The sequence below is a fragment of the Nuphar pumila genome, chromosome 13 (assembly GCF_984573655.1).
Source record: "Nuphar pumila chromosome 13, dmNupPumi1.hap1.1, whole genome shotgun sequence".
NCBI classification, from domain to species: Eukaryota; Viridiplantae; Streptophyta; class Magnoliopsida; order Nymphaeales; family Nymphaeaceae; genus Nuphar; species Nuphar pumila.
In genome coordinates, this window is record NC_143261.1 from 11460950 (window position 1) to 11605128 (window position 144179).

Genomic DNA, 144179 nt, shown 5'->3' on the forward strand with positions numbered 1-144179 from the left:
GACCTCTCTTTGCTGCATCAGACTGCACATTATTCAGTGTGTGCATCAGACTGTACATTATTCGTTTTTCTTGGCCGTTTATTTCTGTTGTGTGTTTCTGCACATTATTGAGTGCATCAGCCTGCATAGGTCAAGTTTTCTGTAGCAGCATACTGACTTTTATTTTGGCTCTCTACTCAACTACTAAGTATTGAGTATTAGACATTTGCCTATTGGACGTGTTTTTTTTCATCTACTCCATCAAAGATTGAGTGGGAGACAACATAGTTACTCAAGGGAGTTCAGATTCCGCAATAACCATTATAGAATCATCAAGCCCTTTTTATTTGCATCACTCCAACAACGTTCTTTTGATGCAACCATTGGATGGTGAAAATTATCACCTGGAGAAGGGCAATGGTTATGGCCCTTAGCACAAAAAATAAGTTAGTTTTATAGATGGTACAATTATTAAACCTAATTCTACTTCAAAAGATTATACATTATGAACTAGATGTAATCATATGGTGCTTTCATGACTCTTAAATTCTCTTACTCGTGATCTTGATAGTAGTGTCATATATGCTACTACAACAAAAGAGGTGTGGAACAATCTTAAGGATCAATTTTTTCAAAGCATAGAACCAAGAATCTATCAAATTCATTATGCCATCTCTAGGATCCAACAGAATGTTGAATCTATGACTATTTATTTTACCAAATCGAAAGCATTGTGGGATGAGCTAATGTCTTATTGTCCTATACCCTCGTGTACTTGTAGTGCAATGAAGGATCAAATTTCATAACAACAGAGACAAAGAGTTATTCAGTTCCCGATGAAACTGAATGGCTCTTATAATGCTGTTCGCGAACAAATCTTTCTTATGGAGCCACTTCCCACTGTTGCCAAGGTATATGCTCTTGTGTTACAAGAAGAGAAACAAAGGAAAGCACATTTGCAAATCTCATCCAATACTGAACGTGTAGCGTTGGTGGTGAACCAGCAACAAAGGAACTCTTCAATGTGTGGTAATAAGTTTCAAAACTCTAAAATCATGTGTTCTTATTGTCATAAGACATGCCACACAAAAGATAAGTGTTATCGGTTTTATGGCTTTCCTACTTTAAACAAAGGAGAATCAAGAAATTCCATTGCAAATGTTGCAACTTAGTCACCTTTTGTGAATCAATCGAGTAAGATGCCAAATGGGGATCAAGTGACGGCTTCATCAAGTGTTATTCCTTCTTTTACTATGAAAGAATATAATCAGATTTTGGCTCTTGTCAAGCAGTCTTCACCAGTTGTCAATTTCACAGGTTTGTCATCCAATCTTAACTCACCTTCTTTCACTCCTTGGATCATTGATTCAGGAGCCAACAATCATATGGTTAAATCATCTAGTTCTTTATCCAATATTAATTATGATTCTTGTTCTTTTCCTGTTAAACTACCTACAGGAAATCATGCTCATGTGTTGTACATAGGCTCAGTTGAGATTGGTCCTAATCTTACTCTTGATAAAGTATTATGTGTACCATCTTTTCAGTTTAATCTTATTTTAGTTAGTCAACTGACTAAAAGATTAAATTGTTCTGTAAATTTCTTTTCTCAATCTTGTGTCATACAAGATCTTGCCACGACGATGATGATTGGAGCGCGTGAAGAATGAAATAACCTATATCACTTGAAGATCTCAAATAGTATCGCTATAAGCCTTAATGTTTAAACTTTTACGTTTGACTTATGGCATTGTCGTCTTGAACATCCATCCCCAAGAAGGATGAAAATTTTGTGTGATTATGATATGGATATTTTCATGAACAAACATTGTTTTTATGACATTTGCCCATGTGTTAAACAAACACATGTTCTTGTTCCTTTAAGCGAGATATCAACTTCTATGCCTTTCGATTTGATTCATGGAGATATTTGGGGTCCTTATGCTCAAGCCTCTATTAAAGGGGTACACTATTTTTTAACTTTAGTGGATGACTTCAATCGATATACCTGGCTATTTTTTATGAGGCATAAATTTGAAACTCAAAATTTGGTTAGAAGTTTTTTTTAGTTTAGTTGACATTCAACATCAATAAAAAATAAAAGTTATTCAAACTGATAATGCTTCAGAATTTTTGTCAATTGAAATGATTTTTTTTGTCTAAATGTGGAGTCATACATCAACACAATTGTGTTGCAACTCCTCAACCAAATAGAGTTGTTGAACAAAAACATAGGCATCTTTTTGAAGTTGCTAGAGCCTTGTGTTTTCAGGCAAATCTTCTTCTCAAGTTTTGGGGTCAAAATGTTTTGACTGCGGCTTATCTTATAAATAGAACTCCTCTATCAGAGCTTGCAGGAAAAACACCTTTTGAACACATGTTTAACAATCGTCTCTTATATGCTCATTTGTGTATCTTTGGGTGTTTATGTTTTGCTACAAGTTACAATCAAAGCAAAACTAAATTTGATTCTCAAGCCAAAAAGTGTGTTTTCTTAGGTTACGCTGATGGTCACAAGGCATATAAGTTATATGATTTGAAAAGTCATGAATTTATTGTTAGTCATGATGTTTTTCATGAAAATATTTTTTCATTTCATAACACACGAGAAAAGCATCCTGAACATGTCCTACCAATTGTTGAACCTACTCCAGAACCTGTCCTACCAATTGTTGAACACGAACATGGACTTCATGAACCGTCAGATTCAATTAAGACAAATGAATATCAAATTTCTCAAACTGAACCTACTCCAGAACCAAATCTTGAACCAAACCAAAATATCACTGATTCTTCAGTTCAAACCGTAGAACCATTTCAGAGATCTACACGTCCAAGACAACCATTTGTTTTACTTAAAAACTTTTATTGTTTGGATATTAATTCTTCACTCGAATCAACATTGAAGTAAAGGCAAGGTACTAGATTTCCTTTATCAAAGTATGTATCCTTTGATCAATTCTCTTCTTCACATAAAGCTTTTCTTGTTTGTATTTCAAGTGAGTTTGGACCAACTTCTTTTTCTCAAGCTGTTCAAAATCCTCTTTGGCAAAAAATCATGCAATCTAAACTTCAAGCATTAGAAGAGAATAACACTTGGACTGTCATAAAAGTATCAAATGACGTCAAACCTATTGAAAACAAGTGGGTGTACAAAATTAAATATAGATCTGATGGATCAATAGAAAACTATAAAGACAGATTGGTGGAAAAAGACTATGCTCAACATGATGGAAAACCAAAAAAGCAATCCACAGTGTCACAGTCATCAGCTTAGACAGAATATAGAGCCATGACTAATGCAGTATGTGAACTTACATGGCTCAGATTTTTGTTGACAGATTTACAAGTTTCTCATCCTATGCCGACAGACTTGTTCTGTGACAACTAAGTTGCATTGCATATTGCAGCTAATCCAGTTTATCATGAGCGCACAAAACACATTGATCTAAATTGCCATGTTGTTAGAGAACATATAAAGCAAAGAAGGATTCAAATAGCTCATGCTGGAACAAATTCTCAATTGGCTAATTTGTTTACTAAGTCGCTTGGTAAGGATCGATTTCTGAGGGTATTATGCAACCTGGGTATTCGTGATCTATATACACCAGGTTGAGGGAGAGTATTGAGATTTCATATTTGTCCATTGAGGAGAACAAATCCTAAATTATCGTTCATTTAGGAAGGCCTTATCTCAAGGAGAGGTGTCAGTTACTGTTAATATTTTCTTTCCTTCCCGTGTAATTTGTTTTAAGCAATTGTTGTAATTTTTGTAACTATTTTGATATTTTTTTTCATCTCCATCAAATATAAAGGGATTCTTGTGTATATATACACAATATTGTTGAATTAATAGCAAGTCAACGTACCCTCAATCGGCCTTCTTCTTGGCTTCTATCTGCATACCCAATATTGTGCAGGGATTCAATTTCTCACAAGGTGTAGGGCTTTCGTTTTCTCAAGTTTTTCTAAAAAACACACTTTGATAAAAAACATTCCTCATGAGAAATATATCCCATCATTTTAAATAGGATGAATTTCATTATACATTCAATCCCAAAGCAGGTTATATGCTCTCCCCCGAAACACGCAAGTGCGTGTTCTCGGGTCTAAATAAGCGCCACATATGTAAGCACGTGGGGCTCATTTCCCCGTGTGTGTCAGCATCACTTAGCACCAGAGTCTGGTGCATTTGCAAAGACTTAAGTACTCTTTCCCGCCATTAGTGCCATAAAATGATGTTTTGAATAAAGGACAAAAATGTCCTCCCTCTAGAAAGGGTTAAAATCATCATCATTTTTGCCCTAACGAGTAAACTCCTCTGCTTTAACAAGATCTCCTCTCAATATGTCACCCTAAACGTTCTGGATCACCCCTTGGCAATGCACCATTTGCTGTAACAGGAGCTTCGATTGATGATGCACCCTTTGTCGTTGTCTGTTGTCGCCGGAGCACCATTTATTGTCGTCTACTGTAGTTGGATCACCCTTTGCCATCGTCTGCTGCCGCCAGAGAACCCTTTGCCATCGCTGTTGTCTATTATCGTTGGAGTACTCTTTATCGTCTGTTCATGAGAAATAGTTGAACTACTAGAAAAATCAGCATTTTGTCTATTGTTGATCATGATACGAAGGTGCAAACATCGAACTGAGTAGACAGAGAATAACAATTTATAGCAGAGATAATGATGACAACATCAAACTGAGTAGAGTGGCAATTTACAATAGAAATCAGATAAGAGAGTAGTGATTTACAGTAGAAATCAAATCAGAGAGTAGCGATTTACAGTAAAAATCAAATCAAAGAGTAGCGATTTACAGTGGAAATCAAATTAGAGAATAGCGATTTACAATAGAAATTAGATAAGAGAGTAACGATTTACAGTAGAAATCAAACTTGAGAGTAGCGTTTTACAGTAGAAATCAGATCAGAGAGTAGCAATTTATAATAGAAATCAAATATGAGAGTAGCGATTTACAGTAGAAAACAAATAAGAGAGTAGCGATTTACAGTAGAAATCAAATCAGAGAGTAACGATTTACAATAAAAATCAGATAAGAGAGTAGCGATTTACAATAGCAATCAGATCAGAAAGTAGTGATTTATAGTAAAAAATCAGATCAGAGAATAACGATTTGTAGTAGAAATTAAATCAGAGAGTAGCAATTTACAGTAGAAATCAAATCAAAGAGTAGTGATTTACAGTAAAAATCAGATCAGAGAGTAACAATTTATAGTAGAAATCAGATTAGAGAGTAGCGATTTACAATAGAAATCAGATAAGAGAGTAACGATTTACAGTAAAAATCAAATCAAAGAGTAGCGATTTACAATACAAATCAGATTTCTACTGTAAATCGTTACTCTCTAATATGATTTCTACTGTAAATCGTTACTCTCTGATTTGATTTCTATTGTCAATCGTTATTCTCTGATTTGATTTTTACTGTCAATCGCTACTCTCTTATCTGATTTCTACTGTAAATCGTTCTTTTCAACAAAGAGAGAATAAAAAAAACTATGGCCGCTCACAGAGAAATCTTATTGCTCTTTTCAACAGTTACAAGAGAGAAAGAAAAGAAAGATTTTTTACAAGGCAATGATGACAACTCTAAACCTAAACAAGTTGGGTCTGATCCATAAGAAACCGAGTCTCAAACATAAGCCCAAAAAAAATTCTTTCGGGGCACTGCTGCCCCCCCCCCCCGCCCGATGAACGTGCACCGGGGGGAGCCCCCGGACCCCCCTTAGAGCAAGGGCAAAAACTTTGAATCAGGCAGGAACGGGAAGGCGGCCATGTGTTGTAACATAAGCTAAAAACAAAGGTGAAACGTGCAAATCTATTTACGGGGAGTGAGAGGACATTTTCATCCAACGCATATCTATCTTACGGGAGTACATTTTTGTCAAAAGCATATCTACCTTTTTATATTTTATTTTATTATAAAGTCATTATGGGCAACATTGGCATATAAATTATTGCGAGTCCCAAGATATTCCTCCGTACATACAGGAACATGCGAATTTGTGTTTCGGAGAGAACACACAACACCCTCTCATTCAATCCCAACCATCGAGCAGAACCATTTAGCTATTGATTGGATGTCTAGAATTGAATGTACGATGAAAGGATTAGGGTTCTCCTCAATGAGAGATGCATAAATGTTTCCAAAAAAATTTTGTGGCTCCCTCTCCTTCTTACCACCACCACCTATAACCATCCATCTAAACACCACCACCATCCATCAAAACACCACCACCACCACACCCTGAAAAACTGCATTTCCCATGATTTTATCTCACCATCACCACAACCTTTGAAAAACTGCACCCGAGAAACTCTACCGCCACTACCCCACGATCATTTTTCACCACCAGCATCATCTCACCATCATAACCCAACTTCCAAAAAACCATCTATCACCATCCACCATCACTCACCTTCTAAAAACCGGCACCTAAGAAGCTTCACCACCAACCCCGTGATGGTTTTTCACCATCATCACCACCATCCATCCATCTTACCACCACCTCCACCTACCCTCCAAAATAACGCTCCGGAGAAGCTCCACCACCACTCCTCCTCTCTCATTTTTTAAAGATTTTTCATTTTATTTTTCTCATGCTACCCAAACAAGTGAAAATTTTATTTTAGAAAATATATCATATCAAAACTTTTCATAGGCAAAAGTATATTTTCCTGTTTTTTTCTTGCTTCCAAACGCCCTCTTAGTGTATTTTAGCTTTTCTCTGCTTTCTTTCTTGGTTCTTTTATTAAACGTTTAAGAGAGAAATACCCTGCACTGGATAACAACGGCAATGTTGTATTACTTGTATATTAGAAATAATGACATTAATTAGGAATTCTAAACTTACTGTAATTTTTGTCGTTTTAGTTTTCCCAACCAGGTTTAGATTCCTCTGCTAGCCTTTCAGTTCATATGAGAATATTGTGGGAATTGAAATTCTCATGCATCAGAATTTGGATTTCATTCACAGGAATTGAGACTCAAATTTCCAGGAACTCGACTCTTGGGAATTGGAATTCACAGGGATTTCATTCACATGATACTTTTTCAAGAATCGGAATTCAAACCTCATGGGAATTGCGATTCCTATGAGAAAATCTTAACAAGAAAAAAAAAACCGGATGGGAGATCATGAACCAATCTTCCCATGATGCCATCTGGTCTAATACTCAAACCAGTTCGTACAACAAACCTTAAACAAATACCAGCCACAAGAAAAAAGAAGAAATCAACTCACGCAATCAATACATGGAAGGAGAAACATGAACACAAAAACAGTTTGCTGGTTGATCATTGAATATAAGATTGGCCGGTTATGTCTACAGCTTTATCACCAGAGGAAGGTGGTGGGGGGCGCTTGGGCTCCCCGCTGTGCTGAGGGGGACCGTCTGCACTCTGAGACTCGCTTGCAGGAGGCTTGTTTGGTTGTGCCTGAGAACCTTGCTCGGTCCCATAGAGCCCTCCACCATAAGCCTCTTGAGTCACCGGTACCATCTTGGACATTGGCTTCTTCTGTTCTTCCACTACTTTTCCTTGATTCCTGATCCCCTCCATTGAAAACCTCTTCCTTTGTTTCTGCTTGAGGTTTGGACTTTTCTTTTGTGTTTTGATTCAGGTGTGTAAGTTTGGCAGGTAAAACCAGCGCGGCTAGGTCTATGATCCTGGGGGCGGTATTTTCGTGTAAATATAAAAAAAAGAGATATGCTGATCATTTTTGCATGTCAAGGGTTGCTTGACACAACGTGAACATAGGTGGCAGCCTCACCTGCGCCTACGTTTCATGCATTGAATGAGTTCTTTCTACCAGTTTTGGTATTTTTCTTGATGATAGGAGTTGTTAGTGACCCTGGCCAACTTCCTCACTAAACTTATAGGTGCCTCTAGAGAGTGGTGTGTGTTCTCCAACAAAGACTCACCGAATGCCAACTTTCTCATAGTGCGTGTTCGGGGTCTGAATGAGCGCCATGTATGTAAGCACATGGGGCTCGTATTCCCGTATGTACCGGCATCACTTAGCATCGGAGACCGATGCGGTTGTAAAGACTTAAGTACCCTTTCTTGCCATTCTTGCCATGAAACGATGGTTTGAGAAAATGACAAAAATATTTTTCATCCAGAAAGTCAAGGATGATGCTGACTCTTCAAAGTTTAAACAACGAAACAAACCTGAAGGCTCTCTCTTTCTTTTTCGTTTGAACTTTTTGTCGTCATCTTCTTCTTCTTCCTTCTTCGTGAAACACTGTAAAACCCTCTCTCTCGCTCTAGAGAAGAAATTAAGGGAGGCAAAGAGCCAGCGATCCGATGGTGATCGTCATCCACTTTCTGCTGAAAGTGGCCGAAATGCTACCATCATCCAGCAGGCAACCGACTGCGACGGTGCCTCCGTCGCCTTCGAGAAACATCTACAACAGAATCTTCCTCTAGTACACCTACAACAGAGTCTTTCAAAGTATAATTTATTTACCCCTACGTCGACAATACTTCCGATCAGGGCTATGCCTTCCAGACCACCTTGATGTTGCTCAACACGAGCATCGGGAATGGCACATTCCTCTCTAACTTTCCCATCACGGACCTCAAGACCACCATCGGGACGACTGATGACCACAACCTGATCACCACGAAGATCGTGCTCAAGGAGGCGGTGTTCACCATCGCGATTTACAATTTACACAAAGTAGCAGTTTGCGAAAATCGCGTAGCGCAAAAAAATGGCAAATCGCAAAGTCAAGTAGTAATTTATGAAAATCGCGTAGCAAAAAAAATAAATAAATGCCAAATCGCTATGCGATTTTCGTAAATCGCTATATCGAGTAGCGATTTATGAAAATTGTGGAGCAAAAAAAATGGCAAATCGCTAAATCGAGTAGTGATTTACGAAAATCACGTAGCGAAAAAAAATGAAAAATCGTTAAATCGAGTAGCGATTTATGAAAATCATATAGCAAAAAAAAATCACAAGAAAGAGTGTTACAAAAACCTCGAGCAAGAAACAACCGAATGTAACATATGAGCGCCATGATAAAAAAAACACTTTATTGCTCTTTTTCGACAGTTACAAGAGGAAAAAAAAAGAAAGAATTTATACAAGGCTCAAAAACTCTGAATCAGACTCCACAACTCATTAAATTGAACCACGCTACAGTCAGTGTACAGGTCAGTTGGTGCTTGATGAAGCAGTGTAAAATTGTCTGTTGGATGTGCGCAGAGGCAGGAAGAGAAGGGAGAGAGAAGGTTGATGTTCATGACCTTTTTCAGGGGAGATTTCTTTCTCGGATAATCCTGTAGTGCAGAGACTGGGTCTTAAATAACCATCTTCAGGGTACTTAAGTCTTTGCAAACGCTCCTTTTTTAGAATCATCGTTTTTATGGCACCAATGGAGGAAAGGGTACTTAAGTCTTTGCAACCGCACTGGACTTCGACGCTAACTGATGTTGATAAACATGGGGATACGAGCCGCACATGCTTACATATGTGGCTCTCATTGGGACCCCCGAACATGTGATGTAGCTAATAACTGGTGGGGGGGGGCATATAACCTGCTTCGTGCTTGGACCTGCATCATGTGGTAATGTGGTACACAAACAAGAATGTATATCAAAGGAGTATTGCGACCAGAAACACTTAGATCAACTCAAAAAAAGAAAAAAAGTTAAGGAAAAAGCATGACAAAATATCAGCTATATATAACCTATATAACACGATGTATCATCACTCAATCAAAATCTTAGAAATTTCCAAAAAACATAGGCTAAAAAATAGGTACCACGATATGTGTTATGTTAAAAAAATAAGTTTTGTACATGCAATTTTCTTTTCTTTTGAAAATTTAACTATTCAAGCAATATAAACAAGCAAAACTAGGATTTTTTGAGTGGTTCAATTTAGAAAAATAAAAAAAGTATGATTCCCCAAAGCACATGGTTGATCCTCGATTCCCCAATCCACATGGTTGATCCTCTTTATACCTTGTAGGTTTGAAGAATCCAAACATATGGTGTTTTTAACGTGTAATTGCATTGAATTTTGTATCATATGTTTGTTTATTTTTCATATGTTTGTTTATTTCCAACAACAACAAAAAATGAAGATTAAATGGATTGATTTAGTGCTTGAATTTGATTTTTTTCTTTGTATAGTTGATAGTAACTTCTTCGTCGATGAACAAAAAGTATATAAGCTATATATAGCCGATATGCGATATGAACATCAAAGGATAAGCTGACGATATATTAATTTGTGAACATGAAAAAAACCAAAGTTTGTGAGAGCAAATCTGGTCATGTTTGGATGATTGCTAGGATAAGAGAAACTACCCCACTAATCTCAATCACTAACTACATATTGGTTGGCCTCTAGTTGGTAAAAGTCTCTATGTAGTATACCCAACTTCGGCCTTGTGGTAGGTAGAGATATAAATGGTTTGGATCGGGATAAAAAATATACCCAATATCAAATCCAACTAATCAGATATTGGATAGTCAGACTCATTCGAATTCAGATTCGGATGGAAAATAAGCTAATACCAAATTTAAAACAAATGCATGTAGTTGGATTTGGATATCCATCAGATTCGATCATGATATCCTTCAACTGAATTTGAATCCAATTACTAATTGGTCTCAATTTTCTTAACTTAATCTGACTAATCGTCAGTTGAATGGGTTGGATATTGGATATATCTGTGTCATTGACATTCCTAGTGGCAATGGATTTCTAACTATGGTCATCTCATATGAGGTGAACTTTGAAAATTTACTACAGGCCATTTGAATTTGGATGAATCAATATCTTCTACCCTTTTGACTAGACAACTCCTAGTGCCAACCTAACTAACTAGGGATCCAGATTAAATCGAATCCATTCATCATCTTTAGATGTAAAGGATTGTAAATTTCTAACAATTTTTACTGGATTAAGTGTGTAACGTTGGTGAATTTTGTCACATAAATAAACTTGATTTTTCATGGCCGAAATATTATATGGGGGTATTTTTATTTTGAATTTGATTTTATTGAATCTCATATATTTTATTCAGATTTTCGTTATCAAATCCCTGATATCTTAATTGGATTTTTATCTTGGATCCCAGATATTTTATTTGGATTTTTTTTATCTCGGATCCCTGATATCTTATTTAGATATCTGATATTGGATCTCAGATATTTTATTTGGATATTTGATATCATATCCCTGATATCTTATTTGAATATCTAACATTAGATTCTGGATATTTTATTTGGATCTTTGATATCGAATCCCCAACATCTTAATTGAATTTTTATATTTGAAATCACAACAGTTCAATTGGATCTCTAATATTGAATCCATGACATTTTATTTGGGTCCATGATATTTTAATTGGATCTCAGATTTTTGGACCTTCTAATTTGAGTCTCAGAAAATCTAGATTTTTGGATGGACCCAAACAGTGCTAATATGAATTCAAAAATATAAATGGATCTTGGATCTTCGTGGAATATATCCAATCATTAAAAAAAAACATGACTTTTACTTGGTCAAGTTGTTAGTATACGCATCACGAGTTGGGGCGTTGCAAGTCTGAAACAAAAGGGGGTGTGTCACACTGTGGGTGGGGTCGGTGTTGAACCCCAACTAAAAAAACAAAGAAAAAGACATATACAACTTTAAAAAAAAGTGTGTGTGTGTGTGTGTGTGTTGGGGGGAGGGGGGGTGAAGTTCCCTATTCACGCATGATGGAGAGAAGAGAGGAAACCAAACCCCTCTAACTTCCCTCTTTCCCCTCCTCTTCTCACCCACAATCTCTCCCTCTCACGAACTATCATTTGTCTCTCTCTCCCCCATTCTTCTATAACTCCCATTATGGTAATGCATTAGTATTGACATATGGGTTGTTCGGAACAGGACATATAAACATAAAGGAATATAGGATATGACACATACACCTAAAGCTTTAAAAAATTTAATTTACATAACCATAATTATTTTCTGGTTGGTTTAAAGATACCAAGGCACTTGTTGCTCGACTAGTTTAAAGGTACCAGAGTACACTGTATGAGTTTACATAAATAAATAACAATTGTTGTTTTACCTACCTAGGGTGAAAATCTCTGGGTTTATGCCACTATAGTAGTGTGAATCATTGCCTCTAAGGGTACTTAAAACATTGAGTCACTGGGTTCAATATATGTCGGGCATCTATGAGATCAGAAAATAAAACTCCTGATAACAAAACTAATAAAATAAATACTCATTAGACTCGGGCTTACTTTGGAGATGATAAGTGATATAAAACTCTGAGGACATGTGTTATCTAGCTTGGAGTGACAATTACTCGCATGTCCCCAGTCCTCAGAGTTATGAGACAGACTACCAATTTGTCATAGGTGATAGGTCTAAGTTTTTCTGCAGAAGTTAGGGGTGCATCCTGTTTGTTTAGCCATTGAGAGTATTTCTCGGTTATTATAGCACTCTTGTTGAAATTCAATTTCAGTTAGTCACTCGGTTAACAAAACACATAGCATAACAAACCTCCGGTTGTTCTTTTCTGTTACAGTTGCCTCGTCCTGTGAGTACCCGTGAGATAATAAAAAGAGAAAACTAAATTAATTATTTTTGTGCTTTTTGTTCACGTGAAACTTGTGTTATAATGTGCCAGAAAATGCTTATAAAGTTTTATGCCTATTTATATGTCATGATATGTTATAGTTTTACAATTTACCGATAATCAATATAATTGTATATTCTTGTTACATTAAACACAAGCATAGATACAATAATCTTACAGTTCAGACTGGTTGTAGTCTGATCCAACTATTTCATCATTTCAGGTGAAGAATAGACAGTGCAAAGCGATTGCGGGATAATGTAGGGACTTTGATGCACAAATTTTTGTTGTTCGTGGGCATTTTGAGATAATTTAATTATTATTTTCTATTCTTGTAATGAACTTATAGCTTTATCTCAAGTTAAACTTTCTTATTACTGGTGGAATGATATCTTTGGTTTGAATGCCCTCCGACGTGCCTGAAATGTTTAACCCAAAATGAACTAAGTAGTTCTGTTGTGTTTTTATTTTAAAAAACTTCACAAAATTGGGTTAAAGTTTCAGGACGTTACATAGTGTCACCATATAACATTTAATTAGAATTGAACTTTTTTTGGGACCTACTATACAAATTCAGAGTAAGATTCGGATTAGCCATGCCCTGGCCCATGTCCTATTTGCTTCCACGCCTACAAGTGGGTGAGCTCACCGTCCTGCCATCATCATAAAAAATGGCCTAAGGTTGACTTGGACCGAACTGTTTTAAGCTAGCTAGATCTTGGTAACTCGCAATTTAAGTTGGTTTGGTAATGTTCAAACTGGATCACGGCTTATTTTGATGGGTCCCACGATCTTAGGCTCGCTCTAGGGCTGTATCATCTTTGTGCTCTTTGGCCTACAAGCAAACTCGAACCACTCCTAAAACTTGGGCCTTAATAGCTGCCAACACTGTGCCAGACATGAGCACCCACTGGGCTCAATTGAAACCCTAGGATCCAACTTGTGACTGAAAGTCTGGCCTTCACGGGTCTGTCTCAAGTCCACTTAGATCTGATACAGAATAGGTGAGCGGCGCCCATTTGGACTTGAGCATAGTTACTTGGCGCCAACCTAAATCTTACATATGCGCGTTTATGAAGTTTGTTACAATTACGTGTGCTTTAGGCTTAACCTTTTAGTGTCATCACCTTTTTTGATATTTTACACGGAGAAACCGCCCCAGCCGCGTTGGTTATGCCTGTCGTACTTACCTTCACAGTCCTGATAGTGTAAAACTCCGTAGGCTTGCTTCCTTCCCTCTAAGAAATCGCTACGCTTGATGCCGATGAGATTTGAACCTAGACCGCCTACCTAATGTCCGTTTCATGTATTGATTTTGGTATGATCAATAAGCAACAAAACACCAAATCATAATTCCCTAAACGAAAAAAATCAGACGAGATATACACACTCGTACTTTCAGTCCTAAGATCTCCAAAACAAACCCGAGTTTGAACTTGGAAGTTGGAACAATCAGCTGCGCCCTTGAAGAGTTTTAATCGGACCAGGCTGCAGAAACCTAGCCTGGCTCAGCTCATCATCTCCGGACCATATACCCGATTAGAAAGGGCACCCACCTGGGCCTGACCCGTCCTGTTGCGATCGACATTTCAACCCACCAGTATCGATCGCTCAGGAGGAGAGAAGAGAGAGAGAGAGAAGTAGAAGAAGAAGAAGAAGAAGCAGAAGGAGAAGGAAGGAGGAGGCGCGTTTGAGGGGAGATCCCTACAGCAATTATCTTCTCTAAGAATCGATCGATTCATCGATCGGTCGTCTTCCCCACGAATAGTCTTCCTGTAGGAAGAATGACATCCATGTATCACAGTGGAGGCCCCGGAAGGCCACCCGCACCCCCTCCTCCTTCTGCCTTCCCACCCCAACCACAGCAGCCACCACCACCACCACCAGCAGCAGCCTCTTCCTTTAGACCCAACCACAACCCTCCTCCTCCTTCCCTCCCACCAAACCAATACCCTCCTCCTCCTCACCACCACCAACCATACCACCCTTCTTCCTACCATCACCCTGCTCCTCCTCCACCAGCCCCTTCCCACAATTTCAACCAAATCCATCACAACTACGGATCTGCCCAGTTTCCTCAGCAGTACCCATATCCTCATCTCCCCCCACCTCCCCCACCACCCAATAACCCCCAACTCGTCGCTCCCCCTCCCCCTCCGCCTCCTTCATTGCCTCCACCTCCCCCTCCTCCTCCATCCAACAATTCTCAGCATCTTCCTCCTCCCCCTCCTCTTCTTCCGCCCGCGCCGCAGTACTACCCCTCTTCGCAGTATCCCCAATACCCTCCTCCTTCTTCCCCTCCTCCACCACCTCCATCATCTCCTCCGGCCCTGCCCCCACCTCCCCCGAACCCACTTCCCACTGCTGCTCCCAAGCCAGTCCAGCTCCCTCGTGCTCCTCCTCCTAAGCAGAAGGAGCGCCCTGTGATGGTGCAGAAGCCTGGACGAAGCGTGCAGCCAGCGGCCAGGGTGGAGACGGAGGAGGAGAGGAGGATTCGGAAGCGGAAGGAGTACGAGCGGCAGAGAATGGAGGAGAAGCAGCGGCGGTTGATGAAGGAGTCGCAGGCGACGGTGCTGCACAAGACTAACTTGTTGTCTTCAGGTGCCAAGATGCACGGCTCTGTAACCGGATCGCGGGGCGTGGAGAGGAAGGCTCCGTTTCTTGCTGCGGACAGGGTGGATAACAGATTGAAGAAGCCCACCACGTTCTTGTGCAAATTGAAGTGAGTATGTCTTGATACGATGTTTCTCTTCATTGAAGTCCCAAAGGAATAATGACATCTTCCCATTAAGTCTATTGTAGTATAGTTAGCACTTCTGTTGGTTTGAGATGCTACACAACCGTTTCTCTCTAGTTGTTGCTCAAGATTCGATACCCAACTCATCAAAACATGTAGCTGATGATTGAACTGGCACCAACTTATTAAAACATGGCTAAGGATGGTTGGACCACACCAATTTATCAAAATTTATGTGGTCTGAGTTAGGATGAGTTTTGCAAAGAATGTATTAGACATATTGCATGAGTTGTTGTCCACACTGATATGCTACGATGAGTAACTAGAAGATTATGAGCTACAGTTGCAACTGGCTTCCTTAATATGAAACCAAGTTGACCCTAGAATGCTTTTTATTTTGGGTCACTTTTTTCACTTTCTTACCTGTTCAATCAGGCATATGAATGCACCTTCAAGTAACTTGCGGGTTTGTTACTGTATTTTTTCTAGCTGTTGAATTGTTATACGCATTGGTTAGACATTGGACATTTACTTGATAAGTGGCTGAAAAGTAGTTTGGGGGACTAGATTCAGATGGGCTGTTAAACAGTCAAATTTGCTTGAACAGTTCATTTCTTTTTAACCCCTATACCCATGTTAGGCACATATTCAGTCAAACAAGATGCAAGACACTAAGTAGGTGTTTTCTTAACTTTCTCACACACATAGACACAAAGGAACATGTATAGGTTTCATTTAGGTTATCGATGCAATATAATAGAATTGAAAAGGATAATATCTTCCAATCAAATGATATCTCCAGTCACCAATATCTATATACAGGACGTGAAGTTTGTCTTCATTGATTTTGTTTTAGACTTTTAGTGTTACTGATGGAGGAGGAAGAGCACATTTGTTGATTAGCAAATTGAATAATGTACGGCTGCCACAATACAGTCAATAAGGCAAAGTAATGAGAATTTACAGGAATAACAGAAGTCCTAAAGCCTTCTGCAAATTGCTCAAGTGATCTAGTTGGCTATCTAGGGACGTGAGGAAGAGATAGCTCCAATAAGATGGTGATATTGAACACTTTTGTAGTTCATCCTGGTATGGTTTATGCAATGAAGAAGCTCTTTGTGTCAAAATGAATGATGCAACACAAGCATAGTAAGTGTAAGAATGTGTCAAACTCATGATTTGTTGAAATGAAGTAACCTTAATGATTGTAATATTGTATGAACTGTGCATGGTGTGTTTGATGTTGACTGGGAAGTATGTCTTACTCTTTACCATTTATGGCGAGCGAGTCACCTAAAGGAACAGGGATGCTGTAGATGAACAATCGCTTAACATATTTCCAATGCAGTTGACATTAATGTATCTTACTATTATCAGAAGAACTAGAAGGCAAAAACAGTGCTCCGGTAGTTGGCTCCTTCTATGTTAATTATACGGTAAATATTAGAAAAAGACTGAATTGGAAAGGGCAGGGGCTGACAAAAATCTGACTTATTCTGTATTTGAGTGGTCTAGAACTGATTGATAAATTAAGAAAAAAAGCCATCCAACTACTTTTTTAGAATTCTCACTAGTATGGCAGTGGAATTACTTACAAGTAGCCAAGTTCAATTGTTGTATTCAGTGATCTCACATTATTTGTCAAGAGTGACTTGGGAGTCATGTCTGGACTTGACACTTTGTTGACTAGCCAACACAGTCAGCAGCATGGACTTTGGGTGTCTAGTAGTCCTCGAAGACTTGGTCACTAACTTGAGTCCTCCAACGTGCAGTGGAGTGGCTGGAATCTATGTCACATAGATGCGGATGCAGATGTGGTGATGCAACACTTTAAAAAAATTTGGGTGCAGGGAGGGTATATATATATATATATAAATTTTTTAACAGTTTTAAGTTAACACTAATGAAATAAAAACAATTATCATATCATCAATTCATCATGCAATAAATCAAATTAACAATCTACAAACCCAGGAGGCTTGGGTTCAACCCTTGTGCCAACGAGGGGAGGAGGAGGAAGGAGGAGATGGAAGATGAAGAAAGAGAGGAGGAGAAGGAAGAAAAAAAAAAGAGCAGAGGAGGGAGGGAGAGAGGGAAGAAGAAAGACAGGAGAAGGAGGTGAAGGAAAGAGAGAGAGAGAGAGAGAGAGAGAGAGAGAGAGAGAGAGAGAGAGAGAGAGACATATTAAGTATAGTGAAACGGGCTGTACTAGTTTGGGTCTGATACAGACCCAAACTGTGATTTGCGTGATTGACGTGCTTACTGGGACACTCTTGTAATATTATGTCTACTGTAGGACATTTATGCCTATAATCAAATTGTTTTGTAACCTATGTATAAATATGAAGAATCAGGTCATGTATGATTAAGAAAAATACGTGAACCTTTGTAGCCCAAAACATCCTAGCGCCTCCTTCTACCTTTTTCTTCTCATCTTTTTCTCCTATTGCATATTGGGTTTGGTGAAAACTCAATATCTAACATGGTATCAGAGCAAGGTTGGATCTAGGGCTCAGTATTGTTTCCCAAAGGTATGACCATAGAGATTAATATCTGATTTCAGTCAGGAAATATCCTTCCCTCACTGTTTCTTGGTTCTTTTTCTTTCGAAATCTGTGTTATCGTATTATCTCCCAAAATACGATTTCTTCTTCAAGTCTCCATCTTTTCCTGAAAGTGCTGTCATGTTCTCATCTAAAAACATGTCTTTTTCTTAAAAGTCTGTTCACGAGTTTCTAAGATTTATCATATTCTCATCTTGAAACACGTGTTTTCTAGAACCCACTTTCTTGAATCACTACTATATTAAAAAAAAAACCTCATGATCTTTCATCTTAGAATCATGATTTTTTTGTTTTTTTATTCTCTCTAAAAACTGATTCTTGATCAATCTGACAACACGATCGTGATCCTGGTATAATGATCTTTTTCTTAAAAGTCTATTAATGCTAATCAAACACGACATATTCAAGTGACTTGATTCATGAATATCGAAGTGATAATTTGAATATTCAGATGATCTGATCTCTGTTAAAAAAAAGGACAGTAGATTAATTATAGTTGTAGATCCGAATTCAGTTGTAACAAGTTCACTTTTAGACTGAATCTAAACAGTCACATTAAGTCGACATTTGATTAGCCATTCAATTGCTCCTTTCTTAGAGTATTTTCCACTTCATATTCATGCATCTCGTAATCATGGATTCTTTTTCAACCCAGTCCGGTCTGTCATCAAACTTCCTTAGCCAGCTTGTCTCTGAGAAATTAAATAATTCAAATTTCCTGACTTGGAAGAGACAAATAGTTCCTTTTATCAGGAGCCCAGATCTCTTTGGTCATTGGGATGGATTAATTTAAGCCCCACCAGAGTTCATCGCAAAAGAGAAAACAGACGCACAGGGGGCTTCATCTACTAAGCTTGTTCGAAACTTGGATTATGTCTCTTGGATGATTAATTGCCTACATCACATCTACCTTGTCTTATGAAGTGCTGGTTGCTATTCCCGACGATTGCACAACGATGGAGTTGTGGAACAGGTTGACACAGACATACTCTCAGATATCTGAAGCCATAATTCTATTTCTCAAGCGTGAATTCCAGCTTCACAAAAAGGGCAACCTGTCCATCATGGAATATTTGAATAAGGTGAAGACTATTACTGATCAACTTGCCATTATTGGATGTGAAGTGCCAGACAAGGATAAAGCATAATAAACATTGAATGGTTTGGGTCCAGATTATCATGTATTGGTGACATCATTGCTGTGCTTGCCCATGCTTCCCACATTTGAGGACCTCCGAGCAAAACTTCTACAATATGAAATGTCGTTGAAAGGCATTGCTGAAGATTCTGGTGCTCAATCTGATTCTCAAGATGTTTTAGCTACTGGGTTCTCCTTTGGTCATGGAGGAAATAACTTCAGAGGAGGAAGAGGTTGTGGCAGATTTGCATGTCCAAGTTTGCTTTCCACACCCAATATACCATTCAATTCCAATGCGAGGAACCAAAATCAAAGAGTTGTCCCAACGTGTTACCTGTGCAATAAAAAAGGACATATTAAAACAAATTGCTGGTTTAATCCTCAAAATAAAGGAAAGTTGCAAAACACTGAGAGCAAGAAGGAAGATAATGTTACCAAAATTGATGGGGAGGTGAAACAACTTTTGCTAGCAGCATTGTCTGGATTTCACTTAAAGCAGAATGATCAAGGATTGTGGTATGTTGACTCAGTAGCAGCAACCCATGTTACGGGGGATGTTGGTAAGCTCTTAAGCTCAGTTTCTTACTTTGGTAATGTAGATGTTGAGGCTTAGATGATGCACAGAAAATGAGAAAGAAAAAAAAAGAACTCGGTAAATTCAATTAGGTCTAATCTCCTTAAGTTTAAATAGAGATTAGCCAAGATAACAAAATTACATTAGAGTCCCTTATTATGTATAAAATACCAAAAGCAACCTTAAGACTAAATAAACTTTGCTTTAAAGTGGTCAACTTATCTTTAACACTCCCCCTCAAGTTGGAGCATAGATATCAATCAGGCTCAGCTTACCACAACATTTTGAGAAACTGGGCCTGGCAAGAGGCTTTGTAAAAATATCTGCAACTTGATCTTCATATATCACATGCTTGGTGGAGATATGTCCAGCTTGAACCATATCTCTTATATAGTGACAATCAACTTCAATATGTTTTATCCTCTCATGAAATACAGGATTATTGGCTATATATATAGCTGCCTTGTTATCACACATCATCACCATAGGCGATGAAACCTTCACTTGAAGATCGGCCAATACAGTTCGAATCCACATTAATTCAGCTGCCGTTTGGGCCATAGCCTTATATTCTGATTCGGCACTCGATCTAGCAACCACGATTTGCTTCTTGCTTCTCTAAGAGATTATGTTACCTCCCACAAATACACAGAATCCTGTGGTAGATTTCCTATTCTCTACAGACCCAACATAATCAACATCAGAGTAAGCAACTACCTCCAGGGTGTGAGAATAGTCCAGAGTCGATGAACAAGAAGCCGCAAAGAAGAAAGTGAATGGGGCTGCAACTAATCACGTTTTTCCATTATGGAAAAATCGTGATCTCTTCAATACTTATAATGTAAAACTTGATGCATGACCTAATACATGGCTATATGACACAAATAGCCCTAATAAGTTACAACATTTACAAGTTTGTCCAATATCAATTAGACATGTTACATAAGGGGAGTTTGGATCTGGATCCGGATCCAAACCTTAAGTACAAACACAAGTGTACTCAGTCTAATAGCCTCCCTCAAGTTGTGCATGATTTTGAATCATGGGCAACTTGCCTTTTAGAAACCAAAACCGGCGTTTTGTGAGTCCTTTGGTGAACAAATTGACCACTTGGTCTTCTGTTCTAATATAATGAGGCTCCATCTCTTTCTCCTCAATTTTCTGTCTGATAAAATGTTGATCAATCTCAATGTGCTTGGTCTTGCTGTGATGAATAGGATTAAGAGATATTTGAATAGCACTTTGATTGTCACAAAAAAAAAGCAACCAGCAATCGACTCCTTTAACTCTGTTAACAAATGTCTAGTCCATGTCACTTCTGTCGTAGCAGCAACTATCGCTCTGTATTCTGCTTCCGTGCTGGATCTAGCCACTGCCTTCCATTTTCTGCTACTCCAAGAAACAAGATTGGCACCAATGAAAACACCATACCCTGAAACTGACTTTCGATCATCAGGATCCCCAGCCCAGTCCGCATCTGAATAAGCAATGATGTCATGAGCAATATTCATGGATTTGCTTTTGGTGTACAAGAGTCCATCTCCAACAGTACTCTTCAAGTACCTCAGTATCCTTTTTACTGCATCCATATGTCCTGTCCTTGGCTCATGCATGAATTGAGAAACTTGATTGACTGAATATGTGATATCGGGCCTGGTAAAGGTAAGATATTGAAGCATTCCCACTAGACTCCGATATTTGGTGGGATCATGATACAAGTCTCCGTATTGCACACTTAGTTTCTGGTTAAGCGCACTAGGAGTAGCAAGAGGCTTGCAATCTTGCATTCCACCCTTTTCTAACAGATCTAGGGTGTATTTATGTTGGGTCAAAGTAAGTTTATTTCCTTGATTATCCACCTCTACTCCAAGAAAGTACCGAAGGTTTCCAAGGTCCTTCATTTTGAACCTTTGACTCAGGAGATCTTTAGTTTCTTGAACATGATTCTCATTGCTTCTTGTAATAATTATATCATCAACATATATCAGCAAGAAGGTAGTAAACTCCTTGCCTCGAAGAATAAAAAGGGAGTGATCCAATTGTGATCGATAAAAACCATGTTTTTGAATTTCTAGGGAGAAACTCTCAAACCAAGATCGAGATGCTTGTTTCAATCCATAGAGTGCTCGATTTAGTCTACATACATACTCCTTTGAATCTCCTTCTGTGTAGCCTGGCGGTTGTTCCATGTATACTTCTTCCTTCAAATCTCCATGAAGAAAAACATTCTTCACATCTAGCTGACTTATTCTCCAACCATAATCTACAACCAATGAAAGAACAATGCGAATTGTGCCCATTTTCACAACTGGACTAAAAGTTTCATCATAGTCTTGTCCAAACTCTTGGGTGAATCCTTTTGCTATAAGACGAGCTTTTTATCGTTCAACACTCCCATCCGGTTTGTATTTGATTTTGTAGACCCATCGTGACCCAACAACATTCTTATCTGGAGGTCGGGGGACAACTGTCCATGTTTGACATTGGTACAAGGCTTCCATCTCTTCATTCATAGCTTGAATCCATTTTTTGGAGTTAATGGCTTGATGAAAATGTCTAGGCTCGGTTTCTTTCTCAATCTGTGACAAAAACAACTGAAAATCCATGGTGAAATTCTCGTAACTGACCCACCTTTCAATGGGATGCCGAGCTCTTTCAGATCGTCTGATCGGAATGGCTACTGGATTAGAAATTGGAGAAGTAATGTCATTGGATGAATGAAGCATAGGCTCTTCTTGTTCAATATCATCCGGAGTCAAGGGTGAGTCCCTTTCTCTTCTCCTATAAACTTGCCTAGCAAACTTGCTAATCTCCGGAGGATGTTCTATTTCAAGTTCTTGTATGCCACTATTTCCATCTTGACAGGATGTTCCTTTAACACAGGAAGAAGAACACTCATTGTTGTTTGCAGGAAATAGCTCTGCACTGAGCCATGGATCATAAAATAGCGCATTCATATTGGTTTGGGCAGAAACAGATTCTCCTTCTCCCAAATCATTTTCATCAAAAACTACATTCCTAGGTATCTTGATTCGTCTGCTGTCAGGATCATAACACCTGTACCCTTTGTGATGATCGGCATATCCGACAAACCTACACTTTGATGCCTTAACCTGAAACTTGTTTCGCAAAGAAGAATCAATATGAACATAACACATGCAGCCAAAATTTTTTAATTCTTCATAATCAGGATGTTTCCCAAATAGGATGAAATAAGGTGATGTATTTTCTAAAAGCTTCATGGGCAGACGATTAATAAGGTGAACAACAGAGTGAAAAGCCTCTGTCCAGAGTCCTATGGGAGTACGACTTCTGTGCATCATGCTCATAACGCTTTCCACAATGTGACAGTGTTTCCGTTCTGCAACTCCATTTTGTTGGGGCGTATGCGGGCAAGATACTCTACGAGTTATCCCATTATCTTGGAGGTAATTGGTAAAATCCCTGGAGGAGTATTCCCCCCCACCATCACTTTGGAAATGTAAAATATTGCAAGAAAAGTGAGTTTTGACAAATGCATGAAAATAACGAAAAATAGAGAAGACTTCTGATTTATTCTTCATGAAATATATCCAAGTGAAGTGGGAGAAATTATCAATAAAAATAACATAATATTTGCTACCAGAATTAGAGGGATTAGGAGCCGGTCCCCATACATCGGAACAGACGATTTCAAAAGGCCTTGAAGCTCTCTCATTTATTGAATGAAAATGAAGAACATGACTCTTACACATTTGACAACTTGAACACATTTTATTATCTGGTCTAGAAATCAAGCTAGACTCAGGAATAAGACCATCAGATACTAGTCGCTCTACAAAGACTCGACCACAATGACCAAGACGCAAATCCCAAAAATCAGGCTTATTACATTTATTTGAAGATTGCAAACTGAACACATGAATATTCTTTGACGACATAGATTGAGGAGATGACTTCAAGGTAGGTCGAGCACAAGTAGAAGGACCCTCCTGGAAGACATACATATTTTCCCGCCGTTCCCCTCTAGCGAACGTCTTCTTCGTTTGTAGATCCTTGACATAAACAAAAGATGGAGTAAATTCAACGGAAGAATTGGTATGATCAACAAGCTTAGAAACATAAACAATATTTTTTGTAATATCTGGGGCATGAAAAACATTGGACAGATGAAGTGAGGATTTAGGCAAGGGGATAGAAACATTTCCAATGTGGGTGATGGGATGGTGGGACCCGTCTCCAGTAACGATATTACTTTTTCCAAAATAGGGAGTTAAAGTAGAGAATTTACCCGCATTACCTGTGACATGAGTAGCTGCTCCAGAATCAATATACCACACTCCTTTATCATCACGCTTCAGATCAAGTTCAGACAACATTGCCAAGAGAAGCTCTTTCACATCGCCACCAAACTTTGAAGAGTTTTCCTTTCGTCCTGACGAGCTCTCACCCCTTTGGAACTTTCCTTTGTTCTGCGAATTATGCCAACAATTGGCTTTTATGTGGCCTCGCTTGTTGCAAAGATAACAGGTGGGTACGCTTTTTACATTATAGAGAGGTGAAGCATTCGGTGTAGGTAATAGTTCACGGACCCCTGGAGTACCTCGTCCTCGTCCTCTGCCACCACCAAAATTATTATCACCACGTCCCGGGCCAAAAGAAACCCCAGTAGCAAGAACCTGTCCACCAGTCTCATGAGACATCCCTTTTAGAGTCATCTCATATTGAAGTAATTTGGCTTGCAAGTCTTCAAATGATGGTAGATCAGGCAGACATAACAAGGAAGTCGAGAGAACATGAAATTCCGGTCCCAATCCATTCAAGGTTTGTCTGACCTTGTCTTTATCTGCCACTTGTACGAGATCAACCTTATTTACATTCTTAGTTTCTTGTATGATAAGTTCTGGAGGAGCTGGGATTGATCCAGTGAGATGTTCAGAGAGACCTTGACTTTTAATAAAAGGAAGAATTTGTCTTTTCCAAATCAGGAAATTGGAATTGGTAAGTTTTTCAGAAATGAGTTGACCGAGAAAATTAGATGAGAGAAATGACTGAGAAGAAGAATCCATGGCTAATTTTTTTTTTATTTTTTTTGAGATGTGCAATCAGTAGAACAGAATGAAGGTATCTGCAGATCACGATGCAACAAGTAAGTCTCAGTTTTCCCTCTGTTTTTTTTAAACTCGAGTACTTAACTTGAACGAGAAATAATAGATCTGGTGTACAGATCCAATCTGATTTCAAAGTTGTATACGTAAGATTGCACATAGCAGTAACAAATGTAAAGAGGCAGCAGGCTAAAATCGAGGATTAAGGAAGAAAGATAGATGAAGAAAGGTAAGTCTAAAAGGAAATTTTAGATTACAAATCTGATTCGAGCCAGTTATCGGATCTGATGCACAGATCTGGGAAAATAAAACCCGATCCAACAGACAAACCCGATATGCAAGAATAACGTGAAAGGAATCAAACGAAACAACCCAAAAAAAAAATGACGTGAAACTTATTTGGTGCAAGAACAAATCAGTTTCAGGAAATAGAGTTGTCGTGAAATGGATTTGACGCAAACCCAGAGAAGTTTCAGTAGGCAAAGGTATCGTGAAACTAGTTTAGCCCAAACCCAACTCAGTTACAGATCTGAAGAACAAAATCGTAATCCAGAGAAAACTGGAGAAGAATAGAATGGGGAGTAAATATTAAAGACACAGAACAACAAATGAATAGAAGAGAGATAAGGAGGGTTAGGTCTCTTAAGAACGTACTTGCTGGAAAAACCTTCAGCCCTTGGATCAGAGCCGCTCTGATACCATGTGAGAATAGTCCAGAGTCGATGAACAAGAAGCCGCAAAGAAGAAAGTGAATGGGGCTGCAACTAATCACGTTTTTCCATCATGGAAAAATCGTGATCTCTTCAATACTTATAATGTAAAACTTAATACATGACCTAATACATGGCTATATGACACAAATAGCCCTAATAAGTTACATCATTTACAAGTTTGTCCAATATCAATTAGACATGTTACATAAGGGGAGTTTGGATCCGGACCCGGATCCAAACCTTAAGTACAAACACAAGTGTACTCAGTCTAATACAGGGTACCCCCTTTCTTGAATAATAACCCTTTTCCAGGAGAAGATTTTAAGTACCTGAGTATCATCATTGTAACATTCCAGTGTATCTCTGTCGGTTTGTCCATGAATTGGCTAACCTTGCTTACAACCAGAGCAATATCAGGTCTAGTAACTGTCACATACAGTAACTTTCCTACCAACGAGCGATACTTCCTGCTATCGACAAGTTTTGACCTCTCATCCAATAAATGAACTTTGTGATCCATGAGAATATTTGCGGGTTTAGCTCCCAACATTCCTGTCTCTTTTAATAGATCAAGTACATACTTCCGTTGAGACAAAACCACTCCCTTACTGCTCCTGGCCACTTCTATGCTCAGAAAGTATCTAAGTGGACCAAGGTCTTTGGTAACAAAATGTTTTTGAAGATGAGCCTTTGTAGCTGCAATCTCTTTCATGTTATCTCCTGTAAGGATGATGTCATCCACATATACCACCATAACGACTAGGCCTGAGTTAGTTTTCTTAATAAATAATGAGTGGTCTGACGCTGACCTATCAAAACCGAACTTTGACATCACATCAAACAACTTTTGAAACCATGCACGAGGACTTTGCTTCAGCCCATATATCGCCTTTCTTAATCTGCACAACTTCTGACACTCCCCCTCAACCTCAAATGCAGGAGGTTGTTGCATGTATACTGTCTCAGACAGATCCCCATATAGGAAGACATTTTTTTACATCTAGTTGACACAAACTCCATCCATGGTGAACAACTATCGAGAGAACAAGACGGATGGTGACCATCCGCGCGACAGGAGAAAATGTCTCAAAGAAATCAACACCATATGTCTGAGTATAACCTTTTGCTACTAAACTGGCCTTATATCTTTCAATTGAACCATCTAAGTTATACTTAATTGTATATACCCATTTGCATCCAACGATGTCCGCATCCACTGGGGGATCAACAAGATCCCATGTCTGTTGAGATAGTAAAGCGTCCATTTAATCTTGCATAGCCTGCTTCCACCTACTATTGAGAACTGCCGTTTGATAACTCAGAGGAATAGTTTCTGCAAATAAGGCTGAGATAAATGCTTTCATCTGATTACCAATTCTAGCATCTGACACAAACTGAGATATAGGATATAAGGTACATTGTCGTGTCCCCTTTCGTAGAGCTATTGGCCTGTTATCATCAACATGAATGTCATTGCTATCAGGAACACTTACCTCAGGAGAAGAAGATGATGAAGGCTCTGGAGGAGGTGGAGGTCTACGCGCATACACCAATGGAGGATAATGAAACCGTGAGGTAGGTGGAGTTGGATTCGGTAATGGGAGCACCGATTCCAAAGGAAAAGGAGGAACAAGAAGAGAAAAGGAGTCATCTTGATTGGTTTGCAACTGAGCACCAGTACTTAAATAATATAGAATAGACTCCAAGAAAGATACATCCGCACTGACATACTCCCGACGGGAAATCGGATCATATCATCGATACCCCTTTTGATTCTTTGGATAGCCTATAAACATACACTTAGTGGCTAATTTATCACGATTAGTTTTGAGTCTCTGCACAAAACAAACACACCCAAATACCTTGGGCGAAAGAGAGAAGAGAGATACATTAGGATACAAAATTTGCAAAGGAATTTGGTCTTCCACGGATGATGAAGGCATGCGGCTGATCAAATAACAAGTTGTGATAACCACATCACCCCAATATGAAGCAGGGACATTGGATTGAATCATAAGAGTGCGGGCTGCATCAAGGAGGTGCCTGTGTTTTCGCTTAACCACCCCATTTTGTTGGGAAGTATAGGCACAAGTGGTTTGGGGTTGAATGCCATGGTCTCGATAAAATTGCAATAGAGCTTTGGTTTTAAACTCAAGATCATTATTAGTGCGAATAATCTTGACAACAGATTCAAACTGAGTTTTTATTTCAATAACTAATGATTTGAGGATACTAGGAACTTCAAATCTTTCTTTTATTAAGAACACCCAAGACAACTTAGAAAAATCATCAACAATAACAAGGTAATAACAACATTAGGTCATGGTAGGAATTTTATTGGGACCCCATACATCCGCATGAAGAAGTTTAAAAACCTTATGACTCGACTGACTCTTACTAGAAGGAAACAAACTCCGATGATGCTTGCCCAACTAACATACTTTACACTGGAATGATGTAGTAGATGGAATTTGAGGAATGACACGACGAAGCTTCGACAATGAAGGATGTCCGAGACGACGATGCCACTGAACAGGACTCGAGGAAGAATCGACTGCAGCATAAATGTTTCCCACAGGGTGATGTAGATAGTAGACTCCATTTTTTTCATAACCTCCACCAATCTTCTTCCTCGTCAGTAAATCCTGAAAATGACAGCACATATGATCAAATATCACTCTACAATTCAGCTCTTTTGTAAGGCAACTCACTGATAATAAACTTTGAGGAAATGAAGGAGCATGAAGGACATTTTTCAACTGCAAGGAAGAGGATATAGAGACATTTCCCTGACCAATAACCAGGGAGGAACTCCCATCAGCTAATGAGACTCCCCGATGTGCAGTAATAGCCTTTAGATCTGAAATTTTTTGAGAGTTTCCACATAGATGTCTAGATGCACCAGAGTCAATAATCCACTTACTATCATGGGGAGAAAGATGGTCTCCAATAGAGTAGGCCACACAAGCAACAGGAGAAGAGGAACTTGAAGGACGATGAGAAACCAACTCCTCATATTCTGCATGCCTAAGAGTGATAGATTCACTCGGAGAATTGGTTTCACACTCCACCTCTAGTTTTGTAACATTAGCTTTTGGAACATTTGGCTTCAATGGAGAAAAACCTGGTCGTCCATGTTTATCCCAGCAACGATCTTCTAAATGTCCTGATTTTTCACAATAGGTACATTGGAGTTTGCCTCTACCTCCCATACCTCTTCCACGACCTCTGCCTCTAACATGCATAATATTTCCTTGTTCATAACTAGATGATACAGCTAAAGCAGATGACTGAGATGCAGGTTGAGATTGTGGAAGAGAGATGGCAAGTCTGCTCAATCGATTGTATGCATCAACGAGAGTAGGAACATCTGACCCGGTCAACATTTGAACTTTTGCAACTGAGAACTCTGATGATAGACCTGTGAGGAACCAAGCAACCATAGTCTGTTCTTGATGATCCTTCTGTTTTGAGCAACACAGAGGCCTGTGAACATTAAGTCTTTCAAAGTCTGCCTTAACAGAGGCTTAGTACTGGGCCAACGATTGATCACCTTGCTGTAAATTATATATTTCCTGTTCAACTTGTAGAATATGACTCACATTGGTCTCTTGAGAGTACGTTTCTCGAAGAGTGTCCCACATCTGTTTAGCTGTATTGTAATAAATTAAGCCATCTGCAATATGAGATTCAATGCTATTCATGATCCATGACATAACAATGTCATTATCTTCAGCCCAAGTATTATATTTTTCTGTTTTATCATCAGGTTCTGATTCCAGCAATATATGTTTTCTACGAAGTCCAGACACCGACATCATAAAAGTTCTAGACCACCGTGCATAATTAGTTTCATTTAATTTCATAGAAGAACCATAGGAGAAAGGATTTGCTAAAGCTTTATATTCTCCAATAGCCTCATTCTTGAAATCAGATCTCGAGACGTCACCCATACTGAATACCACTTCCTCAGTAGTCACCACTAATAGTGCTGCTGCAATAAACTTCCACACTGTGCAAATCCACTACTATAATAAGTTTTCATCACGACAATAGATCTGCAATCAGATCTGAACCAACCAGACAATTAAAAAAAACTATTGAAGATGACATGTTCTTCACAACAACCATTAGTGAACCACAAATAGAAGTATATAGTGCCACAACTGAACCACAAATAGAAGTATGTAGTGCCACGACTGAACAAGATATCTAGTCTTCACCACACTCAGATGAGTCAGATCTATAAAAAGATCCAAAAAAAAACCACGACAATTTAATATAGAGTAACAGAAGTACGCAGGTCCATGACAAAAATTTTAAATCTTCACCACACTCAGATCTGTGATCAGATCTCTGAAAAAGTTGCAAATTCACGACTATTTAATGTGAATATTCTTCACACCAACCAGATTTGAACGAACCCAACCAAAATATACATGTCCACGACTGAAAAAATATATTTAATCCCCACTACATTCAGATTTTTTGATTAGATCTGAAATACCCAAAGTCTAAGGTCTTCAAAAACTCCACGATACCAAAAAAATTTACCGTCACCCCCTTACGGCTTCAGCACATAACCCATACTTGTATCCGTTCAGTTTGGTCGACAGAGACCCATAACACACGCAACTTTTAGATCTAATTACAAATCTGAGTCATGACTTTTGTCAGATCTCAGATCTGTTATCAAATTTGTACCACTTGAGAAAGGAAAAGAACGACACACCTTTTCTTGATCTTTTCACGTGAACCCTTTTTTTTCGATCTTCTTCACGTGAACTAAAACCCTTCACTCGAACTTTGACGCAGAACTTGAGATCACCCTCCCCAGATCGATGGCTCTGATACCATGTAGATGTTGAGGCTCAGAGGATGCACAAAAAATGAGAAAGAGAAAAAAAAGAACTCGGTTAATTCAATTAGGTCTAATCTCCTTAAGTTTGAATAGAGATTAGCCAAGATAACAAAATTACATTAGAGTTCCTTATTATGTATAAAATACCAAAAGCAACCTTAAGACTAAATAAACTTTGCTTTAAAGTAGTCGACTTATCTTTAACAGGTAAAAATAGTATTGTTACTGGAGATGGATCTCACCATCATATTTCTCACATTGGAGATGCAATCATTCCTTTGTCAAAATCATCTCTCAATTTGTCAAATGTCATGCTCTTAATATAAAAAAGAACATTATTTTTGTGTCTAAACTGGTTGATGATACACATTCTTATGTTGAATTCACTCCCTTTTTTGTGTGTGTCAAGGATCTTCAAACGAGGGAGACATTCGCTAAAGGGGAGCGAAAAAGAAATATGTACATCTTCAAGGAAGATCCATTTGCGCATACAAGTTTCGTCTTGAAGCCCTTATTGAAGTCTAAGTCCCTTCAGTCTGAGTTGTCTGTGTCAGGTCCTGAGTCTGTTTTTAGTCTTTTTAAATGTAATGACCGTCTTGGTCACTGCAGTTATTCCTTTCTTGAGACACTTGTATCAAGTAAATTAATTCCTAAATCAAGTTTAACTCTTGAGAAAAATAATAAAAAGTGCTCCAGTTGTCAAATGCGTAAGTCATGTACTTCCTTTTGATTCTATAAATAAAAGAGCTTCAAGACCTTTTGAAGTTGTTTATTCAGATGTTTGGGGTCCTGCACCCGTTTGTTCTTCTTCCGGCAGCAGATATCATCTTATCTTTATTGAAAGTTATTCTCGTTATACTTGGATATTCTTTATGAAGCATAAGTCTGAAACTTTTCACATATTTCACAACTTTCATGCCTTTGTTCAAAACCATTTCTCTACCAATATTCTGCATTTTCATTATGATGGAGGTGGTGAGTATACATCGAAGGATTTTATTGATTTTCTCTAAAGTAATGGAATAAAACGCAGAGTGTCTTGTCCACATACACCACAACAAAATGTGATTACTGAGAGAAAGCATAGGCACATTGTTGAAACAGACTTGAGCATGATGCATGATAGCAATCTTCTCATTACCATTCAGCTGTCTATATTATAAATCGTATGGCCATGACAGTTTTACAGAATGGTTCACCTTACTTTTCTCTTTTCGGCATTCAACTTGATTATGATGCTCTGCGTGTGTTTGGATGCACTTGCTATGTTCATATTGATGATTTTCTCCGGAATAAATTCCAACCAAAGGCTTTCAAGTATAGGTTTGTGGGATATGCCGAGGATTACAAAGGATATCAGTGCTATGATCCTATGACTAGGCGTGTTAAAATTTTCAGGAATGTTGTGTTTGATGAGAATAATTTTGGAGATGTATTGTTTAATACCTGTCAGAGAATTCTCCGAGAAGAAGTTTATCATCCATGGCTGAATGCTGAATTATTTGCAAGTGTTTATGGTGATAGCTCATCTCAGTGTAATCAGGAGACACAGTTGGTTGATCAAGATGACTTCTACTCAGGCCAAGCGTGCTTACCTCAATCCGGTGATCAGGCAGGTGGAGCTTCATATGTTGAAGGAGGTGCAAACCCACAATCTCATCCTATTGATAAATTTAAAGGGTATGTGTATGTGCGAAGAGAAAAAGGCGCTCCTCCAGTTCCTCACATAGAACTAGATACTTATGTGCCTGTTGGAAACGTGAGGAGTTCAAATAGAATCAGACATCCTATTGACAGGTGTGTCAACTACAATAATTTTTCTATGGGTCTTCAACTCTTTTTATCTCAGGTTGATAAGTATGATGAACTCGTGGGGTTTCATCAAGCCGTGAAATCAAACAAATGGATTGAGGCCATGGATGAAGAAGTGAAAGCGCTTCATGAATGTTAGACGTGGAAAATTGTTTCCAGACCTCCTAACAAAAATGTTGTTGATTCCAAGTGGGTTTATAAAATTAAGTACAAACCCGATGGCACCATAGAACGATATAAAGCCAGACTTGTTGCAAAGGGGCTTACATAAGAATATGATCAGGATTATGATGAAATTTTTAGTCTCGTCGTCCAAATGGGGACAATAAGGATTATATTGTCTTTAGCTATCAAACATAAATGAACACTGAGTCAGTTAGATGTCAAAAACACATTCCTTCATAGAGACTTGGAGGAAGAAGTTTACATGAAACAACCTCCTGGATATGCTGAGGAAGACCCAAGCACACATGTATGCAGGTTAAAGAGAGCCATCTATGGTTTGAAGCAGGCCTCACGCTCGTGGTTCAAAAGTTTCTCCTTGGAAATACAGAAACATGGGTTCTGTCAATCTCTCTTAGAACATTCATTGTTTATCTTCAAGGGCAAAGGTATCACCACCCTGTTGTTGATATATGTTGATGATATTATTGTTACATGGAACTCGATGAGCCACATTGAAGAAATAAAGAGACTCTTAAGTAAAAAATTTAAGATGAAAGACTTAGGAGATTTGCGATATTTCCTTGGAGTCGAGGTAGACAGGAAGGATGATTGCTTGACATTGACAAAACACAAATATACATTAGATTTGTTGAAGAAATTTGGTATGCAAGATTGCAAGCCTTTGTCTACACCGAGTGTCTTACATCAAAAGCTCACTTCACAGGATGGAGATTTGTACCCAGATCCTACAAGATATCAAAGTGTAGTCGGTATGCTTCAATATCTCACCTTTACTTGTCCTGACATTGTTTATTCTGTCAATCAAGTGTCGCAGTTCATGCATGAGCCGCGAACAGGACACATGGATGCAGTCAAGAGAGTGTTGAGGTATTTAAAAGGTACGATTGGAGATGGGTTGGTATATAAGAAAAGTTAGAAAAGAGAAGACATGCATGACGTCACGCCCTACAATGATGCGGATTGGGGATGAAAGGAGGTCGGTTTTCGGGTATTGCATCTTTCTTGGGGAAGACTTAGTATCCTGGAGTAGTAGAAAACAAAAGGCAATAGCTAGATCATGTACTGAAGCTGAATACCGATCAATGACTGCTGCAACGGCTGAAGCTACTTGGACAAGGCATTTGTTGAATGAATTGGAGGAACGGATCTCGGAATCTATCTTATTATGTGACAATCAAAGTACCATCAAAATATCCTTTAATCCTATTTTCCACAGTAAGACAAAACATATTGAGATAGATCAACACTTCATTCGACAAAAGGTTGAAGACAAAGAGATTGATCTTCACTTCATCTCTACGGAAGACTAGGTGACAAATTTATTTACAAAGGGTTTGACGAAAAACAGATTCTGATTCTTGAGGAACAAGTTGTCCATGATGCAAGACCATGCATAACTTGAGGGAGGCTATTAAGTGTCGTGAAACGGGCTGGACTAATTTGGGTCTGATCCAGACCCAAACTGTGATTTGCGTGATTGACGTGCTTATAGGGACACTCTTGTAATATTATGTCTACTGTAGGACAGTTATGTCTATAATCAAATTGTTTTGTAACCTATGTATAAATATGAAGAATCAGGTCACGTATGATTAAGAAAAATACGTGAACCTTTGCAGCCCAAAACATCCTAGCGTTTCCTTCTTCTTCTACATTTTTCTTCTCATCTTTTTCTCCTATTGCAGATTGGGTCCGGTGAAAACTCAAGATCTAACAAGACGTACCTATTTCACCTCACCGCTGCTGCCGTTGGAAGAGGAGGAATCAAGGAGGAGGGGGGGTGTATCATGCCCTAACCCACCCCAAATTTTAATTTTTTAAATTGGACCAAAATGGACTCGGTCAAAGTTGACAGAGTTCATTTTGGATAAATATAACCCTGAGTGCGGGTTGACTGCACCTACGTCGCGTCGATACGGGTGTTGTGGCCTTTTTAACAAGTCCGTGTGACATAGGCTGGAATCTATACAAATTTTGGCCTAGTCAGTCTTAACTGAGTCCATAGTCTTTGGTCATCAAGGTTGAATAATCAATACATGCCGACTTAGTTTATCTTGCATAAATTGGGCGTGAGTTAACTGATTTGGAGCAAGTCGGCTGAGTCAGTATGCAATATTCCTGAAAAATTCAGTTCAGCCTGTTCCATAGTAGTTTCATACTTTTGACTCGACTCTAGACATTTTGGAGTCCAAGTTGACAAAATGCTTCATACCTAGGCATTTAAAATTGGAATAGTTTTATTTGGTTAGGTGATATATTTTAAATTTGTTAACATGGATCACAGTAGTTGATGAATGTGACAGTGTATGCCTCTTCTCTTGTATCTCACCTCGTTAAATAAAAATTCTCTTTCTACTGCTTTAGGAGGCTAAAGAAATCCATTTATGATGCTCTCTCTCTCTCTCTCTCTCTATATATATATATATATATATATATATATATATATATGGGTGCTTCTATGGTGGTATCGTAGACCATAACTTATGGTGGTACACACTTGATTTACATAGATCTATGCTCCAAATGCTAAATCTAACATTTGGATCATGCTTAACATGTTTCATTTACTATTTCCATGTGTTAAGTTGACTGAACTATGATGTTTTATAGCATTTTTAGACCACCTTTATTTTCATGAATTGTGGGCAGTTGATTTTCACTGTCTCAAAAGTAAGATCTTATAATGTATTAGACATGATAAAACCTTCTAACATAGTAAATAAACAATGCTAAACATATATGTATGGTTATATCTACCATTTGATGGACAGATCTATGCAAACAAGAGTGTGTACCACCGTAAAGTATCATGGTACAAAACCACCATATATTTTTCATATATATATATATATATAGTAATCATAGGGTGTCCCCGGAGCACCTACTTCTTCATCTATACCGTTGTATTAGTTTTAATCCAATGGTTTAGAAGAGGTTAGAATTTGCATGGCTTGCCATCTTTAATTGCTCCCAAAAAGTAAATAAAGGGGATGCAGCATTAGTGTTGATGATTTTCAATTATTATCAACATTTAAGAACTAAATGAGGGAGGTGTGAGTGGTGGTGGGGGTAGATTCTAAAGCTAAAAATTAAATATGGCCGACTTATTAATTTTCTCTGTCGTAGTTATTATCAATTTATCATACATCAATGTCCATCATCCAGAGTGAGAGAGAGAAAACATGCATCCATTCCACTATCCATCCACACACTCATGCCATGTATCCATCTATGTCTATCATTGCTTCATGCATTCATGCCCATGTATCCATTTATATATATGAAAGAGGGAAAGTGCATGGATGCATGCCTGCATGCATCCATGTCCATCATCCATGCTTGTTATGCATTCACGCCATTCATCCATTTGCATGAAATATGGAAGAGAGAGAGAGAGCAACTCATTGATTTCATCTTTGGAAACCACCACTCCTCCCTCATTTATTTATTTGAAAATCATTAATAATGTAAAGCCCTCATTTAAGTTCTATAATAATTGAGATTTTCAAACCCCATCTAGACCGTTGGTTTCAAAATAATCCAACGGTTTAGACAAGGGAGTAGGTGCTCTAGGAGCACCGTATCATTACTAATATACATATATAGAGTAATGGGTCCGTGCTAAACCCATTTGGTGCCAAACCACATGCTAAATGGATTTTTCAGCTTCTCCGATGCTTTTTATGCGGTTTCGGCCTATAAATGTGTTGGGCATGGTCAATTTACTAAGAATCCACACCTGGATCATGTGTTTTCGATGAAAAATCATGTGTTTTTGATGAAAAAATGATGTTTGGAGTCTAAAAAATTTACAAAGATTTTGGACCATTGATTTTTGAACTTTATAAAAACCCACCCATGTGTTGGAATCAAACACTTCAAGAGCTGATCCCTATAAAATCAAGTACATAGATCACATCTGTACGGTTAGAATTTAAAAAGAAAATGAAAGAAGTCAAAAAACCTATTTAACACGTGATTTAGCACCAAATGGGTTTAGCACCGATCCATTACTATATATATATCTCTTAGTTGTCAAAGGTGGCGCCTAGGTGACCTAGGCGCAGCCCCACCTCCTGGGCGACCAGGTTTTGGCGGTGGAGCCCTATATTGTCACCTAGGCGCTGCCTAGTTTTTTTTTTGAAGACATCATTTGTTTTATTCTTCGAGGAGAAGGAGAAGAATAAAAAGGAGAAGACATGCTATTTGTCTAGTTTGCATTATATCTATTGTCGAGAAGAAGAAGAAGAAGAAGAAGAAGAAGAAGAAGAAGAAGAAGAAGAAGAAGAAGAAGAAGGTTACGTAATATAATTGCTTTACAGTGTTCAACGACATATTATTTGTCTATTGCTTATTGTTGATTGATTTTATGTTGTATACATGTTTTTTATTCTATATTTTTTAAATTTTTTTATTTGGGGTACTGCCTAGGCCTTTTTAGGGGCTTACCGCCTAGGCTCCGGCTAGTGCCTATGACAACTAATATAGATATATATAGGGTAAATATTGGCTATTAATAAAAGTACAAAACTAATGAGTAGAAATCAGTTTTTTCTTAAAAAAATTTCAATTTTTTGTAGATCAAATGTTACAGTTATGATCTGCATGGCTTGTTTAATAAGAAACTCATTTTGAATAATGTGATTATGACAATTAATTAGGTTTTTAGAGGGGTCGAAAAATCAATGGCCCACAATGTGCCAAAATTTTATAACTCAAAAGATCACATTTTTACAATAAAAAAGCAGGAGCCAAGGCTTGATCCTTAGCAAACAAACCATGTTGAACACATCTATGGGGTTAGATTGATTCAATACAACTTGCACCTATGATTTCTAGCTCATTAGTTTTGTACCTTCATTAGTAGCCAATATATATATATATATATATATATATATACTAGAACATGTTAACTAGAAATATGTGCAATGGAGTTCTCTGAGATTTTCGTGGGTTCTTTTGTTTTTTGTTTTCTTAAATTTCTCCAAACGGACATGATCTACATGCATGGTTTTATATGGACTGGCTCTTGGATTGTCTGATTGAGATATAAACAGGATCTTTTAAGGCTTGAACATCAACGGCTCAGAATTTTTATAACTATTCATGCATCCAAAAATAGTATTTTCTCATAAAAAATACATGATCCAACAGTTGGTTCCTAGAAAATTGACCGTGCCGAACACATATGCACGGTTGGATTTGCAAGTGTCATAAATGCCAAGTTCACACTCTGGTTTACATATTTCTTGTTATATATATAATATATTCTGTGTGAGTGTGTTTTATTTTAAATATTTTTAGGTTTATGTTGGTACGCCAGAAATTTACCTTTTTAACGGGTTGTTTTTGTTTTACTTTGGGAAAAGAATTATCAGCATCATCTAACACTTTCCCCACATGAGGCCAATTACTATGAGAAGGGAAGAAGTGAAAACAGTATATCTCTTTATTCGGCATTTGTTTACCAGGAATCTTTAGAGATATAATTCTAGAACAGTTGAGTCTTGATGGAAGGTTTGGACAAATTTTGTTATCTTAACGGAGGGATCTTGCGTAGAAATCTACAAGGGAGGAAAAATCCATAGCTTGCTTGTATCTTTTTATGTAGTTGATGTTAGTTTGCTAGTTTCATATTTCATGAAAAACTCTAATCTTGTTTTCATTCTTATCGCCATCATTGAAAAATTTCCTTTGTTATACTGATTCCCATTGGTTATTCTGGCCATCTAATTTTCTTTGGTATATTTTCTATCCTTTTTGTTGCATGAAGATTCAGGAATGAGCTTCCAGATGCAACTGCACAACCAAAGCTATTAACCATGAGCACAAACAAAGATCGGTATGTTTATTCGACTCAATATATTATTCAGTCACTTGCCACCTTCTGAGCATACTTCATATATTGATTCCCTATTGAATTTAAATATTTAAACTGTTAGCACTTAAATTTGTTTTCACTGTGCTATATCTTTAGAGGATATATTCTTTAATGACATCGATAAAAACACTTTAAAGGACTATTTGATTTGTTGACTGTATAGATGATCTATTTGTTAAATACATGCACAAGCTACTGGATGGGCATGGATTGATGCATGCTCCGTTATACTATTCATGGTTATATATGTATATGAGAGGATATTAACTTATTGTGATTTCTGCTCGTGTTCATCATGACTTGTGTGGAGGCTGCTATAAATTGGCAGATTCTTCTGTTTGGCGTTCTTGAACAATTAAAAGTTAGCCTTCGTGGCCTTTGAGTTGCTTGATGTTGTAGTGTATGCGAATCCCTACATTAGAGCCTTAACCCAGAATAAGTAACTTGGAAGATAGGTGGGACACCTTCAAACATGAACAAGGTGTCCATCAACAAGTACAAAATGCACAAGCACAAATGCCACTAAGGGCACAATCACAAGTGCTACAAAGGGCATACACAAAGAACAAAAATAATAATCTTTATTGAAGAAAAATATGCAAGAAGCATAGTCTTTACAAAGGAGGGATACCCCTATTTATATACACAAGAGGGAGAGGAAGAGGAAGAGGACTAAAAGAAAGGGAGAGAGAGAGAGATAGCAAAGAAGAAGAGAGAAAGGACCCTCTAGATTTCTAGCAATGGCTAGAAATCTAGCCGTTGGATCAAGTCAACTCAAAGTTGACTTTGGTCCAATATTATATAATATATATATATATATATATTTGTGTATATATATGTATATTATATTATATAAATATAAAAATATATATAAAGATTTGTATATATATGTGTGTGTACAATTTATAATTTAACACTCTCCCTCAAACTTATGGTACGATGACCGAAAGTTTGCCTAAGAGAGAATGAAATCTAGGAGTAGAGAGAGGTTTGGTAAAAAAAGTTTGCCAGTTGGTACTCAGATGTGACATAGGGCAAATCAATGATTTCTTGAAGATATTCTTCTCGAACATAGTGGCAGTCCATCTCTATGTGCTTTGTTCTTTCGTGAAAAGTGTTGTTGCTGGTAATGTAGATAACATACTGATTGTCGCAATACATCTTTGACACTCCTAAAATCTTGATTCTCGTATCAGCTAACAATCTTTTCAGCCACACCATCTCCATTGTGGTTGAAGGGATGGCTTGCTACTCGGCTTCAATTGAGGAGAGAGAAACCTTTTGTTGTTTTTTGCACCTGCACGAGATTAACGATTCACCTAAAAAAATATAAAAACCCGTGGTCAAGTGTCTGTTATTCGGATCATCTCCCCAATTTGTATTAGTATATTCAAGTAAATCTAGTGCAGACGATGAAGGCATAAAAAACCTCTAGAAATCAATTTTTTTAGATATCTAACAATAGTCAAAATAGCTCCCATGTGAATAAATGTGAGATAGTGTTGAAAGTGACTAGCTATGTGTACAACATGTGCTATATCAGGTCTAGTAATTGTTAAGAAAGAGCTCTTATAAGCTATCAATACGGAGTTGGATCATCCAGAGGCTCCCTATTATCAATTTTCATTTTGACATTTGTTACTTTAGAAGTGGCACCCTTTTTGTCATCCGATATACCAGAACTGAGAACAATATCAGAAGCAAACTTAGACTAAGATAATAAATATCATTTAGGTAAATAATCTATCTCTATTCCTAGAAAGTATCGTAGAAAGCCCAAATCAGTCATTTCAAAACTTGTTTTAAGAACATTTTTAATATTTTGAACCTTTTGTTTATCTCCTTCAGCGATTATCATATAATCAATATAGAGAAGCAAGATGACAATACCTGCATCAAAATTCTTAACAAACCAAGTTGTGTCAGTCAAACATGATCTAAAACTAATATCAAACATAATATTGCTAAATTTATCATACCAAGCTTTGGGAGCTTGTTTTGGATCATATAACCTTTTGTAGACGAAGCTCCTTCCCTTGAGGTATTCTCATACTTGGGGGTACTTCCATGTACACTTCTAAAATATTTTCATTTAATTGAAGCAATTGCAATAAGGGTTCTAAATGTGGTCATGCGGGCAGCAAATGCAAAAGTTTCTTCATAATCTATACTATATTCTTGTGCATATCCTTTGACAACTAGCTTAACTTTGTATCTCTCGAGGGTCCCATCACTCTTGGTTTTTATCTTATATACCCATCTACAACTTATGGGTTTATTTTCTTGTAGAAGATCTTGGATAGACCGAGTATGAGCCTTTTCTAATGAATTTAGTTCTATCCTCATGGCTTTAATCCATTGAGAGTGATCTTTGGCCTGAGTGTATGACGAGGGTTCTATATATGAATGTATTAGAGCCATAGTCACAAATATCGGTATCGGCTATATCTCGACAAGGTATAATATTAGTTTTCTAATAAATCTTGGGAAAATCTTAGAATTTAAAAATAATATAAAAATGTAAAAAAAAATCAAAAATAAAAATAAATGTAAAGTCTACTTCCCTCTTTCTTTTTTTCTTTTTTTTCTTTCTTCCTTTCCTTTTTCTTCATCCCCTTCCTTTCCTTTCCTTCTTTTCTTCCTTCCTTCCCTCCGCTTTCTTCTTTCTTCTTTCCTTCCTCCTTATTTTTCTTCCCTTCCTCTTTCTTTTCTTCCTTCCTTCCTTTCCTCTTTCTTTCCTTCTTTTTTCTTTTTTTTCTTCCCTCGTCTTTCCATTCTTTTCTTCCTTATTTCTTTCCCTGTTACGGTTCTGGATGGGTTGCAACATCGATGATATCACAATATATTTAAGTTGCCGATATTTTAAAAATATTGCGATATTTTGCCGTTAATATCGTTTGTTCAAATTCTAGCATTAATATCACAATATTTTTAAAATATCGGCGGTATTTGTGAGTATGATTAAATCTATGTATGCTTGATACTTGGACGAAAAAGAGTCATAGGATACAAATTTGGATGGAGGTTGTGAAACTCTAGATGATTTTCTAGTTTGCAGAATACAAAACATTTGCAACAAAACTCTCATAATGTGACATAGTTAGGAGAGAGTCTAACAAGTTTTTTAATAGGAGAAATATTTTGCAAAGAAAAAGATGGTATTCTGTTTATAAGATAAACAAAAGTTAAGACGACTTCTGTCGAAAAGATCTTTGGCACATGACTAGCAATAAGGTTCTTGAAGTTCAATGATGTGCCTATGTTTTCTTTCAGCTAAGCTATTTTGTTGTGGTGTGTGAAGACAAGATCTTTGATGTGCGATGCCATGCATATTAAGATAACTTTTAAATTCATTTGAAACAAATTCTCCCCCTGAATCAGTCCAAAATTAGGGATTTCGTTTTCAGACCTATTTTTAACCAATTTATGAAAGTTTTGAAAATGAAAAAAGACTTTAGACAATATTGGTTTCAAACTGGTTTTTCACAATTTTGTATAATTCTTTAAAGCATGAGAATATATTGGATTTTTGCCTAAGAAAATAAATCCAAGTATATCTATTATAATTATCAATGAATACAACATAATAAGAGAACCCTCATTTTGACATGACTGGAGCCGGTCTCCATACGTCCTAATGCACAAGTTGAAAAGGTTTGGAAAAAATAAAAGTTCTAGAGCCTAAAAGAATTTTCTTCATTTTTTCAAGAATACAATCATTACATATGAATTTTTTTATTGCAAGTCTTTCAAAAAAGGAAAATGAGTTAATTTAGATACATTAGGATAACCTAATCTTTGAAGCCATGAAGAAATATCTTTTTCCTTAACAAAATTACAAATTGATTCTTTAGGAAGATGAAAAAAATCCATGTAATAGAGATTTCTCCTCTTGTGACCTTCCCTAATCTGCTTCCTTGATTGACGATCTTGCACCTAACACTTTTTTGATGGGGAGACCTTATAGTATCGTACCCATAATCCAAAATTTGCGAAACTGAAAACAAGTTTAGATTGAAGTTTTGGAATAATTCTAACTTTAGGAACTTGAAAATTTTTAAAGTGTTTGTGAATGCTCCAATACTTTTTATTTCTAAATTGTTTCCATTGGCCGTAAAAACACAAGAATTATAAAAAGATTTTGTGCATTCATATAAGAGAGATTCTAAAGGAATCATGTGAAAGGAGACACCGAAGTCAAGAATCCAAGAAAGCGTAATTGGAGGAGAGGAGGTAGATACAGAGATATCAGAAGTAGATGTGAAGGATGTCTTAAGGAATAATTGTAATGCTTTTTTTAGATTATGAATAAAATCCTTAAGGTCCCCTCCTTTCATGATAACTTCATTACCCATTTTCTGTGTCTCTTCAATAGTTATTACCTTCTTTTTGAGCTTAGGACACTTTGGTTTGCTAGCCTTGACAAAAATGAAAAATAAGTCTCCTTTCTCTTCCATTGTTATTTTTCAAAAAATGAGGAGGTTCAAGTCTTAACATGGCGAAAACCTTCGCACTTCCTTTAGTCATGCCAAGTCGGGTCTCCGCTTGATACACCTCTCCAAGAACATCATCAAGAGATGTGGCGGTGGTCCTATGAAGGATACTAGACCTAACTTGCTCAAACTCTGGTCTCAATCCGAATAGAAAAAAAATAAGTATTCTTTAGCAAGTTGCTTTTGCTTTATTTCAATAGTGGGGCCTTCTCACTTAGACTCTAGCAGTGCTAACTCGTCCCAAAGAGGTGAGAGGGTATCATTAGTAATCTTTCACACTTTTATCCCTTTGTTTAGTGATTCAAATTTTCTCTTGAGGAAAATATTATCGTGCTAAATCTTTTTGCATGAACATGTTCTTGAAAAAAAATCCAAGTCTCTTTTGCCCTTTTGAATTTTATTATACTTGCAACAATCTTGAGTTCCATGCTATTAAGGAACCAAGAGAGAATTTGGTTATTTTTAGCTTCCCAATCTTTCACCTTGATGTAGTCTTCTTTGAGCGCTTTCTCTCTTTCTTTATCACTAAGAGCTTTAACTTGATCACCATCTATTTTGGTGAGTATGAGTTGTGGTTCATATGTAGTACCACTTACAAATTCCCATAACCTTTTGCCTTTGATATGGTTCTCCATAGCAGCGGTTCACATCAAATAGTTGAAGTCGTTTAGCTTGAACACAATCACCGTCATAGATTCTTTATCGCCCATTGTGATAGAGAGAAACATGGCTTTGTGGAAGATTCTTTAGCTTTACACAATCCCAAGAGCCCCAAGCTCTGATACCATGAAATGAAACAAACAGAAATACAATAGAAAAATCCACTAAGGGCAAACAAAAAATAAAAAATAGTGCACAAGTACTGGTCCACCAAGGGGCAATACAATATCCAAGTATGAACAATCACAAAAGCACTACAAGTGCACACAAGAGCCACTATGGGCAAGCACAACGTATATAAAAAATATATATATTTCACTTGGGAAATGCTTAGAAAAGCATGGCACAATACAAGAGGTGGAGTGCCTTTAAATAGGCACTCAAGCAAACAAATGACCAGCCCCAACGGCTGTAATCTATGTCACCTGGATACGAGTGTGGTTACGGGTACATGTACAAGTACGGAAGGTACGACACGACAATTCTAAAAAATGTGGGTATGAGGACACGACTATATATATCAAATAAATACAAAATGAATTCAAAATAAACTGAATATAATCTAAAGATATATACTATATCTAAAATATATATTATATACTGAAAATATAAAGTTATAAACTGAAAATATAATTATAAATTATAAATTAAATACAAACTTGTATGTACAAAGGGTAAAATGCCGTGTCCGGGTGTCAATGCATGCTGACGTGGGTACAAAGGGCAAAATGGAGTGTCTGGGTACCATAAGCTGTAATCTATGTCACATGGGTGCGGGTAAGGGTACAAATACGACATGACAATTTAAAAAAATGCTAGTACGAGGACACAACTTAGGGAGAGAGAGTGTGGATCTGGGTCTGAATTATATATGGATCCATATAGAAGACATCTTATAAAAGGGGGGAAGGGCCCTTCCCTTTTTTGCTCTCTCTCTCTCTCTCTTGCGCGCCCTTTCCCCTCTCTCTCTCAGATTGTTGCAGGAGGAAGAAGAAGAAGCTGAGGTACACTCCCTCCCTCTCTCTCTTTCAGGCAGATTGAAAGGAGGTTGAAGAGGGTGTGCTCTCTCTCTCTCTCTTTCTCTTTCGTCTTCTTCCTTCTCCTTCTCTTCCTGTTTCTCTTTCGTTTTCTTCTTCCCTCTCCTCCTTTTCCTCTTTCGTCTTCATCTTCCTTCTCCTTTTCTTCCTCTTTCGCCTTCTTCTTCCTTCTCCTTTTTTTTTCCTCCTCTTCTTCCTTTCACCGACATAAAAAATGGTTTGGGTCAAGGTTGGACCCGATCCGATCCGGACCAGCACGTACCCGTGCTGCATCCGGTACCAGTGCCCATGTCGGGTTGTGTCGACACGGGTACGGCTGCTCAATAGCCGTGTCTATGTGACATAGACTGTAATTATAGCCGCTGGGACCAGTCCAATGGGTAGTTGGACTGACCAACAGCTATAAAACAGATAATATAAAAAATAAAAATAATACAAAAAACTAAGTCAGTTCCTAAAGGGCCGACACCTATTTACAATGCGAAAAGACTAAAATACCCCTGATGGGTATTTCAGTTTACATAAGGAACAGAATATATATGTATATACAAAGACACTATAATTTAACACCAACCAGCACCTATTTGTGTCTTTGCCACCTAACCTGCACACACACACACACACGTACTGGGTGGATTTTTTTTCTTTGGGAAGTGGGGTAGATGTGGGGTAGTGGGAGGGTAATATGGCTGTACTTGGTGAATGTGAGCCATCATAGTTCATATTACTTGCCAGTCTATTTGTTGATATATGTGTGCAAGGAGGAAAACTGTGGCTGCTGGCATGCATTGTGATACGGTTCTGAAATTTAATTTAACTCTTTAATTTTTATATTTTTTCCTGCAGACTCAAAGTAGTATAATAAAATGCAAATTTGATGTTTCTCAATTGAAACAATAAATCTTGGCTCCTGCATGAGACACATTATCTATTAATCAGCTTTTGCATAAGGGGTTTCATATTTCTATATCTCATTATGATGCATAAATTATTTCACATTGTTGCAGATATACCCGATTCAACATCACATCGCTGGAGAAGATGCACAAACCAAAGCTTTTTCATGAGCCAGACCTTGGAATACCACTTGATCTACTTGATATCAGTGTCTACAAGTAATATTTCTTTATTGTCATATCTTTCCTTTCTCCTACAGCAATTGTCTTAAGTGTTCTCATTTATTCTCTTCCTGAACTTTCTTAATATCTATGCTTTGGCATCTCCAAGAAAAAAAACTTGAGCATCTGTTGCGTTTAGAATGCTCAAATTCTCTTTTTTCCTGCCTTTTGACCAGTACTCCCAGTATAAGGCCTGCTCTTGCTCCTGAAGATGAAGAGCTGTTGCATGATAGTGACGTTGCAACACCAGTCAAAGTAGATGGAATCAGAAGGAAGGATCGCCCTACTGATAAAGGTGTTTCCTGGCTGGTGAAAACTCAATATATCTCACCGATTAGCTTGGATGCTGCAAAACAGGTAAAATATATATTGGATTTATGAAAAATAAGTTTTTCTTAAGTGTTGAACAACTTATGAAAGTTTAATGTTTTATTCATGTAGTCCATAACTGAAAAGCAAGCCAAAGAATTAAGAGAAACAAGGGAAGGTCGTAACCTTTTCTTGGAGAACCTCAATAATAGGTACTTTTTCTCGACTATTGACTTCTTTCACTGTTAACCATCCAGGGGTTCCAAAAAATTCCTTTTTTTTTCTAAATTCTCATAATTTTCATAACCTGAAAAATTTCAGGGATAGCCAAATTCAAGTTATTGAAGAATCATTTAAGGCATCCAAGTTACGTCCAGTGCATCAAACTAAACCAGAATTGCAGCCTGTTGAGATTTTGCCACTTCTGCCTGATTTTGACAGGTATCTTCCACACTTTTTATTTGTGTGCTCGAGTTTAAAATTTTTATGTTTTTTCATTATATGATATATGTAGCGAAAAATGCTAGTGGTGCCTGGCACTAGACTTCCTAAAGATTAAGGCTCTACTTGGGAACGGGCAGTTGGAGGAAATTTAAAAGTGGCAGCTGCCAATTTCTGGATTTGGCAGCTAGCACCTCTTGGAGGTGGTAGTTACCAAATCCATCTTTTAATGCAAATACAAAGGGGAGACGGTCTCACCTCCTTTCCCAAACACATAAACTACCTCCTCAACATCATTCTTCCAATCAGCCACCACCAAGGTAGTTTGACCAAGCTTTTAGCAAATGCATAAATTCCAGACCTAGCTGCTAGTTTTCAAACAGAGCCTAATTGTAGCCTAGGTGGCACCTGGAAAACCAAACAAGTGCATTAATTTATACGTACAGATTCTAACAAGATTAGAACATTGGACAATATGAAAAAAATAGGAGTCAGAGAATAGTGGTGGCACCTGATAAGATAGCAATTATGACCCAAGAAATTAGGCCTACTTCCACACTGGATACTGTGTGTGTATAAATATAAATACAAATATAATATATATATGAAAATAATAAATAAACCAAAATTGTTAATTCAAAATCTAAACATTAAATAATAGTACATATATAAAACAATATAAGGATGCCACTATCTCGTGTTCAGGCATGCATATATCAAACATATCTCGATGATAAAATAAAAACCTAAATAAAAGCCAACAAATGGAATTGTATATAAAGCATGAGATAGTGATCTTGAAGTCTTGAACACTATTCATCAACCTGGCACATGTGAATCATACCCAGATTACTAACTATTTTTCACCTTGTGCAAGGCCACAACTTTTGCAAACATGTCTTGGGGTTGGTCGTGTACAGATTTATGTGCATTAGATTTAGCCCTGTTGCACCTTTTCACAGATGAATCATCCGGATGCCACTATCTTCTAATGAGGTTGAGATTTAAAAACAAGCATTGCTTCTTCCATATCACCATTCTTTGTCAGAGATTTGTTATGATTGAAACCCCCAATCCTTTAAGAATAGTTTTTGCCATATTGGTTGGGGAAATAATTGAACCATGGTATGCACACTGTCTTAATTCTTGACTGGACCACATCTGTCTGTTTGGTCTTCTATTTATTCATTCAAGTCTGCCGTAGCAGTTTGGAGGTAGTCAGGGTCATAGCTATGCATCATGTGTTAATGCTTGATTGGGCCCAACTGCTTGTTCTTTGCTATTTTGCTCATCCAAGTTTCCACTTGCAAACATACAAATATTCGTAGTCTAGTTTCTGTCCTTACATGATCTGAATCAGTCCACATGCAACTCTGTAGATATCACAAGGTGTCTGTTTGCAGATAATATAAGCCTTTCAATAGGAGATCTCTTCAGACATCTGGGAACATAGCATTGACTTCATGTGATGCTTGTTGACGTCAATGTGTAATCTGGCTAATAATACGCATGCTTTGGGTTCTATAACAGTTGATTAAACAAGTTCTGAATTGATCTTTTGTAAGATTCAATTAATGTCTTCTTACCATGTCTGACCTTGAATCAGATTTTTCCTCTATAATGTGCTAAACTGCTAACAGACTTCACTTTGAGTACAAGATGCTCTTCCGTTGGAAAACAAGCATCCCTTTCTTGGAGTAAGCCACTTTTAACCAAGTTATTACTTCCTAGTCCATATTTATTTGTCCCCAATTTTGGCTTTGCTTTTATAGTGGACTTTGTATCATACCTGTTGATGACGAACTGGTCTGCACAAATTATTTCAATAATATTTACTGAATTTCTTAAACCAGCATTTTGATGATCATTTACTCCATATATGGATTGGTCACTTCAGCCTGCAATCAAGTTATTTTTCCTTTTTTTTATTCCTAGAGTCATTTGACTTGCACATATCTTAAATTTGAAAGGTTATTCAAGATTAGATCAAATTGATCTATAGGATAATCAAGTCTGCAGTAACTAACCAGTATGAATTAATATTGCAAAGAGAGCAAAATGTACTTGCAATCTTTGATAAGGAAGATTCTATACTGGAATGATCAAATATTGCAAGAGAGAAGCTGCTGAAGGGGGTTCTTTGTCCAAATGTGTTCATCTCTTCCTTCTTGAAATAGGTAGGTCCAGGTCTGTATGACTGGAAGGACTAAGCATAAGTTGTGAGTACTAAATTCAGGTATTTCTTCCTAGTCGAAAACTCATAAGATGAACAAATTTATCTCACGAGACAACTTGATATTTTACAAGATGGTCTAACTTTCTCTAGAGGGGAACCTACTGTTCTGGACCGCCATGTTTTTCACTTTTTGCATCTTATGTGTATACCTTTTTGGCATTCTCCAGTGCCATATAAATGGCCTTTGGCCTAAGCCCGCACCATATATTTCGGTAATGGGCTCTTCTCCCCCCCTCTATCTATGGATATCTCTCTCTATGTACTTTGCTTCCGCTTGTTATAATAAAAGTTTATGCATCCTTGTCTCTTTGTTCTTTATGTGTTTGTACATGCATGTACTTTTGCTTTCGCTCTTGAACGTATGTTGAGGGTTTGCCTGTGCACTTAAAAGGCTTACTTTCGGTGTTTGTGATTGACCGAGACATCATCACAGGGGCCTTCGCTTCTAAGCCCGTGACAAGTTGGTACTAGAGCCTTATCGACGTTGGGATTGACAATGCCGTTGAAGAAACAAAACATGCTATTCGGGTAGTCAGGTTCCTCCCGAAGAAGAGTTCATGTCTGATGCCGTGTGTTAGCCATCGTGCGCAGTGTCGCTTAGCTAATGGTGACAGTGACCAATGTGAAAAAGTTGGTCAATGTGACTAATGTTGCTTTCGTGACGCTCACTCATGAGATCGGGACTGCAGTAAAGTGAGTAGTGGACTCTGTGGAAAGTCTTGCCACTAGATTTGGGGATTCGGTGGATGATCTCTTCCCCAAATTTGATGATATGTTGGGATGGTTAAACACTGTAGAAATGGATGTTGTCTGATGGAAGAATGATCAATTGGAGCCACAATTGAGGACTGTCCCAGCTGGTGGAGCAACGACGCATGTGGATTGGCCGCATATCAAGCTACCTGAGCCTGCAAAGTATAGGAGCACTCGGAATTGGAGATATCTCAAGAACTTTATTTACTAGATAGAGTAGTACCTCGATGTTGCTAGAGTTGAGGAAGACACAAACATATTACACACCACAACGATGTATTTTGCGGATAAAACAATCCTTTGGTGGAGACACTGCATAGGTGATGTTGGACAAGGGCTTGTCGTGATAGACTCATGGGAGGATCTCAAGAAAGAGCTACACTACTTCTTTTTGCCCAAAAATGAGGAAAGATTGCCCAACAACATGCTGCTAGTATTGAAGCAGATGTTCACCTCGGTGATGTTGAACATCGAGGAGATGGGCGACACAAATCGGTTGTTCCACTTCAGTCATGGATTGCATGGGTGGGTAGCTACGGAGCTCATTCGACATGACCTTCCAACTCTCACTACTTGCTTGCTGTTGCGGAAAAGCTTGCCAAGTTCGATAGGTGCAACACGACATTTCAAGGTAGACAATATGAAAATGACCGTAACAACAACAATAATCGAAAGGAAAATCAAAGGAATAACAATGGGCACAATGTTGACCGTGGAAACCAGTAGAATTCTAGTCAACAAAATGGCCAGAATAACAACAATAATCTGAACAAGAACAATCCTCAAGGACATCTGTCATGGTGATCACTGGGCCCAGGTCTGTCCCAACAAGAATCACGATCAAGCAAATGGAGATAACCGCTCACCTCGAGCTACGAATGCCGTTCAGGGTGAAGAAGTTCGTCAACCTATATAAGCGCTAACTGTTGGTGCAATGCATATGATGAATGCAGTGAAGGTGACAACTATTGCGAAACCACCTGTATGTAAGGAACTGATCAAACTTCTGCTCAACGGGAGCCTACCCAAGGCGTTGGTACTCAAGTGCCACACATATCTTCATCTCTCGCGAAGAAGCAGAACATTTGGGGTTACAGTGTGAGAAGGAGAGCCACATGAAAGCGGTGAACTCCGAAGCAAAAGCCATCTACAGTGTTGTCTATAATGCACTATTGTGAATCCATAATTGGTCGGGAAGGACCACATTTTTATGAGATTTGGTGAGGGGCCTTTACTGCAGTGCAAGCTACACATAAACAAAAAATAGAGAAGAGGGAGAGACAAAGAGAGAGATGCAGAATGGCTGGGGAGGCAGAACGCAACCACCGAGCCCTAATCATCACATATATAAAGTAATTTACAATGAGACTATATTACATAAATGCCATTAATGAGAATAAAAACACACGCATGTTAACACCATCGTGTGTATTAATGTGAAACACACATCAACAACATCGTGCGTATGGATCTGGATCCAGATCCATACGCATGCTCTATTTTAACACCCTCCCTCAAGTTGTACATGGCCTTGGAGCATGTACAACTTGCTCTTCAACAACCAAAATTGACGTCCTGTTAACCCCTTGGTAAACAAGTCTGCCACTTGATCTTCTGTTCGAACATGACGTAGTTTTATCTCTTTCATCTCGACTTTCTACCGTATAAAATGTTGATAAATTTCAATATGCTTCGTTCTGCTATGCTGAATAGGGTTACATGTAATATTTATTGCGCTTTGATTGTCACATAGAAGAGATGATCGAATAATTCTCCTCAAGATCACTCAATAAGTGTCTAATCAATGTAACTTCTGCCGTGCCTGCAACCATCGACCTGTATTTTACCTCTGTACTCGATCGTGCCACTGCTTTTTGTTTTCTACTGCTCCAAGACACTAAATTGTGTCCAATGTATACACAATATCCAGAGACGGATTGTCTCTCATCTGGATCACCTGCCCAATCTGCGTCTGTGTAAGTGACGAGTTCATATCCTTGATGTAGGTTATTGTTCTTGCGATAAACAAGTCCGTCTCCTACAGTTCCTTTTAAATAACGTAGAATACGCTTCACAGCTTTCATATGACCTTCCGTTGGAGTATGCATAAACTGAGATACCTGATTGACAACATAAACTATATCAGGTCTGGTAAAAGTCAAATACTGCAACATCCCTACAAGACTTCTATACGTTGTAGGGTTGACACAAAGGTGGCCATCTTTAGAGCTCAACCTTTGATGTAATACACTCAGAGTGTTGACTGGTTTGCAATTCGTCATCCCGGCCCTTTCCAGAAGATCAAGAGTGTACTTTTGTTGCATGAGTGTTAATGTGCCTTTTTGTCTGTCAACCTCCACACCAAGGAAGTATTTCAACTCCTCTAAATCTTTCATCTTGAAAATTTTCATCAAAAAACGCTTTACTTCTTGCACATGATTGTCTAAACTCCCAGTGATCACAATATCATCAACATATATGAGAAGAAGTGTAACAATGTCTGATTTCTGGTAAATAAAGAGCGAGTGGTCTAGAGAGCATCTTCTAAAACCATAGCCTTGAATTTGCATGGAGAAACTTTCAAACCTAGAGCGAGACACCTGTTTCAACTCATATAGAGATTTCCTTAGCTTGCACACCCAGGCAGTAGGATCCTTCTCGGCATATCCAGGAGGTTGTTCCATATATACTTCCTCCTTTAAAATCCCATGCAAGAATGCATTTTTAACATCCATTTGGCTAAGCTTCCAGCCTCGGTCGACTGCTAAGGATATGTTGACACGAATTGTGCCCATTTTGACTATCGGACTAAATGTTTCATCGTAATCTTCACCATATTGTTGCGTGAATCCCCAAGCAACAAGCCATGCCTTATATCTGTTAATACTTCCTTCAGGCTTATATTTTGTTTTATAAACCCATTTTGAGCCAACTACATTCTTTCCTTCTGGTCGAGGTACTATTTCTTAAGTTTGGCACTTAAGAAGAGTTTTCATTTCTTCATTCATAGCCTCAATCCAATGACGGGATTGAAGAGCTTGATTAAAACAAGTGAGTTCATTCTGCTTTGTGAGTTGATACATAAACAATTGAAAATCAAGGGAAAAGGTCTCATAACTTACCCATCACTGAATAGGATGTCTGATGCGTGACGACCTTTGGGCCGGATCATTAAAGATGACTTCCACATCCCTCGGCTCTGTATTTCCGTCCCTTCTAGTGTAAATCTATCTAGAGAAGCCTTCAACTGGAGGTGGTTCAACTGAAGATGGCTCGACATGCATCTCTGAGTCACCCAACTCTCTACTCAAGTCAAAGGAAGGACAAGCCGCCTGACATGTCTCTCTTGTATTGGCAAAAAGGTCCACGCTCATCCATGGATCATATACCTCTATTTCTCGACATGGCAACTGTTTGGAGTCATTGATCTGGAAATTCTGCTCATCAAAAACAACATTTCTAGAGGTCCTATTACGTTTTGTAGTAGAATCATAGGATCGATAGCCTTTGTATTCATCTGCATACCCAACAAATCTGCACTTAGCGGCTTTGTCCTAAAACTTATTTCGCAAAGATGAATCAATATGCACATAACATATACAACAAAAAACACGCATCTCATCATAAGACGGATGTTGCCAAAATAAAGTATAATAAGGAGATTCGAGATCCAGAAGAGCCATAGGAAGACGATTTATGACATGAACAAATGTGTGAAAAGCTTTTGTTCAAAGACTAATAGGCACCTTGCTGTCATGTAACATACTCATCGCACTTTCAACAATATGTCGGTGTTTCCTCTCCATGACCCCATTTTGTTGAGGGGTATGAGGGCAAGAAACCTGTCGACTTATTCCTTTATCCCGAATAAAGGCAATAAACTCGTTCGATGAATACTCTCCTCCACCATCACATTGTAAATGCATAATATCACAGGAAAACTTTGTTTTGACCATCGAATGGAATTCCCAAAATATTTGGAAAACTTCATGCTTATGTTTTAAGAAATATATCCAAGTATAGCAGGAATAAGAATCAATAAATATAATATAGTAACGACTGCCAGAGAGAGAAGGAATAGGGGCGGGTCCCCAAACATCAGAACAAATAATCTCAAATGACTTTGAAGCTCTTTTATTAATAGTATGAAAAGGAAGAACATGACTTTTGCAGAGTTCATAAGATGAACCTTTTTTATTCTCTAAAGGGGAACATAAACTAGACTTCGAAAAAAGACCATCAGATACAAATATTTCAATGAAACCTCGACTACAATGTCCCAAGCGACTGTGCTAGATATCTGGCTTATTACAATGAGATGAATCAAAGACTTCAAATAAATTGAAAGACAAAGACTCTGAAGACGAAGATACTGAAGAATGCTTGGACGACTCTAACTGGAGAATTGGAACTGAGGGAATCTCCTTGAAGACGTACATGTTTTCTCGTCGCTCCCCTTCAGCGAACGTCTCTTTCGTTCTTAGATCCTTAACATAAACAGAGGATGGAGTAAATTCGACTGGAGAATTTATATCGTCAACAAGTTTAACCACAGAGACAATGTTCTTTTTAATATTAGGAGCAAGAAGGACATTGGACAAGTGAAGTGAGGACTTTGACATAGGAATATGTGCACTGCCGATATGACTAATAGAGTGAGAAGTTTCATCTCCCGTAACTATACTACCATTTTCAAGATAAGGCAATAAGTGAGATAACTTACCCGCATTACCCGTGACATGAGTGGCAGCAACAGAGTCAACATACCATTCTCCTTGTTCATTTTGCTTGATCGTCATATGTGACAATGCTGATATTAAAAGTTGTTGCACATTTGCAGATGGCGCTTTCGTGTCCATAGTGGTGACTGACTTATTCTTAATTTTGTTTATTTTGCCTCTGTTTTGCAGATTAAACCAACAATCGGCTTTCACATGTTCTCTTTTGTTACATAAAAAGCAAGTGGGCACTCTCTTCTGATTCCCTGCATTAAAGGCACCCAAAATATTAGGTGTAGGCAAGATACCACGTCCTCCCTGCCCAAAACGTCCTCGGCTTCTGCCTATGCCTCCTTGATTTCCTCCATTCCCTCATTCAAAACCTACAGAAGTGTCCGTAGCCAAAACTGAGTGAGAACGAGCTGATTCATTTCCTTCCGCCCTTTGTTTCATAATCATCTCATGCTAGAGAAGTTTCGCCTGAAGATCGTCAAAGTTGGGCAAGTGGGGAAGACATTACAAAGTTGTGGTAAACATGTCAATCAGGACCCAATCCATTAAGAAGTTGTACTTTATCTTTATCTGAAATAGTGCTTCCAATAATAGCCAATTGGTCAGTAATATTCTTCATGCGGCCTATGCATTTCATAAGAGAGAGCTTACTCCATAGATTTACCACAGTATAATCATCTGAAATAATAGCAAACACTTCTTGAGAGAGTGTTGACATAATATAAACAACCAAAGACTGATCTCACTTTCTCCAAGCTGTAAATTCTTGATTTTTAACGGATTTGGTAATTGTGTCACCCTTTTCATTCTTGGTTTCCTGCAAAATGAGTCGTGGTGGCATAAAAACATAACCATCTAAATGTTCATTGAGGTCTTGACTCCGTATGAACAGAAGTATTTGTCTCTTCCATGTCAAGAAATTAGAATGGGTGAGTTTTTCTGTAACAAGCTGGTTTAAAAAAGTAGCAGAGGGACCAGAAGAAGTCGAGTAGGAATCCATATCAATGAAACAACGAATAAGCAGACAAGGCAAGAGCTTCAATAGAACATGTACTTGCGCAGTCAATGCCTTGAAGTCTGCCTATAGACATTGCGCAGAGAAGCACAAGACTGATTTTACTGTTGGTTTAAAAGGAAGAAGGAATATTTATAATAGTGAATGTAAAAATCACTATTATATAAAGGAATCTGATATCAACGATCAGCGATACATAAAGGTAACCAACAATATGGAGAACAAAGAAACAATTCAGAGAAAGGAATAGGCAGAAATCAAAGAGGGCCGATATGTTGTGGTTCACGGCAAAGAACTTACCGACAGTAAATGAGCAGATTAAATCTCAAGAAGAACGATATACCAAATTTGACGTGATCAGATCTGTCTTAAAAGTAATGAAGAAAACGAGAAGAATAGAGAAGAAAGAGGGATTGAGATTAGGATTTGGAGGAAACCCATATCTGATATAACCAGAGGAGAAGGAATATCGATATCAATTCATACGTACATCAATCAATCAACTAACAATTTGTAGACAAATATAACATGAAATAGTGTAACACATTATTTCTTATCCCGGACAGATAAAGTCTGCAAAACGTGAATAAAGCAGAACTAAGAAGACAATATTAGAAAGGAAGGTAAAGAAATGGGCACACAAATTTGGATTGGGTATGAGAATCAAGATCAAGAAAGTATCTTGATGTAAAGGTTTAGATCTGATGTTGGTAACACTTGATGCAGATCAAATCCAAAAACTGGGTAGTCAGGAAGATATTTGTTTCAAAATATCAGGTCTGAACCTGATAGAATACGGTTCAGGTCAAATCTGATTAGTAAAATAATGGATCTGGATCAAACTATAGCAGATCTAACGATCCAACAAGGCTAAAACAAGATGAGGAATAAATAGGGGAGTATGAGAGGGAGAAGAACAATAGAAGAAGAAGAAGAGTAGAGAGCGGGAGATCAAAAGCTTGGATTAATGGAACTTACTTGGATCTAAGCTCTGATACCATATGAGTTTTGGTGAGGGGCCTTTACCGCATTGCAAGCTGCATATAAACAAAAAATAGAGAAGAGGGAGAGACAAAGAGAGATGCAGAATGGCTGGGGCGGCAGAACACAGCCACCGAGCCCTATTCGTCACATATATAAAGTAATTTACATTGAGACTATATTACATAAATGCCATTAATGAGAATAAAAATACACGCACGTTAACAACATTGTGCGTATTAATGTGAAACACATGTCAACAACATCGTGCGTATGGATCTGGATCCAGATCCATATGCATGCTCTATTTTAACAATTTTCATTAGCACCGATGGATGATTTCAAAGTCATCATTGGGATGAAATTTTTGAGAAGTAACAAGGCAATATTGATGCCTCATCTGAATATTGTTAGCTTTGAGGGTGAAAATCAGCCCTACATGATAGCCACACTGCCTACAGAGAAGCCTCATGAGCGCTATGTTTGCGTTCCAACTGAAGAGAGGTATGAAAAGTGGTGATGAGACTTTTCTTTTCACGATCCGAGCAACAGAAGAAGCGAGAGAAGTCGTTGATGTCCCATGGGCCCTAGTGCTCGTATTAAAGGAGTTCAATGATGTTATGTCTGTTGAACTGTCGAAGAAGCTACCTCCGAGACCCGAGGTAGACCATCAGATCGAGTTAGTGTTGGATGCACGACCACCTGCAATGACTCCATACTAAGTGGCAATTCTTGAGCTGCAGAAACTGTGCAAACAACTGGATGCCATGCTCGAAGCAAGAATTATCCAACTGTTCAAAGCTCCCTTTAGAGCACCCGTGCTATTTTAGGCAAAGCATGATGAGTCGAAGCATATGTGCATTGACTACAAAGCATTGAATAAATTGACAGTAAAGAACAAGTATCCGCTTTCTTTGATCACAGACTTGTTTGATAAGCTCAGAAAGGCTTATGTTTTCTCTAAGTTGGACATGAGTTCGTGTTATGGGCAAGTAAGAGTTGCTAAAGTAGATGAAGCTAAAACGACTTTTTGTGATGTGTTATTGGGCGTTCAAATTTCTTGTTATGCCATTCAACTTGAACACTTCTGCAATCTTCTCAACTTTGATGAACAAGATTTTCTACCCACACCTTGATAAGTTTGTCATGGTTTACTTGGATGACATAGTGGTGTACACCTCCTTTATGGAGGAGCATATTCAACACCTTCAGATTGTGTTTCAAACTCTAAAGGATCACGAGCTGTATGTCCAACGGGAAAAGTGCCTATTTGGTTAGGGTGGAAGTTCACTTTCTTGGCCATGTTGTAGGAGGAGGCAGATTGAAAATGGACCACAAGAAGGTTGAGGCCATTCAAGAGTGAGAGCCGCCTGCTAAGGTTCCTGAATTACGCTCTTTCTTGGGATTTACCAACTACTATCGGCGATTCATCAAATGATATTAGCAGGTTACCGCCTTGCTTATTGATTTGCTAAAGAAAGACAGACACATGCCAAGAAGCTTTTGAGAAGCTTAAGCGCACCCTGATAGAAAAACTTGTGCTAAGGTTACCAGTTTGCTAACAACCATTTGAAGTGCAGATTGATGCGTTTGACTTTGCGATTGGAGGGATGTTAGTAGGAAGGATATCCCATTGCATTTTAGAACCGCAAGCTGAATGACGCCGAACGACGATACACTGTGCACGAGCATGAAATGTTAGCAGTCGTGCATTGTTTTCACACATGGAGGCACTATTTTTTGGGGTCACAATTCGTTGTGCGCACTGAGAACGTTGAGATAAGCTACTTTTAAACATAAGCTGAGTTCAAGACAAGCCCATTGGCAAGATTTTTTGGTGGAATTTGATATGGTCCTTAAGTACAAGCTCGACAGGACCAATGTTGTTGCAGACGCCTTGAGTCGGAAGCTGGAACTTGAAGCATTGCTTGCTTGAGATGACAACGTTAACCAACAGACGAATGATCTTCTCGAGCAAGTTCGGGAAGCTTTGAGGAATAATCCAACAACCAACAATTGATCATGCTGGTAAAGGAAGGAAAGACAGAGATCTTGGTTGGATAACGATTTTTTCCACTTCACGGGAGATCGTTTGTACATCGCGTGGCAGGATACTCTACGAAGGCGCTCAATTCATGAGTGCCATGATCCATCTGGGCGGGTTACCCAGGATAGCAGAGGACTTTGGCATTGTTGGAACGTGCGTTCTATTGGCCACAAATGCTTAACGATGTGGACGCTTACGTGCAGACCTGCTAGATCTGTCAGCAGGACAAACCCGTCAACCAAAGATCTATAAGATTATAGGAGCTACTACCAGTGCCGAGTTGTTCGTGGGAGTGTATCTCCATGGACTTCATGTCAGTTTACCAAAAGCTCAAGGTTGTAGTTCAATTTATTTGGTTGTAGACAGGTTTTCAAAGTATGCTATCTTCGTATCTGCTCCTGCCACCTGCTCAGTTGCTGATACCGTAAAGTTGTTCGTGCGAAACATGATTAAGTATTGGGGAATACCCGAGATCATCTTCAGCGATTGAGACGCCCGCTTCATGAGAAAATTTTGGCGAGTAGTATTTTGCTTGATGGTGATGGACTTGCATTTTAGCACAAGTTTTCATCCCCAAACCGATGGACAAACTGAGAGGATCAACGACATGCTGGAGGAATATGTTCGACACTTTGTTAGTGCCAATCAAAGAGATTGGGTTGATTTACTTGATGCCACCTAATTCTGCTACAACCTTCAAAAGAGCGAGTCATCCGACCGTAGTCCATTCGAAGTTGCAATAGTACATCTACAGACTCTGCACTCCCTTGCCGTGTGAGGATGTGGCAAAGCCCCTTATGCATACCAGCTTGTCAGAAATTGACAGGATCAAACAAAATTGACAAAGGCGTATCTGAACAAGGTGACCAAGTACATGAAGAAATGGGCGGATGAGAAGCGTCGACCAACAAAATTTTGTGTTGGAAATAAGATGTTGGCGAAGCTCTTCCCCAATTGTACAAGTATCTTTCGGGGTCACCACCGAGGTGTCATTCACAAGTATGATGACCCCTTCATTATTACAATCGCGTTGGAAACTTGACATATAGGCTGGACTTACCATCAAATTTCCAAGTGCAACCAGTCTTCCATGTATCCCACCTGAAGCCATTACATGAAGATGAAGGAGATTCACAACAGAGCATGCCTCAACGTGCTCCCATCACATAACACACACTATCAACAGTCAGTATCCTAGACAGAGAACCGAAAGTTATCCTCAACCACTTCAACAACTATATCGGCGAAGTCAAGAAGTAAGAAAGTGAAGCCATCTGTGAAAAAAATACCCACATGTTTTAACATCGTCAACTTGTGGAGGACTACCATGAACGATTGGCTTCGAGGATGGCACCAACTTAGGCAGGGGAGCGCCTTCCGAACCGCCATGTTTTCACTTTTTGTATCTGATGTATGTGTGCCATATAAATGGCCTTTAGCCTAAGCCTCCCGTATACTTCGGTAACGAGCCCCTCTCCCCCTCTCTATCTCTTTCTCTATGTACTTTACTTTCGCATGCTATAAAGAAAGTTTATGCACCCTTGCCTCTTTACTCTCTGTGTTTGTGAATGCACGCACTTTTGCTTTTGCTCCTGTGCATGTGTTGAGAGTTTGCCTGAGCGCTTAAAAGACCTGCTTTCGGCGTTTGTAATTGACCGAGGCATCATCGGGGGCCCTTTACTTCTATGTCCGTGACACCTTCAATGCTTTCCTTCTCCTTGGTCAACAAATATAAGGTGACCTCTCTAGTGGTTTGTACGAGAATAGATAATGGGAAAGTATAACAAGAATGATATGTCATAGGCATGGGAGAAGAGAAATGCAGATACATAAGAATATTCACTTACCTTGATATACAAAGGTCACCTGGGGTGGTTCATAGAGATAAGGCAATTAGAACTACATTTTCTACTCTGGTTTCCTTGAATAGAGACTTGCAATCTTGGGAGGTGGAGCCCTGATATATGACATGGGGGAAGGATGTGACATAGTAAATGATACCAAGGTTGTAAGTATCGTATTGTTACCCGTATCAGTCGGGCACAAAATAAGATACACATTGTATAATAAAGAATCTTAATTTTTTAATATTTTTTTTTCAAAATTTCTAAAAAAATCACAAAAAATCATAAAAAAGTACCATAAATTATAAAAAATTATATAAAAATCATAACACATGAAACAATGATTAATTGCACAAAATACAACCATAAAATCACATATGAAGCATTTATATCTCTATGAGCTACATAAGACGTCATCAGACATCAACTATCTTATAAGAACAATGCAAAATATTAAATATCTTGTAATTAAGAACATTCCACAAGACTTGTACTTTCATATCACATAAATAAAAATATTATGGCAATAGTTGCACTCGATTTTGAATCGGTTTCCACTCATTACTTGAGTGCCACATTGCCATGCCAGATCATTTGATGCCATCTTTGTTGGAGTATGGAGCTTGATTTCTATCCTGATATAAATCCTTAATTTTCCTAGATCCAACTTCGCGATAAGTTGGCGTGGGGTTGCAAGGGGACAACCCCCCCTTAGTTGAAATGTTTTTAGAGAATAGTTTTGTAATTTTATTCATAATAGTTTTTTTTTTACCGTAATCCACTTAAGTAGAAAAATAGTGAAAATGCATTCTTACTAGAGCAAATTGCAAAAGCCCTCTCCCTTGCGCACAAATCAGCCTTCAAATCACTCTCATGACTCCTAGGGTGCGTGGATACCCCTCTAATGGCCTCTACACAAATGGGGGAGTCGGCCCTCACGAGGACTTTAAATCTCTAAAAGAAATTTATGATTTTGCTCTTTTTAAAGTGCGCTGAAGGTGTATTGTACGCACGATACGGTACGATACAGGGTTGTATCGTACGATACATACAATACAGGTACGATACATATGCGTATCACGATACAAGTGTATCATATCATTATTTCTCATAGTAACGATATGTATTGTACCGTATCGTAGAATACGGTATGATACATCATTGAATGGTACAACTAAACAACTAAACATGAGGTTACTAAATTTCATTTCCATATTCTTTGGTTCATTTTAAGTGTTGGCTTTTGGGACATGTACTTTTTTCTTTTATTTATTTTGGTGTCATAGAATTTACTGTTTTCCAAGTAAAGGTGAAACCAAGGAAATTCATCTAGTGGATATGGTATCAAGCTTGTCACTGTGATTGTTGGAAATATTAACCAGGAAATTTGCGCCAAAAACAAACATGAAGCGTTCACCTCAGAATGCAGATTTATTCTTTAGATGAATACCTGCACTCACATACTCCTAGAAATAGAGTAAAGACGTGAATTATTTCTGAGGTTGTAGGATATGGTTGATGCTTGAGAAAAAAATTGAGGATTCTTTACAAAGGTAAAAAAATGCTCAGTAATTCACTTGAGTTAACATGTTGGTCCAGTATCATTGTTTTCCAATTGATGGCAATGGTTCTGATCTCCAGGTACGAAGACCGCTTTGTTACCGTGGCCTTTGATAGCGATCCTACAGCTGAGTCAGAAATTTACAGCAAGTTAGATCGAGATATTTGTGATGATCTTGAATCAAAGGTGACAACTTGCTGTGTTTATTTAATATCCTGCTTGCTAATTCTTCTCCTTTTTGATAAACTTGTAACTATAGTATTAAATCCAGTATTACTTTTCCCAAGTTGTTTCCATTGTTACTGCTGTTTTATTTAAGCATTCTTGCTATGTTTTACCTCATTTTTGATATCTCGTCTTAGTCATGTTCTTCATCACTTTCTCAGGCTGTCATGAAGAGTTTTGTAATCACTGGCTCAGACTCATCTAAACCAGAGAAGTTCTTGGCATATTTGGTTCCTGCTCCTGAAGAGGTATATTTTGTTTATTTCTCCAACTATGGGTGGTGATGTAGATGAAAACATGATTCATTGTGCTCTTAATGTTGCATTACATTTGATTTGTGTTTTACTTCTCAACTAGTATTCAAATTAATGTTGCTGATGGATACTTGGTCATTCCACTTTTATGGCAGCTTTCAAAGGACATGTTTGATGAAAATGAAGACATGACATACTCCTGGGTGAGAGAGTACCATTGGGATGTATGTATTAAATCTTGGCACCTTATTTACTATTGTGTGTGTGTGTGGGGGGGGGGGGGGCATGAGTGCATGTAGGTGGGTGGGCATGTGTGTGTGCTATCAAACTTAGAAAAGAAGCACACAAGAGAGATGAGATGAGAAGTCTTGAAAAAGTTTCATTAACTTGAGAAAATGAGTCCCTTCTTTTATATAAGAGACGACTCTCTCAATGCTATAATCTAAAAAGAAATATAAGACTAAACTACCCCTTAACAATAAGGTAATGTATAAAAGAATGTTTAATAACAAGGGTAGTACAAGATTGGTAAAACCAAGGTTATAAGTAGCGTATCTGTATCGGTCGGCCCAATAGTAACATCGTATTGTAAACGTATCATAAATTTTTAATAAAAACTTAAAAAATCCAAAAAACTCGGAAAAATTTAGTAGAAATTCTAAAAAAATCATATCACATGAAATAATGATGAATTTCACATAATACAACCATAAAATCACATATGAAATATTTATGTCTCTATGAGCCACATAAGACATCATCAAATATCAACTAATATTACATATCTTGCAATTAAGAACATACCACAAGACTCATACTTTCATATTACATAAACAAAAATATCTCACAAGAACAAGTTTTTTAATAAAAAGTGATACATCAATAATCATAATCATCTTCATCATTAATATCTTCTCCTCCTCCTCCTTCGACATCTAGATCATCTCCAAGATACATAGGGTCTTCATCATCTACCTCTTATGCTCCTTCCATGTTAGTCCACTAAATGTCCTCTTCATTCAAAAGAGTCCATGCTTCTTCTTCAATGGATGCATTCAATTCATCAAAATGTTTCAAACTGATGGGATCAAATTTCTCTTTGTGCTTCCTTGCTGATAACTTTTCAATTTGCCTAAAAAGGTGATATAAAAAAATTAAAATTAGTTGGGTTTTGAATAAAAATGATATAAACTTTATAATTTTATATACCTCTGCCTCAGTCGTAAGTTATAGCGAATGTAGACGAGGTCATTGAGCCTTTTGATATTCAATCTATTTCTTCTTTTGGTATGGATTTGCTCAAAGACACTCCAGTTTCTCTCGCATCCACTTGCACTACATGTTTGACTAAAAATGCGAATGACAAAAGCTCTTAAATTTGGAACATCACTTTCAAACCTAGCCCCACTACATGTCTGAAAAAAACAAGAAAATTTGAAATCAATAAGACAATAACATATACAATTATATAAAACATCATAACTAAATAACAAATTAACAAATTGAAACTAAAATTGAAATAGACAAAATAAGTTACTTGGACGCATCGTGACACGGTTTCACACTACTGCAAGTCTCCTTATATCATATAATGCATTATCATAAGTTTTCATTTCCTCTTGAATGTTATAATCAAGGTTCAACCTTTAGATGCCATCCAATAGTCCGTTGTTGACTTTTTTATCCATTTTAAACATAAGGGAGTATCTAAATGCAGAATTTAAATAATATGCTGCAACATGAAGAGGTTGATGAAGTTGCCCAGTCTACCTATGATCAATGATGTTCTATATAGGTATGTACAAATTTTTTTCTCCTTCAAACTATTTCTAATGACCTCTTTTACCTTATCCATGGCTTCACAGAGATAACCCATAGTTAGTCTGTTTTCACTGTCAACCAATCAAAGCACCTTCACCAAAGGTATAGTTATTTTCAATAACTTGATGCATGAATCTCAGAATTCACTTCTGAATACAATATCTACAATTTCTGTGAGCTTTCTTTTTTGTGCATAGGGATATGCATTCCACTCATTTGATGAAAACATTATTTTAGTACAACTCTATTCTTTACTAGAATTTGCATTGTCAAAAAATTTGTAGTAAATCTAGTAACTGCACTACAAATCAACTCAGCGTCACCAATATACTTTCTTATTAGACTAAGAATCTATGCATGATTGTAAATAAATTTAGTAATTTCTTGGCAACATTCAATTGTCTGATGTACCTCATCTATGCTGCTGATGTCTTCAAGCACGAGGTCTATGCAATAGGCAACACACGGGGTCCAAAATAATGACCCAATTCTTTTTGCTAATTCTTTATCTGTTGTCCTATAATTTGTTGCATTATCAATAATGAACTGTATAATGTTTTGAGGTTGAACCTCTTCTACAACCTGACAAAAAATCCTCAACATTACATCTGTTGTCTTGGGCGTATCAAACAAATCAATTGATTTAAAAAACATGGTTTCTGTGGAGAAATAGACAAGAAAATTTATCTAGGTCCTTGACTTGCTATCTGTCCACCCATTTACCATGATGCTACACTTGGTTTCTCTTCGTTACTGCCTCATCTCATCACAATACACCTTCACTTCTTTCACATTAGCATCTAAAACTTTTCCTCTCAAAGCATGATATGAGGGTATTTTATATCTAGGCTTGATACTGGTCATGACATTTGCCATGACTTGAAAATGAAAAGAATTTGCCTCATTGAAAGAAATGCAAACATCATAGAACCATCTCTCAACTGTGACATCCGCTTGCTCGACTAAATGCTGAGGAGTCATAGGAGTATAAATGTCGGACTATGCCCCAGGGGTAGTCATAGGAGGGAAAAAGCTCCTAATAGAGCATCTAGCTCTACCTCTTGGTCCTCCTCTCGAAGAACTCCCTCCTCCTTTCTCCTCTTCTTTTTGTGCCCACGGCAGCAACCGTGATACTACTACTAGCATCAACCACACATTTTCTCTTCGCTTTCGAACTTCCTACTTCTGATCCTATGCTATGGGCTGTAGAATCAGTAGGGAGCTAATCTTTGTAATACATAACCTCTCAAGACTCTGCATACCCCATTTCTGCCATATTCATCTATCCTTGTATTTTTCCTCTCATATCAAGTAATTGCTGGCATTGCCATTTTATGGCATCCGACATTTTCCCAGGCATGCACATTATGATGTGTCCCAGTCAGTGTTGTGAAAAGCGTTGAGGCATAGCGAGGCGCTCCACCAAAAACCGAGGCGAGGTGTAAGCCTCGAGCCGTAAAGCGTAAGCCTTAATTTTTTTAGAAAAATTTAAAAAAATTATAAAAACATATCTAAAAATATAAATAAATAAAGAAATGCTTTATTGATGAAATACCAACCAATAAGAAATAGAAAATCTCAAATAAGTACTAAAAAATATGAGATTAACATATAAAAGTAACTAAAAACTGATTATATAACTGAAAAATATATGAGATTAACCGAAAAAGTTAAAATTTACTAAGAAACTGATTACATAATTGAAATAACTGAAAAATATATGAGATTAACCTACAAAAGTTAAAATATATGAGATTATTCTAAAAAATGTGAGATTAACATATAAAAGTAACTAAAAACTGATTACATAACTGGAAAATATACGAGATTAACAAAAAAAGTTAAAATTTACTAAGAAACTGATTACATAACTGAAGTAACTAGAAAATATATGAGACTAACCTACAAAAGTTAAAATATATGAGATTATTCTAAAAAATGTGAGATTAACATATAAGAGTAACTAAAAACTGATTACATAACTGAAAAATATATGAGATTAACCAACAAAAGATAAAATATACTAAGAAACCGATTACATAACTGGAAAATATATGAGATTAACCAGCAAAAGTTAAAAAATATGAGATTAACATATAAAAGTAACTAAAAACTGATTACATAACTGGAAAATATATGAGATTAACAAAAAAAAGTTAAAATATACTAAGAAAATGATTACATAACTGAAATAACTGAAAAATATATAAGATTAACCTACAAAAGTTAAAATATATGAGATTATTCTAAAAAATGTGAGATTAACTTATAAAGGTAACTAAAAACTGATTACATAACTGAAAAATATATGAGATTAACCTATAAAAGTTAAAATATACTAAGAAACTGATTACATAACTGAAATAACTGAAAATATATGAGATTAACCTACAAAAGTTAAAATATATGAGATTATTCTAAAAAATATGAGATTAACATATAAAATTAACTAAAAAACTGATCACATAACTGAAAAACATGAGATTAACCAACAAAAGTTAAAATATATTAAGAAACTAATTACATGACTGAAATAACTGAAAAATATACGAGATTAACCAACAAAATTTAAAATATAGTAATATACTAATAAACTTATTACATAATTGAAATAACTGAAAAATATATGAGATTAATCTACAAAAAATTTGTTGATTATGTCTCAGAAATCTTGTTGTAAAAAAAAAATTTTTTTTTGCGCCTCAGGCTTGCGCCTTGAGGCCCAAAAGGCCACACCTCAAGGCGAGGCATGTCTTTTGCGCCTCAAGGCACATTTCTGATAACACTGGTCCCAGTTAAATGATGCTTCAACCGAGTGATACTACCCGAAAAACTATTTTGGAAATAGTTGCATTTGATTTTTAATCGGTTTCCACTCGTTGCTTGAGTGCACCATTGCCATGTTGGATCTTTCGATGCCATATTCCCCCCAAAAGGGCCAAAACACTCAATAACAAGCAAAAAACAAGGATTTTTTTACCTTAACCCACTTCCTTGAGTGAAAAATGGGTGAAATTGCATTTTTACTTGAGAAAATTACAAAACCTCTCTCCCTTGTGTACAAATCGACCCCAAATAGATCTCACGAAACCTAGGGTGCATGGGTTCTCTTCTAATAACCTCTAGACATATGGAGAACTCGGCCCTCAAGCGGCCTCTTAAACCCAAATTGAAAAAATAGACTTTTGGGTCTTTTTAAGTGTGCCAGACCCGTATCGTACAATACAGGTTGATACATGGGTGCATCGTGCGATACACCCAATATGGGTACGATACACACTCGTATTACAATACAAATGTGTAGCGTATATTAAACCCAAAAGCAATGATACATATCGTACCATATCGTATGATACAACACGATACAAACAACTTTGGGTAAAACACCTATATTAGATAAGTCTCAACACTCCCTTTTAAACTTGGAATGATGTAACAAAAGTTTGGAAAGGAAAAATTGAAATGCAAATGAGAAAATCTTTTTGTAAAGACATATATAATCTGATTCTTTGAGTTCATATACTCTAAAGCAATAACTCCATCTTTATAAGCCCTCCTTTTATAATGACAATCTATTTAAACTTGTTTGGTTTGCTTATGAAATTCCAGATTCTTTGCAATATGAATAGCACTCATATTATCACAATATAACTGAGTCTTGTTTACGCTGGAGATTCTGAACTCATCCAATAACCATCGTATTTAAATAATCTCAATAGTGACTTGAGCCATAACTCTTTATTTTGCTTCTTCTATGAATAAAACAACCATCTGGTTCTTGCTTTTCCATGAAATCAGGGAGCTTTCAAGAAAAATACAAAAGGCAGTGGTGAAGATCCTATCCCGAATAGAGCCTCCAAAATCAGCATCACAAAAGGCTCTTAACACTTTGTTAGATGTGGATAAGAAGAACATTCCATAGTGCATTGTGTTTCTTACATACTTGATGATCCCGAGTACTGCGACTAAGTGAACTGTCTTGGGCGCACTCATAAATTGACTGACTACATGGACTGCATAGGTAATATCCGGCTTGGATATGGTCAAGTATATGAGACTTCCAACTAATTGTCTCTATACTACAAGATCTTCTAACTCAACACCATATGAGACTCTCATCTTTAAATTTGCTTCAATGGGAGAATTGACTCTTTTTGAGTCATCTACCAGTCTTGCCTTTACCACCAAATTTGTAGCATACTTATGTTGAGACAAGTACAATCCCCTTGGTGTGTATGCGATCTCTAGCTCAAGAAAATATTTCCAACGCCCCAAGTCTTTCATCTTAAACATGCTGACCAACTTCTTCTTGGTCTTCTTAACTCTTTCCATGTTATCTCCCGTGAGTATCATATCATCTTCATAAAGAAGTAATATGCATTTCTCAGGCACGAAAAAAAACACAAACAAAGCATAGCCATAATGATTATGCTCAAAACCAAGTGATTTCACTATTGAACTAAACTTCTCAAACCAGGCTTGCGATGCTTGTTTGAGTCCATATAACGTTCTGCTAAGGTTATTGTAGAAGGAAGATGCGATGCACAACCACCTGGAGAGAGAGAGAGAGAGAGAGAGAGAGAGAGAGAGAGAGAGAGAGAGAGAGAGAGAATCGGCTGCATAATAGAAAACTCGTTAACCTTAATTATTAGGACTTCTCTCTATGTTAAATAGAGAGAGGCTAAAAAGAATAATTACATCTAAGCCCATTATGAAAACAAAATTTCAAATAGCCTCTAATATAAAAAGACTTAAACTTAAAACCACCTATTCTCAACACCCCCCCTCAAGCTGGAGCATAGATATCAATCATGCTCAGCTTGTCACAACATTTTGAGAAATTTGGTCTACTCAAGAGGCTTTGTGAACATATCTGCAACTTGGTCTTCCGACTTTAGATATTTGGTAGTGATATGACCAGCTTGAACCATATCTCTTACATAGTGGCAATCAACCTCAATGTGCTTTGTTCTCTCATGAAATACATGATTGTTCGATATATATGTTGCAGCTTTGTTATCGCACATCATGGTCATGAGGGAGGAAACCTTCACCTGAAGATCATGAAGAACAGTACGAACCCACATCAATTCAACAGTTCTTTGGGCCATAGCCCGATATTCTGATTCTGCACAAGACCTAGAAACCACATTTTGTTTCTTACTTCTCCAAGAAATCAAGTTGTCTCCCAAAAACACACAGAATCCTGTGGTAGATTTTGTATTTACTACAGATCCAGCATAGTCAGTATCAGAATGGGCCACTATCTCCAGAGTTCCACCTTTCCTGAACAATAACCCCTTTGCAGGAGAAGATTTTAGATATCTGAGAATCATTATGGCTGCATTCCAGTGTACCTAAGTTGATTTATCCATAAACTGACTAACTTTGCTTACTGCTAAAGCAATATTCGGCCTGGTCACAGTTACATATAATAGCTTCCCTACTAGGGAGCGATAACTTTTGCTATGAACTGGTTTTGATCCTTCCTCCCAACATTCCCGTTTCCTTTAATAAGTCAAGAACATACTTTCGTTGAGACAAAACCATTCCTTCACGGCTCCTAGCAACTTCTATACCCAGGAAATATCTAAGTGAACCAAGGTCTTTTGTAACAAAGTGCTTTTGAAGATGAGCCTTTGTGTTTTCAATATCTTTCACATTGTCTCCTGTAAGGATGATGTCATCCACATATACCACCATAACAACTATGCTTGAGTTAGTTTTCTTGATAAATAGAGTATGATCTGCCGCTGCTGACCTATTAAAGCCAAAGCATGACATCACTTCAAACAACTTTTGAAACCATGCATGAGGACTCTGTTTCAAGCCATAAATTTCCTTTCTCAATCTACACACCTTCTGACACTCCCCCTCAACCTCGAAACTTGGAGGTTGTTGCATGTAAACGGTCTCAGATAGATCCCCATATAGAAATGCATTTTTCACATCTAATTGGCACACGCTCCAACCATGCTGAACAGCAACTGAGAGAACAAGACGAATGGTACCCATCTGTGCAACAGGAGAAAAGGTTTCAAAGAAGTCAATACCATATGTCTGAGTATAGCCTTTCACTACTAATCTGGCCTTATACCTTTCAATAGAACCATCAGATTTGTACTTTATTGTATATACCCATTTACATCCAACAATGTCAGCATCTGTTGGGGAATCAACTAGATCCCATGTATGCGATTATCAAGCTCTGCCTGTTGATAGTTCAGAGGAATAGTTTCAGCAGATAAGGCTGAAATAAAAGACTTCATCTAATTTCCAATTCTGGCATCGGAGAAAAAATGAGATATGGGATATAAAGTACATTGTCGTGTCCCCTTTCGTAGAGCAATAGGCTTGTTATCATCATCATGAAGATCACTATTGTCAGTAGAACTTACCTCAGGAGAAGAAGAAGATGAAGGCTCTTGCAGAGGTCGAGCTCTACGCACATATACCAATGGAGGATTATTAAATCTGGAAGAGGATGAAGTTTGGTTCGGTAATGAGGGCACAAATTCCAAAGGAAAAGGAGGTATAGGTAATGGAAAAGACTCAGTTGGATCAACCTGCAGCGGGGAACCGGTACTGGAGTAATATGGAGTGGATTCCAAGAAAGATACATCCGCGTTGACATACTCTTGGCGAGAAATAGGATCATAACATCGATATCCCTTTTGATTTTTGGGATAACCTATAAATATGCATTTTGTAGTTTGAGCAACTAATTTATCACGCTCAGGGCCAAGTTTGTGTACAAAACAAACACATCCAAATATTTTTGGTGAGAAAGAAAAGAGTGGGGCATTAGGTTTTAAGATATGTAATGGAATTTGATCACCCACAGAAGACGAAGACATGCAGTTGATCAGATAGCAAGCAGTGGTAATCGCATCACCCCAGTATAACACAGGAACATTGGAATGAATCATAATGGTCCTGGCAACATCAAGCAGGTGCCGATGTTTTCGCTCAACCAACCCATTTTATTGAGATGAATAGGCACAGGAAGTTTGGGGTTGGATGCCATGATCTTGGTAAAATTGTAATAGACCTTTTGATTTAAACTCGAGACCATTATCAGTGCGAACAATCTTGACAATAGATTCAAACTGAGTTTTTATTTCAAGAATTAAAGATTTGATAATACTTGGAACTTCAGATCGTTCTTTTATTAAAAACACCCATGACAACTTAGAGAAATCATCAACAATAACAAGATAGTAACGACACTGAGTCCTAGTAGGAATCTTACTAGGACCCCATACATCTGCATGAAGAAGTTCAAAAACTTTATTACTGGACTGACTCTGACTCGAAGGGAATGAACTTCGATGATGCTTTCTCAACTGACATGCTTCACACTGAAATGATGTGGTGAAAGGAATTTGAGGAAAGACCGAACAGAGCTTTGACAATGAAGGATGACCAAGACGACGATGCCACTGAACAAGACTGAATGAGTGTTCCACTGCAGCATGAACATTACCCATTGGATGTAGGTAGTAAACTCCATTTTCTTCATAGCCTCCACCAATCTTCTTCCCGTCAGCAAATCTTGAAAATGACAACCCATCAGATCAAATATTACTCTACAGTTTTGTTCTCTTATAAGACAACTAACAGAGAGTAAACTTTGAAGAAAGTTTGGAGCATGAAGAACATTTTGCAATTGTAATGAGGAGGATATAGAAATATTTTCCTAACCAACAACCGGGGAGGAACTCCCATCGACTAATGAGACTCCTCGATGAGCATTAATATCCTTTATATCTGAAAAAACAAGTGAGTTTCCACACAAATGTCGGGATGCACCAGAGTCAATAATCCACTTACTGTCAGTCGGATGAAGATGATTGCCGGTTGAATAGGCAACACTAGCTACAGGAGGTGTGGAACTCAAAGGACGAAGAGCTATCAACTCATCATATTCAGCACGATTGGGGGTGATACTACAGTCACTTGCAGAGATATTATCCTGTACATTTGTTGCATCGACAATAGTAACATTTGCTTTAGGAGCATATGACTTTGATGAAGAAGAGGTTGGCCGACCATGCTTATCCCAACAACGATCTTCTAAATGTCCATATTTTCCACAGAATATACATTGAAGCTTTCCTTTGCCTCCCATACCACGTCCACGACCTCGTCCTCTGATATTCTGAATATTTCCACGCCCATAACCAAATGAGACAACAAGAGCAGATGACTGAGTCACAGGCTGAGATTGTGGAAGAGAGATCGCAAGTCTACTGAGACGATTATATATGCATCAACAAGAGTAGGAACATCTGATCCAGTCAACATTTGAACTTTTTCAACAGAAAATTCTGAAGAGAGACCTATAAGAAAGTGAGCAACCATGGTTTGTTCTTGATGATCCTTTTGCTTCGAGCAACAAAGAGGCCTGTGAGCATTAAGTCTTTCAAACGCAGCTTTGACAGAGGCATAGTACTGGGCCAAGGTCTGATCTCCCTGCTGCAAATTATATATCTCCTATTCGACTTGCAGGATACGACTCACATTAGTTTCTTGTGAGTATGTATCACGAAGATTGTCCCACATCAGTTTGGCTGTATTATAGTAGATCAATCCATCTGCAATATGGGGTTCGACACTATTCATGATCCATGACATAACGATGTCATTATCTTCATCTCAAGTAACATATTTTCCCAATTTTTCAGTGGGTTCGTATTCCAACAAAATATGTTTTCGACGATGTCCAGATACCGACATTATAAAAGTTTTGGACCACCTGGCATAGTTGGTTTCATTCAAACCTTACGGAAGAGCCGTACGAGAAGGGGTTGGCAAAAGCCTTATACTCCCCAATATGTTCCATTTTAGAATCACATTTTGAAGTTTCAGCCATACTGAAGATGTAATTCAATTTAAAAAAAAGATTACCTCACTTGAACAACAAGTGCTCAAGAAGAATTTTCCAACACAGCAGGGAATCACGCCTGCTGTTTTCACGACAGAAGGATAACTTAAACTAACATGCTTCTTTCAAAGCACGAAAGAAAAAAAACTCGACACAGCAGGGAATCACGACCGCTGAAATCCATATTCTGAAATAAACCAACCAACTAAAGTCCAGGAATCACGACCATTGCTGCGCCCAAACACATCATGACCAACGATAATATGCAGGCGAAAAAAAAATAATCACGACACCTGCTGCTCTCCAAACATATAAGGCACGACAGCCAATAAGTCTTCAGGGCACAGTTAAACAAATCAATCATGTCTCGATCACACACAACAATACATTAAATGAACCTTGATCACACGCAATCAGTACATGAAATAAAATTTCAGCTGCTCCCAAACAGCAGGAACACAACTCGGCAACAAACAAAAAATCACGTCACGGCAGGAACAAAACTCGGCAACAAAAGATCACGGCAGGAAATTCAGGAAATCACGGCAGGGGATTGATACCAAGAACACAACTCGGCAACAACAAAAAAATCACGTCACGACAGGAACAGAACTCGGCAACAAAAGATCACGGCAGGAAATCCAGGAAATCATGGCAGGGGATCACGACAGAGGAAAAAAAAACTCCAAACTGAGGAGCTCAAGGGTTACGACTCCACATCTGCGCCTTAGATCTGACGACAGATCTGGGTAACATCCCATATCTGTTATCAGATCTTCCACAACAAACAACAACAAACCTGATTTTAAGTGTTTTTTTTCGTTGGTGAAGATCAATTCCTGTTGATTACACTCCCGAGATCGAGGGCTCTGATACCATGTAGAAGGAAGCTGCGATGCACAACCACCTGTGTAGAGAGAGAGAGAGAGAGAGAGAGAGAGAGAGAGAGAGAGAGAGAGAGAGAGAGAGAATCGGCTGCACAATACAAAACTCGTTAACTTCAATTATTAGGGCTTCTCTTTGTGTTAAATAGAGAGAGGCTAAAAAGAATAATTACATCTAAGCCCATTATGAAAACAAAATTTCAAATAGCCTCTAATATAAAAAGACTTAAACTTAAAACCACCTATTCTCAACGGTTATAAACCTTACCTTCTGGATCTGAATATCCTTGTGGCAGTTTCATATGCACTTCCTTTTTAAGGTCTCCATTCAAGAAGGCATTCTTAACATCTAATTGTCATAGATTTCATTGTTGTACTGCAACCACAACAAGTAATGTATGAATAGTTGTCATATGAGCTACAAGAGCGAATGTTTCAACAAAATCAATTCCAAACCACTCACGGTAGCCCTTAGCTACTAATCTTGTTTTATATCTCTCAACTGACCCATTTTCCTTGGTCTTTATCTTATAAACCCACTTACTCCCAGCAATAATTATTTTCTGGTAGAGGTTCTATCAATTCCCATGCCTGCATCCTCTCAATTGCACTTATTTCTTCAGCCATACCTCTTTTCCACTCCTCTTTTTCTGCTACCTCTACATAAGACTCAGACTCAACATAAGAATGGATTAATGCTAAAAATGCACGATGTTGAGAGGAGAAAGACTCATAGAATACAAAACGAGAAGGAAGAATCGAAGTTCTAGAGCTTCTACGTACTTGAGGAGGATTGGGAAAGAAAGATGATAACTCAGATAAAGACTCTACATTTTGGTGGTCGGATTCAGTTGACGAAGGAATGTGGTTAGAATTGGCTTCTTCTCTTCTATCTAGCTCTATCCCCACTTGATCTAAGAAAGGGATTTCAACCACATTTTCATGTTCTCTTTAGTACGTTTGTCCAAAATGACTATCTCTAGTATGAACTTGCTCCCTTTAAATCTCCATCATTTTGTTCACACCTTTCTTTTCACCAAAATGAACTAAGAAAGACAAGTCAAATTCATTTCTTGTCTTTTCTCCATGATGGCTGAAATTTAACATATCCTCATGAAAGACGTGTTGGGATACCCGAATCCTCTTTCCAACAGACCTTTTGACCATTAGCAAAACTAAAAAAACAACACTTAATAGTTTTAACCGATAACTTATCTCTATATCTATCAGGTAATAAAACAAAAATATGCATCGAAATACTCTCATCAAATCATAATTTTGAGTTTGTCTATACAATTTTTGAAAGGGAGATATGCCCTTAAGCACACTTGAGGGCATACGATTTATCTGATAAATACTCAGTTGAACTGTATCTGCCCAAAATACTTTGGGCACTTCATCCCCCAAAAGAAGAGCTCTTGTTGTTTTTAGGATATATCTATTCTTTCTTTCAACCACTTCATTTTTCTCAGGAGTGTAGGGGCATGATCTTTAATGAACTACACCTTTCTCCTGCAGGCTGTAGGAACTTTTCAAACAAACAACTGATATATTCACCACCAGAGTCAGTTTGAAGTGTCTTAATCTTAGTTTCAAACTGATTTTGATTCTCAATAATAACACAAAATCTCTTAAAGATTTTAAGTTCACTTCTATTTTTCATAAAATCTAACCAAGTAAATCTTGTACAATCATCTATAATCCTCCTTTAACAAAATAGGCGAAGGACACCATACATCAGAATGCATGAGATCAAATGGATTTTCTGATTCCCTATCACTAGACCTAAATATCAAGGCATGACCCTTTGCCAACCTACAACTCTCACAGTCTTTAATATGAATTGACACAACTAATTTAGGCTTAACAAAACTTCTTGAAGACACCAACTTTTGCAACCTAGAGCGAAAATATGGCCTAGTCTCTGGTGTCATAAAACACTCGTCTATGACAAGCTCCCAATATGATCCCAGACTTCTCCTGCTGGCTCATATCAGTCCAATCCAGGTAGTATAAGTCTTATCTTTTATGGCTAATCACAATTTTCTTGACAATTGATCTTGCACCACAATGCTAAAAGTAAAGAAGGTAACATTACCATTAAACTTGGTAATTTGACAGTTTGACCAACAAAAATAAGATTCATAGCAAGAGATGAACTTGAGAAAAATTAATTTTACTATTGGGATAAAAATCAAAAGTAGTGGAACCTATTTTTGGGAACAGATATAGAAGAACCATCGGCAGTGCAGAAAATGCGCAAGGCTGACATTTGTTTAGAATAGGCTCATGGGATCTCATATGACACAAAGCCTCCAAGTCTATTAATCAACCATAGGATCAACCTGAGATACTTGATAAAACAATACTAGAGGAAGAAACGGGGGTAGCAGAGAAGTTGCAATTACTGAATCTGTTGTTGCATTTGTTGTTGCACCTTTCCCAACAATTGTAGCTGACCACCACCTAACAATTTTGAAGCTCTTCTAGCTCATAGACCAATAAACTGAATGCCAATGTTGTGAAAAGTGTTGAGGCATAGCGAGGCGCTCCACCAAAAACTGAGGCAAGGCATAAGCCTCGAGGCATAAAGTGTAAGCCTCCATTTTTTTTTGAAAACTTAAAAAAATTATAAAAAATATCTAAAAATACAAATAAAGAAAGAAATGCTTTATTGATGAAGTAACAACCAATAAGAAATAGAAAATCTCAAATTAGCACTAAAAAAATATGAGATTAATATATGAAAGTAACTAAGAAACTGATTACATAACTGAAAAACTAATTATATATTTGAAAAATATAATGTCCTATAAAGCAACAACCAATAACCAATAAAAACTCTCAAATAAGTACTAAAAAATATGAGATTAACATATAAAAAGTAAAATAAACCCTCAAGGCGTAAAGCGTAAGCCTAAATAAAGAAATGCTTTATTGATGAAGTAACAACCAATAAGAAATAGAAAATCTCAAATTAGTACTAAAAAATATAAGATTAACATATAAAAGTAACAACCAATAAGAAATAAAAAATCTCAAATTACTACTAAAAAATACGAGATTAACATATAAAAGTATTTTCTTCTTCTTCTTATTACTACTATTACAATAGCCATCTCTTAATGTTGCATAGACTTCACCTTTTTTTTTCTTGAGAATTGGACAATAATTTTTTATATGACCAAAATTCTTACAATAGTGACGTTGAATAGAGCTCAGGTCACCTCTCTCTCCAAAATTTAAATCATGTCTTCTCCTAGCTCTTCTTTCACTCAGTAGCCGAGAAATTGCCATGACATTGTCATCAGATGAATAGCTTCCAAGAGACTTTATTTTGGTCTCTTCTGCAAACAACTCTGCTAAGACCATAGTCAACTGTATCGTTAAGGGTAATTTCTCGATGAGAGTATTTCTCAGAGTGTTTTTCAAAGTTGATAAATCTTGAGAAAATGTCAGGAGTTTAAAAAATATAAATAACAACAAAACACCTAAGAAAATAATAAGTTTTGTATTATTTTTTTCAAAAATATAAAGAAACACATTTTAAAGGTTTTAAAATATAAAAAAAAAACAAAAAATAGGAAATGCAAACTTAGAAAAAAACTCAAAAAATATTGCGTTATTTTTTATTTGCCGATATTTTGAAAATATCATGATATATTCACGATATTATCGGCAAACTTAAAATTTTTGATAATATAGTGATATTTTCAAAATATTGGCGATATCAATGACAATGGCTGAAACCTTGGTGACAGAGGGTAAGTGAGAATGATGTGACATTCCTTGTTCCATCAACTCTAATTTGAGCGCCATAAGAAACTCAATAACACTATTAGTTTGCTATATGTTGGTCATGAAGCTCCAAACCAGTTTGACATGAAGTACACATCTCACACCTTGAACTTTTTTACATTTTGTTTGTCCCTCCATAAGTGCAAGGGCATCCCAAATTCTTTGAATAAAATTCTTAAGTGACTTATTTTCTTGGCGCATACTCAATTGTTGAGTGAGCTGATAGTGCTTTGCTCAATTCTCTTGCTTGTAGACTTGTCTGAGGTACGACAAAGCTTCTTTAGCCTTCTGAAACTTGAAGATATTCATAGTTATTCTTTGTTCTATTGAACCTAGAACCCAAACCTTGACCCTTGCATTATTCACAACCCATTCCTCTATTGCTTTGTCAAAATTAGCACCAGAGGTCTTGGGTTTCACCTTTGAGCCATCCAAGTACCCTCCAAGCTTTTCCCCTACTATTACAACTGTCATAAAATCAGCCCAATACACATAATTTGTCCTATCCATCTTCATTGGGACAATCTAAATCCCCTCATTCTCCATGTATCACACAACCCCAACTACAATATAAAGTCCCTGCACAAACAAACTACAGCAAAACCGAGTCTGATGTCTTGTATACAAGAAGAAGAAGCACCCCACACGAGCCTCAATATGAAACACCACAGCCAAAACGAAATCACCAAGTAATCGGCAAACAAAGCATCCAAGAGTCACCACACAGCAGGGTCAAGTAGCACAATTCTTGAACTAACACAAGCACGACACTATATGCAGCAAAATCAGAACACCCACAGCCCAAAACTCGATTTCTAGCGTATAACAAGTTACCGCTAGAAGGAAACCACCCAAAATGACGTCAAAACTCAATGAAAACCACAAAATATGCACCCAAACTGATATCAATAACTCCGTACCCCAAAAACAACTTGAACCCAAACATTTAAGGCACTAAACTTCCACTGATATAATCAGAATAAGCCGATATAACAAATCTGGATATTGTTCACCCCCAAATCTAGAAAATACAAAAAAAAATCACAAAAATTCCAAATCTCGACCGATCTCTATGATTTTTGGTTTGTATGGCTTCTAAAATCATGCTCTAGCAAATGCATATTTCAAACTGATGAAATCCCCAAAATCGTATGGACATCACTTTGTAGGCACAAACCAAGACAGTACTGTAGCAGAACCGGAACAAAGCTTCCTTCCTCCTAAATGCACCCTCACACAGCTCTCTCTTCTTGATTATGGCTCTGATACCATATCAAACTTAGAGAAGAAGCACACAAGAGAGATGAGACGAGAAGTCTTGAAGGAGTTTCATTAACTTGAGAAAACGAGTCCCTTCTTTTATATAAGAGTCGACTCTCTCAATGCTACAAACTAAAAAGGAAACAAAAGAAATATAAGACTAAATTACCCCTTAACAATAAGGTAATGTACAAAAGAATGTTTAATAACAAGGGGTAGTACAAGACTAGTAAAACACCTATATTACATAAGTCTCAACATGTGTGTGTGTGTGTCGCTTTTTGCATTGTCCCTTTGAATTATTCGATAAAAAATAAAAATTCTTGGCACATTTTGATTCTAGATTAACCATTTCTAGGTGCATGCCTTTTCCTTGTCTTTCATAGGTCAGGGGTGATGATGCTGAAGGTCCCACCACATACCTTGTTCATTTTGATGAAGAAGCAGGCAGATACTTGGTATCAACTGGCTTTAGAAGTATGCTTTTAGTGGATTGGTGAATGATCTGCAATGACTTGTGATTTGTTTGATGTAATGCAGCCTCTTCCAACAAAGCTTGTATTACAGAAAAAGAAGGCAAAGGAGGGAAGGTCTGCTGATGAGGCTGATACCCATTATCCTGTACCTTCAAGAGTGTCAGTGCGGAGAAGCTCAGCTGTTTTTATTGAGGACCAGAACGAGCATGGAGGAATTTCTTCCGATCAGGTACTAATTTCAGCCTGCTCATATTGTTAGAGATTCATTTCCTGTTTCAGATTCGAAGGCTTATCATATGTGTTGTAGGAAGTTTTGATTTCTTCCTTCGCTTTTGATGTTAATTTGATCTTTGGGTCTGACCATCTACATACCATTGTTGTCATTATAGGGTGGACCCAATAAAAACATTTGTGAATGATAGATATGGAATGTTCTCCATTTCGGTCTCTGTCAATAATTGTTTCTTTCAACATTTGTCTTTGTAGCATGTCAAATGTGTGATTTACTTTTAATTTCTCAAATGTCATCTGCTTCCAACAACGCTTTAGGTTTTTATGTGTACAAGCTTTTATTTTCTCCCACAAAAAATGCTGCCTGAATCTACGTTTAGTTGATACTTTTAAATATGCCACATATTGTGGACGTTGCTATGAATCCATTTTGGGAAAGAGCAGAACTGGGTTCCTATCTGTGGGAGGGCAATCAAAATTTACTTGATATATTTTGGTTTGGCTCGGTCAGTGGAATGATTTTTCTGTGATCAGATTATTCAGCTCCTGCTTATGTTGTTAACGTGCATTTTATGTTGTTTTTGAGGTTTCTTGTTTTAACTACAAAGATTTCTTCAGCTAAAACTTTGCTTATTTATTTTCATTTTACATTATATTGACATTGCTCTCAGCCATTTCATTCTTATATTTGTGGGATCATTTGGCCATTGGTCGCTCCTGAATCTACTAATATCAGGCTTTAGTCTTTGTGAGGGACGTTTTTCCAGAGTCCTTTCTGGAGGTTCATATGGAAGCAATCATTTTTTGTGCAGCTTCCTTCTTGGTCACGTGCACACACATGCACATGCTTCAAGCGAAACACTTGTTTTTTGATATATAGATACAATTTTCCAGTCTGTCTTCATACTTAAAGAAAAGTTAATTTCCTTCTATTGTTGGATGGTATTTAACTTAATCCTTATCCTGTTGACTTTTTCTTTTAAATATGCAGAGTTATGCCAAAGCTAAGAGCGGCATTTCTAACTCAAAGCGCGGAAGATCTCCAATTGAAGATAACCAGGAGAAAAGGCGCAGAACATCACGTGAACTGGACTTGGAACATTTTAGTGGAGATGACATGTCAGACTGATACTGTTTGATGTGATGAGAAGAAAAGTTTCCAATTTAGCATGGAGCTCTGTTTCTTCTGGAAGAAATTGGCTTGAATTGATCACACATAAATGAACGACGGGCAAGTTGGGCACATTGACATACATGGTATGTCTATACGGCAGCAAATACTAATTTCAACTGTTGTCAACTTCAGAATGTGGATGGCAGGAAATGGTTTCTTTTTCCCCAAGTACATAAAATCATAATCTTGCACCTTTTGTTTTTGCATGAGAAATCCCCAAGTTGTGCTACTCTAAGCACATTCATGTATCTTGTATCTAACTATTTTTTTAACTTAATATTTATTTTCAGAACTATGAAGAAAGGGGATTGCACATCTAAAATTCACATTCTTTGGATTTTTTCTTTGCTTGTGCAGAATTGCTCTCTCTACATTAGTTATTTGGTCAGAAGTTTTGTTGGCTTGACTAGTGTGCAGCTGAGTCTTTCCTTTCTAGCTATTGAACATCTTTTTTATCCTGCATGAGCGTGTTCTTAACACAGGTACCTAGTTCTCTAGATTAGAGTTGTGATTATGCCCACCAAACCATAGTGTACCGAATGTTTCCACCTCAACATACCTGGGTTTTTGGGTACTTGACGACCTACGACCATCAACACATGACTAATTTACGTTATGATTGATTGCTGGTGTTGGACCGTTTTTAGATAGTTCTTAACTAAGACTTGCCGTATGGTCCAGATGCTCCCCTATTTGTATTTAAGACTGAATGCATTCTCACATGATTTAATTCATTGCATTGCCTTTCTTTCCCTGAATATTTTCTGAAAACTTTTATCCATCCTTTTGAAAGAGATCTAGCTTGGTATTTAGGAAATTTTCTACTAACATGTTCTCTAACCCTTTTTTTCTATTGGTTTGGTGGTGGCTATCAAGGAAAATTCTTTATGCCCATCAAATGACCTCAAGGATACCTAAACTTGCATACATGTACCTGGCTATTGAGTGCTCTGGGCCCATGGAATATTGCTTACTCTGGTACATATTGATGCTGGTATACAATGGTTTTGCACACCAAAGATCTTTATGCTGGATCTCTTTGTCTTTCTTTTATTTCTGCTATAAAATGAAATCCTGCAGAATTTTAGATTATGATTGATACAGATAGTGAAGTTTGTTCATGAAGAGAAGGTTTACCAGGCCCATAATTCTTGTGTTTGCCTGATGGAAGGAACTAAACTCATGTTTCCTTCAAATCCTTGAAAAAGGTGTGGTTTTAGTCCTTCCAGGTTATTATACTTTACTATCTAGCTATGCCACAGGACTCACCATATGTGCCCCATGTCAAAACAACACAATGTTGGACATGACGCCAGGAACACCATAATACTTCTTGACACTGAAAGATTTGTCGAACACAATCAACTGGGTATCCCAAACTTCATCCATCACTTTTTATGATCAATACTCATATTTTTTTCTGTTCAAAATTTGTTATTGATTTCATTATATTTCAATTTTCAACTTGGAATTATTATCTAATATTTGTGAATTATAATGCCTTAGAATTAGTATTGAAGAATTTGCACTTAGGATGAAGTTCATGCTTTATATTTTCAGATTAAAGGTTTTGAATGCACATAATCATATACTATGTATAAAATGTACAGCCATGTACTCGTGTCCTAGCTTTGCGAAACACCTGTTTTGTATGAAGCGGGTCTGTGTTGTGTCATGTATCAGTGTCCATGTCTATGTGGCTACTATCTGTAGAGATTGTAAATTGGATATTCAGAGCCTTGGACTGACAATGTCTGTCAATTCTCATTCTCCAAGATTTCAAGGATGCTTTATTAATAAGGATTCATGTTCATCCTCGATCCAAACAGATCCTTAATTTTTTAATTCATCAAGATATATTTGCTTGATTAAGAGACTCCAGATTGCTCTTTTTGTTTCTTTCATATTGTCTACAAGTATTGATATGTCCTATTGCCCCTACAATTGCCAGAAACACCAATTTGTAAATTTTAGTTTCTTAAAAAATCACAGCTAAGAAAGTAGAAGCTGTGATTGTTGGTCACAAGGTCAATCTTGTGACCAACTTTCACAAGGCACAAACAATCACTGGTGTTAATCACAATCACAACTTGTACTTTTTTCATGTTTCACTAACCTTGAGAAAATGTTGTGAATGTAATTTACAATCAAAAGATCTTAAGAAAATCCAAGAAACATAAGGCATTGCAAACATTCCCTAAGTAATTCCCTCGGGAATCATTGATCACTTGATAGCACTTAGCGGTTTATAACTTTTAACCTCCAATTGAGAAGTTTCTTTAGATGTTAGTCTAGTTATTTGTTCATTTCTCCATGTCTAGAGCTATAGTTGGTGAGTCATAGATGAGGTGGCCATTCAAATTAAACATTGCATTTCAAGTATTTACTTTGTGGATTTCTTGTCCTTTAACTTGGAATTTTAGTCGAACATATGATGCAACTATTTATTTGTTAGGGAAAAGTGGCATGGGGTTTCATGGTCATGAAGATGACCTTTTGGAAGGATGAATTAAAGATCCTTGCTGCCATCAGACCTCCTTCAGAGGAGAAAATAAATCCTAAAGGTGCCTTGAAGCTGTTGAAAGCTACCCAGGCAACTTACTTGCTCACTACCCAAGCAGTAGATTCCAGATTATTGCAAATCCATGTGGATGTTTTTACCGATTATACTGTGATTTTGGTAGTAATATTGTACTTTGTTGATAAATATTGCTAGATCGTAAAAGCTTTCTTGCATGCACAAACATAGAGGCACATGCATTATGCATACATACATAAATACATACATACATATACTGTAATGACGTAACTTATCCTCGTGAAAAGTGATTTTTTTTAAACAATTGCGGAAACCAAAACCCAAGGATTCGGGACCTCACAGACTTAACAACTATCAAACCACAAGTGATATTACATTGAATCCACCAACGAATAACAATTTTATTAATTAATAACTAAATGTCATAGAACAAGAATAAAATAAAGAATGAAATCCAGAGCCTCTGTCAAGAAATAACAAAAACTAGTCATGTGATCTTGCATACTCCATTTGGCAGTCACCCCATAATTGAGCTCTAGGTCCTGAGAAAAACATTTGAAACACCGGGTAAGAACTAGAGATTCTTTGTACAAATTCCTCTAATAATTCAAGCAGAAAAGAAGAAGCATAAACCAAATTTATGCAAAGATTCAGAGGAATGTAACAACAACAATTTTATAATCCATTTATCATTCAAGCATTTAAAAGAAAGTAACATGCAATAACAAATTTTCACACGAGACAGAACAAGTATAAATGCATGAATTAATGCAGAACAGTAAAGATGCATGGTTCAATGCACATGCATGAATAAATTATCAATTTATTATAAGAGTTTTCTTTTGCATGCATGTCTCTATTAAATGCACAAAATTTTAGTTTCACTTTTTATTAAACTCGCAGATACTTAAACGGGTACAACAGTTTTCGAAATCAAAGATAGGTTCTCAGTTGTAGTTTAACACACAATTTGTATTTTATTATCGGGTTTTATACTTGTTCATCGACCGATATCAGAAATCAACAACATCTATTGAAACTGTTGAGAATAGGTGGTTCTTTGTTTAAGTTCTTTTATATTAGAGGTTTTCTGAAATTTTGTCCTCATAAGGACTTAGATGTAATTTCTCTTTTTGCCTCTCTCTATTTAATATAGAGAGAAGCCCTAATCACTTGAGTTAACGAGTTCTATTCTTGCAGCCGTCTCTCTCTCTCTCTCTCTCTCTCTTTTCTCTCTCTCTCTCTCTTCCTCTCTCTCTCTACCTAGGGTTCGGGGCATATCTTCTCTTTTTCAACATGGTATCAAAGCCAACGATCTCAGGAGCGTGATCGATCTGCAACGATCTCAGGAGCGTGATCTACACCAAACATGAAGTACTCGAACCAGGTGTGGATTAAATTTTTTTGAGATCTGATGACAGATCTGGCCTAGATCTGTTATCAGACCTAAAGAGCATCGTGGGAGTGAGCCCTCAGGTCTGGCAGTCGTAACCCTTTTCTCTTGAGTTTCACATGCCGTGACTTCTGTGTGTGGCAGCTGATAACAGATCCTAACTTCGTATGGCTATGTGTGATCGAGATCTGCTGCCATGATTTGTTTATCATGTCCCTGTCGTGATTGCTTTTGTCCTTTGAAGAAATGAACTTCCTGTTTGTGGCTGTCGTGATTTACAGCATTTGTCAATATGATTTCAGCAACCTCTGTCGTGATTTCAGCATCTGCCGTGATTCTTCATGCTGTGGTTATTTTTTTTTTTTTGTCGTGATTGCAACTGTGGTCGTGACTTCAACATCTGTCGTGATTTCAATATCTGCCGTGATTCTTCATGCTGTCGTTATTGTTTTTTTTTCATGCTGTCGTGATTAGTTTCAACATCAGAATAGTCAGCATTAGAAGTTCTGTAGTGGAAACAACAAGCTTGTGTTCTCTGCTGTATTGAAAATTATCATGTTTATGTGAAAGTTTTTTTTTTTGTTGTCGAGGGAGTCTGTGTTGAGCATAGATGTTGGTCGTTGGTTCTGGCTGATGCGTGATTGTCATGTGTGTGGGCTGCTGTTCAAGATTCATGTGTGTGGGCTGTTGTCCACTACTGTCGTGGAAATTGCAGGATTGATTCCTGCGGTGCTGGGAAAATATTTTTTTTGTGGCCTGTTGTTCCTTACTGTCGTGGTTTCTTTTTGTGAACAACTACTGGGTTGCTTGAAATTTGTCCAGATTTTTTTTATCTCTGCTGAAACAGAATTTTTTTTAGTATGGCTGAAACTTCAAAATGTGATTCCAAATTGGAACATATTGGGGAGTATAAGGCTTTTGCCAACCCCTTCTCGTATGGCTCTTCCGTAAGGTTGAATGAAACCAACTATGCCAGGTGGTCCAGAACTTTTATGATGTCGGTATCTGGACATCGTCGCAAACATATTTTGTTGGAAGGCGAACCCACTGAGAAATTGGGAAAATATGTTACTTGGGATGAAGATAATGACATAGTTATGTCATGAATCATGAATAGTGTCGAACCCCATATTGCAGATGGATTGATCTACTATAATACAACCAAACTGATGTGGGATAATCTTCGTGATACATAGAAACGAATGTGAGTCGTATCCTGCAAGTCGAACAAGAAATATATAACTTGCAACACGGAGATCAGACCTTGGCCCAGTACTATGCCTCTGTAAAAGCTGCGCTTGAAAGACTTAATGCTCACAGGCCTCTTTGTTGCTCGAAGCAAAAGGATCATAAAGAACAAACCATGGTTGCTCGTTTTCTTACAGGTCTTTCTTCAGATTTTTCTGTTGCAAAAGTTCAAATATTGACTGGATCAGATGTTCCACTCTTGCTGATGCTTACAATCGTCTGAGTAGACTTGCGATCTCTCTACCACAATCTCAGTCTGTGACTCAGACATCTGCTCTTGTTGTCCCATCTAGTTATGGACGTGGAAATATTCAGAATATCAGAGGACGAGGACGTGGACGTGGTATGGGTGGCAGAGGAAAGCTTCAATATACATTCTGTGGAAAATCTGGACATTTAGAAGATCGTTGTTGGGATAAGCATGGTCGGCCAACCTCTTCTTCATCAAAGTCATATACTCCTAAAGCAAATGTTACTACTATCGAGGCAACAAATGTACAAGAGAATATCACTGCAAATGAAAGTAGTATCACCCTTAGTCGTGCAAAATATGATGAGTTGATCGCTCTTCGACCTTTGAGTTCCACCCCTCCTGTCGCTGGTGTTGCCTATTCAACCGGAAATCATCTTCATCCGACTGATAGTAAGTGGGTTATTGACTCTGGTGCATCCAGACATTTGTGTGGAAATTCACGTGTTTTTTCAGATCTAAAGGATATTAAGGCTCAGCTTGGAGTCTCATTAGCCGATGGGAGCTCCTCCCCGGTTGTTGGTCAGGGAAATATTTTTATATCCTCCTCATTACAGTTGAAAAATGCTCTTCATGCTCCAAATTTTTCTCAAAGTTTACTTTCTGTTAGTTGCCTTATAAAAGAACAAAACTGTAGAGTAATATTTGATCCAATGGGTTGTCATTTTCAGGATTTGCTGACGGGGAAGAAGATTGGTGGAGGCTATGAAGAAAATGAAATTTACTACCTACATCATCCAATGGGTTTTGTTCATGCTGCAGTGGAACATTCATTCAGTCCTGTTCAGTGGCATCGTCGTCTTGGTCATCCTTCATTGTCAAAGCTTCGGTCAGTCTTTCCTCAGATTCCTTCCACCACATCATTTCAGTGTGAAGCATGTCAGTTGGGCAAGCATCATCGAAGTTCGTTCCCTTCGAGTCAGAGTCAGTCTAGTAATAAAGTTTTTGAACTTCTTCATGCAGATGTATGGGGTCCTAGTAAGATTCCTACTAGGACTCAGTGTCGTTATTATCTTGTTATTGTTGATGATTTCTCTAAGTTATCATGGGTATTTTTAATAAAAGAACGATCTGAAGTTCCTAGTCTTATCAAATCCCTAATTCTTGAAATAAAAACTCAGTTTGAATCTATTGTCAAGATTGTTCGCACTGATAATGCTCTCGAGTTTAAATAAAAAGGTCTGTTACAATTTTACCAAGATCATGACATCCAACCCCAAACTTTCTGTGCCTATTCATCTCAACAAAATGGGGTGGCTGAGCGAAAACATCGGCACCTCCTTGATGTTGCCAGGACCATTATGATTCAATCCAATGTTCCTGCGTTATACTGGGGTGATGCGATTACCACTGCTTGTTATCTGATCAACTACATGCCTTCGTCTTCTGTGGGTGATCAAATTCCATTATATATCCTAAAACCTAATGCCCCACTTTTTTCTTTCTCACCAGAAATATTTGAATGTATTTGTTGTGTACACAAACTTGGCCCTGATCGTGATAAATTAGCCGCTCAAGCTACAAAATGCATATTTATCGGTTATCCAAAAAAGCAAAAGGGCTATCGATGTTATGATCCTATTTCTCGTCGAGAGTATGTCAGTGCAGATGTATCTTTTTTGGAATCCTCTCCATATTACTCTAGTTCTGGTTCCCCGCTGCAGGTTGATCTAGCTGAGTCTTTTCCATTACCTATACCTCCTTTTCCTTTAGAATGTGTGCCCTTATTACCGAACCAAACTTCATCCTCTTCCAGATTTAATAATCCTCCATTGGTATATGTGCGTAGAGCTCCACTTCCGCAAGAGCCTTCATCTTCTTCTTCTCCTGAGGTAAGTTCTACTGACAATAGTGATCTTCAGGATGATGATAACAGGCCTATTGCTCTACGAAAGGGGACAAGACAATGTACCTTATATCCCATATCTCATTTTGTCTCCCATGCCAGAATTGGACATCAGATGAAGTCTTTTATTTCAGCCTTGTCTGCTGAAACTATTCCTCTGAACTATCAACAAGCAACACTTGATAATCGCTGGAAGCTGACTATGCAAGAAGAAATGACAGCTTTAGTATCTCAGCATACCTAGGATCTAGTTGATTCCCCAGCAGATGCTGACATTGTTGGATGTAAATGGGTATATACATTAAAGTACAAATCTGATGGTTCTATTGAAAGGTACAAGGCCAAATTAGTCGCCAAAGGGTATACTCAGACATATGAAATTGACTTCTTTGAAACTTTTTCTCCTGTTGCACGGATGAGTACCATCCGTCTTGTTCTCTCAGTAGCTGTTCAGCATGGTTGGAGCTTGTGCCAATTAGATGTGAAAAATGCATTTCTATATGGGGATCTATCTGAGACCGTTTACATGCAACAACCTTCAGGCTTCGAGGTTGAGGGGGAGTGTCAGAAGGTGTGTAGATTGAGAAAGACGATTTATGGCTTGAAACAAAGTCCTCGTGCATGGTTTCAAAAGTTGTTTGAAGTAATGTCAAGCTTTGGCTTTAATAGATCAGCAGTAGATCATACTCTTTTTATAAAGAAAACTAGCTCTGGCATAGTTGTTATGGTGGTATATGTGGATGACATCATTCTTACAGGAGATGATGTGAAAGCTATTGAAGCCACAAAGGCTCATCTTCAAAAACACTTTGTTACAAAAGACCTTGGTTCACTCAGGTATTTTCTAGGTATAGAAGTTGCTAGGAGCCGTGAAGGGATGGTTTTGTCTCAACGGAAGTATGTTCTTGACTTTTTAAAGGAAACGGGCATGTTGGGAGCTAAACCAGCAAATATTCCCATGTACCATAAAGTTCACTTGTTTGGAGAAGGGTCAAAACCAGTTGATAGCAAAAGCTATCGTTTCCTAGTAGGGAAGTTATTATATGTAACTGTGACCAGGCCGGATATTGCTTTAGCAGTAAGCAAAGTTAGCCAGTTTATGGACAAACCAACTGAGATGCACTGGAATGCAGCCATAATGATTCTCAGATATCTAAAATCATCTCCTGGAAAAGGGTTATTGTTCAGGAAAGGTGGAACTCTGGAGATAGTAGCTTATTCTGATGCTGACTATGCTGGATCTGTAGTAGATAGAAAATCTACCACAGGATTCTGTGTGTTTTTGCGAGACAACTTGATTTCATGGAGAAGTAAGAAACAAAATGTGGTTTCCAGGTCGAGTGCAGAATCAGAATATCGGGCTATGGCCCAAACAACTGCTGAATTGATGTGGGTTTGCACTGTTCTTCATGATCTCCAGGTGAAGGTTCCCTCTCCAATGACCATGATGTGCGATAACAAAGCGGCAACATATATAGAAAACAATCCTGTCTTTCATGAGAGAACAAAACACATTGAGGTTGATTGCCACTATGTAAGAGATATGATTCAAGCTGGTCATATCACTACCAAATACCTAAAGTCGGAAGACCAAGTTGCAGATATGTTTACAAAGCCTCTTGCTAGGCCAATTTTTTCAAAATGTTGTGACAAGCTGAGCATGATTGATATCTATGCTCCAACTTGAGGGGGAGTGTTGAGAATAGGTGGTTCTTTGTTTAAGTTCTTTTATATTAGAGGTTTTCTGAAATTTTGTCCTCATAAGGACTTAGATGTAATTTCTCTTTTTGCCTCTCTCTATTTAATATAGAGAGAAGCCCTAATCACTTGAGTTAACGAGTTCTATTCTTGCAGCCGTCTCTCTCTCTCTTTTCTCTCTCTCTCTCTCTTCCTCTCTCTCTCTACCTAGGGTTCGGGGCATATCTTCTCTTCTTCAACAGGAACATTAGAAATCAACATTTAATGTCGGGACATCAGGAAAATCAACATCCATTGATGCCACTTTCTTGGTATACCAATCAGTGTTTTAAAACTCACCGAGTCAACTCGTTGACTCGGCTGACTCGGCTCGGCTCGCCCCTCCAGCGAGTCAACCCGGCAAGGCAAACTCGGTTTGCCAAAACTTGGGCTTGACTCGGCCTGACTCGGGCGAGTTTTGGGATGTTTGAATTTTTTTTTTTGAGTTTCAAATTACAATTTCGAAATATATAAGTACATATATTTTAACAAGGGTTACCCCCAGATTTTGTATAAAAAAGAAAATAAAAATCATTTAAAGATAAAAAAGCATTTAAATCCATAGAATAAAATCACCATGTTGTTCGAACTACTGTTCACCCTGTGTTATCAACTTATTCTAGCAAAATATTTTAAAGAAATGATTCTCACTATATATGGCGGGTCAACTGTGCCTATGGGAAGTCACATTTAGGTTTCATCATCCATTTGTTATGTGAACAAGCATTGTACATATTCAAATATTAGTAGTCTTTTTATAGTTGTGCCATTAATATATTTCCTGCATAGTTTTATACATGAGAAAATTGCTTATTTATGTTGATATTGGGCATTCTGTAAACTTTCAATATGCACATATATCCATGTTTTACATTTATGGATTTGTTAGAGAGGGAATTAAAGCTTTTAAAACAAGCTAGCATATATGATTGGCCATTTTAGGAACCTTAGGTAGTAGCAGACTGAACTCATGGTGACCAAATCCTCTAATTCAAGTCATGAATTAGTCAAAGTGCTTGTATAGATATCAAATTCAATTATTCAAGCAAACCTCTATAGCTCTTTGCAGTTGTTTTTATATTCTTACAGACATTTAGAGACTGTTTACTCAAAAACATGGTTTTAGACAAATTATATATTGTTTTTCTTTTAAAATCAAAAGTTAACAAAACCCGGTCCGAGTCACCGAGTTGACCCGCCGAGTCACGAGTCAATAAAGAACGAGTCGAGTTCCGAGTCACGGGTTTTAAAACCTTGATACCAATAATAACAGTGTCTACAACACTACCCCCAAGCAAAGTGGCTGAAAACTCTCTAAAATCGTAGTTGGGAGGTAAACCACTACATCAAGTTCATGAGCATAAACAAACATGGAGTTTTAGTATCCTCACGGTTTCCCTCAAACTGTCGTCCAGGATTTTCACACTGTGAAAGTGACATCAATAAAGAAAATTAATTACACTGTTTATCTCTTTTATCTTTTTAACAAAAGTCTAGTTCTTTACACAAGAACCGTTTTGCAAATCATATGCAAAACCCAACACAAGACCTGACCCGCTACAATTTAACAATACAATTAAATTAGAAAGCCAATAATTTTAGAATGAATTTTGCAATGCATAAAATAAGTCTTGGAGCAACACATGCTCTTAACCCACATGGCATACAGTGGTTTACATTTGACCACAAATGCATTTTAAACAAAATCCTTAGTAAACATTCACACACTTAGTTGTTCAAACATATCCACAATGCACATTTAATCACATACCACAAGAATGTACGTATAAAACAATATGAACAAATGCTTGCAACATAATGCTGTTCTGAAAATCTTGCTATGTCCTATATATGTCACTTCAAAACATAAACTCTCTTCAAAAGCAGGAATTTTTGCTATTATTTTATATCTATTTATTATTTCAAGATTTGTAACTGCTGACTGTTAGACTTTGTTTATGTGTTATCGCTGTACAACATTATCTTTCCTTCACACTAGAAATAGTTTTTGTGTTTACTGTGTTTATTATGTCAGCTTTTGAATTGTCTGTTGCTGCAACCACTAGTTCTATTTCTTTCTTGTACTTGTGGTAGCAAGACCAGGATATAGAAGCCATAGTAGTTAGTACTTTGCACTCAGTGATATTAAATTCTACTGTTCATGCACATCATTAGGAATGCTATACCAATTTCTTTGTTCTCTAAAGTTGCCTGGCTAGGTGCCATTATATATATATATATATATATATATATATATATATATATATATATATATATATATATATATATATATATATATATATATATAATTCCTCTGCAACCCCTGCAAATCATCGCCTTACCACTCGGTCCCTGTTGGTCAGTGGGAATTGGTATTGCATGTCATGTTATTTGCGAAAATGTTGATGCTATGGTATTTTGTTGGCCAAATTTATTTGAATTATGTGCTAGCTTTGCCACATGAATCTGGTATTTATTTATATTTTGGCATCTTTTTGTTGTTATTTAGGACTGATTTCATAATTATTGCCATTGGCCTTGCTTTGTTATGTATTTAAGGGGTGATGACTTAGGGATCACAAAGAAATCTCCTATTCATAAGTTGCAGAACTGGTGGCAGATTTGGCAGCTGCTTTTGCAGATTGATAGCTTCCTGCTGTTGATCATGTATGGATTCACCATAGTTACTGGATTATGATACTTGTATAGTAACCTGAGTAAAGAAATACTTTGCTTTATTTGTTCAAATGATTCTATTGCAAGCTTATCAGGATCTTTGGAATCCAGAGGCCACAACCCTGATGACCATGGATTTAAACCAATTCACGCCCATGGGGTTGTATTAGACACTTTCTAGTCATTATAAAAACAAATGGAAATTATGGAATTCATGATCTGGCACCTTCTAGTCATTATGGGATAGAAATGGAATAAATGAGAGATTGCCGCCTCATAGTCAAAGCAACAGTCTTATTGGATGCTTCTGTGACTTTTTAGTGCTTTTGCTCTTTCCTTCCTGCATTAAATCTCTTTTGTTTTCTCTGTTTGTCTTAGGTTCACCTCGAATTGTTAGAACAGTAATTATGGTTCTTGAGGTCAGTTACTGTCTGGACGAAGTTTGATCCTTTTAAGTTCATTTGCAGTTATTCCTGAGCTGATGTGCAATGCCTCTTAGTTTTGTTGCCCCTCTCAATAATGTTAATTTTTTCCTTCAATAATTACTATTTCTTTTTACTTCAGTATGGTTATAGGAGTCACATTGCGTCACACAAATGTCAAAAACCTAATTGTTTCGAGTGCAACAATCCAACCATTGTAATTTTTCATGCGAAAATCAAGGCACCACCCATGAATAGAAAAAAATTGCCAATATTTATTGTTCACAAAAGTTGGCTTTTCTGTTGGTTTCTTGCAATTTCATTTGGAATCCTCGAGTTTTGATGATTGCATTCTGCAATTATCATGCTTTATTTTCTTCTTTTCTTCTTTTCTCTTGGGTAGATCCAGAGAAATTATTTTTACTGCAATGACTTCTGCGTAAATCTCATGAAGGAGCATATAATTCACGATACTCAAATAATTTGTGTTGCATCTTCCTGTCCTACAGGATTGAGTGCCATCCATCACATAAATCTTTGTGGGTTTTGGAGAATCCAATGTTCATGAGTTTCTCCAAGATCTATGTTAATTTTATGAATGACATCCAGGTTCATGTATTGTTTAAATATGTGCAACTTATTTGCAGTACTTTGTTTCCTTTTTATTGTTTTAATTTCTTCTTTTTTGTTGCAGGTTTTATCATGCTTTTGAGGTTTTTTTTATAGCAGTTGATAATTTCAGATGGAGATGTATATACTTGGATTTTTTGCTGTTTTGATGCACCAACTTATCTGGAAAAGTGGGATGAGTAAGCTTCTGCAATACTATCCCCCAGCTTATCCTATATTTTTGGATAGTCAGGTGGAATCAAACATTCCCTTATGGAAAGCTTAGAGTTTTGAAGTTGGTAGGCTGTTGCATTTGTGTCATTTTCATGCCCCATATATTATTACAAGTAAAATGGCATCCCTTAAAACATCATGAGACTGGAGTTTATACATAAAGGTGTCTTAATGGCGTTCCATATTTTAAAATTGTGGTAAAGATAAAATAGTAATTTTCTTCCATATATACCCCATCTAAGTTGGTAATGCATCTGTTTTTTAATGCCCTTCACTCTAAATGATGCACAGCCAGACCTGGTGTTGAGAGTTTCACCTCCTGACCAGGGCTGGGTAGTGAGACAAGTCAATGGTGCTTAGCTTATAAAGCACTTGCTCGAACTCATAAAGTAGTCTCAGCAAGTCGAATGAACCATAAACTGCTAGACGGGCAGTGAAAACCTACCCACTAGAAAACCTACCAAATCTACCCAGTAAAAACCTTTTTTTTTGGATTTTTGGTGTCTTTTTCGAAATTCTGACCTTACAGATGTGATCTATGCTACTTGTGTTTTATAGGAATCAGTTCTGGAAGCATTTGATTCCATGCTAGGCTTTTATAAGGTTTCAAAAATCAACAGCCTACAATTTTCATAAAATTTTGAGGCTCTAAATACCATTTTTTTCATCCACAATGCATGATCCAAGTGTCAATTTCTAATCAGTTGATCATTTCTAATCAATCAATCATGCTGAACACATCTCTAAGGTCAGAATTTCAAAAAACCACCTAAAAGGCGATGCAATGTTTCCAAGTGGGTTAGTTTGGTAGGTTTTCTAGTTGGTAGGTTTTCATTTCCCGTAAAAAAATATATTTTAGATACGTTTTACATCACATAGTGAAACAAATGGTTAAGTTGGATTGCAAGCAATAATTTTAAAGATAAAATCTTATTGCTTCTAGCTTTAAAACAGTACACTTTTTTTTCTAAATGACCCAGCTCAAGCTCGGCTCAGTAAATCTACATTTTAAATCATATAACTCATATCTTTGAAATAATACATTTTTTTAAGCAAGCCCTCTTGAATTCGCCTGTTTAGCTCTGACTTGTCAAAAGCTTGGGTTTGGCTCGGCTTGCCACGACAATGGGCCAAGCTTGAACACTTGAAGCTTGGCGTTGGGCTAGTACAATGAAACACTTAAAATGTATCGATTGATGTAATGTGGGTTACCTATAAATCTCATGTAGTTTTTTCAGGTGAATTTATGTGTGCATCTGTGTGAGGTAATGAAAGCAAGCCACACAGTCATGGGTCAGGTGAGTCACTGGTCAACCTATCTTTCGGATCAGTGAATTTCAGGCTCAGAAATCCTTCGAGGGAACTTTGCTTGGTGTAATAGTAAAAAGATGTTAACATGGAAATTAGGGGTGTCCATTTTGGGTTTGGTTTGGATCCAGGTCGAACCAGAACTAGAACTAATTTGAGATGATGTTACCATGTCCGGACCTGGGTCCAATTGGATTCACCATAAGAGAAACCATACCCAGATCTTATAAAGATTACATGAACCAGACCCGGAACATACCTAGTAAAATAATAAATTTTTTTATCTTTTTTATATTGAAAAATTGCAGACTTAATTCAAAACTTGGGTCAAACCTGGATCTGGTATAAAATTTCACAAGCCATACCCTGGTCCATATATTAATCCGACCCTTCAGGTCCGACCCTGATTCTAATCGGACACTTTTATTTATCACTAAATCTTAACCTTATAGGGTTTGGTATGGGTTGGGTCCGGGTCAAACCCAACCCATTAACATCCATAATGGAAAGGTTCAAGTCTTCAGAATGACCATTGGGTGCAAAAGACTGAAGGTTAGGGACATTTCTGATCAGCCCATTTTTTGTAGCATTCAGATCACAATGTGTGCGGCCTGTTATTCTCATGGGTGCCACATTTCTATCAGATTAAACACTTGGATCAGCAGCAGCAGCAGACCTAATCTTATAAAGTCGTTTGCCATTCATCAGATGAACCATTTGGAGAGAAATGGATCCAGTACGTGGTGTCGGTTACGCGGGTGCCCAGTTACCTAAGCAAACTTTTTAAGATACAAAAAAGCTTGGTAGCTTGTATCTGCGCTCTGCAGGTGCTTTGGCAAACCATTTGATAGGTCTTACAAGTCTAAACCTGGCTCGGTCCAGTCTCTCTCTCTCTCTCTCTCTCTCTCTCTATATATATATATATATATATATATATATATATCGGTAGCTGCGCCTGCGCAATTGCACTGGCCGTCTATCCCGGGGATTGATGGACTGTCAGTGCAAAAAATGCTAAAACACGCTATTTATGCCTTTTTAGCTGCATTTTTTTTATCGCAAAGGGGGCAAAAACATGCAAATAGCATGTTTTGGCCATTATTTTGAGTTTTTTTTATTGTGGCCGCTCATCACGCATTCTGTCGGTAGCTGCTCACCCAAGGGTTGCACAACTACCACTCATATATATATATATATATATGAAAACCTAAAAAATGAGCACCCTGCTAAATGAAACATGCTAATGAATTTTTGTTGTTTTTCTTGAAATTCTGACCCCATAGATGTGTTAAGCTTAATTGATTTACTAGAAATAGATACTTGGATTATATATTTTGGATATAAAAATGATATTTAGAACCTCAAAAATTTATAATAATTATAGGCTATTGATTTTTGAAATCTTATAAAAACCTATCCATGCATTGGAATCAAATGCTCCAAGAAGCTATTCCTATAAAAATAAGCATATAGATCACATCTGTACGGTCAAAAATTTGAAAGAATAAAAAGATCAATTGCATGTTTCATTTAGCACTATGCCCATTTTGTAGGTTTTCATTTTTCTATATATATGGGTAATACATTGGTGTTAAATGGGCACGATGCTAAATGAATCATGTTATTAGATTTTTGATATTTTTGTCGCAATTTCAACCCCTTAAATGTGTTCAATATGACTGATTTACTAGAGATTGACACTTGGATCATGCATTTTAGATAAAAAAATAATATTTGGAGCTTCAAAAATTTATGAAAATTGTGAGCTGCTGATTTTTGAAACCTTAATAAAACTAGGTATGCATCGGAATAAAATGCTCTAAGAATTGATTCCTATAAAAACAACCATATAGATCACATTTGTATGATCAAAATTAAAAAAAAATCTTGAAAATCAATAGCATATTTCATTTAGCAGGAATGTATTATATATATATATATGTATATAGACTATTTATCTTTTAGACCCCTTTAAAAAACACATGTAAATATGTTTTTGTATGGATGTTACTTAATCTAAATGCATGTATGTGATTTATATGATTTATTTAGTATAAAACACGTATTGGTTTAAACAATTTTTTGTGTTTAGATGTATTTTTAGCTTAAAAAAATTAACGGTTCATATTACACTAGTTAAATTGTTTCGATCCAAAGCATGATTTTTATTGAATAAGCAATGATTTTTTTTAAAGGGGCTTGAATCTGAGAGATAAATGATCTGGAACTTACACATTTCTCTCTCTCTCTCTCTCTCTATATATATATATATATATATATATATATATATATATATATATATACTACGTGTTTGATTTAATAGAAATTGGCACTTGAATCATGTTCTTATGATATGAATGCTAGTTTTTTAAGGGTTGAAAGATTAATGGTATATAATTACTAAATTTTTAACCCCTCAACAAATTATATTTTTCTCTCTCGATTGAAAGGTCAATTCCTGCTATTTTGAGCATGCTGAATACAACCACAGGGACTAATTTGATCTAAACAACCTCACTCTAAGAGTTGCAACAAGGCGGTTTCTTATCCACGAGGAGGGTCGCAAATATTCTCCATTCCTGGTGTAGAAAACAAAGCCGCAGCCTAAAACAGGAAGCCGTTCAGTCATGCCATGTACCCTCCTCTTTACCATAATTTCACCATTTTCTTGTGTTTACGCTCTTCATCTTAACAGGGTGGGAGCAAGCAAAACCAACCAATATGTGTGTGCCTCCTTCCCCATTGCACGCCTTCTACACGGTGTCCCCTCAACCCCCGGGGTGAAGGGCTCACCACTCCCCCCTCCATTCTTTGCTATTTTAGGCCTTCAATCCCCCTGTTCCTTCGTTGCATCTCATGTTCTCAATGGGGATCCTATTTTGCAAATTCTTTCCTACCCCGTATTTTGTAAAAAGCTCGGAAGGAATTCCTCCACATCCTTTTCCTATATCAAACCTCAAGTCATCATCCATAATTTGTTCATTTTCAACCACAAGTTCCACAGTAATCATTTTATATAGAAAATGTTACAACAGAGCCATTATTAAAGGATACTTACTCCCCCAATAGAATGTAAAGCCTCACCATAGGAAATCATTAAACGAAGGGGCAGTGCGGTAACCTTGTGCTTTTACACCCCTGGTCAGGAAACGTATTTAATAGGGGAAGAGGAAAAGAAAAGAGGAACCAAAAGACAGCCGAGGATGGGGTGCAACCTGGCAGGAATACAGCATGCTCCTCTCTCCCCAGCCTTCCACAGTACTTATCTTTCTCTCTCCCCATCTAAACCCACCACAGGTGGGGAATAAGAAGGTGCATTTGTTTGTTCATGTTGCGTCCTTTCGTGTGAGGGTAACTCAAAGGTATCTTCATCAGCGGCTACTTTGGTTTTCCTTCGGTTGGTTTTCTGTGTCTTTCATTTGAGTTGTGTTTTGGTTGGTGAAAGAAAGAGAAAAGTTTTCCTTCGGTTGGTTTTCTGTGTGTCCTTCATTTGAGTTGTGTTTTGGTGGGTGAAAGAGAAAAAACTGAGGGAAGAGAGATGAAAACGAAGGAGAACAACAGGAACGTGGAGAAGTTGGTGTGGGATCAGGTGGCGAAGGGGAACCCCAGGGGCAGCGGCAACGGGATCATGGGGAGCGCCACCAGGCTAATGACCTACACCATCCTCTTCTTCGCCATCACCTACCTCATCTACTTCCTCAACCTCCTCCTCTCCGCCCGCTCCTGCCCTCCCCAGCTTCCTTCCTGCGACTCCTCCTGCAATTCTTCCTCCGATTCCGCCGCCGCCGCTGTCGCTGCCGTCGACCGGATCGCTTTGCCGGCGTCAACCAACATCACCACCACGGCTCCGACGGCGAATTCGACAAAAAGGGCGGTGAGTTCGACGAAGAAGCCGGCGGAGACGGATTTGAAGCACATTGTGTTCGGGATCGCGGCGTCGGCGAGCCTGTGGGAGAGGAGGAAGGAGTACATAAAGCTGTGGTGGAGGCCCGGGGAGATGAGGGGGACGGTGTGGCTGGACAAGCCGGTGAAGCAGCGGCGAGGGGAGAGGCTACCGCCTGTGAGGATCTCCGGCGACACGTCCCGGTTCGCGTACACGAACCGGCAGGGCCACCGGTCGGCGATCCGGATATCGCGGATCGTCTCGGAGACGGTGCGGCTGAAGCTGGACGGGGTGCACTGGTTCGTGATGGGCGACGACGACACCGTCTTCGTGCCGGACAACCTGATCCGGGTGTTGTCCAAGTACGACCACCGGCAGTTCTACTACATCGGCGCGCCGTCGGAGAGCCACCTCCAGAACATCTACTTCTCGTACAGCATGGCATACGGCGGCGGCGGCTTCGCCATCAGCTACCCGCTGGCGGTGGCGGTGGAGCGGATACAAGACCGCTGCATTCAGAGGTACCCGGGGTTGTACGGCAGCGACGACCGGATGCAGGCCTGCATGGCGGAGCTCGGCGTGCCGCTCACGAAGGAGCCCGGCTTCCATCAGTACGATGTCTACGGGAACCTCTTCGGCCTCCTGGCGGCGCACCCGGTGGCGCCGCTCGTCTCGCTCCACCACCTCGACGTGGTGGAGCCCGTCTTCCCCAACGCGTCGAGGGTGGAGGCGCTCCGCCGGCTGCTGGAGCCCATGCGGCTCGACTCCGCCGCGCTCATGCAGCAGTCCATCTGCTACGACAAGGCCCGAGAGTGGACCGTCTCCGTCTCGTGGGGCTTCGCCGTTCAGATATTCCGCGGCATCTTCTCCCCCCGAGAGATCGAGATGCCCGCCAGGACGTTCCTCAATTGGTACCGGCGCGCCGACTACACCGCCTACGCGTTCAACACCCGCCCCGTGAGCCGCCACCCCTGCCAGAAACCCTTCGTCTTCTACTACGAGAAGAGCCGGATCGACCGGAGGAGGCGCGGAGTCACGGTGACCCGATACAGTAAGTATCGGGTTCCGGAGCCGGAATGCAGGTGGAAGATGGTGTCTCCGGCGGTGATTCAGACGGTTGAGGTATACAAGAGACCGGATCCGCTTCTCTGGAGCAAGGTATTGATAAGAAATGCGAGACACCCATATGCGTTTTTTTGGTGTTTGTTAGTTTTGAAGTTTTGAAGAAAAAGAAAATGTTTTGATTGAGAATGCGTGTTATTTGCAGTCACCCCGAAGGAACTGTTGCCGGATTTTGCCGTTGGAGAAGAACGAGAGCTTTTTCATCGACGTTGGGCAATGCAGAGACGGGGAGATTAGTGTAACTTAGGCGTCCAAAAGCGGAGGCTTCTTTTTGTTTCTTCTCTTAACTCAATCCTCTTTATTTTTCCTTTGTTGGCAGAGAAAAATTGAACCAGGGAAGACAGGAAATGTTCATGGGTGTGTATAGAAATTACCTACTTCAAATTACTCTGTAGTCTATACCCATTTCCCCCCCCCTTTTTACAGCTTCATGACTGTTGTTACCATCTTCTTTGGATTCTTTCATTTATTTTTCGGCCATTCTTTCACCCAGTTGACAGTACATCACAAGTTCAAAACCCACGGGTGAAGCTAGGCCTATTCTCTGGTGGGTAGGGGACCTCAAGGGGTTTTGCTTTTACCAACGAGAGATGAAGTTTTTTCTTTGGATTATCTAAAAAAAAAACATTTAAATATGAAAGCAATTCTTCCTAAGATGGACAGTAGTCGTTGATGTTGATGGTAGGGTAGACACGTGAGAGTCTGGTATGGGTTGATTTCTTTTCTTTTCAGGTTCCTTTTGAATACTTTTAAAAAAGAAAAAAAGATGGCGCGTTTGGGGGAAAGATTTTTAACAGGTGGAGTCTCATAACTGTCTTCTGCTGTCTTTTCTTGGGCTTTGCCCGTAATCCGGGCAGAAAAGGGTGGTCATTTATTCTTCTCATTTATGAGAATTTGTCTAGTTTCGGTGGGAGTTTTATATCTCACAGACCTGAAAATTGGATGAAATTAATAGATTCTGACAGTCATATATGTACGTATTGGCTGTCTCATATACGTACTTTTTTTCAGTGTTATATGATGGTGTCAACTATGGACCTATGGACCTGGTAGCTTTTTGAAAAAATAAAACTTTGGACGTATGGTCCTCTGCATTTGTTCTAGTATCCGTTCCTTTTCAATGCATAACAGGCAAGAAGTTATATATATATATAAACTGAAATATGATTGCTGGTATAAGTTTTTTTTGCAAATCTAACCCATACTGCATTCTGCGTGGATCATCGAAATTGGATCAAGAAATGCAAATTTTTTTATGCTTGAATATTTATAAAAATTCTAAGTTATTGATTTTCATTCTTTAAAATATCATTCTTATACATTATAATTGAATGATTCAAGAGTATTTCTATAAAATCAATGGTTTAGATCACATTCATATGGTGAAATTTTTGAAAAAAAGTAAAAAAAATAAATATATAAAACTTAATGTGAAATTTTTGATTTTTTTTTTAAAACCTATAAAAATCTTGATTCATACCATGAAACATATTTGGTTGGTAAATATATTTCAGTTACCGTAACTAGAATATGTAAACTGAAAATACGAGAACTAATGTGTGAATTACAATTTTTATGATTTTTTTGTTATTTTCTCTTGAATCTTACCTTACATACGTGATCTATTGATTTGTTTTATAAGAACCTGCTCTTGAATCATTCGATTTTGATGCATAAACAAGATTTTTTTTAAGACTTTAAAATCAATGGCTCATAATCTTCATAAATATTCAAGCATTCAAAAATCAAAATTTTATTGAAAATACACAATCCAATGATTGATTCCTAGCAAATTCACCATGCTAAACCCATCCCCATGGTTGAATTTGCAAAAAAAGTGTTGAAAATGCCCATATTTCTATTTTTCATATTCTAGTGACTATAATATATATGAGTAATGCTATGCTGCTCCTAGAGTACTTACTCCCACCTAATAAAAGCTTTAGATTTTCCATTTTTTAAAACTTATTTTGTCGACCAGACTCTATAGATATGATCTATAAGCATTATTCAATAGAAAACAAGTTTTTGGTCATGTGATTATAGCATACATATATGTTTTTTGAGATCTTTAAAAATTAATGGCTCACAATGTTTCAAAATTTTATGACTTAAAAAATCTTAGTTTTATGTCAAAAAATCACGATCCAAACCATGACTCCTATCAAATAAATTATGTTGAGTACATTCATAAGGTTTAATCCAGAAGATACAATCAACAACCATGATTTATAATATGTGGGAGTAGGTACTCTTGGAGCACTGTAGCAATACTCTATATATATAAAAAAAGAGAGAGAAGTAGCTAAAGGTCTTTTTTCTTCTTTTTTTCATGTTTTTCTCAAATCTAACTATACAGATGTCTTCTATATTCTATATGCTTGATTTCATATGAATGAACTCTTGGATCATGTTATAAGATGTCTTCTATATTCTATATGCTTGATTTCATATGAATGGACTCTTGGATCATTGGATCATGTTATAAGGTTTGAAAATGAACATTGTACAATTTGATGGATCATGTTGAATTTCATATGAATGGACTCTTGGATCATTGGATTCCAACACGAGTAAGTTCTTATAAGGTTTGAAAACCAACAACTGTACAATTTTGATAAATATCTTATCTGAAAAATTCATGTTTTTTCATTAAAAAACACTATCGATCATGTTGAATGCATCTATGAGATTAGATTTGCAAAAAAGTACCGTGAATGCCCCCATTCACTTGTGGTAGGTTGGGATGGTAGTGGACCTGAGGGAAATGGGGCCCTAACAGGTCCGAAGATGAAGGCGGGGATGGAGGGTAGAATTTTGAGACGGGTCCGGAGTGGAGACCTCCCGGGTCCACTGCCATCCCTACTGGTGGGCTCTTAAATTTGATAGGTGATTAATGATTACTGACAACCATTCTGTGTTTTGTTTCTTTGAGGCCCTGTTGAATGAACATAAACTCCATTTTTTTTTGGTTTGTTTGGGAGCCTTTGACCATGCTAAGCATTTGGATGTGGCTTCTCTCTCTCTCTCTCTCTATATATATATATATATATATAAAAGCAAGCGGGGGTTGGGGTTAGGCAAAACTCCTGCAAGATTACATCAAAGATCATACAAATATAATCACATAGAAATCTATGAAGGATACCAGTCTGTAGGTTTATCCTTCCTCACCCGATTACAATTAAGGACCCCTATTTTAGTTAGACTTCTTGGTACATCTCTTATCCTCTTTGGTTATATGTGTTTTCAGATGTTATAACTTCTTGGTGACAATATAGAAACGCTGGTTTTATGAAGTGGTATCCCATGTGGTAAGCGGGGTCCCGTGTCAAGCTGAAGGCCCAGGATCGAATCCCTCTGCCACATGGGGGCGGCTGTTGTTCTGGTAAGGGTCAGCCTAACCTCAGCTTGCCTTCAAAATAAATAAATAAATAAATAGAAACGCTGGCTTCGTTTGGAATTCATCCTCATTGGGCGTATATTTTGGAAACGGTGGTTGTGATTGAATGTCATTGATGACGTTCAATTATGTTCACATTCATCTACGGTGGAATGCCCATTACTTAGTCAGACATTCATAGTCCCTTTGGGAAAGCTAAACTAGCATTGCTATGGTTCACGTGAATTTGTTGGCAGGCTGGCAGCTAATGTTGTCAATATCAGTGCGTATCCGCTATTGTATTGGCAGAAAATGAATACCCTTCACTCCTGAATCAGCTTATTTTTAATAAATATAAAAATACTTAAAATTATTTTAATGGCTTTAACACGTGTCATGTTCTGATTGACATCAACAACAACAACGACTTCATCCCAAACAATTGGGGTCGGCGATATGAACCAAAAAAAAAATCATTTTGGGTCCTTCACGTGAATCCTTCTCCTCCAATCATTTCTATCCAATGTCATGTCCTCGGTGAGGTTCAAAGCCTTCCTATCCTTTCATATCATCTCCATCCAAGTCTTCTTAGGCCTACCCCAACCTCTTTTAACTAATATATTTTCCCCTTTCTTCATCCTTCTAACCTGATTGACATGTAATATTTTTTTTTATCGATTCAAAACTATTCACTTATCGGCATTGGCCGATTCACCTGAATCGTTCGCCAAATGATACAGGGCCGATACCGATACTGACAACATTGCTAGCAGCTGAAACTTGGAGGTCCAAATGGTGGGTAAGGTTGTGCAAAAGAAGCATCATTCATGGGACAGTGGAGTGATTTAGGGCAAATTAACCATCTCTTGGTTTGGAAATGTAAAGTAACCAGCCACATGCTATTGTTGAGGTACTTGTTTGAACTCGGTTTGTTGCATACGTTTTAGATTCGGTACTGAACAATGTCACTGCATAGAATTGTTTGCAAAAGTACAAAAAAAAAAAGTTTTCCCAGTGTACAGATTACTCTCACGTGATGTACTCATAACTTTTAACTAGAGTTAGAAACATCTTAGATAAATTATCACATTACAAAACAGGGCTAAAAGATTAACCCTCGTTAGGGAGAGTAAACTCTTGGACATATTGTTTATTGGTGACAGGTCATGTGAGGGATGGAAGGCAAACTTGAAGGCAAACTTGAGGGTTATTTTGGTGCTGTCATTGTCAATAGTATTTTTACCATATGGTTAAATGGATGTGCCAGGTGTTGAGGTTAGGGATGGCAGTGGACCAGGGGAAAGTGGGGCCCCGCCCCGCCTGGCCCCGTTTGGACCAGGGATGAAGGGTATGAAACCGGGATGGAGGCGGGGGTGGAGGATAAAATCCATCCCGCCGCGGAGGCGGGGCGGGGGTGGACGTGCACTTTTCCTCGCCCCGCCCCGTCCCCGCCACGATCCCCGCCTAATCCCCGCCCCAACCCTTCCCCGACCACTTTTCCCCGCAATATCCCCGCCCCTCCTTGCCTCATCCCCGTTTGGACCGGGGATGAAGGGTATGAAATAGGGATGGAGGCGGGGGTGGAGGATAAAATCCATCCCCGCCGCGGAGGCGGGGCGGGGGTGGAAACCTTGTCCCCCGCCTCGCCCCACTGCCATCCCTAGTTGAGGTGAAAGAGTCCACTACTTCAAGTATACGGAAATTTTTTTAAATACCCTTAAACATTTAGGCTTAATTTACGTGCACACAAAACTTTTTAGAATTTGCAAATGCCCACCAAATTTTTTACTTGGGCTAATGAAATGACTTCAATCATAAACTCATGTAGGATTTATCCTGGGTTAACTTAACTCATGTTTACTGTTTTACACCTATAAATGGTAAAATAAAATTTTACACTTATTCTTGAAGTACGATTTGTAAGACTATCAACATAATTAGGGGTGGCAATCGGGTCGGGTCGGCTGGTTGGTGGGTCAGGTTAACGGATTGGGGGTCAGAATACCTCAACACAAACACGACCCGTTTATTAAATGGGTCGGATGTGAAAAAAAAACGAACATGACCCATTTATTAAACGGGTAACCCGACACGGTTAACCTGTTTAATAAACGAGTCGGGTCAACACGATACAATTACACAACACGGTGACCCGTTTATTAAACGGGTCGACCCGATAATATAGACACGATAACCGACTCAAGTAACCCGAATAACTTGTCTAACCCGAATAACACAATTAGAAAAAAAAAAATACATGTTATACTTTTTTTTCTGCAAATCTCAATACGGAATTGTACTACCAACATTAACATAAAACATCAACATAAAGACAGCATCAACATAATTGTCTTACAAGTTACAACCATACTACAAACATATCTACCAAGTTGTCTTACAATTATCAAGATAAATATAAATAAGTAAAATTTTCTCAGAAATGCCCCGCCCGCCTAACCCGTTTATTAAACAGGTCAAACGGGTTGGCATACCCCTAACACGAACACGATCTTTTTAATAAACGGGTTAGGCGGGTCAACCCGTTTATGACGCGAACCCGTTTAAACCAAACCCTAACCAGGCTAAGAAGCGGGTTGGCGGGTTGGGTCAGATTTTGCCACCCCTAAACATAATGTTTTGAGTAAAAAGTTTATAAACTACAATGACACTTAAACCCTTGACATCCCCAATAAAAAACCAGACACTAATCACTACAACATGAAACTCAATATTGATTATTTAAATTTTTTTATATAGAGCTTAAATTGCAATATGCTAATCAATCCAACAATCACTCGACCCCACCGATAGCATAACTTGGGCACGTTTGGTTCCTCAATATCTGACCTGATAAAATATGTGAAGAGAAACTTAAAAAAATACATTTTTTATTTAACCCAAAAGTTAATCTGGTTATAGTTGATAAAAGTTTTACTATTTCAAGAATCATAATCAATTAATTATTGTCATGATGGTGACTATGCCAGCTCTGAGTGCAACTAGGTCCATTTGATTCCTCGTCCATAAATATCTAAACCCAAAACTAAATGCATTTTTCATTTGACCCCAAAGCTTATAGTTAACAAAAGTTTTACTATTTCAAGAACCAAGATCAATATGGTGAAGTGACTATGCCAGTGGCGGAGCCAGGGGTGGGCAGTCGCCCACCCTAGAATTTGAAACCGAAAAAAAAAAAATACTGTGCTTGCAGCGATATTTCGTAAAGAAACAAAGAATCTGATTTTAACTCTTGTATGCTAATGCCTACCGCTATGTGTGCTTTCTGGATATTATCGTCTGTGGTGTGTTGTCATTTAGATGCAGTTTGTTTTAGGTGGCGAGCACTCGCCCAAGACAGCAATCAGCAAGTGGTGCTGACACGTTTATGTCTTCCCGTGACAGCGGTATCACATACACCCTAAGCTTCCACCTAATCTGGACCCGCGTCTGTCACTCCCCGAGTTCGAATCTGCATTCAACCGGGTTCTGGATTGTGCGTTTTAAGCTTTAGAATCTGCTTTCGGAAAGCATCGTAATGTTCTGGTTCCTTGCTGTTTATTTGAGCTGAATATATGCTCTCAAATGATTTGAGTATATTGTGATAAATATTGCTGATTTTTTTTACATTGATAACCAATAGATTTCAATATAATTCAAAGGCTTATTTAACTTTTATCTCTTCACCTTCGACTGTGCCTTGCTGTTTATTTGAGCTGAATGTATGCTCTCAAATGATTTGAGTATATTGTGATAAATATTGCTGATTTTTTTTACATTGATAACCAATAGATTTCAATATAATTCAAAGGCTTATTTAACTTTTATCTCTTCACCTTCGACTGTGCCTCCAACCAAAATTTTTTGGCTCTACCATTGATCCGATGGCTCTACCATTGATCCGAAAAAATGGATCGTCCTTCAAGACCATATAGCATTGTCCCCAAGACCCAAGGTCTGCCCACCCAAAGAAAAACTCCTGGCTCCGCCACTGGACTATGCAAGCTCTACCGACAACTGGGTGCATTTTGTTCCAAGAGACTCAATACTTGTGATAAATGAAAAAAAGAAGTTTCCCTAAAAAAAAGGAAGTTTCTTAAAAACTAGTCTTTCTCATGTGGCAAGACATGGGAGCATCATCATTTTAAAAATTATAACCGAATTAATTAGATGTATTAAATAAGGGTCATTTGATTAACCTAGGTGAAAACTTGGTAGACATTTACAAATTCTGAAAAGTTTGGTGGGCGCATGAATTAGACCGAAATGTTTGGGGTATTTAAAATTTCTCTAAAAAAAACCTCGGTTATAACTTTCCATCATCTTTGGCCAATTGTATTGTTAATTTTTACATTTCCCCTCAGTTTTGAGCATGACTGAAAACGAGTTGGATATGGGTCATGCCAGACTTTACCCTACACGAGGTCTGGCCGTATGGGTGTGACTCGAATCTTATGATCATGAAGTCCTGTGTCCAGTTATAATCTGAATTTCTGTGGTACTGGACAAAAGCAGTTGAGACCTGTCATTTTTTGTGTGGAAAAGGCAAAATGGATTGGTTAGACCTGTTTCTGACCTGGATCCAGATGCACCAGATCATATATGTTTCAGGTCCAGCTCAGGTTGGAGTTATGTGTTATGTGGATCCGAAAATATAGGTCAGGTCCGGGTCATAACTGGGCCTGAGCTGGAACCCAGTTGCATCCCTAGGTTATATTTCCTCTTACGGCTTCCATCAATCTAAAAACATCCTGGAGTACACCCGCCCGGGTTGATGCTGACCATAGTGACAAAAGTTTAAAATGGCAATTTATCGGTCTTGAATTTTTCAGGAGATTTTCAACTTTTTGAATATTTTTTGAGTTTTTTCTTAAAATCTTGAAAAATATCAAATAATTTTTTAAAAATCTAAAAAAGTTAAAAAACTCAAATAAAAATAAATTAATTCCACAATTAATTTTACATGTAAAAAAATATAAAATTTATAAATTTTATATCGTTAAGAGGTCGTCGTATGTGAAAAGCCCGCATAAGGAGGTGCTGATACAAAAAAAACCCAGAGAAAAACAAGAGAGAGAGAGAGAGAGGCACCGCACATGAGGCGTTGATACTAAGAGAAAACAAGAGAGAGAGAGAGGCGAAAGAAATTCAACATTACCACTCATGAAGATCAACAAAATGTTGAACCCATGAACTGAACAAGAGCAAAGTCAAAACAAATAAAGAAAGCAGAAGAGAAAAAGAACATCAGACAGATAAAACGGGCTCACGCCGGAGCCGCTTGCCCAGATTGCGGCAAAAGAAAGGTAGCATCAGCAGGAGGGAGCGGAAGATCACTAAGATGCATACACAAGATCGCATAAACATCTACCAAGATTTTATGCACCAAGTTTTGAATGTTAACCGGAATTTGACAAAAATGAGCATCGTTGGATCAGAATCCTTCACGCCGGAATCCTTGCCGGAACCCCTTTTGCTATGTAAAATCCTCTTTTGCTCTCACAGCAGGTTGAGAAAGAAAGGGCCTAGGGCTTGGCCTGTGGCGCTATTTGCAAAAAATGAAAAATCCGGATAAAAAAACAAACAAAAAAAACTGAGGCAAAAACTGTGGTGATATATTGCGAGATTTACAAAATCTTGCTAGATTTTCAAAAGATATTGTCACAAACGCAAAAATAGCAATATTTTTGTAAATCTCCCGAAAAATTTTGTTTTTAACTTTCAAAATATAATTCAGGAAAAACGAAAGATTTTAGTAAATCTGACGATATATGTCACTGTGATTTTTACCACCCTTCATCCGAGGTTCGACTTCCACCTGGTATGCGGGTGCCTTTGACTGGTGTCTCTCCCCCTGAATAGATCAGGTGCAATATCATTGCACAAATATTTGTGCATTAAGCACCTGATCACCCTCCATCTTGAGGACAGGGCCTGTTGTGGCGCACAAAGCCTGATGGAGGTCAATCAGGTACTTAATGCACAAATATTCGCTCAATCATATTGCACCCGATCCGGACCCTGTCTCTCTCCACCTGGTTATTGGTGAGGATTGCTTGTCATAAAAAACGCCAGGATAACCTTTTTTCCAAAGCAAGATCAAGAGTACATTTCATTAGGGGTGGCAAAACCTGACAAGACCCGCCAACCCGCCTCTTAGGCGGGTTCGGGTTGGGCTTAAGCCAACCCGTTGAATAAACGGGTCGACCCGCCTAACCCGTTTATTAAACGGGTCGGGTTTGGGTTGGGGGTATGCCAACCCGGATGACCCGTTTAATAAACGGGTTAGTCGGGCGGGTCAACCCGACAACCCGTCTGCCAACCCGCCAACCCGTCGACCCGCCAACCCGACCCGCCAACCTGAGAACCCGTTTACCCGACCCAACCCATTTATTAAATGGGTTGGCGGGTCGTGTCGGGTTACCCGTTTATTAAACGGGCCGGGTTCGTGTTTGCCACAGCCGACCCGTTTAATAAACGGGTCGGGTTCGGGTTGAGGTATGCTGACCCGCCAACCCGTCGGGTCGACCCACCAACCCGACACGATTGCCACCCCTACATTTCATGTTCTTCTATGAGATTAGCTTCGTATCTTTCTTTGTCTATCTCCTTGGAGGATCAATTTTTAAGCATCTCTGTTTAAAATAATATAGGGTAAAAGATGAATCTGTCTTTGAAAATTTCCGTAGAATTCATTCACGTTAATGCAAAGTTGCAGAGCATATAGTGGTTTGGGCATCTACAAGACTATAAAGAACTGTTGAATTCTATCTAAGATTTGATAACTAAAAGTTAACGAAATGGCACCTTTAAATTTCTTATTAGAAGATCTTTGGGGTCCCTCTAAGCACATTGACCTTATTTGACCACTGATGCACCATACGACGGTAGAGTTTTTTTTTTTTTAAATAAACATATGGGGGATATCTGAGTTTTTGGTAAAAAATTTCACCTTGAAGTATTTGGTTGTCTTCATTGGAACAGTGATTTTTTTTTTTCCAAAATATGCAAATGGTATTTGAACCAAGACCCACGATTATGATAGTGCGACCTTACCAACCAGCTCTCTCTCTCTCTCTCTCTCAATTGTTTTCTAAGGTAAATGTTTATACAGTGTGTTCATTACCTAGTGATTGGGAGTTGGGAAGACATCAGCTACAATAAGTTGGTTCCGAATCCTCTAGTTGAAACTCATAGGGAAAGTCGTGTGACCAAATCTGACCTCATAGTTGTGTTGTGAATGATCAAAATAGTAGGAATTGACCTTTGGATTGATTTTTTTTACATAGAAATATGAATTTTTTAATAGGTGAATTGGGTACATTGTAAGCCATTGATTTTTCAACCTTCATAAAATCCAATCTAAATATAAAAAAAACATGATTGAAGGACTGGTTTCTGTTAGATTAGATATGTATAATCACGTCTGGAGGATCAGATATGCAAAAAACAAAAAAAATATGTTTTTGGACTCATTGGTTTTGGAACTCACAATTGTAGCCGATATTTTACCCAAATGAAGGTATCCATTTGCATACTTTTGATCGTTAAAAATGTGTTGTTATCCCTAGTCTTACCGGCATGAGATTTTCAGTATCTCTAATGTGCATAAAATAAAAGAAATGACCTGTGATATTCAAGGAATTGCCCTGATATTTGCGTTGGGCTATCAAGAACCAAGGAAAAAAAGGGTTTTAGATGCCAAAAAAGAGTTACAGCAAACTCATGTCCTTTTACTCATGGATTACAGGTAGATCCAAGACTCTCAAGTTGGCAATCCCATTTGCCTTAAACCTCAGAGGAAGTTGACACCATGAAAATCTCTATGATAAAAAAGAATATGCTCTTTAGGTATGGAAGTCCTTTTAATAGGAAGTTAATTATGTTATAAGGAAGATTAACATATGCTTATGAGACAACTTTCTTGTTATTCTCATAATAAGCACAGAAAAATAGAGAGAATGCAAACTGAAGGAGGACAAAATAAGCACTTAATTCACAACAAACAAAAAGAAAGCAACCATATATATCTGCTCAGCAAGACAAGAAACAAACCAGCACCCAAGAAAACTTGGAAAATATCCTTTCGTGATAAAATTGAATCCTTGCTCAAATCACTAACTTGCAAGCATTCTCCAAGAGTACCATAATGCAGATCTAATTTACTCAGCGTAGACATTTCTATGCCAGTTGTAAAATTAATTAGACTTGATGTATGCTGCTTTTCAAACTGCTATAAACATCAATGATCTCTCCAAATTGAGTAGACATTTTTTTTTTTAGGGAGAAAGAAAAAACATGTTATTAGCAGTAATGAAAAGTTGTTACAAGGTGATTGAGGGTAATGAGGTATCAACCCTCAATTTAGCAGAGTGCAGGACAAGATGAGAAGAGAGGGCGAAGCACAGATAGGTCTAGAGAAGGCCAACAAAGCCTGAAACTCATGAAGACATCGGCAAGGATAGTCGAGCATAGAGCACGTGCTGGCTTAGAAGAACCCTCGAACATTCTTGCGGTAAGTTCTTTCAAAATAAGCCACCATGCCGTGAAAAGCCAGCAGCTCCAAAGAAAATACCATATTTTCCCCTCGATAGATTATTTAGGCAACAACAGTAAATCACCAGCGAAGGAAGAGGCACGAACCTGCAGCTTGAGTTCGGGCCAAGTAGAACTGAAAATGTCCATATTCATAAATATTAATCTACCAAAACATGGAGTTTGTTTGTTATATATATATATATATATTTGTGGAAAACCAATTTAATTTCTAGCATACTATTCTTTGGAAAACTGTTTAACTCCCGTTTTTTTTTTTGGGAGAGGATCAAGTCAGAGGCACCCCAGATGGATTTCCATTCCTGGATTGCTGATCTCTTAGATGAGTCCCACAAAAATTTCAGAGCCATTGATGTTATAAATGAAAGGCGGCATCTACAGCACAAAAAATAAACGCTTGAACACAATGCAAAAACCATGATTTTTGGGATGCTGTTCATCAGAGAAACCCCTGACCCGATCCGCAGTCCTTTTTGTTTTCTATAATATAATTTAAGGAAAATATTGCTGCACTCTTAGAATACTGTACCCTCCAGCTGAAACTTATCACAACAAGCTTTATTATTTGATCAATTTGAATCCACACTTTTTTTTAAAGGCAAGTTGGGGTTAGGCAGACCCTTACCAGTTATACAACGATACCATTGGGATTTGAACTTGCAACGTCCCAACACAAGGTGGCGTGCACTAGCTACTCCTACCAGACAAGCAGAGCCCCCTTGGTTGAATCCACAGATTTATTCAACATGGTCTATCAAAAAACCACTTATATTACACAATCAGGCAATCTAAAATTTGTTTTGACAAAACTAACCAAGAAGATCATATTCATAGGGCTTGATCCCCAAAAAATTAAGAAATGAAAAACAGGATGTTTCTACTAGAGGGTATGGTGCAGTCGAGGGTACCCAATATTATTTCTATAATTTATTGGTTTATGCATTTTTTGGGATGAAGGCGTAGTTGTTGTATTGGTTTATGCATTAATTGGCATCATCAAGGTATTTTTGAACATTTATAGAGAGAGTACACCAAAAAGGCGCTTTCATTCTCAAAGTACAACTAACAAGTAACAACGTTTCTAATTTTATAGATCAGAGATTGACCAGTGAATGATAATGCAAAGAACCAATATGGTTTTTTCCAGATTTGTGAGGGGCATAAAGAGACATGGTGAATGAAAGACTGCACACCTGTTTATACATGTGCTTGTGTGTATATGTGTGTGCGCGCGCGCGTTGCTAGGGCAAATCAGATAGGGAACAGTCCCTATCTAATCGAATGACATGATTCAGATCATGTATTTCTGGAGTCTATTTTTTTTTTTGAAAAGAAAACATTCATTTCATTGGCATAAAATCGGTAATTACATGAAGCAAACATTGCTTTAATTTTTAGTCTTTCATATATATTTTAGTAATTTTCCAAATATTGCTTTTTGGCCAATCTTTTGACAGAGTTAAGTTTCAAACTATGCTCTAAACAAGATTAAAGAAAGCCTTAATTGCTCAGTGACATCAATTTGTGTTTTCCATACAATATAATTATAACAGAAAGTTGAACGCGATGTAATTATTCTCAAAAGCTAACAAACAGTGTGAAAACCAAGGTTGGGTCCTCAATTAACCTATGCTAACACACCTTCTCGCATGCTCGACGATTATGTAATTTTCATAAGGTTTACTTACCAAGTTCATGGCTTCTTAAGTCCATATCATGACTAAAAAAAATTAAAATAATTTAAGGGCATGTTCATCCCGAATGTTGCAATGTCCCTTTGGTTATCCCGGATTGAACATCACAAAAAAATAAGTCAATTAATTGCAATGTGCGTAAGCCTTTATACGTAGAAAGAGATAATATATGTAGAGAGTGTTTAAAAAAAAAAGGAAAAAGACTTGCACAACATACCTTTTCTTTAGCTTAAAAAAGAAGCATGTTCAAGCACTTGAGTGTTCTATTAACAAGACAGTTTTGAAACTGAGTCACTCGCATAATAACCTTTCATTTATTTTAAAAAATAGGCATGTTCGAGCACTATAATGATAAATAATCAATGTGATGTATATCCATGAAAAAATATTGTTTTTTTTTTGAAAAAAAATATGTATGTATTCATAAAATTGGAAGAATTACAACATGATAATACTGTGACAGCATAACAGAAATCTGTATGCTGAAACAGGTATAGAGCTTCTTTCAAAGGCCCACTTTCCAAGACCGTCCCACCTCACATTGCCCCACAGTGAGTCTACTTGCATGCCACTGCTTCGGTAATTGCCGCTTGGCCAACTTATGAATACAAATTGCATTTCTTAGACACTGTGCCTTTTGCTCCTTGGGTTGCTTACTTGGTGCCTTGGCCACACCGCTTGTGTGCTTGCTTGTGTTGCTTGCAGGAATTCTATAGAACCTTGGTATTGGGATCTTTTTGGCACGGTAAAATCTATCTATTATAAATTCAAATATTTTATTGTTATTTATCTGTAAGTCACCTTGAGGGGTAGCCTGAACTGGCCTCTTACGAATATAACTTGTATGGAGGGGGACATGATGTTTATGACGATGCCACCATTTATAATACTTTGGGATGCATAGTGAAATGTTGGCTTAAGCAAAAATACACAAGCATTGAGAAGAAAAAATAGAGAGAACTCCTTGATTTCAGAAGCAAAAGAGAAGCAAGAAACCATCACAGATGAGCGAAAGGGGGTGCAAGGAATCTATTATGAACCTAGCAAAGAAAGGCCATTATAGGCCTACAATATACTTGGCCTTTGAGAAATAGTCTAACAGAAGCTTTATCGAGTAAACAATGTTTTTCATGATTGAATGACTTTTATGGCTCACACAAGTGCTCAATTATTAACAGTCTTTACAAGTCCTTTAGCAAAAGATTTCATCATTCCCGAACCACCACCTTGAGTACGTACGTTAGCCATAACATAACAAAAAACAATGATGCCAAAATCCATCTAATTAATTAAACACGATTTGGCAATTAAAAGCCCATTCCCCTGCTACAAGATCATATGTGGAATATCCTCAATAAAAGTACCAACCAAAGATGTAGATCACTGAACAAAGGGTTGTTGACAACCGATCCTTCAGCATTTGGTAAACTTTAAAAAAAAAAGGTTTTAAAAACACAACCTACAATAAAAAGCACACTTAAGTTTTTGATATTGTTAAAAATGCATCTAAACATTTTTTATTGTTAATTAACAGAACACAGAGTGTACTTTCGTTAAAGTTGCTATTAAATGTGTACAGAATCATATTACCAAAATTTAAGGATGTTATTGTCTATTGCTGACACTTTAGGAGTGTTTTTGAAAATTTTTACAAAATAAAAAGTTACTATATATGAAGGATAAACAAGTAACTGTCCTATTAACTCAACTTGGGCTAATGGTAACCAAAGTTAAATTGATGAAAATGTTTTTTGATAAATAAAAAGCATGGATTTTCCTGTGTTTTTAACAATATTAAAAACATAAGTGTGCCGTCGTTCTTTATTATCACCAAAACTTCAGATGTACTATTGAAATTTTCTCAAAAAAAAAGAAAGACCCAAGTTGAGAGTTAGGCTGATACTAGAGTTAGTTACCCGACATCCAGTTGTCTCAGCATTATAGTACACTTGCAGTCACTCACATAATATTAGCCAAATTAAATCAGCCGGAGAGTCTAAAAGAGAAATCCCAGTTTGCCATTGTTTAGAGTCCGAGCTTGGACCTGAAATTATACTGTGGGGGTCCTCTTTATGAGAGTATTTCCAAGCTTTAAACAGCACCTGCAACACACAATCATTTTCACATTTCCACTACACAATTACCGAGTCCAGCAGTATGGAGCAGTGCCTTCCCCTTTTATGGAATTTTAACGAGTCCCAAGGGACTCCTCACTCTACCTAAAACAAGAATAGCCCTTGTTGAAGAACCCTAATCCACATAAAGAAAAGCTGCCAAACTCCCCGCTTTATCTCAAGGTTCACTTTTTCCTTTTAGGACGGTTGGCATACCTACATCCCACCACCTGTATACTCTACCACATATTTGCAACTAATTGAAAAAAACAAACTACGACACTGGTACATGATAATCCTCATCATCTCAAAGATGAAAGGTCAGTTTTGCCATCATTCTGCAGGGCCTCCAGATCCGGAAAGAGAAAGTGAAGAGCAAGAAAGCAATGCATCATTGCAGAGAAAACGTGAGGGCAAGGGAAGATGCAGTTCGAAAGAGAGAGAGAAGGGGGTGGTTTCATAAAGTAAATGCGAATATGCAAGTCTTCAAATACATACATACATACTATAAGAACCATTAATAGGTCCGTAGCTTGCAAAAGAGAACATAATTTTAACATGATTTGGTCAAGCTTGACCTACGTCCACGAATATCCTGCTCTCATTCTATTGACTTGAATCAGCTGAGAGGAGGTTTCCATGCTCTATGTAATATGTAGTTTACATGGCTCACGAGAGGAGGAAAACCTCCTTTAACAGAGTAACAAGATATGGAGTCTTTTATCAATAGGTAAGTTTACAAGAGTAGGATCACATGAGTTTCCATTATGAGAGCTCCTGCTCCCTTCATTAGAATAGCAAGATTGGACTTTTTTATCTCATAAAAATCCTTGGCAGCTAAGAATTCTTTCGCATTCACGTTCTTGACTTCTAGCCTGTGGATAGCTATCCACCTTAGATAAGCTGGCAACCTTGGACACCACCATAGGATGTCTCTAATATCCCTCTCAAGTGCAATGGGCTGAGCAGCACATTAAGCTTGGACTGAGGCTATCGATTCGTGGTTAATTAATGGCTTGGTGAAAAATCAACAACTTGGGCTTCAGATGGTATATACCGAACAACTACTTGCCCCTTAGCTATCTTATAACGAACAAAATGCATGTCTATGATCTCCACATGCTTGCTACGCTGATGCATAACTTAATTAGTGGATATGTATGTAGCTTATGTTGGATTCTAGATAGGATCAGATCCAACCTGGATGTGACTCATTCATATGAGCACATCAAGGGACATACATGGGAGAGGTTTTGGGTTTTGTGGGTTCATGCCCATTAGGGACCTCTATTAGTGCTCATTATGAACACATTATCGATCCATTATGGGCCTCCCTTACCTATAAATAGAAGAGATCCATGGTAGCTTCATGAGGACTACTATGAGGGCATATGTGGTCGTTGAGTGCCACATTCATGTGTGATCTTTCTTTAGGTTCAAGGGTCCTACTCACCTCTCGACATTCTGGCCTGGGCTTATTGAGGGCATCGATTGGCTAAGGAGAACGCTGACCACTTGCATCTATCGAAGCATCGTTCTGATCATCCAAGGTTGATCCGATAAGTGACACTTTCACGATTCATTTTATGCTAACATTGAGTTATGGGCCTATAACAAATGCAATATCTGGTCATGTGCAGGTATGCACGTATTGCAAACTCCCAACTACCGAAGCATACAAGACAATTTTCATCTGAGCCTTTTCATTAGCATTCCGAGGACAACCTTTCAGGCTCAATATAACCTATTTTATTATGGTGCCGATCCAGGATAACAATTCTCCATCATATATCTTTTAAGAACCTTAATGATATAGGATTTTTTAGACAAACCAATGATACCCTTTATTCTATCATGATGAATATCAATTCTAAGGATATATGCAGCTTCACCTATGTCTTTCATGTCAAAATAAGAGGAAAAAAAATCTTTTGTCCCATGTAGCATGGTTAAATCATTAGTTACAAGAAGAATATTATCACCATATAAAACTAGAATTATGAACCTACTCCCACTAGTCTTAAGGTATATGCAATGATCAACAATGTTTTTAGTGAATCTAAAGTTCAAAATTACCTCATTAAACTTTTTTTACTACTAGCAGAAGGCTCGTTTAAGTCCGTAAATTGTTTTCTTTAATTTGCAAGCTAAATTATTCGAGTCATCTATACTAAAACCAGGAGGTTGTTGCATATATACCTCATCTTCTAAGTTTTCATTCAGAAAAATAGTTTTCATATCTATTTGATGTAGCTTTAAATCAAAATGAGTTATGAGAGTTATGATTATTCTCAATGATTCTTTAGTTGAGATAGTAGAAAAATCCTTATTATAATCAATGCCCTCCATATATGTGAAACCCTTTACAACGAGGCTAGCCTTGTACTTCTCCACTTACCCTTTGGAGTTTTTTTTGGTCTTAAAGACCCACTCACAACTAATGGGTCTTTGTCCATCAGGTCAAGGTACTAGATCTCACACTTGGTTCCTTTTCATAGAGTCAAGATCTTCGGGGTATGGGTGTACCGTCGTCCATCCGACTCTTGCCAAATTTTTTTATCGGTGTTGATCTCCCTCACTAGACTCTCATTTGGTTTTGGAATGTCAAACAACGATGGAGGAAGCATTGACAAGCGATCCACCACCTGCCACAGTCATTTCAGCCAACCATTCAGTTGATTGTTCGTCGGCGACTACTGAGGCGGCCGTTACAGTATATCCTTAAATTTCGGCCATATCCTTTAGAGGATCGATGATCCACCAGTGGAACTGAGTTCGTTGATGTGTGAGGATCTTGTCTAAGTGATTTGAGCATCATCAAAGTTGTGTGGAGGGATTTCAGTGTATTTTTTTGTGGCTCTACAAAATTCTGGTAAAAATCTATCCATGCAGAGTCTGGCACCTTGATTTACATTTTTGATGAATCTGTGTAGAATTCAGCAACAACGTCAAAACAAAAGTTGTTTGCAATTAAATTATGAGCAACTTCCATTCAGACCTCGTTGGCATTTGGAATCTTCAGCAGGTTGTATTTCGGAAAGAGCATTATCGAACCCATTGATGGATTCAGGTAGATCGGGTCTGCACCTGACCCGGTGGAACTCGATCCAGACCCAGACCCATCTGAGGGACTGGGTGGATCGGGTCTGCACTTGATTTGGTGGTATTCGGTTTGAGACCCATACCCGTTAGGGGTACCAGGTGGATTAGATCCATGACCGACCAGGTCAGACCCGATCTGCGACTCGGACCCATTGTGGGTTCTAAGTAGACTAGATCTAAGTCCAACCATATCGAATATGATCCAGGACCCAAACCCATTGTGGGATTTGGGTGGGTCGGGTTTGAGTCTAACCAGGTTGGACCCAGTCCAGGACCTGGACTCATTGTGGGTTATGGGTGGACCGGGTTTGAGTCTGACCCGAACGGGCCTACCCGAACCTGTTGAGGGTTTTTGGGTGGATCGGGTCTAATTCTAACCTGATCAGGGCAGTTCTAGGACCTGGAACCATTGTGATTTCTGGTGGACATGTTTGAGTTTTATCTAGTTCAGACCCATTAGGAATTGCTGGTGGACCGCGTCTGAGTTCGACCCGTTATGAAACCCAAACCCGTTAGGGGTTTCGGGTGCACCAGGTCTAAGTCTGACCCAGTTGGACCCGGATTGCAACCTGGACCCATTGGGTGTCGGGTGGACCGGGCATGAGTTCGACCCGGTTTGGGAATCGAACCCGTTGGGGTTCTGAGTGGACCAGGTCTGGTCGTGACCCGTTCAAACCTGATCCAGGACCCATTATTGTTCCTGGGTGGACAAGGTCAATAACTATGGGTCGAATCAGGTTCTGAACTGAACCATTTAACCCATTAAGGACAAAACTGATCCAGGAACCAATATGATTCTTCAAAGACCGATATTCAAGGATTCTTGAGATTGGTTTTGGGGTTTCTAGAACCACTTCAGATATTCTAAAAATCGGTTCACTGGTTTCTAAGATCAATTCATGCATTTTAGGATCAATTCTGGCATTTTAGAGACTGGTTCAGTCCTTCTGAGACTGGTTCAATGGTTTATGAGACCAGTTTAGGCCTATTGTGATCAATTCATGGTTTTTGTGAATGGTTTAGGGTTTTAAGGACACATTTTAAGACCTCATTCCCGAATATGACTCATAAATGCATGTCTTTGTCATTAATCTCATACTTTTTGGTAACTTTAACATGATATAAGGTGTATTTCATGTTATTTTTTGAGTTATCCATGATTATTTAAGTATGAGATTATGAATGTGTGCACCTTATATATATTATGACATGTTACATGGACTTACGACAAACGATTTTGATCAACTCACTCTGGTTATCACCAAAATGATTCGAGTTTTGTTGATTGAGGGTTTCTTGGATCATGTTGAGATTAAAATTCGATATTAAGATTGTGTGTGACTTTATAAAACAATCATTATACCCAAAGTTAGGTCATTGTATTCCAAATTCACATAGGCTATAATAGTAGATGTGTACACTAACCTGTGAAGCATGTTCATACCCAAAGGTACAATATCAAATTATCGATGGTTACATAATCTACTAGTTTCACCAATTGAAGTCAATTTCTTAAGAATTGAGAAGGCGAGCCAGCTTAGAGCATTATTATTTTTACCAAAGTAAAACGATAGTGACTCTATTATGCTTGCTTTAGAAAAGGTGAATAATAAAGGGTCTCACATTTACCTTTTCAATATGAATATCATATATAGCTATTAATCTCTCACTCATACAAAGAATAAAACAATCACTCTAAAGGCTGTTTATGAGAAGTGAAAGCGCTTAGAAAGATGTCTATGAGAAGTGAGAGCGCTCAAATAATCTTATCATGTTACTTTTGCAATCGTGAGTAGCTAAGAATATTCATGGTATCATCTGTCACTACAAGACAATGAAGAAAATTTTGAAAGCCATTTATGCAAAAATTATTGATTTAAATAAGATTTCATCTTAGGACATATGGATTAGAAGCTTCATTATGGGTCTTGAGATAATGAACTCTATTGGGAGGACACTAAAGATCTTATGTGATAATGAAGCTATTGTGTCCTTCTAGAATAACAAGAGCTCCACTTCATGTCGACACATGGAGTTAAAATACTTTTGTTGCTAAACAAAAGTCTAAGAATCATTTAGTTTGTATTGATACAATCAGTACGAAGAAAATGACTGCGGATCCTCTTACTAAAGGGCTAACATTGGGATTATATTTATAACATGTAATGAGGATGAGCCTGTTTGATTCCTTTTGATGTATGACCGTACATTATGGTTATATGTTATCACATTTATGAAGCTAAATTGATTTTCTATGGTTTTGTATATTGTTGATCCTGTATAAAGAATCACTCATTTGGGTAGAGAGAATAGTAGAATAACAATATTAAAAAAGACCAAATGAAGGTGTTAGAGACTAACCCATTCATAAAAGTAATCTTAACATGCTAAAATATTGAAAATGAATAATATTATAATGCATGAAAACATGACATCTTGTATAGATGTGTTCATGTCTATGACTCATATGATTAATTCTTGTGATAAAGAATAACATGTGAACCCACATGAAAATTAAATCGAGATAACAATATAGATTATGTGCTTTTCATGTCAATGGGTCAAGTGGGACACTATTGGATTTTGAATCGAATCGGATCCAACTTGGATGTGACCCATATTGACATGGGCACATCAAGGGACATACATCGGAGAGGCTTTTGGATTTTGAGGGTTTATAGGATAGTTATGAGGTCTCGTAATTGTCCATTCATGCCCATTAGAGACCTCCACTAATGCCCTTTATGGACACATTATAGACCCATTAGGAATCTTCCATAGATCTCCTTATAAATAGGAGAGATTTATGGTAGCTTGATGAGGATTATCATGAGGGCATACGTCGTTGTTAAGTGCCACATTCATGTGTGATCTCTCTCTGGATTCAAGGGTCTTGCTCACCTCTCGACATTCTAGCTTGGGCTCTTTGAGGGCATCGATTGACTGAGAAGAACGCCGACCACCCACATCTACCGAAGCATCGTTCAGATCATCCAAGGTCGCATCCGGTAAGTGGCACTTCCGCAATCTATTTTATGCTAACAACTTCAAGATTGTTGCACCAAACCATAGAAGGATGACTTAATTTAACATGAAGTTCTTTCAAAAGAAACCATACCTAGGTTAATTCTGCAACATTGTTGACAGTTGCACAATATTCTGCTTTTGTGATCGACTTTACAACTGTACGTTATTTAGGCAAACTCCAAGAAACAAGATTATCACCAAAAAATATAGCACAAGCACTTGTCAACTTGTGATCATCAAGGCATCCTTCCCAATGAACATATACTGAGAGGAAGGAAGATAAGGAATGCCTAACAACAAGACCATAATCAAGAGTCCCCTTCAAATAGCTAAATATTCTCTTGACAAAATTCTAATGTTAATTCATCAGAGCATGAATAAATTGGCAGACTTTATTAATTGAAAAAGCTATATATATGGTCTCATTAGAGTCACATATTACAATGCTCTAACTAAACTCTGATATACAATAAGATTATCCATTGATCTCCCATTAAAAGTAGACAACTAAAGTGACAGAGCCCTGGGGGTAGTGACCGGCTTACACATAGCCATAGAAGATCAAACTAACAGATCCAATATATACTTCCATTATGTGAGGACAAGACCTTGAGATGTCTTGGTAGCTTCAATACCCAAGAAATGGTGAAGAGGACCTAAGTCCTTTAATAAAAATTTTGACTCAAGGCGAGAGATTAGAGCTATTATAGCAGATAAGTTGTTACTTGTTACCAATATATCATCCATATATACAAGCATATAAATCAATAGATCACCATTTCCATAAACAAACAAGGATGTATCTGCCTTCAAACCATGAAAACCCATGGTTTCCAAGTATGTACTCAAACAAGAGTACCAAGCTATGAGGACTTGTTTGAGGTTGTAAAGTGCATGTTGGAGTTGCACACATAACTATGTTATTTGGGATCTTCAAAACCCGATGGCTAACTCATATACACATCTTTTAAAAGAAGCCCATTCAAAAAGACATTTTTTACATTCAACTGTCTAATAGACCATCCTTGAGAGACAATAAGAAAGAAAACTATTTGTATGGTGGTAGGTTTTGCTTCAAGGCTAAACGTTTCAAAATAATTAACCCTTTCTTCATGATTGAAACCTTTAGCTACCAATCTTGGTTTAAACCTCTCCAAAATTTCATCAGACCTATGTTTTATCTTATACACCCAATTACAACCAATGACATATTCAGGATCGAGCGAAATAAGGGACCAATTATTATTTTTAATAAGAGCTTTATATTATGCATTCAATGCATCTTGCCAATGACTATAATGACAGGCTTGTTTATAGGTTATATGCTCAACATCTTGAAGATAAGTTGTGAGACACACCATGGGTATAAGATGCTTGGTAGAAAGGAAAACTTTGAGCTTCAATGTACCATCCTGAAACTGAATGACCATAGGATGAGTGCGTACAGGTGAATGGGTTGCAATGAAGGACTATGATTGACTCAGAAAGTTGTCCTATGTCAACCACTAAATTTATGCTTGAATTAGGTGAGGAAGAGGATTTGGCTGGTGAGCTTATGCTAATAAGGCTACACAACTTGGGTGACAAAGGCTGAACAACATCTAATTTTGGGTCATTGATTGGTATAGGTATGACAAGAATAATAGGTGAACCAGAGTCTTGACTTGGTACTGTTTTGGACTTTGATTCAAGAAGGGAAACTCGGTTTCACTAAAAACCATGTCTTGAGGTGTACACTCTCCCAGTTTTATAATCAAGATAGTATTAACCATGTCTCTAAGAACCATACCCAAGAAACACACACTTGGTAGACTTAAAATCTAACTTATGTCGTCTATAAGGTGTAAGATATGGATAGCAATCACTGCCAAAGCATAATCCCAATATTTGTTTGGCACCTTGGCTTGAGCCATCATATACAACACAATATCAACAACGTGTCTATGTTTCTGTTCTACAACTCTATTATGCTCATGTGTATGTGGACATGAAATATGATGTCCAATACCATAAGCACTAAGAAACAAAAAACTGGTTTGACACTCATGACCCCAGTCTATGTGCAAAAATTTAATCTTTACATTTTCAACATGCAACTTGAATGTTTGAAAAACATGCAGACCATTTGATTCATGTTTAATCAAATAGAGCCATGAATATATTGAGAAAGCATAAATAAAAATAACACAATACTTAAATCATGTACTATTGACAATTGGAGCGGGTTCCCAAACATTAGAAAAACCACATCTAAAGGAGCATAAACATGATGAGAAGTTTGATCAAAGGGCATATTGTGACTTTTGCCTTTTTGACAAGCTTCACAAACTCTATCAGAAAGCAAATCAAATTTATCAACTATATGTCTAACTATCTTGAAAGTAGGATGTCCCATCCTCTAATGCCACATGTCCAGACTAGCAAGTTCACTAACATTAACTTCCTCCTGTTGCATCAGAGTTAGGTTTGACAACTTGTACAACCCTTTGTCATTTGATCCTCGAAGAAGTTGTGTCCTCGATGCCCAATCCTTAACATCATAATAAGAAGGATGAAACACAAACATCACATTATTATCTAGAGAAAACTTATGAACAAACAATAAATTTTAAGAAAATTGAGGAACAAGTCAAACATCTCTCATAACATATGTACTATCACTATGTTGAAGAAAGGAAGAACCAATATTCTTAATAGATAAACTTGTATCGTTACCTATCTTCACAGTATCTAGGCCCTGATAACTTATATGAATTGAGAGGTTATTAAGATTGCTTGTAACATGATGTGTGGTACCTGAGTCTAGGCACCAATTGTCATCCCCAATGGACATTTGACCCACATGATAAGCTTGAGGCTGCACACTATTACTCTGGAAGAGATGAGCAATCTGCTTCCATTGTTTTGCTGCATGACCAGGCTTGTCACACACTTGACAAACAATCCTATTAGAAAAATCATTCTGTCCAAAACCCTGACTAGGGTTCCTACCACCATGACCTCTATTATTTCTTCCTTGAAAACCGCATCTATAAAGTCTTTCATGATTATTTTTCTGCCTATTTTAAAATTTTTGCCTTTGAGGACTGTAGTCATGGTCACAACATTGGCATCCACAAGAGTCTACATGCTTTTTGGTGCAAGATTGGATTCTTGAATGAAAAGCATATCATGCAACTCATTCAGAGTCACTAGTTTTTTCTGAGTACTAATAGATGTTTTGAAAGATGATTACTCAATATGCAGTCCACACAAGATGTGCATAATTAAATCATCTTCTATAATTTTTGTTGCAATAGCTAATTGAAGAACAATTAGCTTTGTCATCTATAAGTAATCGTCCATAGATTTATCACCCTTCTTCATTTCTTGTATTTGAGACTATAACGGAAGAATACAAGAATGTGAATAGGTTGTATATGACTCTTTATGAGCCTTCCATACATCATAGGAAGTCTTCAATCTAATCACCTCGTTATGCATGGATTCAGTGAGTGAGGATATTAACCATCTCAAAAGCAATTGATTATGTCTTTGCCAAACCAAATAGTCAGGATTCATAGACCGCTGACCATCAACAATCACCACAGTTTCAAGGGAAATGGTTTTGAACCGTTCATATAGCCTCTAAGCTCATAGGAATTCAGTATAGTGAGAAATTGAGACTCCCACAAGATATAATTTCTAGAATTTATTTTTGTAGTAAAAAAGTATTGCAACAAATTTGATGACTAAAAAGAGAAGTAATAGATGACAAACAATAACCTGATCTTGACGAAGAGCAGGTCGAAGACATTGCCATGGCTGCTGCAACAATAACTTTGATACCATAAATGGATTCACCAAAGCAAAAGAGAATACAATTTTAATGTGGTTCGCTCAAGCTTAACCTACATCTACGAATATCCTCCTCTAACTCTATCAACTTAACCAGCGGAGAGGAGGTTTCCTTGCTTGATGTAATATATAGTTTACATGGCCCATGAGGAGGAAAAACTCTTTTAACAGAATAAAAGACATGTAGGAGTTTTTCTCAATATGTAAGTTTACAAGAAAAGGATCACACAAGTTTCCATAATGAGAGCGCTTGCTCTTGTTATCCACCTTCATTACAATAGCAAGATTGGGCTCTTTCATCTCATGAGAATCCTTTATAGTTAAGGTATTGTAAGTTAGGATTGGAAATTAAGTTACTGATGAAAACTATTGTATATTGTTGTATATTGCCATTCACGTTTTCCTATTATTTTCTATTACATTTACTTAATCATTATAAATCAGGAAAGTCAATCTAATTTAGATAGATACTTTCGTAAATTGTCCTACGTATATTCATGAACCGATTTAGCTAGAATCAATGAACTAGCTAAATAAAAAGCGATAATGATACAATGTTATAATGTTATATGCCTTGTATATTTTCATGATTCATTTTCTACTGAAAGTCTAAATAAGATTTTATCATCTTCTCCATATGATTTAGATTCTCACATGGTATCAAAGCAACGAAGTTGAAATCCCTCATCCATGGTCTCTGATAACAATAGCAGTAGCGATACTACCGACATTGATACGATGACCAACCCAGAGCCAATGACGAACCAGATCTTTTTCCACCATTCAGACAATCTAAGAATTTCGCTCGTATCCCATCCACTCACTAGAGATAATTACTTTATGTGGTGTGGAGCGATGTGCATAGCTTTAAGTGCAAAAAATAAACTGGGCTTCATTGATGGGACACTCATCAAGCCTAGTTTGCCTGCTTCAAATATTGATGCATGAGTGTGATGCAACAATATGGTCGTGTCATGGATTCTTAATTCCATGCATAAAGATCTTTCATCAAGTGTCATTTATGTAGAGTCAGTTGCTGATATTTGAGCAAAACTTTGTGAATGGTTCTCGTAATCCAACACACCATGGATCTATAAGATCCAACAAGAAATAATCAATCTGAAGCAAAAGCGATCATCCATAACATCATACTAAACTAAGTTGAACAAAATATGGGACAAAATCTCCATATATGTAAACATCCTTCCTTGTTTGTGCAAAGCTATAAAAGTCATTCAGGAACTCCAACAACAAGAGAGACTCATGCAAATTTTGATGGGCCTCAACAAAAGCTACAATGCCATTCAAAGTTGACTGTAACTAATGACTCCTTTGCTGAATATTTCAAAAGCATATGCATTGATCATCCAAGAAGAATGACAACACGATCTTCATCTTACCTCTATACATAAACTAGTGACTGTTGCCATGGATAGGACCAATCAAATCATGAAATTCGATCAACCAAGGTCACCTCAAGGCCATGCATGATCAAAATATGACCATTGTGTCTGATTGGGTCACGTGAAAGTGAAGTGTTATTACCTTAACGATTTTTCTAACTGACCAAAGGAGTTCTTCCAATGTTCATTCTAATAGCTAAGCTAATGCCAACCTCATCACAATCGATCAAGATAAGATAAACCTGAACCATGTTATACCTCAACTCACTTAAGAGGAATATGTTAGGTAACCAAATCCTACCACCCATGGCCAACCTTGCAAGTAATCTCTCGAAACCCTTTACTTGTTTATCAATGTATCAAACTTGGATCATTGATTCCGGAGAAATAGACCATATGATAAATTCTTTAAATAATATTTTCTCTCCTATAACTATTTCATACCCTCCCACAGGCCTACTAGATGGTTCTTTGTCACAAAAAATATCATTGTTTTATATGTTCCTCAATTTTAATTTAATCTCATCTATGTTGGTAAATTGATTTAAGATCTAAAGTGTGACATTATATTTAAAGAAGATCATTATTTTTTCAAGGACCCACACTCAAAGATGAAGATTGGAGTAGGTAGGCTACATGCTAACCTTTACATTCTTGAGATCAATAGTAAATGTGTCTTAAATGCTTCTTCACCCTCATTTCTTTGGCATTTTAGACTTGGTCATTTATCAAATTTTAGACTTAAAACTCTTATTAATTTTAATAAAGTTAATGAGCATATATCTCATAATCATTGTTTCATTTTCCATATGGCCAAACTGACCAAACTACCATTTCCCAATAGCTCTATATTCTCTTTAAAGTCGTTTGAATTAATCCACTGTGACGTATGGAGTTTATATCAAACACCATCGATGTTAGAGACACAATACTTCTTGACCATAGTTGATGATTACAGTTGAGGCATGTGGTGGGGATTACCCATCGACAACTCTATCGCCGGGGCACAATCCTGGTAAGGAAAAACCTCGCTTCATGGAATCCCTTCTACCTGTCCTGATGCGCTTTCACATGCATCATATATAACATGTGGATGTGTGCGACACTCTTCTAGTAGTTTCCCAAACCAAACAACATGATGATTGGTGTCCTCGATTTGTTGGTGCATCCCTCCAACATTTTGCTTTAAATTTTGGACCGTCATATCTAACAAGTTTGAGCCCCAACACTTTGCCATTGTTGTTGGTGCAAAAGAAGGATAACACAGTGTTCTTTTGTGTAGATTATATAACTCTAAATATTGTGACCTCAAAAGACAAACACATAATCTCGAGCATAGATGAGCTATTAGACGAGTTGCATGGGGCCCGAGTTTTCACTAAGATTAACCTTTGAGCCAAATATCACCAAATTCAGATGGTGGATAAGGACATCCAAAAGATAGCATTTAGGATTCACGTTGGTCTGTTTGAGTTCCTAGTGATGCCCTTTGGGTTGACGGATGCCCGATCACTTTCAAAAGAATTATGAATGATGTGTTTCGACCTATGCTTTGTAAGTTTGTCCTCATATTTTTAGACAATATCCTAATCTATAGCCAAACATGCGAAGATCATCCAGAGTATGTAAGGGTAGTTGTATGTACAATAAGGGGAACACCAATTCATGCCAAAATGTCCAATTATAGTTTTGAGCATCCTCTAGTGTCCTAACTTGGCCAAATCGTGGATGAACAAGGCATATGTGTAGATCTCAAGAAAATTGAGGCAATGCACTCTTGGCCTAAGCCCACATCCATCAAGGCTTTGAGAGGATATCTTAGACTCACGGGGTATTACCAAAGGTTCATGTAGAATTATGGAGTCATTGTTGCCCCCTTAACAACAATGTTAAAGAAAAATGCCTTTACTTGGCTAGAAGGAGTCGAGCTCGCCTTTGAAAAGCTCAAACGAGCTGTGTGCAATCCCCTTGTACTTAACCTATCTGAGTTTTCTAAGGTGTTCATTATAGAAACTGATGCATGTGACATCGAAATAGGAGTCTTACAGATGCAAGAAGGCCACCCATGGCTTTCATAATAAAGATTCTCACCAACCGTGCAAAAGCACTATCAACGTACGAGAAGGAGTTGCTCGCCATCATAATGATAGTTGAGAAATGGAGGCCCTACTTACTTGAAAGGCACTTCGTGGTCTGCACCAACCACAAGAGCCTTAAGCATCTCATGGAGCAATGTGTTTCAACCACACTGCAACAAAAGTGGGTCGTCAAAATGATGTCATACAATTTTGAACTTCAGTACAAGAAAGGCCCAGAGAACCATGTCATCGATTCTCTATCCTGACGAATGAAAGAAGCAAAAATCAATGTCTTTACTGTTGAAGCTTGTGATGATGAGGAAGTACCAGCTAAGAAGTTTAGTTATAATATTCGAAGCAACCATGACGGACTGCTTAGTGGACTAGGCAATTCTCAAGGAGGAGTGTAACATCTGTGCTTTTTAGAAAAAAAAATTAACATTTAATTTAAGTAAAATTGGGATTTTATTTAATGTCAACTTGAAATTTAATTTTCATGATAAATTAAATTACCATTGAAGTAGGGTTTGAAATTTAATTTAGATTCGAAGTTAAATTGGACTTGAATTACACTTAGAATTTAAATATAATTAAATTTTTGGATTTGATTTTTTGTAATTAAGTTTAGATAAGTTTATGAATTTGATTGGATTTCCTTATTGGGTTTGGATCCCAATTGAATTTTGAATCCAAAAGAGAAACCCTATGAAAAATAAATTCTAATTAAGTCCATGGAATGGAAAACTAGAATAAACTATGTTTAATGGGAAGGTAGCAGTCCATGGGCTGGACGTCTCCCTATATGGGCCCAACCCAATGGATGCTCTACATTTCCAAATATATATATATATATATAAGATCTGAAATTTATATTTTTTTTGAGAACCTTCCTAAGTTAATTCCAAAAAGATTTTTTATGGTTTGGTAAATGAAATTTGAAAACTATCCTAATACTTAAGCTTGGATTTTTTTTTTTTCTAAAGTTATTCTTTTAGGCAAGAAGACCGCCTTAGGGTGGAACGTCTCACCTTAGTAGGCCTTATTGACCATGGTTGAAACCTCTTTAAGAGGCAAGCCATTAATAAGCATGAAATAAGAAACCAAAACAAGGGATTTTGGAAAGCTTTTTGGTTGGAAAAGATTGGAGGAAAAAAATCATTCTAAAAAAAAAATCTATAAATGGGAGAGGGCTCACACTTTCCCCTATTTGGCCTCTTTTCTTCTCTCCCCTCTCTCTCTCCTATTCTTATCTCCCTTTTCTCTATTTTTCCCTTTATTCATTACCTTCTTTCTCCACACATATTGGAGGGTTGAGACGTGAATGGAGTTGTGGTTGATCGAGGAAGCATGACCATTGGTTGAAAGACATTCAGTTCGTGCCTACATTGTTTGGTGTTCATAATTTTGACTCCAATTTTTTGTCACTTACAAGGTTGAGGTTCTAATCTGATACATGTAGATTAAGACTCATATACACGAGTATACCCCAGTTTCAAATGATTTTTGAACCCATATATTGATCCTAGTACAAGCTGGGATTGATATTGATTCAAACCTATTGAGCACTGAAATTGGTCTTGAAATCAATAATTGATTGCATGGATTGATCCATACATGGATAAGTCATGAAAGTGTAAGTAAAACTCAATTTGGGTCAATCCCTGACTGATGGAAAGCAGAAAAAAATATAAGAATATAGACATGCCCTCGAATTGCCTTGTCTACAAAAAAACAAGATGGAAGGCTAAATCAATTTAGCCCTCCAAACAGAACAACAATATTGTTAAGAGCAGTAAAAATGCAAGAATGCAGACAGGCCCTCGGAAAGCCCAGTCCGCGAAAACAATAAGATGGATGACTAAACCAATTCAGTCGTCCAAACAAAACAACAATATTTTTAAGAGCAGTAAAAATACAGGAATACTTTCAAATCCTCGGAATGCCCAACCTGCAAAAAAAAAATAAGATGGACGACTAAACTTGGTTTAGCTGTCCAACAGAAAGAGAGAGAGACCGAAATGCATGTCTAGCTACATAATTTTAAAGAAAAACAATGTCCCATCATAATTGCTAAAAATTATTGATAAAAAATTTGAGACTTACCCTTTAAATAACAAAAAATCCCTTTTAAAAGATATGGGGACATTGTTCAAACTTCAACTGTCCTTCGTTAAAGGGAAGACAAAGTCGGAGCACCCCTTTTGATTTCATAGTGCAACTCACAGAGCGGATGATGCAAATAAACAAAAAACAAAATGTGTAAGTATATGCTGTAAACTAATAAAATTAACTAAATAAATAAAATAAACAAATAAAAAAAAGGAAAGGAAGTAAACACATCTTTTTCGGACTCAGGTTGCATTTTTAAGCTTTAGAGTTCTTTTCATCCATTTGGCAGCACTTTCACAGGAAAGTGAGAGTTTTTTGTAGTTGTTTTGGCAAAACCTCCGCGCAAGTAAGGAAGATCAAAGAGGCGGGTGATGATGGTCTTGTGTTCGTTCTTCTCACTATCAACGCTGAAATGTCTTCTATTTTTCTTTTGTCATAGGGGTGTGCCCCTATTTATAGGTGTTTAGAATTGATCCAAATCATGAGACTTTCAAGTATCTAGTCCAAATGGATCTGTGCTCACCTAAGATAAGAGATGGGGTTTTATCTAGGGAGATTATTCTCTTAGAATAATGCAAAAGTGGTTGTAGATAAGGCAAATGTGTTGCTCGAACTGATTGGATGGCTAAACTAGTTTGTCTATTCCAAGATGAATGACTAAATAGGTTTTGCCATCTACTGGAGATGATAAACCAAATGTTGGATTGACTGGACAGTTGAAGTGAGATAGTCGTCCGAGAAGGATAAGGCGGTGGACTGTTGAACTGGAGTAGCCATCCCGGGTCGGACGACTGAACTGAGATTGCCATCCGAATGCGGTGGATGGCTAAACTACTTTAGCCATTTTATGGATTTTGTCGATTTTCTCACACAGTCCTCTTTATAAACCCTAACCTGCAACTTAATTATTCTAAAGATGTGAGTATTTTGGGCATCTTAAGAAAAAATGGGTGTCTACACATGGAAAGATTCATTCTCATTTATTTCATGCATTCATTCATTTCATTAATGCATTCATTTCAATCTTACATTCACAAAGCATGTACCTGCAAAAGTGCTTTATATTTTTGCTATTTTAAAGTCATGTCAAGCATGACCTCCATACTACAAGAGAAAAATACTTCAATACCCATACATTCAAATCATGCTTCACATGATCTCGAAACTTCTTTCGATATTCGTACGATGTCTTGCATCATACGTACTTACTATGGGCCATTTACTCGATTTCATAGGCATTGCATTTCATTCAATCCACATTAGCTTATAATCGCTTTGATACTTAGCATGAGTATTTCATATTTACAAACATGCATGCCAATTACATAGACATATAAAACAAATATTTATGCATGTAATACATACCCAAAGCTAGAACTTATACATGTATGTAACTATGTTCAACTATAAATATCAACCAACTATGCATGAGTAAATACTCAAAACTGAAAATACGATATGCATGTTAATCCATTTAACTATGCATGACTGCACATAAACATAGGCATTTTCAATGCATATAATGGCACACTCAAAGACCATAGCGTAAAGGTATGCAAAATCATTTCAAAACTGAGTTTTAAACATACATAATTATTGCTAAAAAATTGGTTTTGAAGCATACCCATTATTGTATTCAATTGTGGCAATTTTCCTCTCTTGGGCATTTCACGGAACACTTAGCATACGGTGCAAATCTCAAGACAAAACAGAAATTTTAGCATATATAATTCTTAAAAAAGAATATATTTTATATAATAAACAATTAATATTGCGTATTAAAATTCTAATTTACCTAACATATATAAACTCTAATCATTAGGCATGTATACAACATATTTACATATAATTTGAAAACCACGCTACATGCATAACCTAATTCCGCACTAAAAGAACACATGCTTGCAAAAAAAAAAACAGACTAAACAATATTCTAAAAATTCGGTTAAGGGTTCTTACCCTCATAGAACGGTAAAATAATAAAGCAAAACCTGAAAATTCAAAGGGTTTCACAATTCCGTGAAATACTGCAACTAAGGCAAAACACTAAACACTTGGTGTGCAAATGCAAGCCCCAAGAAAGCAAAAAATGTAATGCAATAGAAAGTTCAGTTGGGGTATTTTGTATGCTAACATAGCTGCATGCAAATCGATGAAGATGACTGCATTTGATTCTTCCCAAAAGTCGGCACCAAAAAGGAGAATCGGGTGGAGTGATTTTCCCTAAAATCGATTTCTACATTCGGCTGAGTTGTTCTTCAATGATAGATGTCCTCCATGCTTTTCAATGTGGCTGCACGGTTCTCCACACAACATGATTCCCAAGGAAATCGACTTCCTTGTGGGAATCGGCTAAGAGAAGAAAGTAAGAAAGAGATGAAGAAGGTGAAGGAGATGAAGATGCTTTCATGTTGGACCCGATTCACAAGAAAACCAAGAGGAGGGGTAAGCTATTAGGGAAGAGACAAAACTCCAAAGAAGAAGAAGATTGAAAAAGAGGAAGAGATGAAGCACATACCAAGGGGCGTGAATGCCTAGTGAATGTTGGTTGAGGGAGATGGGTTGTTGCAGGCTAGACCGCTATGGGTGTGGATTCAGTGAGGTATGCGACAACACTGATCTACTCATGGATCAGTGTTGGTTGGAATCCTAGAGACCTCAATCAGTCCCTGCTAGGGCTAGGACTGATCAGTCTCAGTAGGGTCTTCAAAAAAAAATGTGGTGCATTTCTTGGGTCTTATTTGTTTCTGGATTAGACTGGAACCTAGTTTTGAAATAGATCGGACTAGTCCCTATTTGGGACTGGGTCTGTCCAGTTTCAGTTAGGGGTGGCAATTTCTAACATGACCCTCCAACCCGACCCGCCAACCTGCCTCTTAGGCGGGTTTGGGTTTGCCTAACCCGTTTATTAAACGGGTCGGGTTCGTGTTAGGGGTATGCCAACCCGCCAACCCGGCTGACCCGTTTAATAAACGGGTTAGGCGGGTGGGTCAACCTGCCAACCTGTTTATTAAACGGGTTGGCGGGTCATGTCGGGTTACCCATTTAATAAATGGGTCGGGTTCGTGTTTGCCACAGTCGACCCGTTTAATAAACAGGTTGAGGTATGCTGACCCGCCAACCCGACCTGATTGCGCCCCTAGTTTCAGTAGATCAGTTCAGTGATAAAAATAATATGATATTGATAGAATATGATTGTTGCAACTTAATCAAAGAGTTCTGATAGATATATATATATATATATATATATATATATATATATATATATACACACGTTAAAAAAAATCTATTTTAAACCACTACTCGAATAACTACCGGGTATGGATAATTGTTGTGGTCCCTATGAATACAGTTTTGATTCGAGAACTGATCCACTTGTGGATTAGTTCGTGATAATATCCGTATATGGTTTAGATCAATCTTTTCTTTTATATAGTTCATCAAATTTTGTTTTAGACCCCACGTGGGAACAATTTTGTGGTATTGACCAACATATTATACCATGAAGTAGAGAAGAGACTTATTTGGTTATTTGTCTAACTAAAGAGTAGTTGTGGTGCATTAGATCATATGTGCATGTCTGTGTTTGCGAACGTGCATGCATATTTGTCTGTGTTTCTTGGATAAAAGTATTTGGAAGTTATGTTGAACTGCAAGTTCCTAGGACTATGGTGAATGTCATTCAGACTCCAACTTTTGGTTACTAAGTAAAAAATTCTGTTTTAAGTATTATCATAAGAAAACATGTCTCTTTTCTATTTTTTGACATGTTTCACATTTTTTTTGTTTTTAGCACTTTCACATTTCTGTTGTTTATTCACTTTTCTAAATCTATTTTGGTATTTAGGAATCGATCCAATTGTGGATTGGACCCAAAAGGGATTTCAACCATAAACCGGACCAGTCCTTCATGGGAATGGATCAGTTTAGACTAGAAAAAAAATTATATGTTATATCGGACCTGCCCCAACTGGGATGGCCTGTTCTGGTTCAAAAAAACAAAGTAATACAAGTGGTAAAAAAAACAAAATGAGTTGTTTTGTATTTAGGGATTGATCCATTTGAGGATCAGACCCAAACGGTTTCAGGTATGTACTGAACCAGTCCTTCATGGGATTGGGTCGGTTTGGTTCCAAAGAAAAAAAAAAGAATAGTAATACATATAAACATAGCTACTTAGGTTCATGGGACTGATCCGATAATGGATCAGACTTGAACCCAATCTACAATGGGTCAAACCAGTCCCCATTGGGACTGGGTTTGAATAGGTTCAACAATTCAGCTTTGATTTAAAAAAAAGAAAAAAGAATAGTTTGCAAATCCTTGGCAAGTTTTGTATATGATTTGTTCTTGCTACAACATAAATAAGTTTAGATTTCAATGCACTGTGGATGACCTTCCATGTGCAATTAAAACATGTGGTCTTGATGTAGGTTTATGCAAATTATTATAATTTTTATGTCTCAATAGTGGAACTTAATTGAATTAAGTCTTATATAATTGTTTATGCATCATATTCATATACTTCTAAGTAACCATATGATATTAAACCAATAGAGCATCAAACACAATCGAAGTAACTGCTATACTTTGATGCCTTTGTATTTGATACAAATTGAGATGGTTGGGATGATTGGAATCTTTTAACGGGTGACATATATGAGTTGAAGCCTTGTTTGTCTAACCAGATCCTGAACGGATTACGGGTTGATTAAGTTATTCATAGTATAAACTTTTGATGTTAATGCGCTAATTTGAATAATAAGTTAATATACAATTATAATCTTTAGTGTCGTGTAAATACATATTTTAAATTGTTAATAAGCATAACCTAAATGAATGCTTTTACTAAATTTTAAGTGCTTAAGCATTAAAGTGTGCAACATATAATGATGTATAAATGCATAATGTGAATCGTATTCAATGCCTATGAATGAATATACAAATAAATGTGAATATGTTGTAATTAACATGTATGACATGAAAGTGATACTGGCATTGAATCGTGCGTCAAAGTGTTCAAACTGGAGGCATGAATTTTTGAGATAAATTATGTGCATGAGAATCATGTGAACGTTAATTTTATTGAGTCTTATAATGAAAAAGTAAATGATATTTTAGGTTTCGTGAGATTAAGTTTTGAGCAGTGAGAAGTTTTGAGCAGAAAAGGTTATTTTTTTCATAATCACGGAGATAAGAAAAATTTTCATAATAACTGCAGAGTGATAGGTAAAGAACTCATGAGTGAAGTTTGATACATCAGAAAAGAGGTATTGAGAGCTCTTTCTTAACAAAGACCTCTCTCACTTAGAATTGATGAAATGTATATGGCTAAAGTTAAGTAACAACTTATTTGAAATTACCTCCCTTAAACTGTAACTATGATTTGTTAGTACCCACAAGGCTTAAGCTACACATGCACGACTGCATTGATAAGTACATGCAATATCTAACTGTTCATGCAAAAATTTAGTGTTTGTTTTTGAGTTTATATGTGATTATGCAATGGCGAGGACTCAGTTAGACAGCATACATCATTCTATTAGGACTCAATGAGTCTTGACACTAAAATTAGATGCCAGTTACGGCTCAAGAGCTAAACATTTTTCTTTCTCGAGCATTTTTGAACAAACATTAATTTGTTATGTTGGACATTTTAGGAACTCTGATGTTAATTTAAATTTATGAAACTAAATTAATTTATTTGATGCAAATGATAAAATAACCCGCCTAATTTCTTTAACCCAATTTATTCATGTAATAAATTTTAAACTATTAAAAAAAATTCAAGTTAAAATTATGAGGTATCGTAAGGAGATGGTAAAAATCCAATTTTAAAAGATACTGAACTCAATTAACCAAGTACATGGGCTAATGGGGCCCACTTATGAAATCCCCCTTCTAATTTTGGACTTGAATGCATTGCGGGACGCACCCAATTGGAGTCACCCATTTTTGGAGCTCAAGGGTGATTAAAAAATATTAGTCGTACGAACTAGGTCAACGTGTCTGAGTGTCGTGTCACGGGGCAAAATAGCACAGCAATATACCAAGGGCATAAGGGCGTATTTGGTGGCTCATCCAAGAATTAAACATCACGCCAAACCTAAGAAACAACACAGGTTTTATAACTATATTACGTTAGTTTTTTTTATTGGACAAAAAATTGTGTTCCTTGTGTCTGGAGTGTGGTTTGATTTTTATGGATAATTGATCAGATAACTTTGTTTTGGGTAGTCTTTGATCCGCCCAACCATACTAGTGTTTTAACATATTTATTGCATATTTTAACTTTAGACATGGATCTAGGATTTGATTTAAAAATTAAAAAATTTTAAACTTAGATAATTTGAGAAAAATAAAAATTGATATTTGTAATATATATATATATAATTTGATTGGTGCCATGTTGGATCGAATTATCTAATTATGAAAGTTTATCAAAAGTTATGGATTTTAGCCCTAAATATAGATCTCTAGTATGAAAAAATTGTTTCAATTTTGAATAATTTAAGAAAAAATAAGAATTGATATTTTTTTATATACAAATTCAAAAACTATAAACAAATCATTAAAGCCTTAAAATGCAAGAAAATAAACCCAAAAAGAAATTAAAAAATCCTAATCAATGACAATAAAAAAATATTAATCAATGAAAATAAAAGAAAAAGCTCTAATTATTTAAAAAACCTAAAAATATAAAAAAATTCAAAGCCCTAAAAAAACTATTAATCAATGAAAATAAGAGAAAAAACTCTAATTATTTAAAAACCCTAAAAAGATACAAAAATTCAAAGCCCTAAAAAAAGAAAATAAAAAAAAAATCAAAACACTAATCAACGACAATCAAAGAAAAACTCCTAATCAATAAATAAAAAATAAAAATAAACCCCTACTCAATGAAAATCAAAGAAATCAAAACCTTAATAAATAAAATAAAATAAAAACCCTAGCAAAAAAAATAAAAGAAAAACCCCAGCAAAAAAGAAAAAAGAAAAACTCTAATTATTTAAAAACCCTTAAAAGAAAAAAGAAAAATTAAACCAGTTGTCAAAGAAAAATCAAAGAAGATAAAAAACTAAAAAACTACCTAGGTCAAAGAAAAAAAATGGTAAGAATATAACAAAGAAAAGGAGAGAGATGAACAAAAGAGATATATGGTCGGAGGGTAGAACGGTAAAATACAGTTGCAGTGAGGCAAGCTTCCGCTCCGTCCAAGGTTTAGTGGACACCCGTGATGTGTGGACGTGACTTCACAAATTGCGCGGCTGAAGGGCAAGTAAAAGTGCAATATCACAACACACTGAAAGTGCAATCATATTCCACCGCATCAGCCCTCATATATTTGCAACTTAAAAAAAAATACTAAAATGATAATCCTAATCAATCACAAAGATGAAGGGTCACTTTTGCCATCATGCCGAAGAGCTCCCGGATCCACAGGAGTGAGGAGGAAAGCAATGCATCATTGCAGAGAAAAAAGTGGGCAAAAAAAGAAGCGAGGTACGGCTCAAGATGATGCAAGAGAGAGAGAGAGAGAGAGACCTAAGTTTCGAAAATTAAATGTTATGATTCTTAAATTAGATGTGAATATTACATACGTAATACACGGAAAAGCATACTGCTTTCTATCCTGCCTTGTATTTCCTTTATTTGGAAAATTTTCATTTAGGGACCAACCTTTTACCACTTTTTATCACGTTATTGAATTTTCTGAAAACTATAAAACAGAGACCAACTCTTTCCATTGACACAACTACCTCCATTTACATGGCAGTTAAATTAAAAAGTGACAATTATACGATCAAAATAACCACAAAATTTACTACCTCTCTTTTTTTTACCAAAGTAAAGCAATTTTAGCCCCCAAAGGGCAACATAGAAAACTCAAAAGGTCACGTTGGAGGTTAACACTAGGTCTCTAATAGATAATTTTCAGAAAAGTATATGGTCTATATCTGGAATTCAAAAAGTGTGGCTCGCGTTGGGAATTAAGGATATAAAGATTGGCCTCAATCTCTTTTATTTATTACATGTATATATTCAAACCAGCATATAGCGTGACGTGTTATACAAGACAACAGGAGAGAGAGAGAGAGAGAGAGAGAGAGAGAGAGAGGAGAGAGTCGTTTTTCAAAAGAGGCATGCATTTTCCCCTTGCATTCCTTTCATTTCTAAAGAAGGCTTAAAGACAACACTATCAAATATACACCCCATGCCTGTCAAGAAAGATACACTTTCTGATCAACCAAACAAAAAGCAACACTTTCTCCTTGGAACAACACTATAGAGCAATCTCGACGTGTAAGGGGGCAGTATAGCCAATCTTCTCCATCTCCCAACTAGCCTTTGACACGACACAATCATGCTGCGGTACGTACTCCTGTAGCACATAAGCCGTTATATATATATGAGAGAGAGAGAGAGAGAGAGAGAGAGAGAGAGAGACTATTACCTCAAGCTTCTGCACTAGCTCCTTGGCGCTGGGAGCAGACACGATGATGTTACGTTGAGATGGGGTGACAAATCCATCGTCCACAGCCTTGTCGATGAAGCTCAAGAAAGAGTTATAATAGCCATCAACATTCAGTAGTCCAACCTGCAAATTGTCAAATAATTCATTCATATCATAGCAGTCACCACTGAGAAACAACACTCACATACTCTTACAACCAGAAGGATGTCACCTACGGGTTTATCATGTATTCCAAGTTGAGCCCACGTTATCACCTCCAAGAGCTCCTCTAGAGTTCCATACCCACCTGTGGCAGCATAAATAGTTACCCATTGAGAGAGAAAGAGAGAGAGAGAGAGAGAGAGAGAGAGAGAGAGAGAGAGAGAGAGAGAGAGAGAGAGAGGTGTCATTATGTGTGCACTCACCTGGCAGAGCAATAAAAGCATCAGAATTGCTCGCCATTTCGGCTTTCCTTTGGTGCATATTATCAACTGGTCTTACCTCCCCTACTGTCTCTCCTGTAATCTGAAAGGCCACAAGCAAAACAATCAGCCACCAACGTAATTGTCAATCATGTATCAAATAGCTAAAAAAACAGGAACCCAGATTTGTTTCACCTCTTTGCACATCAAAGTCTTGGGGATAATCCTGTACAGAATAGAAATAGAGAGAAAATCAGGATGGTATTGACCTTGGTAGCAAGTGAAGAAAGGAAACGGCAAAATTTTATAGGTACCCCAAGACATGGCCACCTCCATTGAAGACCTCCTGTGAGACAAGGCCCATAAGCCCCACACTCCCTCCCCCATACACCAGGTTCACGTTCCTGGACACCTAGGACCATGTCACAAAAAAAGTTCTTGATAAAAGATGTCAATAGAGCAAGAGAAAGGTGAAGCGGATAGACAATTTGAGGAGAGTGGTACTTACGAGCTCTCTTCCTAGCTCAATGGCTGCATCTTGGTAGCAATTTCTCCTTCCGCTACTGCTACCGCAGAAGACGCATACCCTCTCGAATCTCGACTTGCACTCTCTGTTCTCCATTACTGAACAACTTAGGGCTTTCTAGCTTGTCTTCTAGAGACTGGAGAGCATCGATGGTTTATTTATAGGCAACAAAGAGAGGGCGTAAAGAAAATGAATTCTCCAAGACGACGGTCGGTAGTGGTACTTGATTCTTTTTTTCTTTTTTCTTTTTTTTTTTACTAAGGAAAGAAATACCGAAAAGTTTTGAGCCACTTCTATCAATCACCCACAAGTAACCGTACATTGCACTACACACGTGTGAACTGTCTATCGCTAATGCTAAGAGACTGCAAAACGCTAGCCTCACACTCCCCCTTCAAAACACCTTTTGTTCTACAGATAGAGACGACACATATCTCTCTCTTCTCCACACCTAACAAAGAAAACTAGGAAAAAGGATAACCGTCCTAAAAGCCCAGTAAAATTGCCTGCATTCAAACTTTTGTTATGGTTACTGGTTGGTCAGTGTGGTGGCAGAAGTTTACTTTTGGTGTTGCTCTTAACCCTTTGCTAAAGCAAAATCTCCCAACAAGCAGCAAGCAACCCACCGCTTTACTCAAAGTCTCAAACCATGTCTGCAAGAATTGTAGAAATTAAATATGGCCATCATGCATAAAACCCCGTATGAACTCACATAACGGGCTACGGGTATCCTAATGCTTTGCTCGTGTAATAAACTAACAAAAGGGTAACATGGAAACCATTTGGATTTTGGAACAACAAACACGGTTCCTTGCCTGCTCAAGTTAACTTGGAAAAAAAGCACCACTATAAACAAGTAGGGAGAAATGGGTCCATGCAAAATGAAATATGCAAAATGAAATTTTCTGTTTTTTTCGTGTTTTTTAGTAGTTTTCGCCTCCTAAATCTGTTGTTGGCATGCGTTTTCGATGAAAAAAAAAATGATATTTGGAGCTTCAAAAATTTATAAAGAATTTAGACTGTTGATTTGATTTTTCTAACGTCGTAAAAGTTCACTCATGTATTAGAATCGAACACTGAAAGAGCTCATCCCAATAAAAAAAAAATACATAGATCATATATATACTGTCAAAATTTAAGAATAAATTGAAAAAAACCCTAAAAAACTTATTTAACACGTTTCATTTTTAGCATATTTCATTTAGAACGTAACTATAACTCAAGAAGTAAGTTTCTTGCATGTACAACTTAAAACGAGCATATTCCATCTACTAACTAACTAGTAACAAATTAAGAAGTTCATCCCTACTTTATAGTTTGTAGCCCACATGACATCAAATCGAATGAACTAATTAATAATCAAGTTTAATCTCCACATTCCAAATTGTTTTTTCTACGTTAAACTCAAATAAAGCTCGATTCCCAAGACACCTATATATATTTTCGATTCATCATTTTGCATTAATTGCGATGGCCAAATTTATGGAAAATGCTTCATTGTTTAATAACAGAAAATATTTTCTCACTGACAGACAATCATTCCCTTGCAACGGACGGTAGGGACGGAGGAGAGAGGAGAGAAAGAAAGGCAAATGAGTTTGGTGGAGCCCACGGTAATGATTCCCCGTTGCCCCATTGGTCCAAAGTTCGTAGCAAAAGCTGCACCGTCACGTCCACGTCGGATTGCCACGTCATGGCACGGGTGGCCCACCACGAGCCAATGTAGCAGAGAGGGGGAGTGTGACGGTTGCACTCGCTCACCCATGCATGTCAGCATTTAATGTGGGCAGTGCTGGTAGTAGGGGACTGGGGACTGATAGAGGGAGGCTGCCCCCACACCCCCAGCCGTACGCGTGCGGTAGAGAGAGGTGTGCTGGGTCCCAATTTCTCATGCTCTGGTGGGGTCCACCGAATGATTGAAAGGGCATAAGGGGGAGTGTGGTGGGCCCAACTGTCAAATCGGTTCTTCGGACGGCCCGGACCCGGAAAGGGGAAAGCGAAGCAACGGCGGCGTTACGGTTAAAGCAAAAGGTTTTGAATGATTGCTGTACGTCTCTCACTATATATATATATATACCGTTTTTTAATATTTAAAAAATAATTTATGATGGTTTCATTTAAATTTTTTATATTTTTATAATACATTTTGTAAAAAAACTTATTCATATTTTTATAATCCATTTTGTGAAAATCTGGTTCGTATTGCAGAACAGTAGAAATCGGTGGCTCATGTTTAGGGGCGCAAAGGGGTCGAAATTAGAATTGGAATCTGAAATATAAACAGTAGATAGGAATTAGTATCTAAACCCGAGTAAGATTCCTTGAGGTAAAGGTTGAATCTGAATGTTTTTTTTTTTTACAAAGAAAGCTGGGGTTAGGCAGACCCCTAGTTATACAACTAATATCATTGAGATTCGAACTTGCAACGTCACAACACAAGGTGCCTGATGCCAGACAAGCGGAGCCCAAACAGTAGATCCGAATTAGTATCTAAACCAGAGTAAGATTCTTTGAGGTAAGGTTGAATCCCAATGTGTTTTCTAATAGAGAAAGCTCAGACCCTTGCAAGTAATACCGTTGGGATTCCAACTTACAACCTCACAACACAAGGTGGCATGCACTTACTGCTCCTGCCAGACAATTGGTTGAATCTGAATCTACAATATATGTGGTTATACTGGATCCACAAAAACTAAAAACAAAAAACAAGTTAATTACATGTAAAAAAAATGCAATCAGATTTTGATTTGGATGAATTCTAGATCAAACTTATGATACTGATCTGAATCCAACCCTAATATGAAAATAATCCAATTGAACAGATATGAATCGGTTCCAAATACACGTTCGGATTTTACTTGTTGGATCAAAATTTGATCTAAATCTAAAAATAACATAAGGGACTAATTGGATCCAATATCCTATCCATTTGCAGCCCTTTTCATATTAAAACCAAACTTTATAACACAATTCAAGCTGTGTTAAATTGGTTTGAATCAAATTGTGTTAGTCGTAGTAAATCGGAGATGATAAGCATGTTATAATTCTAAATTAAGTTAAAATAGTAGGGAGCCACTAGAATAAACAACCGTATAAATTGGGCATTTCCAATACATTATTTGAAAAATGCAATCATGGAGATGTGTTTGACATGGTGAATTTCTTAGGAATCAATTGATGGATCTTGGGCTTTTTAGATGATTGAATATTTATGAAAAATTATGAGCAGTTGGTTTTAAAACCTTAAAAAATCTTTTTTTCAATCGAGAATGCTGGGGTTAGGCAGACCCCTCATATGTCATTGGGATTCAAATTTTCCATGATCGTTTACTAACTGTTCCTGCCAGACAAGCAGAGCTCGATTGGTATATCCTTCAAAAAAAATCTTGTTTATGTATGATAATCGATGATTCAAGAGTTGGTCCTTGTAGAACCGAACATGTAGATCACATTTGTACTGTTAGATTTAAGAAAAAAATAAATAAAATTTATAAAAATCATGATTTATAGTGCAGTTGTCATATTTTTTAGTTCACATGTTCCAGTGACTCAGTAAGTATTCATGATCAGGTCTGATAGGATATAAGCTTGTTGGTGCCTACCAAACACACTCTCACCCTCTATCTCTGGCAAAATGCAGTGCTATATTTACTCCAGAAGAAGATGTCACTGTTTTAATGATGATGACACCTGTTGTCCTGTAATTTTTCCAAAAAAAAATCATTTGAGTACAAAAAAAATTGGTAGATTAAGAGTCGTAGAATCAATGTTGTCAGTATCGGTGCCAATTGGCCTGTATAGGCAGAAAATAAGCTATCACTCTT

The 144179-nt window shown here is 37.5% G+C and overlaps 3 protein-coding genes across 4 annotated transcripts; 2 read left to right on the forward strand and 1 right to left on the reverse strand.

Annotated features, from left to right (window-relative positions):
• The first annotated feature begins 14167 nt into the window (after nt 1–14167).
• On the forward strand, nt 14168–92316 carry LOC149817754 (protein PAF1 homolog). Of its 2 annotated transcripts, XR_016426980.1 has the most exons (13): nt 14212–15320; nt 38044–38112; nt 45349–45456; nt 45636–45816; nt 45901–45980; nt 46090–46209; nt 61457–61562; nt 61763–61849; nt 62011–62079; nt 78892–78963; nt 79046–79210; nt 80204–80469; nt 91959–92316. XR_016426980.1 is itself a non-coding variant. In XM_089984038.1 (12 exons), the coding sequence occupies exons 1-12, from the start codon at nt 14383–14385 to the stop codon at nt 80339–80341; spliced, it is 2133 nt and encodes a 710-aa protein (XP_089840164.1). In that variant the 5' UTR covers nt 14168–14382; the 3' UTR covers nt 80342–80723. The 2 variants fall into 2 exon arrangements, 1 of the variants encoding a protein (XP_089840164.1); XM_089984038.1 differs by lacking the exon at nt 91959–92316 and having other exon boundaries at nt 14168–15320; nt 80204–80723.
• A 5870-nt stretch (nt 92317–98186) lies between these two features.
• LOC149817755 (uncharacterized) lies at nt 98187–99936 on the forward strand. Its single transcript, XM_089986070.1, has 2 exons — nt 98187–99689; nt 99799–99936. Exons 1-2 carry the CDS (start codon nt 98187–98189, stop codon nt 99898–99900), a joined length of 1605 nt encoding a protein of 534 aa, XP_089842196.1. The 3' UTR covers nt 99901–99936.
• A 39170-nt stretch (nt 99937–139106) lies between these two features.
• Nucleotides 139107–140451, reverse strand: LOC149817756 (cytokinin riboside 5'-monophosphate phosphoribohydrolase LOG1-like). The gene is made up of 7 exons (XM_089984928.1): nt 140338–140451; nt 140144–140241; nt 140025–140055; nt 139833–139932; nt 139644–139714; nt 139408–139551; nt 139107–139335 (listed from the first exon to the last, which is right to left on the reverse strand). Exons 1-7 carry the CDS (start codon nt 140449–140451, stop codon nt 139237–139239), a joined length of 657 nt encoding a protein of 218 aa, XP_089841054.1. The 3' UTR covers nt 139107–139236.
• Between the last annotated feature and the right edge of the window lie 3728 nt (nt 140452–144179).

Excerpts from the sequence above, each read along its gene's own strand:
- LOC149817755 (XM_089986070.1), top strand. The coding sequence starts at position 98,187 with ATGAAAACGAAGGAGAACAACAGGAACGTGGAGAAGTTGGTGTGGGAT. Across the intron at positions 99,690-99,798 it reads ATCCGCTTCTCTGGAGCAAG|TCACCCCGAAGGAACTGTTG; the intron begins GTATTGATAAGA and ends TGTTATTTGCAG.
- LOC149817756 (XM_089984928.1), bottom strand. The coding sequence starts at position 140,451 with ATGGAGAACAGAGAGTGCAAGTCGAGATTCGAGAGGGTATGCGTCTTC. Across the intron at positions 140,056-140,143 it reads GGAGGTGGCCATGTCTTGGG|GATTATCCCCAAGACTTTGA; the intron begins GTACCTATAAAA and ends TATTCTGTACAG. Across the intron at positions 139,933-140,024 it reads AGACTTTGATGTGCAAAGAG|ATTACAGGAGAGACAGTAGG; the intron begins GTGAAACAAATC and ends GTGGCCTTTCAG.
- LOC149817754 (XM_089984038.1), top strand. The coding sequence starts at position 14,383 with ATGACATCCATGTATCACAGTGGAGGCCCCGGAAGGCCACCCGCACCC. Across the intron at positions 45,817-45,900 it reads GCTTGGATGCTGCAAAACAG|TCCATAACTGAAAAGCAAGC; the intron begins GTAAAATATATA and ends TTATTCATGTAG. Across the intron at positions 62,080-78,891 it reads TGAGAGAGTACCATTGGGAT|GTCAGGGGTGATGATGCTGA; the intron begins GTATGTATTAAA and ends TGTCTTTCATAG.